Raw genomic sequence first — 134826 nt, 5'->3', positions numbered from 1 at the left:
AATAGCAGCATTAAGTAACATTTCAGACTTCTTAATGCAAACTAAGCTAATTCATTAGTTAAAATAAAAATATAAAGACTTTGAGACTTCCTGGTGCTGCATATCCAAAACAAAAGCTAAAGACGGTAAGCAAATGTTTCCCCGAAATAGTCCTAGTGTTCGTCTACAAGTGAGCAGCAGCAGCAGCAAGAAGGCAAGGAATTTTTTGGTCTCCCAGGTCCTGTAATCACGCCGGCTGATCATTCTCTGCAGTCTCAGAGACATCTTCACCAGTACGACAAGGGTCCAAGCCAATTCTTTATTTTATCCGTGAGGTTATTTGACAACTTATTTTTCTGAGAATGACGGTCGGACTCCCAGTTTTAGGGTGTAAGAAAAAACCTAATTGATTATGAACATTGTGCAAGTTAAAATCATTGATGTTACAAAGGGTTAAAAATTATATCAAAGCATATTCTTAGTTGGTTGTTTGTTTGTTTTTTTACCAGTTACAATTTTGTTCTTTCAACATGCTGGAACAGCTGCTCAATACAATTAGTATCACTACACTATTCTTTGAAGATCTCTGCCATTCTCAATTTCTGACCAAGCTTCAAACTTGCAGGTACCATTATTCCTACTTGGCGCAGGGAACCAATTGATTTTGAATGGTATCTGATCCAAGACAGGAGGGCTGTTTTCATTTGGATTCTTATTCAATTAAATAGGGTGCATTCACAGGCCGCAGAGGGTGAGTGGTGTGCCAGAGAGATAACCACTTAATATGCACGGCACGGTCCGAAGAGGCGGGGCCCGTGTAATTAACGTCCCTGCCTCCCCCGTCGAGTGTGCCTCAACGCTCGAAACGCCCGAGCGCTGATGTGAAGCAAGACGCGACAATGGAAGAAGGTGCTTGGAAGGCTAAAATAAATTCCCACATTTTCCCACGCTCGTTAAGTTGCAAAGCCACTCTTATTCAAGTCCAACTACACTCATTTTGTGGTCAAAGAAGTCCTCTTAGTTCTAGTCAGCACTTGAGGAGCACTCGAGCAGCAGGAGGAGCAACATTCTGGAGACTTTCAAAGACTTGCTGACGCAAACTATGTGTGTGTGGGTGTGTGTGGGGAATGGTTCACAAAATCCTTGGTTTGGTTTGTACCTCCATTTTTGCGGTCATAGTTTTCGGTTCAGTACATGTTGACTTCAAAAGAAAATCAATGGTGTCATGTGTAGTTTGGTTAAAACAACATTATTATGAATTAATAATAATTCACTGTGTCATGGGCCTGCCGGTCCAGCCTTGGCTGTGCGGGTCCCCGCACACCTGCACTGATTAGGAGACGCACACCTGCGCCTCATCGGCGGGAATTAACCCCTGGTATATATAGGACCCAGCGGACGGTCCGTCTTTGCCAGATCACCGCCATCCATGCCTCGTTCCCGCACATCCGCATTCCTGACGCTAACCTCCCGTGTACCGGCCTCCGCCTATTTCCTAAACAACCCCGTAAGCCTGTCGCTCCTGTTCCTGCTGCTTGTTCTGACTGACTCCCCAGCTACCGACATTGGAACAAATAAAGACTTTCTCCTAACTGCCTTCCTGTCCACCGAGTCGTGCATTTGGGTGCGCCCTCGAGTTCTGGTTATGACACACTGTCAATCAAAAATATGTATTGTACTATTGATGCCAGGAGCATATGGTGACAGGCAAAACAATTAAACTTCCATTTGATGGCAAAAGCTGTGGTCAAGCTGTGTACCCACCAACCTCGTGTATAAAAGTATCCTTGCAATTTGGTCGGTACTCGAGTAGCAGCATTCTGAACATTTGCAAAGACTTTCTGGTACCAACTAAGCCAGTGTATAATAAAAATAGCCATCAGACTTCTCGTCAGCACTCGAGTAGCAACAGCAGCAGGATTCTGGAGGCGCTCTGAAGCTTTCTTTTTTTATGCATAAAAAAACAATGTATCCAATATGATGTATACACTATATACTATAATGTAATGACACTAAACCAGGACATGCAAAATAATCCTCCAAGTTCTAGTCGGCACTCGGGCAGCAGAAGTAGGAACATTCGGGAGACTGCCTGAGATGTGTTGGTTTTGCCTGGCAATCGAGGATTAGTGGAACAGTGGAACAGCTCTACACCCTCCGGAAGATCCTTGAGGGTGCATGGGAGTTCATCCAACCAGTCTACATGTGTTTTGTGGATTTCGAGAAGGTTGTCAACTGTGTCCCTCGGGGAGTCGTATGGGGGGTTCTTTAGGAGTATGGGGTCACGAACCCCCTGGTACGAGCTGTTTGTTCCCTGTACGACCGCTGTCAGAGTTTGTTCCTTATTGTCGGCAGTAAGTAGGACTCGTTTCCAGTGAGAGTTGGACTCCGCCACTGCTGCCCTCTGTCAACGATTTTGTTCATACGTTTTATGGACAGAATTTCTAGGCGCAGCCGAGGTGAAGAGCGTGTCCGTTTTGGTGGCCTCAGCATCGCATCTCTGCTCTTTGCAGATGATGTGGTTCTGATGGCATTCATCAAGCCGTGATCTCCAGCTCCCACTGGAGCAATTCACAGCCGTGTGTGAAGCGGCTGGGATGAGAATCAGCACCTCTAAATCCGAGACTATGGTCCTCAGTCGGAAAACGATGGCGTGTCCTCTCCCGGTCGGGGATGAGATCCTGCCCCAAGTGGAGGAGTTCAAGTATCTTGGGGTCTTGTTCACAAGTGAAGGAAGACTGGAGCGGTAGAGCGACAGACGGATCGGTGCAGCATCTGAAGTGATGCGGACTTCGGTCCGTTGTGGTAAAGAGAGAGTGAAGTCAAAAGGCGAAGCTCTTAATTTACCAGTCGATCTCCGTTCCTACCCTCACTTATCGGCATGAGCTGTGGGTCGTGACCGAAACAACAAGATATCGGATACAAGTGGCCGAAATGAGTTTCCTCCGCAGGGTGTACGGGCTCTCCCTTAGGGATAGGTTGAGAAGCTTGGTCATCAGGGAGGGGCTCAGTATCGAGCCGGTAGTCCTCCGCATTGAAAAGAGCCAGATGAGGTGGTTGGGGCATCTGATTCGGATGCCTCCCGGACGTCTCCCTGGTGAGATGTTCCGGGCATGTCCCACTGGAAAGAGACCCCGAGGATGACCCAGGATACGCTGGAGAGACTATGCCTTTCGGCTGGCTTGGGAATGCCTCGGGATCCCTCAGGAAGAGGTGAAAGAAGTGGCTGGGGAAAGAGAAGTCTGGGTATCCCTGCTGAAGCTACTTCCCCCGCGACCTGACCCGGAAAAGCGGTAGATAATGGATGGATGGATGGATGGATGGGTGGATCAAAGATTAGGTTAGTACACAATAATAACGATCCCTGAATCAACATTTGTCAATAAATAGTTTGAATTAGCAGTCAAACAGTAGCAGTATTTGCAAGATTCTGGAGATGTGCCAAGATTTGTTTACCTGTCAAAGTAGAATTATGGTACCTAATCTAATGACACTAGACAATTTGACTTAAAAATACTCTTTTCCTTATTTTTCTAATTGGCACTTTAGCAGCAGCACTTTGAGAGATTTGCTGAGAATATAACAGAAAAAAAGAGAATTAAAATTGACCGAAAAAAAAAAAAACACGCACCAGTTGCTTTAAATGAAAAAAAATGAATCAAATATTGTAGTATGCACTTAAGCACCAGCATTCTGGAGCTCTTCAGAGGTTTGTTGGTGGTGTTTGTCAAATAACAATTGTAATCATCATAAAACGCTGCTGCCGCATTTGGTTAGACGCAATAAAAATGCAACATTCTAGTTAGCACTTGAGCAGCAGCACTCGCGCTCCTGAAACTGAGCAAGAAATTGCATTGCAGTCTTTCTAACAGCCTATTTATCCACATGAATGATTAAAACGCATCAAAGTGGACCTAACTAGCGCTCGAATAAACAATGTTCGACAAAATCAAAACATGAATTCTCTGTGACACGTTTCATGAATAAAACAGCGCCACTCACCCAGCAACATTCGACATAATGACACTGCAATCAAGTGCAGAGATGTTGTAAAACGTCAGCGACGTGGTGGAAGAATTGTGGCAAAATCGGCCACCACTTGTGACTCGGTAACCGGCTGCACCCCGGCAGATGTTGTCCGTTAATGAAGCAGATGCTCAAGGTCGGGAGGAAAGGCAAATGGGATGTGGGACTCCAGGGAAGAAGCCCAAAGAACCAGATGGGAGCGGGAGAGAACTCTGCCACCAATTAGCGTTTTTCTGTGAGATTCGGAGTGACTCTGAGGTAGAGAATACTTTTCAACATTTTGCTGCTTTTGACTAAAGTTGTTTTTTGGGATGTCAACAATTGATGTTCAACTACATAAAAACCTGTCGATTGTCCGCTCCCACCCCTGTTGATTTTGTATGATATCCAGTCCACTTGAATTGATCTTAATGGCAAGGACTGAGCTGGACTTTTCCAACAACCCTGGTCCCCCCCCCCCCCAACCTTTTTTTTTAAAATTCTGTTTGATGATGCTGGAGCACGCTGGTTCATATATGCGCTCCATGCTTCCATGCCCTTTATTTACACTCAAATGATTTTGGCAACGAGGGAACAGTACCTTGAAATTCTTCGGGAAAATATTTCAAGCCTCTTGGCTTAAAGTTTAAAACAAAAAAACATTCATTTTTGTCATGAAATGAATAATGTCACCAAAGACCTGTGCTTTTTCCTTTTGGATTCACCAAAACGGATGTAGCTCAGCCTTGAGACACAAAAGTGTCTGAGTATAGCAATAAAAAACGATCCCAACAAGTAATTCTAGCTTGCACTCTAATGGCAGCAGTCTATGACATTGTAAAAATTCAAAATACTGTTCTATAACTAAGAAGCAATGAAGTTTTATTTTTTAATGTTATAAGATGGGAAATATTGGTTTTACATAAATTGTATTATTGTCATTATTCTTGTTGTTAATGACCGCCATATCCAGTGAAGAAAATTAGTATTTGAACACCCTGCTACATTGCAAGTTCTCCCACTTCGAAATCATGGAGGGGTCTGAAATTTTCATCGTAGGTGCATGTCCACTGCGAGAGAGGTCATCTGAAAAGAAAAATCCAGAAATAACAATGTATGAATTTTTTAACGGTTTATTTGTGTGATACAGCTGCAAATAAGTATTTGAACACCTGAGAAAACCAATGTTAATATTTGATAGAGTAGCCTTTGTTTGCAATTGCACAGGTCAAACGTTTCCTGTAGTTGTTCACCACGTTTGCACACACTGCAGGAGGGATTTCGCACCACTCCTCCACACAGATATTCTCTAGATCAGACAGGCTTCTGGACTGTCGCTGAGAAACACATAGTATCAGCTCCCTCTAAAGATTTTTTATTGGGTTTATGTCTGGAGACGGGTTCGGTCACGCCAGAACCTTGATGTGCTTCTTACGGAGCGACTCCTTGGTTTTCCTGGCTGTGTGCTTCGGGTCATTGTCATGTTGAAAGACCCAGCCACGACCCATCTTCAATGCTCTGACTGAGGGAAAGAGGTTGTTCCCCAAAATCTTACAATACATGGCCGCGGTCATCCTCTCCTTAATACAGTGCAATTGTCCTGTCCTGTGTGCAGAAAAACACCCCCCAAAGCATGATGCTACCACTCCATGTTTCATAGTAGGGATGGTGTTCTTGGGATGGAACTCATCATTTGGCTTCCCCCAAACACAGCTCATGGAATTATGACCAAACAGTTCCATTTTGCTCTTATCTGACCACAAAATTTTCTCCCATGAGTCCTTTGTATCATCCAAATGGTCATTGGCAATCTCAAGACGTAACCTTCCGTGCCATGAATGATTTCAAACCATGACGTCTTCGTGTATTACCAACAGTCACCTTGGAAACGGTGGTCCCAGCTCTTTTCAGGTCATTGACAAAGTCCTGTCGTGTAGTCCCGGGCTGATTCCTCACCTTTCTAAGGCTCATTGAGACCCCACTTGATTGGGGCTCCACTCCCATTGACATTGACCGTCATGTTTAGCTTCTTTCATTTTCTAATGATTGCTCCAAAAGTGGACCTTTTTCACCAAACTGCTTGGAAATTTCTCCATAACCCTTTCCAGACATGTGGAGTTGTACAATTTTGTCTCTGGTGTCTTTGGACAGCTCTTTGTTTTTGGCCCTGTTACAAGTCTGAGTCTTACTGATTTTATGGAGTAGACAGGTAACTTTATGCAGCTAACAACCTCACACAGGTGCATCTGATTCAGGAGCATACATGGAGTGGAGGTGGACTTTTAAAGGTGGTATAACAGGTCTTTGAGGGTCAGAATTCTAGCTGATAGACAGGTGTTCAAATACTTATTTGCAGCTGTATCATAATAAATCGTTAAAAAAAATCATACATTGTGATTTCTGGACTTTTCATTTTGGATTATCTCTCTCACAGTGGAGATGCACCTACAATGAAAATTTCAGACCCCTCCATGATTTCGAAGTGGGAGAACTTGCAATATAGCAGGGTGTTCAAATACTTATTTTCTTCACTGTAAGCCCCAGTTGCTTGTAATTGAAATGTTCTCTTTTCACATTTTTAGCAAAGCATGACTTGTCCAGTTAGAAGATCTCTTGTTTTCATTGTCAACAGCAAAATGATTGTTATTCCTGCTAAAAAAAACCAAAATAAAATAAAAATAAAGCGCAACTTTTATGTATGATAATCGTGTTTAAGATCAAGCTATGTACTGTATTTAATACTCTTTGGTGGGTAAGTGGAGTATCATCATCATGCTCTGTCACCTTCATCCACCGAACGCTGATTATTTTGACAGCCGTGCACAATTCACGTCATGTTTAGGTTGTCACGGTGACGGAGGCGGGCGGCTCGTCGCTGTCGCTCGCCGCCAACCACCAATCAAAGTCAATCACGCTGCTTGTTATTCCTTTCCCTTGACGCCTTCGACAAAGTCATTACTGTCATCAGGCTACACTACGATGGTCTTTTCAAGAAAACAAAATGAAAAAAAAAAAAAAAAACCTGCAGATCCATCCACGTCAGCTGTTTTGCTGTTGATTTTTTTTTTTTAACCACGTGTCAACAAGCTTTCTTGACGGTTTGCAAGATTGTCACAAAGTAATTTCATATTCATCCGTTTCACTCAATATATTTTGATTAAACTCTCAATGATCTCACTGATGTTCTTTCCACTTTTGACAGTTTTGACCCCTTTTTTTTACCTTGTGTCAGAGCAGACATCCAGGGTTGTCACAAGTTTTTTTGTTGTTTTTTTGTCCATTTGACAAATTTTATTTTTATTTTTTAGCTTGGATTCCAAATGGTCTCAGTGCACTTTGTTCCTCTTTCAACTCTTTTCACCATGTGTCAACATCCACAAGCTTTGTCTAAGGTGGGGCTTCATTCTGGGGACGTTGTCATACTGACATCCAATCTGACTTTTACGTCCTGTCAGTCCAGAAATGTTTTCGGATTTTTCTACTAATGGTTACACTGCTGTCCATTTCTCCCGACGCTTTTTTTCAGCATGTGTCAACATCTCCCAACTCTCTGTGTAGTGGCCCTTTAAGCTTGTCACACGGTTGTTTTGCTTGTTTCTGTTTAACAGTTTGACCTAAACCACAAATGTTGCCACGGCATTTCATTCCTTTAGCATTTAAACTCGTTCTCCTCTTTTTTTTATTTCCAAGGGCCTCTCCCAAAGTCATCTTTTTTTACTTTTGAGGCCTATGTGTTGAAATTTCTCTTTGGCAGGACTCCAAATAGTGCACTTGGTTGCTCTTTCTACTCTTTCTGCCTTGTGTCAACATCATCAAACGCACCAACGTTCTCACAAGTCTATTGATGCAACTTGTGGTCCAAATGCTAATATTTTCACTCCATGACTTTTTGGACCATTCTCATTCCTTCTCACCATGCGTCAACATCCCCGAGCACTCTCCAAGGTGAGCCATTGTCCGAGCAAGCTTGACACACGGTCATTTTGCAGACATCCATTGGACTATTGATAAATACTACATTTTGTGGTTCAATTCCAAATGCCTCCACTACATTTGATTCCTCTTCAGATTCCTTTCACTTCTCTTTAGCACGTTTCAACATCTCCAGCTTCGGCCCAAGGTTGTCCCGAGGTGACGCGGTTCTGAAACGTCACTTTCAATATGTTTAAAGCCTTTAAAATGTAAAACCTTGTTATCACTCAAAGAATCGAGCTTGGCAGACAACCCTTCACCACAGGTCAAATATAAAGTGCGTGTATTCAAACACCCACGCGGTTTGCCATACATGCAATTTGCTTTGTATATTTATGAATTAATATAAAAAAATGATATCAGCTTTTGAGGCTCAGCCCACTCATCGCACACCAAGATGACGACCAATCGTTTGCCCTGCAAGTTACATAACAGACGTGAGATGCACATTAAAGAATAAAATAAATAAATGTTACACCTCTCGGGGTGAAGGTGGAGAATCCAGAGGGAAGGAAATCTCAGCAGCAGCAATTTATTCTTTTTTTTTTTTTTTAAGTACTTAATAATGGCTGGCACTCGAACTCTTTAACTGGCGTTATCTGACATTGGAGCAGATTAGAACCAGATAAAGAAAATAATCACGTCCTTCCCTGCGTGTGGAAAAGCTTTCAAACCTTTTATTATTTTTTTTGAAGAACTAATTATGTTTTAAAAAAATCTGATATGAAAAATGAAAGACTCACTTTCATCTGAGTGTATAATGCTCTAACGATAAGCCTCATTAAATGAAAGTAAACTGGAAAATATTAAATACATGTGTTGATATTCATCCATCCATTTTCTGAGGCGCTTATCCTCACGAGGGTCGCAGGAAGTGCTGGAGCCTATCCGAGCTGTCAACTGGCAGGAGGTGGGGTACACCCTGAACTGGTTGCCAGCCAATCGTAGGGCACATGAAGACAGATAACAGCCACACTCACAATTATTAATTATTAATTAATTATTAACACCTAGGGACAATTTAGAGTGTCGAATTTATGTCGCATGTTTTTGGGATGTGGGGGGAAACCGGAGTGCCTGGAAAAAACCCACGCAGGCACGGGGAGAACATGCAAACTCCACACTGGGAGGGGCCGGGATCGAACCCGGGTCCTCAGAACTGTGAGGCAGACGCTTTCCAGTATATTTATATGCAGTATATATAGATGGATAGGTAAAGTATATTTATAGTTGTATATCTCTATAGAGAGGGAGTGAGTGAGCGCAATTCCAATTAAATTAAGACTTTGTGTATCAGAGCATGATTTTCAAAGCTTATTCAACCAATATTGTTGTCTTGTATAATGTATGCACTTGATCAACTGTAAATCAAATACTTCTAAAGGCTTCAATACGAGTTTGGATCCAAAAGTGGCAGCAAAGCAAATGCACCCTGGGGAAACGCAACTGGACACATTTATGCACTTCCAACGAAAATGTCGTCGGATCAGCTGGTCTTTTATTGTTTTTCTTGGGTTTCATGACCTTTCGCTCCATCCACAGCGAGCGAATTCTGCACGTGGATGAAATTTGACCTGTATGAACGCTCCCCAGATAAAATCTGTCTGCTTCATCCCCGCGGAAGCGCCTCATCCCAATTCTGTTGAGATGAGCGAGTGAGGCAAAATTAGATTTTTGGAGAAAGTGTCCAATCTATTCGTGTTCCGAGGGGGAAGTTGCGGCCGGGCCGGACCTCGTTAAAGAGTTTTTGCCCTCCGTGCTCATCTGAGCGAAAACGCTAGCGCAGGTGAGGCCTTGCAAAGGTCACGCACAGATGGAATTCTTACTAGAAACGAAGTCCTTAACCCTGGCGAAGGTAAAAAAGAATTAAGCGTTTTTTTGAGGTTTTTTTTTTTTTTTTGATGCATGACAGGACACACAATCTTCAATCCTACAATCACATGAGCTTCCTTCTTTCATTCCTGAATACTTTAACCTATATAACTGCCTTTCTGTTTTGTACTCCCAAGAATCAGAATCGTGGTTTATTTGCATCACAAGAAGACAGGACATTCCTTCGAGGACAACATCGTCCAAATTCTGGCCGGAAAAGTGTGTGTGTGTTGATGGGGATCCTGTAAAACTAGAAAAGCCATTTTGGATTCAAGTACAAGAACGGTCCAAATGCCTTGAGTGTGAATGACTTTGACTTGGATCACTGAAAATCTACGCTGACAGGTACTTATAAACCTTTAAACAATTTATACATGAACACAAATGGAAGCAAAACATGCAGACAGACAATTGCACAAGACTAAGAGTCATTGATTCTTTATCCTGTGCCAAGAAGGGCTAATATTACAGCACCTTACCGAGCAGCTAGGAAATCTCCATGTAGATGCTGCCATCCAAGCAATGTACTCTCCTGCCACCCACCACCCCGCCCCCACCAATAGCATCTTCATGTGGCACGCCTTCTTGACCACTTCTTCTGCTATAATTTGCCAATCTGTTTTTTAATGCATAGTGATTGTTTTTAATGGAGGCCATCTTGACTACGGTGTGTCCTTCATTCTAGTCACTCACTTTGCCTTGTGTATTGTCTTTTTTTGTATGTTCTGGGCTTCTTTTCATGAGTTAAAAAAAAAACAACACTTTTTTTCCAGTATATTCCATTTGTTCTGGACTCACATTCATGTTGCACTCATTTATAACCTGCACTCCTTTGTAACATTTACAATTGTTCGTGTGTTATTTGCATTTTTTTTTTGTTTCTTGTTTATCATCTCATCTGGATTGTGTTTTTTTTTTAATTCTCGTCATGCTGGTTTGTTGTTCTTTCAACTTTGATTGTATTTCAACATGCATTGCAACTTCACATTATTTTTGGTCTTTTTCTAAGCTGCTACTGTGATTTTTGTTTTCTTTAATGTCTGCTCTCTTTCATTCATTGGTATCAACTGTATCTTTGTTTTTTCATTATATCTGCATTACTTTGTTTTACTATTTGTTCGGTTTTTCTAAATCAGTATTCCATCTTCATTACGCTGTCTCTTTTATTCTAATCACACTCTGTGTCTGTCTCTACTTTAAAATTTGTTTTTTGTTGTTGTTATACCATCTTGACTGGGTTTTCTCTTTTATTCTACTCATGCTTCTTTACGTTAATATTTGCTTGTTTGTGCAGTTTTTGATTGGGTGTTTTGCTTGTTTTAGTCGAGTGCATCTATACTGGAGTGTGTCTTTCATCCTAGTAGCAGTGATGTGTTGTTCTTTGAACATCGTGTTTGTTTTTCATGTGCAATTGAACAAAAGCTTAGAGTGTACTCTTGTACATTATTCTAAATCAAATCACAGGATTCGAGTCTGTTTATCTGTTAATCATGGAAAACCTTCAACAAGAGAGTAAAGGTTTTCTCTTTATTCAAATGCAGCCTTTGCTTCAAATGTGATGAAATCCATCCATCCATTTTCTTAGCTGGTTATCCTATCCTACAAGCACCATGGGAAGTGCTGGAGCCTATCCCAGTACCCAATACCATGAACTGGTTGTCAGCCAATCGCAGGGCACATGGAGGCAAACAGCCGTACTCACACCTCGGGGCAATTTAGAGTGTTCAATTAATGTTGCCTGTTTTTGGGACATGGGAGGAAACTGGAGTGCCCGGAAAAATCCACAGGGGGAGAACATGCAAACTCCAAACAGGCGGGTCCAGGATTGAACTGTGAGGCCAACGCTTCCCAACTGATCCACCGTCCCACCCTGTGATGAAATCATTGCGATGATTTTATTTATTTATTATCTAGTTATTATCTAACTGGCGACCAGTTCAGGGGTGTTGTCGGCTTATCGCCCAAAGTTAGCTGGGTTAGGTTCAAGCACTCCCGCCACCCTTATGAGGAAAAGCGGTTTTGAAAATGGATGGATGGATTTAATTGCCCCTCTCTGCTACCCCAACGTCCAAACATGGCTCATTGTTCCCCCCTACTGGCCAAACTAGATATTACATACTGCTGTGTGATTTCAATTAAACTTGAGAGCTCTTTTTTATGCAAATGTTTTAAATGTTAAATGTATTTTTTATTTCAAAATCTTACAAATAAACATTTTTACTATTTTATATATTTCACGGACCTTTAATTTTAGCGAGAGAGCTGCAAGCAATCAGTATGGTGCAAAGGGTGGGCAGATAGGGGCGACGTCCCACAGACCCCCAAATGCATGTCTGGGGATGTGTATTGAGGGTGGCATCCCAACCCACTGAACCAAATTTTGCTAGGAAGAATGTAATTTTCTGTAACCCCATCCATAAGCAACCCCTCTAGGACATTGCTCTCGAACTTGCAGCCCATGGGTCATTTGTGGACTGGGAGATAATATTTTCTGGCCCCCACCTTAATATTAAAGTTTAATGTCAGTGCATCCCTCGAGTTTTACATGAATGACACTTTTACAGTTTTGCGTGCAAAGCCAACCAATCATGGAGGGGGAATATGGCTCTCGGGCACATGCAAGCATAGAAATATTTTTCTGAGTGAAAATTTCAGCAGTGTTGCCATGTAGTGTTTTACTGGTAGTTTTGTAGACAACTTGTTGACACAAGAATCTTTGTTTATGTTTTCATTCATTCATTCATTTTCCGAGCCGCTTATCCTGGCCAGGGTCGCGGTGGTGCTGGCGCCAATCCCAGGTATCATCGGGAGGTCCAAAAGGGTGAGAGGTGGGGTACACTTTAAATTAGTTTCCATGTTTTTAGGGAAGTGGAAGGAAACCAGAATGTCCAGAGAAAACCTATCCAGGTACTGGGAGAACATGGAACCTCCACATAGGCTGGGCCGAAATTTGAACCGTGAGTCTAACGGTCTAACCAGTTGCTCCACTGTGCTGCCTCCTAGTTTATCTTGTGTTTCACTTTTTTTTTTTAAAGATATTTGAGAAGATTGAATTTTAATTAAAATTGGCCGCGAGTGCATGAGCACCGACACTGCATCCTAGCCTCAGCCGGATGCTGCCTCCAGTGGCCCCGAAGTAAAGTGAGTTGGGACCCCTGCTCTATAGGGGCCTCACTAAAGCCTATTTGGGCCTGTGCATCTTTGCACACCCCCATTTATTTAATTTTAATTGTATTCGATTTTTAAATTGTATATTTTCTAAACTAGTGCTCCACAGCAGATTGCCAAATCTGGTTTACACGGATGTCTGTCCAAGGAAGGCTATTTCCTCCGACACTTGTGCTCACCTAATCCACCCCCCACCCCTCTTCTTCTTTTCCAGGCCCTCAGGTGAAACATGCGCAGTGGGTTTTTGCGCAATCAAAAAAAGAAAGAAAAAAAAACACCAAGTCTTCACAACACTATGCAATGGACTTCCTTGTACAGTATCAGGTTACACACACACACACATACTCACGCACACAATCGCAAGCTGTGTCACTGGTGGAATTTCCACACCGATTGTGTCTCTCCAGCATGGACGCGCTCACCCTATGAGGACTTTGCCATCGTGTTCTGTCAGCCTGAGGCGAACTTCTGGCGGGGGAGCCAGGAGGAGACACAACTTGGAAGACACCCCCCACCCCCACCCCAACACAGGCCACCATCATTATTTCTCCCTCTCTGCTAATAAGAAGGTAAAACCATCTGTCCATCATGTCGATGTCCACTCGGGCCTTAAGGGAGATCTTGCACAGAGCAGGAAATGACACCTGTGCAGACTGTGGGGCACCAGGTAAGAAGGAGATTTTATTTACGAGACAGCTAAGTTTATTTATTCATGCATTTGGGAGGGGGGGGGGGGGTTCGTTTTCAGGTGAGAAAAACCTGAGTTTGGTTGAAGAATGTGAAGAAGACTAGAGGTTTCGCGCAAGTCCCGACATGCTGCACACGCCCTCGGCCTGCTCCGGCAATCTTTGCTGGCATGCAGAGGAAGCCACAATTTTCACAAAATCAAAATGATGACGACGTTAGTGGATTGTGCCCGCCTGTATCATAAGAACAAAATGGGCAAAAACTTGTGGTTAGGGGTCAGTGGTGCTCGGGAGAGGACGTCCTGAACGTCCTGCTAGTTTCTGCCCTTTCTTGTAATCTGGATCAGTCTCCTTTAAGGAAATGCTGCGTTTTCCTATCAGATAAGAATGTTTGCTTGCCAGATAAAAAAAAAAAAAAAAAAAAGGCAAGGAGAAGCCAATGAAGCGTAAAGTTGAAATATGTCTTGTTTCATGTTGATTTTTCAAGTTATAAATCCATAAAGCTGCTTAATAATCATATGCTTAAAGCCATTCAAACAAATGTGTTAGAGTTTTCCCATTTCACTGCAAAGGAATTTCTGCTCCACATATCAGTCACAGTATTGGCCTGGTAGAAGCCCATAACATTAAAACTACCGTGAACATGATCTAATTCTGCAAATGACACTGTTTATTATGTTACAAGCCTGGTAAAAAAAAAAAAAAAGAAAAAATGGAGGATAATAAAAAAAAAAAATCTTCATAAAATGATATATAAGGCCATAATGTCTGTTTTTAATTTTGGACATAACTGTTAAAGAGGATACTGTCAGTGTGAGTCTACCTCTCTCACTTTCACTTAGTCCGCTTTCAATACCCAGGTTCAGGAATGGATCAGGACATTTTACAGGCAAATGTATTACGTTAGAGGCCGTTATTATGTTCTGGGCTCCGAGAGAGAGAGGTCCATAACGTAAGAGGGAGATGTGACTGCGGAATCCTCCCGCCTCTGTTCGGCTCTGATCGGGGGGTGAAAGGTGACAACCGTCCCACGGCCCCTGAGCCTTTTGGGGTTCCTCTGACAGAGGGTCCAAACCCCCTGTTGACAAATATAAACCTTCACCCCCAAATGTCCAAATCTGAATCTGGCGCGAGGCCACTGCGTTTGATACTACATCCAAAGTCAAGGAATTCCCAGCTTCACTCTTTGTCCTATTATTCCTCGTCTCGGGAATAACGAGTTGAATTCCTGTCCTGGTTCCACAGATCCCGACTGGGGCTCGACCTCGTTGGGGATTTTCATCTGTCTGGCCTGCTCCGGCATCCACCGAAACATCCCCGACGTCAGCAAGGTGAAGTCGCTGAGTCTTTCCCATTGGGAGGACCACGAGGTCCAGGTAAGCCTATCGATTGGATCCCCTTTTGTAGATTCTTTTTAAATGATTTCATCACTCCCTTTTTCAAGTGCTGTCTGTGCTCTTATTGTGGACTTGTTGTTAGTTCATGGCGGAGAACGGAAATGAGCGGATGAAGAGCAAATACGAGGCTGCCGTTCCTGTTTACTACTACAAGCCATCACATACGGACTGCCAGTAAGAACAGACTTTTTTTGTAAGATGTTGAAGAATTCTTGAGTTAGAAGGGGAAGTTTGCATTGATGTTATAGTAGCAAGTTAATTCAAAATTTGAAGTGTCCTGGTTGGTCTGAGCAACAATGACAACGGTGGGAGTCAAAACGAGCTAGTGGAATACTCACATGATTTCCAATCCTGTGTGATAAAATCTCCTATTACATGGTGTTTCTAGTTTGTCTTTTTTTTTTTTTTTTTACCAGAGTACTGAAGGAGCAGTGGATACGAGCAAAGTATGAACGCATAGAATTCACTGAACCCGGGAACAAGTTTACATACGAAAAAGGTGAGTGAATACACACACTGTAAAAAAACGTGTTTTTAAAGAAAAAGTCATATTTCCGTAGTAAATTTTTGAATGATTTGAAAAGTTGTAGTTTTTCATTGTAGCATTTGTTTTGAGAAATGCATTTCGGGGGCATTTTTATGTTTTGAGAAACTTGGCATTTAAAAAAAAAAATGTATTATAAAGGAATATTTAAGCATTTATTTTGGTAAAAAGTTGTGCTTTTAAAGTAGGTGTTTTTTGCAGATTTAAAAAAAAAATTACAATTCTAAAATTTTTTAATTGAGTATGACCCAAAAAATAATCGTCTTTAAAATATAGGATTTATTTTGAAAAATTAAGAAGTATTTCTGAGAATTATAATATTTTTTAAAATATTTTTTAAAAGCAAATTGTAAGAAAATATGTATTAAATATTTTTGTGGATTTTTTGAATTTAAAAACATGATTCAAATGTAGTTTATCACATTATTTTTTATATTTTAGGCTAAAAATGTAAGCATTTTAGTATAAATATTTTGAAGATTTATGACAATTTTTTTGACAAAAACATACTTTTAAAAAATTTACCTTTTTTAAGTTTTAGTGAGAGAAATCATCCTGCCATCCATCATTTTCTGTGCCGCTTATCCTCACAAGGGTCACTGGAGTGCTGGAGTCTATCCCAGCTAACTTTGGGCAGGAGGCGGGGTACACCCTGAACTGGTTGCCAGCCAATCACAGGGCACATTGAGACAACCAACAATTGCACTCACAATCACACCTGTGGGGGAATTTAGAGTCTCCATTCAATGTGTTTTTGGGATGTGGGTGGAAACCAGAGTGCCTGGAGAAAACCCACGCACACACGGGGAGAACATGCATACTCTACACAGGCATTGCTAGGATTTGAACCCCTGTCCTCAGAACTATGCAGTTGCATACCGTGCCGCCATTTGCTTTCAATATTGGTAGCGGAATTAGACATTTTGTTAATTATGACCTTCTTCCTACAGCCACCAGGGACGGAGACTTGATGAAAAGGGGGCGGGACAACGGGCAATTCCTCAGCAGGAGATTTGTCCTCTCTCAGCGCGAGGGCACGCTCAAGTACTTCACCAAATACGACGTAAGCAAACACACACAATAATACAATAATGGACATAAATTAAATGCAAATAATCCCAACACGATACCATTTCAATTTTATTCTCATAACATTGAGACAAATGGCTTGAAAAAAAATGCTAATTTTTTGTCCAAATTTTCACCCCTTTTTAAAGCATATCCCCCTGCCCCCAAAATGCATAAAATAACTAACTTTTAACGTATTAAAAAAATTAACGATCCCATATTTTGGCTCGAAAAGGCCCCTCTGACAGCGACTTGTGTTTGACCCAGTTCTGTATTTGCCTTGTCCATATTTGGCTAAGACCACCCCTGTCTTCTGATTGGTTGCCTCCATGTGGAAGACCCACCCCTCACGAATTGTAGAGCACACGTTTACGTTGAGAGCTCTGGCTCAGGGGTGCAGAGCTCCAGTAAGTGGAGCTCTTGGTGAGTGATGGAGATAAGCTTGAAAAGTTTCAGGCGTCTCGGCAGAAAAACGTCTGGAATTTGGAAATGTGTGGAAAATTTTGATTCAAATTTTACATGTCTACATAGAGCATATTACAGCTCAAATACTAGTAGTAATAGTTGATTTGGTAAAATAATAAAACATGGTACTTCGTTGTCACAAGAGCTTTGATTTTTGCTCTCTGTAAAATGCCTTTTTTTCCCTTTACCCCCCCCCAAAAAAAAAAATTAAAAACAATTTTCTTCCTTAAAAAAACAACTGTCTTCTTGTAAGAACTTGTATTGTTCATCCCATGCAGGCCAAGGAGCCCAAAGCGGTGATCAAGGTGGACACCATCAACGCCACCTTCCAGCCCGATAAGATTGGACACCCCAACGGCCTGCAGATCACGTACCTCAAAGACTACAGCACCCGCAACATCTTCCTTTACCATGACAGCGGCAAGGTCCGCCCCGGGGCGGCGCTATAGAGCGGGACACCGCTTTTGTTTCATGACCTGATTCCTTGCCCGCTTTTCCCCTGCAGGATATCGTCGACTGGTTCAATTCCATCCGAGCCGCCCAGCTTCACTACATGAAGGTGGCCTTTCCTGGAGCAACGGATGCCGAGGTCAGTGCGCACTCAATAGCGCTACCTGGAGGCTTAGAACAGTTCAGTCTTGAAAGGCAGATTAGCTGCTTGGCACGAAATTGAAAGGACGTCTCTTTCATAATAGGAAGCATAAAAATATTATCAAGGGCTCGTGCCCAGAGTTGAACAGGCATTCAGCTTTTTCGAGCATATTCCAGAGTTCATTCTTGGACTAACTTCTACAAAAAAATTGGCACAAATTAGGCCCAATATATAATCAAAGGGGGGGGGGCATGTATGTTACTGTGAGTTTTAAAAATTACAATTGAATTTAAAAATGGTCAAGTTGGTGCATTTTATTGAAGCTGTTGCAGTATTTTTTTTTTTTTTTGTCTAACATGGCCACAAAGTGGCATCAAATTTTCATGATTATTTCTTGGTTTTGCCACTGAAATGTGAAAGGCCGCATTCATTGTTTTTGTTTTGTTTTGTGTTTGTATGTTTCTCAGCTGGTTCCCAAACTCACCCGCAACTTCCTAAAGGAGGGCTACATGGAGAAGACCGGTCCCAGAGTAGGTTAACTCTTTGATGTATTTTTCTAAATTTTCTGTATCGAGAGTTGCCGTATCCCTTCAAAGTAACTTGCGAGAATTTGCGCTCACTCCGTGACTTTGCGTAAGACATTCGTCCCAATGACCGAGAATGGGCTGCCTACAACACTGCGCTCATTGAGAAGAGTCAAATCCAGGAGACAACGCGCACATATGCTCACAATGCTTCTTTCATAATAGCTGTTTGCACACTTAGCCATTCATCAACCCGAACCAGCATGACCGGCTCAGCTCAGACTCGGGTTCCCCCTCAGTCTCTACACTTGAGAAATGAAAGGATGCCATTATTTTGTGGGAAAATGCTGGTATACCGACCACGTATAACCTTTCTCCACCAGGTCCTAGCATGCAGTCCAAGCTAATGTTAGTTTCCCCTTGTCGCTACAGTGTTATACCTCACCGTCTCCGCTTTGTAGTACCAGTACCGGTGTTCAGTATTCACAAAGCCACATGAGGTTTTTGTTTTTGTTTTCTTCGCGTAGCAAACAGAAGGCTTCAAGAAGCGCTGGTTCACTTTGGACCAGAGACGTCTCATGTACTACAAAGACCCTCTGGTAGGAGAAGTGCACACACACACACACACACGCACACACGCACGCACTCAGGCACACAATGCAAAATCATGGACAATTTTATTGCAACGTCAACAGTTTTGTGTGTTGATTAAAATAAAATATTATTGCAAAATCCCACAAACATTTGTACAGCGGCACTTTTTTCCTCACAAATATTATCAGAAAAACACATCGAAAATGTATTGTCACCAAATGCATAATTTGTCGTGTAACATGACACAAAATTGTCAAAAAGGTTCAAAAATTAGTCACTACATACACACACACACACACATATATATATATATATATATATATATATTTTTTTATTATTATTATTACTTGTTTTCTCCCAAATTACCAAAGCTGTCACAAAAATTAACACAATCTTGCAAGATTACAGAATATTTATCACAATTTAAAAAAATTCTTTTAATTGCACAATTTTTCAAATAACAAATCGAGACACTTTTTCCTCACCGTATCCAACATTTCTCCTGCTGATTGACACCATTGTTCTTGTAACAGACTATAATTGTAGGCTCTCATTTTTTTTCCCCACCAATTTAAAACGTCTGACAAAATTGCACATTTTTTGTGCTTGTCCATTGACAAGAACTCAGCAATTTCTGTGACGTTTTTTTTTTTTTGGCCGGTTGACTTTGCAGGACGCCTTCGCCAAGGGCGAGGTTTTCCTGGGCAGCAAAGAGAATTACAGCACGTCTTCCGGCCTGCCCGCCGGCACCTACTGCAACGGGGCGTGGCAGCACGGCATCACCATCGTCACGCCCGACCGCTACTTCCTGTTCACGTGCGAGACTGAAGCCGAGCAACAAGACTGGCTCAAGCTCTTCAACGACATCATGAACGCACCGATGTCGCCGCAGGACTACACCAGTGAGACGGCAGTTTTTGTTTTTAACTATAAATCCTCATCATAATCCCGAATCTGGACATCGCTACATAAATAAATAGACGCTTTAAATGTAAACAGTATCACAAATGCTCTCATAAAATTGTAACAATTTTCTCGAGAATTCACCATCATTTTCTTGAACAAAATCATTGAACAGTTCTCACAGAAAAACAAAAGTATACGTGGAAAGTTTAACAAAATAACTTTTGAAAATTAGCTTCAAAGTTGCATATTTTGTTGCAAATTTTCTCTTTTTTAGGGAAGGGAAATATATATGTTTTGATAAGTTATTCATTATTTTCTTGGCAAAATTTTTTTTTGCAAAATCGGGTTATTTTTTTAATTACATTCAGGCTTTATTTTCCATAAGGTTGTGTTTTTATTGCAGTAGTATTTCAACTTTTTCTAGTATTCTTGTATTTATGAGGTTGTCTCAGTCAATTACAATTTAAAAAAATATATATCTAAAATGACATTTGCACTGGTTTGGTAAATCAGGGGTTGTGGGTTTGTATCCCACTGGGGCCTCCACTCCCTGAGAAGGGTTGTGTCAGGAAGGGCATCTGGTGAAAAAATTGTGCCAAAACATATATGTGCGTTCATCTGAGATGACACAGTGTGGCGACCCCAAAAGGGACAAGCTGAAAGAAACATTACATTTGCTCAAAATCTACTTAAAAAATGGCAAAACATTTTTTAACCAAATTGCAATTTTCTCATGAAATTACAAAATATATCATGAAATTCTTTACTCATGAAACTGACAAATTTATTTGCAAATTATTTCTTTTTTCAAAATTATAAAACATTTCTTTTTTTTGACTAAATTACAAAACAAATCTTCTTGCATAAAATTGTATCCTTAAATGACTATATTGAGATGACAAAAATGTACTTCTTCTGTACTTCAATTTTGCTTTGTTTTTTCAATTGTAGAAATAATTTTTCTATCATAGAAATGTTAGGACTTAATCACTCAATATTTCACTCTAAATAAATGTAATTTTTTTTCTAGTCATTTCAACTTTCGTACTCCATTTGTCACCGCTTAAAATGATAAAACTTCATTTAAATTGATTTGCACTGGGACATAAAAATGCCTTTTTCCCATTAAATTAGAAAAAGATCCCAAATCAGATCATTTTTCTTGTGAAATTGGAAAACGTCTAGAAAAAATTCATTTTTTTTTTGCTCCAAAGTGTATCTTTAAAATGATAATTTTTTAAAAATGATTAAATTACATACATTTGTATTGCAAACCTTTCTTCTTCATTTTATCTCTGATGAATGTCTGCTAATGTAACATTTCTGCCCATTTGTTTTTGTTTTTTGTTGTTGTTTCCAGTGGAGGCCTGGTTCAAGCACAGACATTGACCCAGCATCTCACCGGAGAGGAGATTTTTTTTTTTTTCCACCAAGTATTCCAAAAATGAGGACTGAAACTCCCAAGCGACCAGCGGATCGCTCCAATATCTCAAACATTCACAAGTATAAAAGCGCCATCCAGTGGCCTTCTTTTAACTCGAGCCCACAACAAGTCTCTCTCCCCTTGTACTTTTGGTGACTGTCCGTTTTTAAAAATGTTTTTCGACTTTTTTTAAATTGACTTTTTCACGAGGTTACGCTTGCTTTTTTTTTAAACATACAAAATGATTGACACCTAATAAATTAGTTTAACATGTTTCCAGATTTCTTTCTCGTTGTCTTGTTTTCTCAAGCATCACCGGCTACATTTAATGCTCCCAATATTATTTATTGACTGATTTCTTCATGTTTGATTTTGTAAATACCAAAAGCCATTAGTTTCCTGTAAGTCCCAAATTCCTAGATGACTAAACTACTGTAAATGTTTCAACGGTCTCTCGAGGCGGTCCAGAACGTCCGGTTAGTGTTTGCGAGCTGGTTGGGGGGGTCTCGGCATTTTGAGAGGCGGTGCGGTGCCGCTTTAACACGCTGCTGAGAAAGGAACCACAGAAAAAGAAGACGAGCGTCAATCGACAATCAACAGATGAGGCTTCTTAGAAATGGGAATTGGAATTGATTGGGAATATCGGCCCGGATGCAACAAACACATCTGATGCGGAGCTTGCTCGTGATGCTTTCGTGGGACATCCCTGCAAGGTCTCTCGTTGTTTTTCTCTTGTTCTAGACTTTTGTTGGACTTCTAGATTTGTGTGGTTATTCTTTTTAAAGCTTTCAAATGTACAAACATTTGAACCAATTACAATCTCTTAAAAGTAAGAAAAGTGTCTTTGCCATATTGTGAAAACAATTCTTGCAAACTGACACTTATTTCTCCATTTTTTTTCTCAAAACTTGACAAAAGAAATTTGCAAAAGTACAATATGTCAGGTAAAAAAAATATCTAAATTGGAAGAAAAAAATGTTCCTCCCAATTGTACTTTTTGTCAAAAAAATTACAAAATATTTCTCAGAAAAATTGACAACTTGTATTAAAGTGGCAGCAATTATATTGTGAAGGGTTATGAAATGAATCCTCACAACAATGCAAAAATGTTCTTTAAATGCTGTAATTCTTTTCTCACTGAATTATATTTTTTCTTCACAAAAATATCCATCCATTTTCTGAGCTGCTTATCCTCACAAGGGACACGGGAGTGCTGGGGCCAATCCCCACTGTCACCGGGGAGGAGACAGACTACACCCTAAAATGGTCGCGAACCAATCGCAGGGCACATGGAGACAAACAGCCGCAGTCACAATCTCACAATCACATCTAGTTTACAAAAATATGAAATCTAAAAAGTAAAAAGTTTCAATATTTCAAGAAAACTTTGAAACCTTTTTTTCTCACAAAATTCCAAATGTATTTTTTCCATTAAATAGAATTTCAGGCAAATTCAGTTTGGGGTTTTTTTCTGTAACTATCTTGTTCTCGGAAAAATTTCAGAATTTCTCACCAAATCAAATGTTCATGCAAAATGACACTCTTTATAAATCTAAATCACCATGATTTATTTGGTTCCCTCAAAATTATAGTTTTTTATTCTTGCAGGATTGGAACAATATTTACACAAAATTTTGAAATCAGCGCACAATATATATGTATATTTTTTCTTACCGTTGCAGGACTTGGATCTTGGCGATTCTGGTGGGACCTGGCCGACGTTTATTGATGCCATTGCTCTCGGAATAGTCTCTGCTCCTCGATGACGTCATCAGATTCCTGACGTTGACACCTCGACCTGTAATGAACTTGAATGCCTCCAACATCACTGGAGGCTCCACTGAAAGTAGCAGCGGCGGGGCGGGGGGCCTTTGGGTGACGTCCCTGCTGGGCGCCACCCTGACTGTCATGTGGATCCTGGGCACGGTGGGCAACGCGTACACTCTGGTCGTCACGCGCTCGGCCGCACTGCGTCGCACGGGCTCCGTCTACATCTACGTGGCCAATCTGGCGCTGGCAGACGTCCTCTACCTGACCACCATCCCCTTTGTGGTGTGCACTTACTTCGCCCACGACTGGCTGTTTGGAGACGCCGGCTGCCGGGTCCTACTGAGTCTAGACCTGCTCACCATGCACGCCAGCGTTTTCATCTTGGTGGCCATGAGTCTGGAGCGCTACCGGGCTGTAGCCCGGCCCCTGAGAGCCCGCAACTCGTCCCCGCGGAGGCAGAAGGTGACGGCCGCCGCCATTTGGGCCGCGGCGTTCGTGCTCACGCTGCCGATGATGGTCATGATCCAGCTCAGGCAAGACAATACTTTTGCCACAAAATTGCTCAGTTGTTCTCACAAGTTTTTTTTCCTCCACACAAAATCACAAATATTTTCTTACACTTTTACTGCTTGTCACAAAAGTATGTTTTTTTTCCATGAAATTACACTATTATGTCGCTGATTCCTGAAACTTTTCTCCCCAAGATTAACTCTTCAAAAGAATAATATTTTTCACGCAGTATTCTTTGTATTTACAGTGAACACAATAAGTATTTGAACACTCTGCAATACTGTAAGTTCTCCCACTTGGAAATCATGGATTAGTCTGAAATTGTCATCGTAGGTGCATGTCCACTATGAGAGAGATAATCTAAAAAGAAAAATCCAGAAATCACAATGTATGATTTTTTTAAATGATTTATTTGAGTGATACAGCTGCAAATAAGTATTTGAACACCTGTCTATCAGCTAGAATTCTGACCCTCAAAGACCTGTTAGGCCGCCTTTAAAAGTCTACCTCCACTCTATGTATTATCCTGAATCAGATGCAGCTGTGTGAGGTCATTAGCTCCAAAAACACACCTGTCCACCCCATACAATTCTTAAGACCCAGACTTGTAACATGGCCAAGACCAAAGAGCTCTCCAAAGACACCAGAGACAAAATTGTAAAACTCCACACAGCTGGAAAGGGCAACGGAGAAATTGCCAAGCAGCTTGGTGAAAAAAGGTCCACTGTTAGAGCAATCATTAGAAAATGGAAGAAGCTAAACATCGGAGTGGAGCCCCATGCAAGATATCACCACGTGGATTCTCAATGATCCTGAGAAAGGTGAGGAATCAGCCCAGGACTACACGACAGGACTTGGTCAATGACCTGAAAAGAGTTGGGACCACCGTTTCCAAGGTGACTGTTGGTAAGATCTCATGGTTCGAAATCATGCATGGCATGGAAGGTTCCCCTGCTTAAACCAGCACATGTCAAGGCCTGTCTTAAGTTTGTCAATGACCGTTTGGATGATACGGAGGAGTCATGGGAAAAAGTTTTGTCGCCAGATGAGACCAAAATTGAACTTTTTGGTCATAATTCCACTAACCGTGTTTGGAGGAAGACGAATGATGAGTTCCATCCCAAGAACACCATCCCTACTGTGACGCATGGGGGTAGTAGCATCATGCTTTTGGGGTGTTTTTCGGCACATGGGACAGGACGACTGCACTGTATTAAGGAGAGGATGACCGCGGCCATGTATTGTGAGATTTTGGGGAACAACCTCTTCCCCTCAATCAGAGTTTTGAAGATGGGTCGTGGTCGGGTCTCCTTCAACATGACAATGACCCGAAGCACACAGCCAGGAAAACCAAGGTGTGTCTCTGTAAGAAACATATCAAGGTTCTGGCATGGCCGAGCCAGTCTCCAGACCTAAACCCAATAGAAAATCTTTGGAGGCAGCTGAAAATCTGTGTTTCTCAGCGACAGCCCAGAAACCTGTCTGATCTAATCTGATCAGGAACAAATACAGGAAACGTTTGACGTCTGTAATTGCAAACAAAGGCTTCTTCTTCTTCTTTTTCTTTCACCTTTTCCTGTTAGGGGTCACCACAGTGTGTCATCTTTTTCCATCTAAGCCTATCTCATGCATCCCCCTTTTTAACACCCACTGTCCTCATGTCCTCCCTCACGACATCCATCAACCTTTTCTTTGGTCTTTCTCTTGCTCTTTTGCCTGGCAGTTCCATCCTCAGCACCCTTCTAACAATATAGTCACTCTCTCGCTTCTGAACATGTCCAAACCAATTTTTAATCAATTTTAGACCTCAGATTTTTTTTTTACAAGAAAAATCTGAGGACCTATAATTGATTAAAAATGTATTCAACTTGTAAATAGATACAAAATCTGAGAAATTTCCTTTTATGCAAATAAAAACAGATCTTAAACAAACATAACTAAATCCAAAAACATTTTTAAAAATTCTGACTAAATTACACAATTTGTTGTGTTTTTCCATTGACATCAAGTCAGCATTTTATACGTGACACTTTACTCAAGAAAAGTATGACATTTTTCTGCAAATTGATGATCGTTTATGTTTTATTTTTCAATGTCCCTTTAGGGGCTCTGTACAAAAGATTTTCTGTAAAGCAAAATTATTTTTAAAAAATAAGAAATATTTTCAGAAAATAAAAAAAGCTTTTCCAAGTAAATTTATAAAATGTTTCTTTAAAAATCTTTAGTGAAAAACAATCAAATTTTATTCATTTATTTATTTTAAGTCAATAAACCCCAGCACTAAATTTTCTTTGCGATTTCTGATCTGACTCAGGCAGGAAAAGCCATCTCCGGGCGGCGCGGTTAAGAGGATGTGCTTCCCGACGTGGACTCTGGAGGCCTTCAAGGTCTATGTGAGCGTTCTGTTCCTGACCAGTGTTCTTGTCCCAGGCTTGGTCATTGTCTCACTGTATGCGGGCTTTGCCAAACGCTACTGGGCAACCCAGACCCGCCTAGGAGGAGGCGGACGCCCGGCCCGGCGTCGAAGGCTCAAACACCGTGTGGTGGTGATGATCTTCAGTATCGTGGTGGTCTACTGGGCCTGTTTCCTGCCCTTCTGGGGTTGGCAACTGGCCCAGCTCTTCTCGCCAGAGTCCCTCAAGGCTCTATCCCCAGCCACTCACAATTATGTAAACTTTTTTGTCACCTGTTTGACCTATGGCAATAGCTGCATCAACCCCTTCCTCTACACACTGCTCACAAGAAACTACAAGAACTACCTGGGCCAGAAAGCCCAGTCCACAGTGACTCGGAGGATTGAGCTGACCGGAACCTTGTAGCTTCGACAGTCTTAGCCATAGCGTTTGAATAAAGGTTAGAGCAGGACTTCAAGATGGTGATCATGGAGACAAAAACCCACCCCAAATTGATCATCTCTCAATCACAGAACTAAAAGACCGTAAAAAAAAAAAAAAAAAAAAAAAAATCACAAATTACAAACACTTTTTGTTAATATTTTTACACACACACACACACACACAAACATTTTTTTCAAAGTAAACGTTTTTTGTTTTTTTTTCCAAAAGTAACAGACCAATCCATTTTTTGTACCGCTTATCCTCATTTGGGTCACTGGAGCCTATCCCATCCATCTTCGGGCAAGTTCTAATCTTCTCCTACATGGCTGTGCGCGGTATTCTTTCCGGGAATGTACTCACGCCGTGCTACATTCCTCAGCCTCTTGTCATTCTTTGGAGTCCTCCTGCTAATTGTCTCCCATGGCTATTTGATTATTATTTTTTCTTCTTCTTCTTGGATTACACATGAATGAGACCTACCAAATAGTTTTAACCCCACCTCACCTTATCTGCTAAAAATCTGAAAATCACTTGAGATGTCGTTTTTTCCCCCACTTCTCTGCTTATACAGTAATAAAATATGGAATCTTTTATATTTGGATTTCAAGTTGGACTGCTTATTTTTTATATTTGTCCACCAGGTGGTACTATTTTCCAGTCGAAGCACGCGGCAACATTTAACGTGTTTTTTTTTCTAGTTTTCTGAAAATGCCTTAACACTGAAATGACAACTGTGTACCCGGTTATATGTGCGTGCGTGTGTGCGTGTGAGTGCGTGCGTGTGTAATAGGAACGCGTGTTAACCTATCTTTAAAAGCTCTTACATCACATTATTAAACAAAATCAACAAACTAAAATGCAAATATGAAATGAATATTTTATAAGCATAAATGCTTTGCATTAAGGTTTATGCATCGAAAATGTATGAATAATTAATCCAAATATATATATATATATATATATATATATATACACTGTATAATAATTGGACACTCTAAATTGCCCCTAGGTGTGATTGTGAGTGCGGCTGTTTGTCTCAATGTGTCCTGCGTTTGGCTGGTAACCAGTTCAGTTGGTAAAGCATTGGCCTCACAGTTCTGAGGACTCGGGTTAAATCTGAAGTTAGCATGTTCTCCCCGTGCCTTCGTGGGTTTTCTCTGGGCACTCTGGTTTCCCCCCCCAAATCGCAACATTAATTAGACACTCTAAATTTCCACTAGGTGTGATTGTGAGTGTGACTGTTTGTCTCGGCTGGCAACCATTTCAGGGTGTACCCTGCCTCCTGCCGGTTGACAGCTGGGATAGGCTCCATCACTGTCCTTGACCCTCGTGAGTATAAGCGGCAAAGAAAATGAATGGATGTGTGTATGTATATATATATGGAATTTTTTTTCTCACAAAACTAGAGAAAATCTTACAATTTTATGACAATATTTGATTATCTCATAATACTACAGCTCGTGCTGCAGGAGTGTTTTGTTTTTTTTTCCACCTTTTGGGGCTTTTATTGTCTGATGAACCCAAGGTTAAAGTTTGTAGCCTCAAACTTAACAATGTTGCAATGTTTATTCTGAACACTACGCTCCCTGTTATGAGAATTGCATTATTTCAATCATTTAAAAAGAATTTAAAAGAAAGCATTTTATTTTCAGTTGAGTTGTACAATTTCAATGTCACATAAATAGTGGAAAATGTTGACTCATTTGTCTTGGTGAAAAAAAAAATTTATATATATATATATAAAATCACAAAAACCTTATTTTTGAACAGGGGGTGTTGACTTTTATCACATCTATTCACATCTACAGTATATAGAATTTTAAAACTGGAAGTATCTAAGTTGAGTGTGAATTTGTTAATTTTAAAGACATAAATGTTGGGAATGCATGCGTGACGAATTACAGTAAACCCATTTGAATTTGTTTCCCCCATTCAAAGCATGCAAAAAACTTTCCACCTTTTTACTGCTTCTGCAAGGGTCCTTTTTAATTGAAATAAGTAGGTTACTATTAATGTTGCATAATCTAGTGCTAGCGAAAATAAAATCATGACATTTTCAATTTTTAGCGTATATTTATTTGCAAATCCATTGAGCATTGAGCAAGGGTGTGGTATGGCTCACTCTCGAGGCATTTACTCATCATACAAGGTCCTCCCACTCTTTTCAAGAGCACCATGATGAATGTTGAGGAGTCACGTCCAAGTTTGTCAACGTCAAAGCGGCCAACCCGTGAACAAGAAGGAGCTCTACTTGATCTTCATGCCGATGACCCTGGCCTCCCCCATGACCTCAAAATATTTGTACTTGACGTCTCCCAGACGGTTGGGGAAGCTCATAATGGAGCCATCGGGCAACTTGATAAAGAACTCCTCGTAGTTGAAGTTGATGTACATCTGGAGAGAGAGAGAAAAAGAAACGTTACTGGACTTTGGAATGCTAAACCAGACCCGTGTATCTTTTTAAGAGGCTTTTTATGGCCCAATAAAGAGGCGTGTGATTATGTAGCTGTTAACCTAGCATAGTTACACTACACAATACCTTGTACACTAAATGGCTTCATCGGAAAAAAAACGACATTTAAGACAAAAAATACTGTAGTTATCCCATAAAGCACCTTTAAACACATCATTAAAAGCTCAGTTTAATGGAGCTAGTACTCTAGCTCGAAAGTTAAGGAAGCAAAAATATTTCCTAGTGACAAAATGTCGCATTGGAAATGCTATTTTGAATCCCTCGCTTCTGATAAACTAAATAAGGCAATCGGTTGTGGGGGTTTCAAGTTTAAAATGTTGATACCTTTTCAATGCATGCAGCAAAATGCAACACATTTTACACTTTTTTTTTTAAAGCATCCCATTGAAATTATACGCGTGCGTGTTATGTTAGCTAATGTTTTGTTCGGCAAGCTAGCCTCAAATAAGTCTTTAAAGCTGCAGTGCGACCTCTAAAGGCCGCTTTATTCTCCCACGTTCCACAATGCCCGCATTGCATCACGTGACCTATGCATGGCCCTGCCCATCACTTCTGCGTAGCTTGGCACGCACAACTCAAAAAAAATTGACGCGTGGAGAAAGCCATGGAGCTCATCTCTCGTGATTGGTCCGTTTTAGTTACATCCTGTGATGATGCACACGGTTCCACATACTCCACTACTTATAGCGCCTGTTGCTTTGTTCTTTGTTACAGAAATGAAAGTAAAAACGGCTACCGGAAATAACCAAAAATTACTGAGGTAACTCCACCCGGTGCCAATACCAGCCGTAGTGATGCCTCTGGCTTGGAGAAGAACTGCAGCACGTTTTCAAAGCTCCGCATGGGAGTTGCGTTCGAGTATAAAGGCAAAGTACACGCGGCACAGCACACACGAGTATAAAGAAGCCTTAAGGTTAAATGTACACATGGTCATAAAATTCGTAAAAACATGCAGCAAACTGTACATTGTATATTTTCAAAATGATACCATTACGGTTGCAAAAAGATTCTAGGCATGCATCAAAATGTCAAATGTTTTCGCTGCTTTCTGTAGGAGTGGCTCAGGAAGTGATTCTCAATGAGTGTGTTGCCACCCAAGAGTAGGTTGAGGTCACCAAGTAAAAAAATTACTTGTTTTCATGTACTGATTTTTCTAGAATAGTACACAGGTGTATTTAGACCCCGCACAAGACATAGGATGGCCACAAGAAATGTTTCTCCCTTATTCTCTAGTCACTACTTTACTCTGTAAACAAATACAGTGCAGCTCAGCTGCTGGCTGACAGATGTCATGGCGATAAATACACTTTTGGCAGAACAGCAACCTAATTTGTAATACCTTGCTCTCCTCGCCACGGACGAAGCTGATGTTTCCGTCTCGTTGCTCGTCGCCCCAGGAGCCTCCCGACATTGAGTTGCAGACGATGACGTCGTCGTCAAAGCGGGGGTTGAAGTGCAGCGCGATGTTTTCCGGGTCGTGCCCAATATTGATGGAGAATCTGAAAGATGTTGATGTTGTTAAAATATCTTTTTGAAAGAGAAAAAAAAATCAAAGAACGTTGTGTGTTTTTTTTTTTTTTTTTAATTTTTTTTTTAGGAAGGTACCCATGTGCCGGACTAACCTGCTGCAGTCATCTTTGGGCTTGACACGAATCTTGAACTCCTGCCCCTCCTTAAAGGTCATGTCCTTGACTTTCTGTGATGGGCAATGATTGGTGGATGAATGGATGGATAAATGGATGGACAGATGGATGAATGATAGGCTATTTATATGTAGTATATATTCAAAAATTAGTTATGATTGCATGTTCAGTTCATATTTTTTAACATTTTGCCAATGATTAAGTGAGGTGTTCTTATCATCTATGTTGATGATCAACCAGGTCACCGCATAATAATCTTTGGCAACAGGACTCTGCTGTTTGTTCACCGTGTACGCACTCATCATATAAAACCATAAAAACGCACCTCACCATAAACCGCCTTCACTCCATGTACACAGTATGACTATTTATATTGAATACATTATACAGAATGTATGTTAATGGTTCAATAATTTCTAATGCTATATTAATACATTTGATTTGGGCTCACACATTGATTGATTTGTGCTGTTTTCATCATCAATAAATGTGACCTAGTATCTCTCACATGCTGAACTACGCCCACACATATATGATACTCTGTACTACAAAGAGAGTGTAGGATATATTTCTATGCTGCTGTTTACACGACACTTGGACACACACACTAGCTTTTTGTTTGTTAAAACTGACTACTATGTTTTGAACAGACACAAACACACATACATCACAGACATACTGATAACATTCAGGCTGAGAACAGGCAAGAAACATATTGATAAGGAGCCACTGAACGAACTGACTCACTATGTGATTCATTATTGACTGCACAAGAATTGTTGTATGCAAGAGAATAATTATCAATATGTTCATTCTATCTCATAATTAGTTCAAAGTGTACACTGCGTTTTCACCGAATCTTATCAGAAAGACTTTCACCTGAGTGTTTGAATCAATGAAATAGGTGTATAGAAAATGATGTACCTGATTAAAGAACAGCTGCGATAGGCATCACTTTCAACAAATTGACATTTAATATCCTATGCAGCGCTTATGTGGTGGGAAAGTCAACATAATTTGTTTTATCTCATAAATCAAGATGACTAGTTACGGAAAATTGAAAGAATAAAGGCTCAGCATGAACATTCGAATGAACTTACCATCTTGGCTGTCTTGAGTGGGTCTTGAGCAGATCGTGCCTCGAGTGACAAGAGGCCACAATGGCTGCTTCGCTGGTTTATATCACGCAGGTTATGGGAGGGGGGGGGCGGGGGCGGAGGGCATTAAGCCACAGGGAGGAGGATGTCGAACATTTAAAAGTTAGCGTGCTTACCCTATTGTATTGAGTTTAAATCATTTAAATAAATTGACATGCTGAATGAATTTGTCAAAATAATAATTCTTTGTAAAGCAATATAAGTCATTATTTTTGAAAAAAAATCACAGAAAGATGGTACATTTAAAAAAAAAATTGAACATGAGCGCAATTGTTTCTTTAAGGTAACTAGTAGCTGTAGTCACTGTTAAATATGTCAATCAGTTGTTTTAGTATAGCTTTAATAATTCACTGATACTAGAAGTACTTCCGTGTTGGCTGTCACGACCAAAGTCGTTTGTAAAGAATGTTCCTTCTCCAACAGCAGCTGTCGTGCACTGCTAAACAAAAACAGACGGGTATTCGGAGTTAGCTTTTCCACTTCTTCTTTTTCTTCTTCTTCTTTATTTCATTTATTTATTTATTCTTTAAACCTGTACTGCTCAGCTGCGTGGCCTTGCAGAATGGTGGATCTGGAGGCCTTTGCGCTGGAACAAATTTGCTGCGCAAGAGAAGATTTTCCACTTGCTAGTCAAACAGAAAATATATTTCGAAGCATGGCAAAACAAAAAAAAAAAATCAAAGACACAATTTGCCAATTTTTTATCCTTTATCGCTGATTGTGGTGACATTCCTGATTGGCGTCATATTGAAACTTATATTGATGCAGAAATTCTTTACCATGACACTTTAGATCCATGCGAAGAAAACGCATCAATCAAGAACTAGGAAATCTGAATTGGTGAAAGGTGGTGAAATGGCCAACAGATTAATCGTGGTGAGGTCGCACTGTCAAAGACATCCATCCGTCCATTCATTCTCTCAGTCGCTTATCCTTACAAGAGTCGCGAGAGTGCTGGAGCCTATCCCAACGGGCAGGAAATGGGGTACACCCTGAACAGGTTGCGAGCCAATCGTAAAAAACAAAGAAACAACCTTTTCCACTTTTAGATTCTCCCAGTTGCGCCGCCTGATGATATTACTGTATTATTAACATTTTTGTTATTATCTGTGATTGTCTGGCGACCAGTTCAGGGTGTACCTGGCCTTTCAACCGAAGAAAACTGCGACAGGGTTCAAAACGCCTGAGACCTCACTGAGGATAAGTGGAACGGTAGATGATCCATCCATCCATCCATTTTCTGAGCCAAGCCACTTACGCTCACGAGGGCCACTATTGTTATTATTTATTGTTGCTCGCTTTTGTTTGTATTGTCATGACAATAGTGTTACCATTTTGAAATATTTGCTGCCTTTTCTCTCTTTTTTAGGATTTTGCTGTTTGGCATTATAGCACTTAAGTGTATGACTTGATTTTGAATTTTTAATAAATGCATAAATAATGCCACTGATTTAAAAACAAGCAGGGTGGGGGGGGTTGTTTTTCCTTGGAGAATATCCCTTTATGGTACACGTTGGAAATACAGTAATCGGTTGTGTTGCGTTCGGTAGTTATATTAGCGTGGCTAAGAATATGGCGCCCTCTCCAGTCAATTTCCAGGCGTTTTTTAATTTTATTTTTTAGACCGCTTTGCAGAAAGTACGACGTCCAATTGTGTGTACGTATTTTGCGATGGACATTCCTTCAGTCCATTTTTTTGTGCACCTAATCTAGTCAAGCAGAATTTTTTTAGTATCGCACAATTCATCTTCTTCTTCTTTTCCTTTCGGCTTGTTCGGATTAGGGGTCGCCACAGTGTAGCATCTTTTTCCATCTAATATTTTTTTAATGTATTTTATATATTCATGTTCATTTACACCTTGTATGAAACGCGCATGCGGGTGTTGAAAACCCTGCTCCTTATTGATTAAAAAAATCGATTTACAAATACACAATGGTTTTAAATATATGCTACAAAACAGCATTAGCGGATAGACGTCATTGGATGAACCCTAACTCAGTGGGCGTCATCTAAGGAAATCTCAGCCAATCGCGTGTGCGTATTTTTTGACAGGCGTTCTTTTAGAATTCAACGCTCGGGGAATCTTAGAAGCTAGTAAACAACTAACGCGTTCAAGCTAAACCAGGTAGCAAGGACTACTTTTGGTACGCCGCAGTTCAATGAGAAAGGAGTATAAAGTTACTTAAAAGTGGACTGGTCAAGTGTTTCACCATCAAGCAGTGTCAACAGACAGCTGGCATGCAAAGACACCAGAAGTATACTTAAAAAGTGTTTTATTCCTTTGAAAGTGAGTGTGTGTGTAAACATTAGCTCGCTGGCTAACCTTAACGGAACTTCTGTATAGTATTTAGGATTGAGGTGACAAGCGGCTAATGGCTAATAGTTGCCGTGGTCCTGTCTAAACTTTGTCTTTTTGTTGCTTTTTTTTGACGTGACAGACACATGGCGTCGTCTGTGGCGACAGGAGAAGCAGGAATAGCCGCCGCCGAGTGCACGGTGCCCGCTTGTATGTTCGCCCCGGACCGGGGGTTCTACGCCGCCGCCGCCGCTGACGACGTATACGCGGCGGAGATCTTCGAGGACATCGAGGGCACCAACGGGGAGTCCGGGGATGTTTTGGACTTAAGTAACAAGGTAGGCCATACTTGAAAGTTATGATAAATGTTTAGAAGTTGTTTGTAACTAGTCTGACTTAAAGTACTTTGCTATACGTACACGTCACATGTGTGCTGGAAATGAAATATGAGACAAGTGACACGTCTGCTTGCTTGCCAAATATTAAGGGCCAGTAGGACACACTATGCTGGGGTCAAGAGTGACAGCAGTTTTGTAAAAAAAAAAAAAAAAAAAAACATTTATTATTAAGTAAGGGTTTGTATACAATAATTCATTAATTATCAAAAAGAAAATGGAAGGATGGATGAATTGAAACTGCAGCATATGTGACCACAACACCCAATCCCATAGTAATTCTAATATATATATTTATATAATTAAATCTGTAAAACCAGGTGTGTGCATGCAATTGTTGTGCATTTTTATGAGAGTGTAATTTACCATTTGTTTTTAATTTCAAGTTCAGCAAAAGTTTTTTTCTGTAATATTCCAACCATTCTTATCGTTGTAAATAGATAAAATGTAAACCTATTTCCCCCTGTAATATTAGAAGGGGATTGTTGTGAATTTCTTTTTTTTAATAATTTTTTTTACAGCTTGTTCTGGTGAGTCCGACAGGGGAGCAGTATGACGCGCTGCAGCGACATCTACGAGAGCGGCTAGACGAAGGCTGCGGAGAAACAATCTTTGTGGTCGGAATGGGGTCAGGTAAGACCGGTAAACTCATTAAAATGTTACTCTGATTTTGCTGATTTTCATTTGTTTTTTGACCATGTCGTGATCCTAAGATGGTGGCGACTACGGCCTCAGCGACAGGGACATGCAGGCATCAGTGGCCACGGTGCAATCGCTGTGTGAACAGGTGGAGGCCGACCTCATACCTCTGAGGGAGCGCACAGAGGTGGGCGGCAAGATCTGCGACTACCTCATCCGCCGCCGCGTGGGCGAGCAGGACTTCCTGGAAGTCAGGTGCACTTTAGGGCAAGGTTTAGCAGTTATTTATTAGCCTGTCACGTGTAAGTTCAATATATTTAATGTGATTGCTTCTTTCGCCAATTACATATGATAGCTGCCAGCTTGCACAATAGAAATAAAGAGAAAGGCTAACACTAGTCCAAGGGATAAAGTAAACCTATCCAGTGGCTCCTATAGTTAACCCTGATAAGTCATCTGGAAAATAAAAATCAACATTAAAGCTAGAAATTAGCCACAAAGTCGAAAAAAATAAAATTAAAGTGTGCATGCATACACACAACATACAGTATCCATCGAGTTTGTTTTTTTTTTTTTTTTATGGTAACCACCACCTTGCACAATAGAAATAAAAATGACGACTAGAAATAATCCTTAAATTCAAAAAACTTTAATGTAACACTTGGTGAGATCCGTGTGTACTCCCCGTATCGTAAGTAACGCGATGGATTCCCTAGTTATTCATGTTACCTGCTGCCTGCACAATAGAAATAAACAAAACTACATATAATTTACATAGTGAAAAGAAAGTCTTGTGTACATGGGTACATGCCTGCACATTGTACATTTGAATGAATTCTATCAGACCACTCGTTGTTCATAATGACCACTACCTGTACAACCGAAATCAACACTACTAGAAGTAATTCATTAGTCATGAATATTGGAGTACTACTAAAATTGTACAATAATTTGGGGGCAAACATAAATGCTTACAGATGAGTGTGAGGGTGGTCTCCCTTTTTGTTTCATAAACCAGAACTCTGCCTTTTTGTCTCAGAGTTGTTTTTGACATTTCCAGGGGTCCTTCAGAGAAGAGTAGAAATATTGTCCCATGGCTCCCAAATTACACATACTAGACATACTGATTTCCCAACAACTTTGCCTTGTCAAATTAGTGCATCGCAAGAGAAGGTCATGTGTGCCACAGGAAATTAGTTTACTTAATCGGTCCAAAAAGTATTCATTATTTTCTGCTAAAAATAATTGTTTACCCATCTATGCCAGCAACATGTACTGACGCACAGAACAATTAAATGCTCTTCCACAAGATCACAGAATTAACACGTGTACTCAACCGTTCCCATTCATACAACAGAATAAAATAAAAGCTTTGAAGCCCATGGTTCTCAACCCCTCTATTGTTTGTTTTTGTGATTGTTTTCTCAATATCCTGTCTATGTAAAATCTATGCTTTGGCTCAATAACATCTCAGAACACTTTACAGATGCTATTTTTCAAGGTGCTCCAGGTTTAATTCTTATCATGTTTTCTGGGTCCAGGGTGGCAGTGGTGGGCAATGTGGATGCCGGCAAAAGCACCCTGCTGGGCGTGCTGACGCATGGCGAGCTGGACAACGGGCGAGGCTTCGCGCGCCAGAAACTCTTCAGGCACAAACACGAGATGGAGAGCGGCAGGACCAGCAGTGTCGGCAACGACATTTTGGGTTTCGACCATGAGGGCCAGGTACGTGTGGAATAGGAAGCGTCAGTTTAATGTCCCAACACGCAGCAGGAAGTCACTGTGCGCCGTTCACGGTTTTGTTCTTACAGGTGGTCAACAAGCCAGACACCCACGGCGGCAGCCTGGACTGGACCAAGATCTGTGAAAAGTCCTCCAAAATTATCACTTTCATCGACCTGGCGGGCCACGAGAAGTACTTAAAGACCACAGTGTTTGGCATGACCGGACACCTGCCCGACTTCTGCATGCTCATGGTAGGTGGTCGACGACGCTGTCGAACAGGGGTGCTCAAAGTACGGCTCGCTGTTCTTTCATCCACCCCACTGACCATTTACATTGTCACCAGTCCTTCACTATTTGTTGCATTACATTAGCTCTTTCCCACCATAATGTCAGTTAATAAAAAAAAATAAATAAAAAAATTTAAAAAAAAATGTGTGTATATATATATATATATATATATATATATATATATATTATATAAACTTATCTCAATAAAATATATATTTATATTTTTAAAGAGTACTATAAAAGTAAGATTTGTAATATTGAAATATATACATATTTAGCATTTTAAATGTATCCATTTGTTGGTGTGTTCTAAAAATCACAAAAACTGAAATACTTTTTTATATATATAGGGTTTTTTTTCACTCCCCAAGAGGGGTTGCGTCAGGAAGGGCATTGGGCGTAAAAACTGTGCCAAGCCAATATGACTGTTCATCTGAGATGACACGCTCTGGCCACTCCTAACGGGACAAGCCGAAAGAAAGTTTATATTTTGGTTGTTTTTTTTCATAACATGATCTAAAAATGTATTTATTGTCAACAACACTATATATCTATATATATATATATATATATATATATATATATATATATATATATTTATATTGAGGTCAGAAGCTCTTCGGGACCCTCAACTAGAACTCCCCCGAGATGAGGTAGAGCCAGGTACCTTCGCCTGAAACGATCCTGGCCTAACATTACAGCCCGCATGGAATGAGACGACTAAAGCAGCTTTTTACGGAAGAATGCCTGTCGTTTGGTTACCTTATCTATCTGCCTTCCCAGATCATGGACGCTGGCATTGGTTGGGCTTTCATTATCACTTGTTTTAGGCTCGTCTTTACGACCACGACAGCTGCTCCGCTCCACAACACTCTCCTCCAGGTCGAGGTTCTCCTCTTCAGCCACTCGGGCACTGCGTCGCCTTTCCTCTAAACCCAGTTCTTCCTCTGAGCAGCCGGTACGTCGCGCAAGGGCAGCCTTCAGCTTGCAAAGTTTCCCCTCAATAATCCACTTGTTCTTCCTGTAGGTCACCATGTTCTCCAGTGTATTGTCAATGTCACTTGTAACTATGTTGCTACTGTTGAGTTCCTCCACTACAAAACCCAGCACGGCCGCCTTGGTTTCGGGAGGCAAGGCATGAAAGGATTTGGTCCTCAATGTGTTGCACACCTCCGTCTCGTAGCCATGAGATTCCAAAAAGATGCGAAGTACCTCTGAAACTGTGCTGCGGGTCAGCTGGAGCTCAACCAGCTTATCCCCAAGGATCTTTACAGATTGATAATATGACGGCAGACCAGGATCACGGAGTGCAGCTTCCATTAGCTTTATGAGGAGATCTTGGACCTCCCACTTGCTTTCACCCATGTCGAGCAAACCCTCCTGCAAGGTTGCAAGGCTGGGGATGTCCTTGGGTACATTGAAATACCCCCGCATGATACAGAAGGGGGTTCCTCAAGGGGAATGACGTCATCATCGACCGTGCAGGACGGAGGATCTCCAATGAGCAGGGAAAAGCCCTCCCACGGTAGCACCGTGTCTACTTCCAAGCAAGGGCCTATGAGGAAGGATGGCATTGAGGCAAACACCAGCTGCAACCACACAGAGGAGTCAGCTGTCGTTCTCAGGCCACCTGACTCATCCTCGTTTTCTGCCAGACATACAAGTGATCATCACGAGAGTTCTGATAAGACAACAGCCCAACCACCAGAGGGCGTCAGAGTTACTACAAAATCGTCTGATCTTCCAGAACAACATGTGCAGACTGAGCGGCAGCCCAGCAATACATGGAAGGGGCCTGTGTCTACTGGCAGCGTTCTTGGTGTGCTAAATACAGAGAAAACTCTCAGCAGAATTTCAACGCTTCTTGACCATCCCAGTGCCAAACACTCCTCACAGACTGTTGAAACAAGTTTTGACCGCTCTTCCCTCACCAACTCCCAATATGGTGGCAGTTCACTCTGCAGCACGCCATCAAGAATCCACATGAGTTCCTTCTTAGACAAGTCCTTAGCTAACAGCACCTCACACATGCATGACGCCAGCAGCTTCGGCAACAGCTTCCCCCTTGGAAATGGAACTTCTCAGTTTGCCAGTACTTCTCATACAGAAGAGCAACCATCTTCAATTTTTGAGACAACTCGCAATGGCAGCTTGTCGCTGGATTATTCAAGTCTGAATGCCGTCCATGAGCGGGAGATGTCTGAGGCAGGAGAGTCCATGCTGGAGTCTTCCCTCAACAATACTCCATTTAGGCCATCTCATCCACATCACCAAGGGACTGAAGCGAGCTGGTCGACTGTTAGTCATAGTACACCAGACTCTGATGCCATTACACCCAGTGCAATCGAGATCATGACGCCCTCAAGTTTCAAGATGCGAGACGAGAACTTCATCACTTTCAGTACCCCAGCACACAGACCTGCTGTACATCCACTGCAGCCAGTCACTGATCAGGTTTTCTCAGACACTGCAGGACATTTGAAAACCCAACGACAAACTTGTAAACCTCAATCTCCAAAGGCATTATGGATTAGAAAATCAGCTCCGGAGGAGGCAAAGAGAAAGCTCCGCGGTCGAACACCAAAGGGGGAGAAGGTCAAGGCCAAAGGAGGTGATGACAAAGAGGTGATATTCAAGGGAGGGAAGAGAAAGGCAACTCTTAGACCAGAACAGGCCAAAGGAACACTGGACGAATGTGGCCAAACTCAGCCTCCATCTGAGGAGATTGATTCAATCACAGCCACGATCGAAGCAGTTCTTGCCAACCCGTCAGCCATCACCTCTCCCTTTGATAAACCCAAGATGATGAAAAGAATGAAGAAACCTGAGCAAGTTAAAAAGGACATGACAACACTAAAAGATGCCGGTGCAACTGCCAGTGATGCAGAGGACAATGAAGAGGAAAGTTCCCCAGCTGGTAAAGGTGAACCCTGCAGGAGGAGGGTTGCAACAGAACAACAGGTCCAGTTCCCTCTGCTACACGGATGGAAGCGAGAGATCCGTGTCAAGAAGATAAATGATCGCATGAAGGGCGAAACCTGGTATTACACACCTTGCGGAAGAAGAATGAAGCAGTTCCCTGAAGTTATACAGTACTTGAAGAAACACCAGAGTGGCGTTGTCACCAGAGACCACTTTAGCTTTAGCCCGCGCATGCCTGTCGGAGACTTCTACGAAGAAAGGGAAAGTCCTGAGGGTGTGAAGTGGTTTCTCTTGGCTAATGAGGAGGTTCCCTCAATGATCATGGCTATCACTGGCAGGCGAGGTCGACCGCCAAACCCTGATAAAGAGAAAAGCAGGGTTCATGGACTGAAGGCACGGCAGGCCCGCCGGCCAGGCAGACCCCCCAAGCCAAAGATGATTGACTTCCTTAGTAAAGTTGATGCCAAGCTATTGAAGCGACTTGAGGATAAGGAAGCACTCACAGAGGAAGAAAAGAAGAAAATGACAAAAATCAAGAAGAAGATGAAAAGGAAGGCCAGAATAAGGAGACGCTAGGATGCAAACAATAAGAAGATAAGAGAGGACAAAAAGAGAGCAAAGCAAGAGACCAAGAGTAAGGAAGTGAAGGCTGAACCCCCAGATCTGACAGCCCCACAGACAACGGAGCCTGCATCAGAGTCTGTTGAGGAGCCCAAGAAGCCTGGTCGGCGAAGGTCTGTCAAAATTGAGGTTCCTCCTCCCATTCTGCAGACAGATGAAGAAAGAATTGCCCAGGGCAAGAGGGTGTTGAGTGCTCGTAGTAAAGCCAAGGCTCTGGCCAAAGCTCAGGCTGAGGCAGAGGCAGCAGCTCGGGCCGCCTTGGCAACCAAAAAAACTGCAGAGAGGAGAGTGCAGACTCAGAGACGGCTGGAGGAGCGCAGGAGGCAACAGCTAATTGCCGAAGAGCTGAGGAAACCCACTGAGGACATGTGTCTCACTGACCACAAACCTCTGCCCGAGCTGTCCCGTGTCCCTGGCGTGATTCTCTCAGGCACTGCCTTTTCCCACTGCCTGGCTGTGGTAGAGTTCCTTTATGGTTACGGAAAGCTGATTGGCCTCAGAGGAAGAACTGGGTTTAGAGGAAAGGCGACGCAGTGCCCGAGTGGCTGAAGAGGAGAACCTCGACCTGGAGGAGAGTGTTGTGGAGCGGAGCAGCCGCCGTGGTTGTAAAGACGAGCCTAAAACAAGTGATAATGAAAGCCCAACCAATGCCAGCGTCCATGATCTGGGAAGGCAGATAGATAAGGTAACCAAACGACAAGCATTCTTCCGTAAAAAGCTGCTTCAGTCGTCTCATTCCATGCGGGCTGTAATGTTAGGCCAGGATCGTTTCAGGCGAAGGTACCTGGCTCTACCTCATCTCGGGGGAGTTCTAGTTGAGGGTCCTAAAGAGCTTCTGACCTCAGGGGACGTTGTTATCGCAGAGGTCCCAGTCACATTCCTCAAAAAGGAGCCCAAAACAGAGGAGATCCCCGTGGCCACTACTCCACCTCATACTAGACCTTCCTCACCTAGGCCTGCTCCTTCTCAAAACCGGATATTGTCCCCAGAAGAAGACCCCCTCCCTGGGACGGCGTCACTCATGAGCAGCCAAAAAGGACGAGGACGGCCCCGAAAGATCAAACCAGAAGTGGAGCTCCACCTCCGCACGGCAAAGATCCGGCGCCAGCGTCGTAGCAGTGTCAGATCAGCGGCAGATGATGGGCCGGGGTCTCCGGTCACCACGTGCACTCAAGATCTCTCACAGTCTGCTTTCTTGAATTGGCTCAGCCAGTCTAGACATGCAATATCCAACGATGCTTACACAGGAGAACCTCTAGAGGGCACTCAACCAGAGGAGTGTGTGAAGGATGAGGCAGAAAATCAGGGCCAGTGTTTTGAACAACCAAGTGACGAAAACTCTCCAAGCGACCGTCAGGTGGCGAGTCCTCCGCCCACACTTGATACTTCACTGATACAGCCGGACATACCCGTGACATCTGTTGCCGAAGCGTCTCCTAATCTCAATACCCCTGCAGCGCTAGAGGAAGTTCCCGCTACAACACAAGCATCTGCCAATCCTGATTGTACACCTCCTCTGCCTAGTCTGTTACCTTCTGCTCAAATGCCTCCTGCATCACGGGAACTGACCACCCGCGCCAGGCCAGGCCGCAGGCGAAGAAGGGGGAGTAGAGGCACTAGCCCAGCCCGCAGGGGGCCGCGTGGCGCTGCAGGCAGAGGTCGCCCTCCAGCTTCTAGTTTCCAAGAGCTGGAAAAACAGTATTTTATACAGTTGGTGGTTAAGCCCATACCAGCATCAATGGTGACTGGCTGGTGGTGGATCAAGGATCCAGAAGAATTATTTAGCACACTGCAGGCGCTCCATCCACGAGGCATCAGAGAAAAAGTGCTTCATAAACACTTGGCCAAACACATGGAAAGTTTAAAGGAGATGTGCAATAAAGCCATCAACGATCCTGTGTTCAAGTTCGAGGAGCAGAAGGAGGGGCTGCTCGAGGCTCTGCAGCAGCCTTGGCAAGTACAGGAAAAAGCAATGGAGACTGACAACATTGCCCTTCGGTGGGTGGAGGACCTGGAGCAGCGAGTCATTGCTGCTGACCTACATCTGAAGGCTCCTCCTCAGAATATAGCCACTGATGCTGAAGCTAACACAGAGGCACCAGCTACAGAGTTTCAGCCCTACACAATCCCCGAGCGGGACTCCACCCAAGCTGACCTCCAGTACTACGAACATGACGCCGACCCACGTGATGACTGGATCATCCGAACCAAGAAGGAGTGGTCTGGTCTGCCTCGCGTCGCAACTCACCCCCTTGACTTGGCCGTTCTGCACCTTGCCAATCTCGAGCGGAACATCGAGAGGCGCTACTTGAAGGAGCCGCTCTGGAACCCAGCTGAAGTGATGCGCCTCGCTCCTCTCACGCCAACACCAGGAGAAGAGCAACCTATGGATGTCATCAGTCTGGAAAGTGAGATTACCTCCAGGCTCAGAACACGGCGGCAGGCACTAGATCGCTGCCGCAGTGCCCCTCAGTTGTGTCTGTGTTTGCTGCAGTTAGAGAAAGCTATTGCCTGGGAAAGATCGGTGACTAAAGTGACATGCCAGATCTGCAGGAAAGGCGACAACGACGACAGTCTGCTGCTGTGCCACGCCTGTGATCGCGGCTGTCACATGTACTCCCTGAAGCCCAAGATCACCCAGGTGCCCGAGGGAGACTGGTTTTGTCCAACTTGCATTGTCAAGGAGGAAAGCGCGTCACCAAACTCCAAAAAGCGGACCAGGCTGAAAAAGAAGCGTTATGAGGAAACCGGCTCTGACGACGATACAACAACACGGCGCAGCGCTGGCATGGCGACACGGCAGAAGGAGGCAGCGACCGCCGTACTACCGGTAGCTTCTTCATCCTCGCGTCCTTCAGGAGAAGGAGGCGCGGCCAAACGCCGTCGCATGACAACTCGTAACCAGCCGGACCTCACCTTCTGGGAGATCATCCTAATGGAGATGGAGGCTCATGCAGACGCTTGGCCATTCCTTGAGCCCGTTAATCCCCGCCTGGTGACCGGTTACCGCCGCATTATCAAGAACCCCATGGACTTCCTTACCATGCGAGAGAAGTTACTGCAAGGAGGGTACTGCAACTGCGAGGAATTTGCAGCGGATGCTCAGCTGGTCTTCAACAACTGCGAGCTGTTCAATGAGGATATGTCCGAGGTGGGGATGGCGGGACACTCCATGAGGTGCTTCTTTGAGAGCCGCTGGGCAGAGTTCTACTCCAACAAGGATAAATAGAAGCCTGCAAATTCCCACCGCATATATATATATATATATATATATATATATATATATATGCGCACACACACACAATAAAAATTCATCCAGTAGTTGCCCCTCCATCTGGTTTATTTTCCACCCCCGCAATAAGTGAGAGAGATCCCCTGTTTAAATACATGCTAGCCATTTTTTTAAAGCATTTCATTGTTAAGTCTTGGACACTTTTAAAATACTACAGACAGATTCAAATGGGTACACTATTATCAGTGATAGAAAGCAGAGCTCAATGAATAGCACAAAAATAAGGTACAAACAGTGTCCATCCATCCATTTTTTTAAGCCGCTTATCCCAACAAGGGTCCAGGTAGTGCTGGAGCCTGACTCCACTAAAAGGTGGACGTCACCCTAGACTGTTTGCCAGGTAAAGAAAAAAAAAAGGAACAACTGCAATTGCATAAGAAAAATTCAGTACCGCAATGTGTGGACCACAATATAGCATTCGGTTAACCGTAAACAATTTAATACATACATTTTTTAGTAAATAATTACTTCATTTAAATGTGCCCTGCAATTGGATGGCAACTAGTTCAGGATGTAACCCACTTCTCGGATTAACCACTTCAGCACAAAGTTTTGCCCATACCTGATATATCTTGAATTAACTATTCAAAGTATTTCTACATTTTCTTCCAGGTTGGCAGCAATGCTGGTATCGTGGGCATGACCAAAGAGCACCTGGGCCTGGCGCTTGCATTAAACGTTCCTGTGTTTGTGGTGGTCACCAAGATAGACATGTGTCCTGCCAACATACTGCAAGGTACATGCGTATCTCATGGATTTAGGTTTTTTTTTATAGAGCGAGAGACTGAGATTGGTTAGAGGGTCAAATCCGCTAATTACGCGATTTACATGTAAAATGCATTTCTACTTATGAAAAATTCACGTTACGAAATGACTTCTCAAACAGATTAGTTTCGTAAAAAGAGATTGGTTGTGTTGATTGATTTTGTGTGTGTGTGTGTGAGTGTCTGTGTGTGTGTGTGTGTGTGTGTGGTGTGTGTGTGTGTGTGTGTGTGTGAGTGTGTGTGTGTGTGTGTGTGTGTGTGCACGCGTAAAGTGCATTTTCTGTATATCAGAGCTCATGATTAATACATTGAGGAGGAATGCAATAGTTTCTTTTATTAAAATTAATTTAAAAAGACAAACCTTTAAATAGTCAAAATACCAAAAAAAGAAGAAAATGACTTTCAGTTGAAAAAATACTCGTTATTTTCTCCTTTTAGACCTTTTTTTTTTAATCTCTAATAAGGCCTCTATGTGTTTCCTCTTTGTGTGCGTGTCTCCAGAAACACTAAAATTACTACAGCGGCTTCTAAAGTCTCCGGGCTGCAGAAAGATTCCCGTGTTGGTCCAGAACAAGGACGACGTCATTATCACGGCGTCCAACTTCAGCTCAGAGAGGTCAGCTTGCGTGACATTTATGAATCAATCCGTCATCAAAGACTTCTTGATGTCATGGTTGTTTTAACCACCATGTTGTCTTGACCCTCCCACTTCCAGGATGTGTCCGATCTTCCAAATCTCCAATGTGACTGGCGAGAACATTGACCTCCTAAAGACGTTTCTCAACCTGCTGTCATCCAGAACCACCTTTAACAACGATGAGCCTGCAGAGTTCCAAATAGATGACACATATTCTGTACCAGTGCGTCAGAAAAACAAGATTCCTAATCGTTGTGTTTATTTCAATTGTACGAGGTGGTGGTTAAAATGAATAACTGGCAAGAGAAGCCATTGGATTAATTATAGGACACTTTTTCTATTCGTAGTGTTGATTTCGACTGAGCAAGGACTGAAGGACTTCTTTTTTGCTAGGGTGTGGGCACAGTGGTGTCGGGCACGACGTTACGAGGCATGATCCGCCTCAATGACACACTCCTCCTGGGTCCCGACCCGCTGGGCACATTCATCCCTATCGCTGTCAAGTCCATCCACCGCAAGAGGATGCCCGTCAAAGAGGTGCGCGGCGGGCAGACGGCGTCATTTGCCCTCAAAAAGGTGAGGAGTATAGTTTTTCTGTCAGAGCGGCATTCAAAGCAGTTTATAATTCCAGTCGGGGTTTCCTGTCTTTCCGCTGTCATCTTTGTAGATCAAGCGCTCATCGATACGGAAGGGGATGGTAATGGTCTCCCCTAAGCTGATGCCGCAGGCCACGTGGGAATTTGAGGCAGAGATCCTGGTGCTTCATCACCCCACCACGATATCACCGCGGTACCAGGCCATGGGTAAGCGATGACATGCTCCAACACTCCTGCCGAAACAAAATATTCTCTGCTTCCGGAGTAATCATGAAAGTTTTCTGCGTCTTTGCCATAGTTTTAATGCTCCTTCCAGAATCACGCTCATAATTTCATAAAGTCTTTGTAGCCGCCGTTGTGCTGCCACTCCTTGAATCACACAAAAATATTTCTCCGTGGGTCGCAATCAGTCCACTGCGGTAGCATCCGGCAGACCGCGACCATCCTGACCATGGACAAGGACTGTCTGCGGACCGGCGACAAGGCGGCAGTCCGCTTCCGCTTCATCAAGACACCTGAGTACTTGCACTGCGATCACAAGCTGGTGTTCCGGGAGGGCCGCACCAAAGCAGTGGGGACAATCACCAAGGTCGCTGTCCTCGCGCCACTGTGCGGTGGTGATTGCACTTAATAAATCTAACTGTAAAGATTTGTTTTCAGCTCCTGCAGTCAGTCAACACGCAGGCGGCCAAAACGCAGCAGGCAAAGATGCTGGCCAGCAAGAAGCTGTATAAGGACAACACCGAGGAAGCACAGCCACATAGTTCCAACGCCGCATCGCTTGTGGTGAGTGCACACTCACTCTTGTAACAGGGCGTCACATAACTGTGGAAGTCATGATGAGCAACTACAGAGAGGATTCTATCAACTTTTGGCCTTACTTTCAGCCTTTCAAATTGAACTGTGAATGGAAATAATGGAATTTAGAAATTTCACATTTTTAGGACCAGTCTATGGCATCACAAGTGTGTTTCTTGTATTGTCCACAGCTGAAATCAGGAGGCGGAGGAAGGCGGCGAGGAGGCCAGAGGCACCGAGGGAAAGCAGGTGCCAACGTGGTTGTGACGACACCACCGGTGGTCCCTGCAACCACAACAGCGGTGGGCCTTGTTTAAACATGTCTATTCAAGTCCGTCACACGTTTGACATGAAACACGGCAACAATATTATTTTTTGTCCTCCTTTTGTAGTCACAAAGTGAAACAGTTCAGAAGAACTCTGCTAATTATTTCTGCCAAACGAAAACATGTAACAATCAGTATTTTTATACAGTTATTCAAAACCACTTAAGCATACTCCAATAGAATCTTGCAAGTTGCCTCAATGTAATGTTGAGAGAGGCCAAATGAGGAGTTAACACTTTTTATCTTGTTAATAAGCTAGAAAGAGCGCACGTCCTTTGACCACATTTGTGATCCCCTCTGGAAGATGGCACAATGTTGTTCTTTGTTTATTCCTTAAAAAGTACAAAATCGTACCCTAACCCTATTGCTGTAGTTTTTGTTATAAATTGCTCTAAATAAAGGTGCTGTGATAGACATCTGAACCCATGAGGCACACAGTGTTTACATTAATTCTGTTTCAGTTAGGAAGGATATTTATGGTGTGTAAAGTAATAATCTTCAAAGATATGAACTCCTGTCAGTGTCCATTTATAAAACATTTGATATTACAAGACATTTTGGGAGCTCATACTGTGCAGAACTCTTGTTATTGATATGAAGTCATTCAGACAAGGCCAACGACTGATTGGACTCATTGCGCAAAACCATAAAATGGAGACAAATTGGCTCCAAAACACCCACTCACCCACAAAATAAGTTGTTCACATTTACCTCAGGCTTTTATAATTTAATAACAGTTCAAGTGGATTCTACTTCAAAAATGTCATTAAAAAAAAAAAAAAAATGTGAGGGTGAGATGGGAAAACATGACCTGCTGCGAATGCCATGGCTTCAAAAATGGTTTGTAAGGGGTCAAAAAAATCTGCCACGATAGTCATGGCATGGGTGAGGCATGTAGTTGGCGCCATAGTGGAATGGGGTTGAGTCAACTACATTAGGGGTGGGTATTATACAATGGTGTGCATTATACACGAGAAATTGTTACATGGCATTTACCGTAATTTCTCGAGTATAGTGCGTCCTGAAGTATAATGCGCACCCCGAAAGTTGACCTAAAAAAATCAGGAAAACCCTTCTACCAATGTACAACGCGCACCACTAATTTACTGCTATCCGTATGCTTAAAATATGAGGAATTATTTATTTCTATTTTGCTAGGTTTGTATTTGTTGTACTTGTATTGTTTTACAAAAAGTCATCATTAATAATAATCTTTGTACATGTACTGATGCAGTGGTAATATATATTTCGGGACAGGCCACAGGACACGCTTGTCTTGGTCCCTGCAATTCTCAGAACAGAATATCATCCTCTGTGCCATCCATGGCGTTTGTGAGGAAACATTTTTTGAATCCCAAGAATCTTGGTTCTCTTTATTCCTCATTATTGTCAGCGCTTTGAGGGGAAGGTCCACCATGCTACCAACCCAGCCTCTTGCCCCCGTTCGGCTACAATCTGTCGCAGTTCTTCATAGCGTCAGGTCGCAATCAAAACGAGAACTCAAACTACGTATAAATGAGCGTAGTGGGCACTTAAAAAAAGTGCGCATTCAATCGGGTGGGCAGTCCCATTTGTTTTTAAATGTGCCCATTATGATCGTATTAAGTAGTTTTTTTAGTTAGGTGTTAGCAGTTAGCTGACGTTGTTCTGCTTCCGGTTTGGCCGTGGCATCGGCCAGAGTGAGGTCACATTTCTTTTAAAATTGGCCGCACAACGAGCTTTTGTCGTCGACATTTTTTGTCTTCGTTTAAGTTAAAACAAACTCACGGGCTGTCATTTCTGATGTTTGGTGCAGTAGCAACAAATATGTGACGCTAACGATGGTAAAATGCAACGTCCCACTCCCCCCCCAAGGAGATCAGAGTTCAGGTTGGTGGCGCACATTAATTTATATAAATGTGTAACATAAGACATCAAATATCATATCGGAATGTATACCTTTTTTTTTTACCACTCTATGTACCTGTATGCGACTATACAATGTGATTATATTTTTTTGGTTTTTCATCCATATCTAAATATAATGCGCTCTCTTGACTTTTTGAATGTATTTTTGGAAAAAACTGCACATTATTTTCCAGAAATTACGGTTGCCATATGGCCTTTACGCTAATGACATTTTAACATGCAGCACATTACAGTGATTCAAGAAATAGTGAAAAAAATATGCACAACATAAAAAAACGTGTTCAGGTAACAGGAATGATTATAATTTGGTTGCCTGCATGCTGACTGACTATATACAACATAACTGCTTATCTTTGCTGTTTCTCAACACGTAGCTGTTACTCAGCTCTTAATGAAGTATCCCAGGATGCATGAGGCATATTTCCCGTTTTTATGGTGTCTGCAGTCCCATCCACAGAGGGAGGAGAAGCTGATTGAAACGCCAGCAAAGCGATCAGTCGTTACTAACACCTGATATGTCGGATAATTAGACGTGGCTGGCCGATTCTTTCTGAGCACGTTTGATTAAAAGTCATTTGCCGAGTTTTTCCATCCACCAATGAATGAGGTGTGTTCGCATCTTGAATTATTATTAGTATCATTACAGCTCCATCTCATCTTAAAAGTTTGTCTCTGGGGCAAAAGTTCCGCACAAACTTGACAAAACTTCTAAGACATTTTTAACGAGGCGAGACGACATTATGCGACAGTTAATCAGCCGCCTCAGAGGTAAACAAACAACAAAAAAAGAAAAAAAAGCAGATGAAACCTGGCGGACCACAAAATGAATGTCTTAATAAATAAAGATTCACATGCATAATTGAATTTGGCTGTCAGCAAAAAAATAATAAAAGACAATCCTCGGTAATAATAGCGGCTCCAATTAGAATACTTGATTTTCTCCTCAGTTGTTTGGATTCTTTGAATTATTAATGACTTTTAAAGTACTTTGATTTCCTGATGAGTGTGGTGTGCGCGTATACATATACAGTTGGAGTTGTCATGTGAGTGACTTGGCCAGGAGGTGGCATCACCGCGTAAGTAGTTGTCACTGGGTGTTTGCGTATGTTAGAAAAGAGCAGGTTCTGCTCGATATGATTTTATTTCCAAGCTACTGCTTATTCTGTGGAGGAGAAAAATGCCAACACTGCATAATGACAGTGTCGTTTCTCGTTGGATTAAAATGCAATCATAGCACGAAATGTGCGACTTGGACTGAACGCGTGCTGATATTTTTCTCTGTCCCAATGCTGGCATAAACATTTTATTGTTTCAACATAACGCAATTGACTTGAGTGTTGACTTCACTGAAGCTCCGCGCAGTGAAGGCTGAGGCTCGGCGCATGTCAGACGCTACACATCATGAAACCCTCTTTTGCACTATAAAATCTTGTTGCGTGTGTTACACTGATGTGACTGGTCATTAATTTTGAAGTTGAGACGCCCTCTTGTTTGCTGCCACCATTCGTGACAAGCACTTCTTTGTGTGTGTTCATCATTGTTTTTTACCCTTTGTTTTTTTTTCTCCTTTTCTTTGGGGTGGCAGGCATCGAAATTGGGAACCGAAATTTTTCAATTTGAAGGATTATGACGATGACTGGAATGCTAGTTTGTTCCAATTGATTTATTTTTGTTTTTTTTTCTCAGCAATTGTTTTCATTTTGGAACATTTTGGTACCGTATTTTCCAGACTATAAGTCGCTCGGGAGTACAAGTCGCACCAGCCATAAGAGGCATAAAAAAGAAGGGAAAACATATATGTCAAAATGGAGTATAAGTCGTATTTTGGGGGAAATTTATTTGATAAAATCCAACACCAAGAACAAACCTGCCATTTAAAATTTAAATGGAGAATAATTTAAAATAAAAATAGAATAGAGGCAATAACAGGCCTTTTTTACGTTTACGTTACATGACACAGCTGAGAATGTGCCTGGTATGTTAACATATTAAGAGTTATTCCGCTAACTAAAGCAAAAATAACATCCTAAGAATTTTACCAAAACCACTCCAAATGTCCAGTAACCAAAATCCAAGAAAATCTTCATCCTCGGTTTCACTTTTCATCAACTCCGCTAACTCCGGAGGTAGAAGATGTGGTGTTTCCTCTTCTACGCCGCTTATGTCAGACTCATCTTCAGTTGCAGTTACATCTCGCCGATTCCAGCATTTTTGAATCCTGACAGAAGGGTTTCGACTGTCTCCGAAGCCCATACTCTGTCGATCCATCCAATGACTTCCAGGAAAGTTTCTCGGCGCATTCTCCCGGTTGCCGTGAAGCTGTGCTCTCCATCCATCATCCACTCCTCCCACAGGTTACGCAAGACTCCCTAAAGCTCCTATTCACGGAGATATCAATTGGTGGAGTATTTTGGTTAAGCCTCCAGGGATGATGGCAGGTATGGAGTTGAAATTTTTTAATTTCTCTTTGAACTGTGGCATGATGTGTGCTTGCATGCTTTCCATCACAAGCAGAGCTTTGCGTGCTCTAAAGAAGCCATGCGGATGCTAAGTGTAGCACTTTGTAAGCCATATGTTCATAATTTCTTGATCCATCCACCCTTTCTAATTCACGGCGACTGCAACTGAGGGCGATTGGATTTTTGGCATAGTTTTTCGTTTGTGGCAAATTTGATCCATCTCCACAACATGTCAGCACCACTGTGAAGTGTGATTTCTCATGACCAGTTGTTACTATATTCACCCTCTTTTGCCCTTCCTCTGCAACACTTCGGCTCATGGGAATGTCAAACGCGAGGGGGACCTCGTCATTGTTAATAATATGATCCGGTGTCACTTAAATGCGGAAACTGTAGGCCTTGACTTGAAAGTCTTCTGGCAGTTTTTGGGACATCGTTGTCCTTCCTCTGATAGAAAGGTGATTGCGTGGCATGAAGCGAGAACATCAAGAAAGTCCTCCTGCAAAGTTATTCATATTCATCTCCTCTAATACTTGGGCTTGGAGACGCAACTGCACTGTTGACAAGCTTCTCCCGGTAGGATGTAGTTGAAGCACCCATGTACAAACTCGTTCCTCTAGCTGTGGCCACCGAGCTTTTAGCTCGCGATTGGCTTTTCTTGTTTTCTTCATTTCAGTAAGAGTAACCTCCACTTTTCGCCAAACCCCAAACTTTCTTTCTGCTGCTTGATTAGCGTTTTCGGCTGCACATTTTACTACTTGCAGCTTGTAATTTGCAGAATATGATTTTCTTTTTGGTGCCATTTTTGTTAAGCCCTTCTTAATTGTTTTTAAGAGTTACCGTGTCTAGCTCGTGTTTGCTCTACGTTGCCCAGACTGTGTTGCTAACTAAAGCAGCGGTGGTGGACGCTGTCATTATAAAACACATTGATGGGCTGCGTAAGCACTATAACATTTATAATTATGAGTGTACGTAGGATAAAGAGTATGGCGGAGTAGCGGTCGTTGTTAGAGAGTTCCGTGTGCTGCCTAAAAGAAACCGGCGGCTTCTTCTTTTTTACAGTATGTATGTGAATTGTGCCATTGAATGTAACAACCAGTCATCCCTCACTCATTGAGTCACATTGCAAAATGCCACAAACTGAATAGCTGTATGTTATACTTTCAATTTGCATTGGATTTTTTTTTTTTGCACACAACGCAGACTATCGACCAGTTGACCGCGATCAACGCATTGAGCACCACTGCTCCAGCGTATAAAGTCGCACCCCTCACCAAACTATGAAAAAAAAAATGCGACTTATAGTCCTGAAAATACGGTACTATGTCCTGTGCTATACTGTAGTTTACTGTACTGAACTGTAGGTAAACTGGCGAGCTCAAGTGAAGGAAGGAGTGAGTCCCTCATCTGACATGCAAACAGCCTCTCAAATCACTTCATGATCACAAGGATTAGTGCAACAAGCCTATAATCATTCAAACTGTCCATGGCTGGCTTTTTGGGGACTGGGTTGATTGTTGCGGATTTCAGGCAGGAGGGGATGATTGATTGTTTCAATGAAGAGGTAAAGATTTTGGTGAAAACACAGGTAAGCTGATCAGCACAGACTTTCAGTACCTTCCCAGGCCCTCCATTTAGGTAGGCAACCTTCCTGGTGTTGACAGTCTTCAGTACACAGCTCACTTCACGTTCCTGAAGAGTCAGTGTTCTGCTGAAGGGAGGTAGATGTGGTGAGACAGAATATGATGTATCAGTCTCAAATCGGGCAAAGAAACGATTTAGCTCCTCTGACAGTGAGGCGTCCGTGGCACACATCTGGTGATTTTTGTTGTAGTTTATGTGTTGTAACCCCTCCCACATCTTTTTTGAGTTATTTTCTGTGAAGTACTCCTTAACGTTCTTTTGATTGGCCGCCTTGGCCTCTTTGATTCCTCTCTTCAAGTCAGCTCTGGCGGCGTAGTACTATGCCTTGACCCCTGACCTGAAGGCGGCGTTACGGTGTCTCAGGAGTACATAACTCTCTTGGGTCATCAAGGGGTTTTGATTGGGAAAAAACGGGATCTTTCTATTGACAGTTACAGTTTCTGCAGTTTTTGATATAGGAAAAAAGAGTGTTTGTCTATTCCTGGAGGTTCAGGTATTCAAATAATTCCCAAAATAGTGCTTCAAAAACAGTCCTGCAGCTGAGGGGGAGTGTTCCCACACTATGTTGTAATAGTGACTTGGTGCCCTTGTCTGTCTTAGAAGGGGGATGCATGTAGGGGTCAGGGACATGCAAACGTGGTCAGATCCAGCAGGATGGGGTTTGATGCGTTTTTCGTTTTGGAATAGACATGAGCTGGGGGTTTTATCCCCTCTAGTGGGATGCTTCACATATTGGATGAATTTGGGGAGAACAGTCTTTAAACACGCTTGGTTGACGTCACCATCAACAATAAACACTCCGTCGGCGTGGGCGAACTGCTGTTTGTTTACAGTCACGAGCAGGCGCTAAGTGCTCTGCTAACGTTAGCCTCCGGCAGGATGCAAACAGCTATCACAATAACTACCATGAGCTCCCTCGGTAGATAAAAGGTCTGCACGAGACTGTAAGAACCTCTAAATCAGGAGAGCAGTGGGTGTTGTTGATCCTGCTGTTACAACACCAGTCATTGTGCACATAAACACACAGATCCCGTCTTCTGCTCTTACCGGAGACTTTGGTTCTGTCCTGCCGAGGTAGCGTGCAGTCCGCTAGCGAAACTGCAGCATTGGGGATACGCGGATGTATCCACGTCTCTGTGATGAAAATAACAAAGCTGTTTGAGGCAAGTTCTAACTCCCAATTCATCCATTTTGTGGGTGATGGATCTGGTATTGGTCAGAAAGATCATTGGTAGCGCAGGTCTCTGATGCCACTTCCTTATCTTAGCAGCCTGACTGACACCCTAACATTTGCTTTCTCTCCTTTCGCCGTCTCCATTGTTTGCTGGATGGACCAACTCTCCACAGAGATCCTGGTGGTCTCGCGATGCATTCCGGAATAGTTTCATTTTTGGCGATAGTTGTCTGTGATTGATAGATTATTCTTCAGCCCCATATCAATCATGGTCTGGAGGCTATAGATGAATGTGGCTTTTCAAAAAGATCCAAATAACACCAAAATAATAAAGAAAAACCGCCAAACTGAAGAGGTAAGAACTGCTGCGCCCGTGTGCGCCGTCATCTTGCAGCTCAGCTTTTTTGGAACACGTTTCAGCCATAGAATTCCAAGTTAATAATTATTTGCGGAAAAACAAAAATGTTTATCAGTTCGAGCATTAAAATATCTTGTCTTTGTAGTTTATGAATTTAAAAATAGGTTAAACACGATTTGCAAGTCATTGGATTCTGTTCTTATTTATATTTAACACAGCTTCCCAACTTCATTGGAATAGGGTTTGTATTTACCGGATTTCTTGATCAAAACAAGGTGTGACAATATCTGCCATGGGTGTGGCTCGACAACCAAAGTTATATTTTAACAAAGTCGCGGCAATCGCTTTTTCCACACATGGCATGTAGGTTTGGAATAACTTCTCTCTCAGGAATAAAAAAAAAAAAACATTTCAAAACTGCAGTTTGTGTTTACCTGTGTTGGCGGAGACTAATATTTAAATTTGTTTGATGATGGGAAACATTTAAGTGTGACAAACATGCAAAAAGAGTGAAATCAGGAAGTGGCCAAACGTTTTTCACAGCACTTGTAAATGTTCTCAAGGCAGACCTGAGGGCTTAGCGTTAGCATGCCTATTCTTGCCAGTCGCCACATAGTTCCATTTAAGAGCTCATTTGTCTTATTTGTTCGAGCTGTTTGTTCATTTATTAGCAAGTAATAGAAGATGTCTGTGTGTGTGCGTGGGAAGTCCATTTTAAACTGCAGACACACGCACACACAGGTTCTTTAATGTAGCAGGTAAGAAAGTGCTGACAAACTGGGTTTGGATACATCATGCTGGTACCACAGGAAAAAAAAAACAAGTTTGCTGACTAAAGTAAATGCTGGCAGCCATTTTGCCTGCGGTTGACTCCAGATGAATAAATAAACACAGCTTGAAGGCAGCTGCTTGTTCATCTTCCACGGAGCTAGATGTTCAGTAAAAGCTACTCTCTTTTCTACATACCTTCCAACAGTCAATATTTGAAGATCACTTTAATATTGTAAAGATATTTGAATAATGAGCTACACACTTATTCACAAAGACAAATACATTTTCTGATCACATGCGCGTAGAAGCCTGTTCTGGAAGACTTTCATGACACAAACTATGCTGTAAAAATCTTCTGCCAAGGAAAAAAAGCTGTAATTTTAACATAACATAAAAACATTTTTTTATGAGAGGAAAAAAATGTGCATGCTTACAAAAATGTTCATTTCTTTCAATATTGTTTGGACAGGCCTGTTCTAGTGTGTTCAATGTTGAAAAATGTGACAAAAAATAAATGGTCATTTTATTGAGAATAGAAGTAAAAATTTAAATACATGATTATTCTCATAAGACTGATTTTTAAAATACTTCAAGTAAAAAGAGTCATTTTAAATTCTTAAACTTAATTTTGTCAAACATGCTAAAACCAATCCACCATGGATTTAAAAAAAAAAAAAAAAAAAAAGTCCAAACACCCCTGTTAAAATGTTATATTTTCTAATTTATAACAATAGTGTGTAGTGGTCAGTGGCGTCGCACCCATGAGGGATGTATGTGTTGTGTGCAATTGTTGTGTTAAATGTCCTTTTTATTACGGGCCATTAAAAACATGGAAGGCGGGTGGCAAATGGCCTCCGGGCCCTAGTTTGGACACCACTGCACTAACGTAACACAATGAAAGTGTCCTTGTCACTGTGCAGATGGAGATGAAAAATGTTGACATAAAGATGGAGCTTTGTGTTAAAACATGACTTTTAGGAGGAACGTAGTCTCCGGACACCTGCCATTAATTTGAGGCCTGGCTTAGGATGATTTTTTTTTTCATGACATTTTTAAATGAGCCCATCTGCTTGCAGGAATTGGTGGGGCTGCGGGAGTAAATATTCATCTGCCCCCGGATGATGAAAAGTTTGGCTTTCTGCAGGCGGTGTTCCCAGCCGCGTGTGCCGCTTTTTTTTTATTAAAAAAGAGGGTTATAAAAACAGAACACGTTAGGTTTTGTCACACTTGTAATAGTTTGCAACGCGCCTGTATAACAAAACATAACCCACAAAGTCACCATGCTTTAAAATGCTCACTAACATGATTGTGATCTCATGATTGTCTTTTTTCCATTAAAAAAAAAAAATCCACCTGTAAAAACAACGGCACAGTGAAGCAGCTGGGAAGCGTTGGCCTCACAGTTCTGAGGTCCCGGGTTCGATCCTGGACCCGCCTGTGTGGAGTTTGTATGTTCTCCCTGTGGATGTGTGGGTTTTCTCCGGCCACTCCGGTTTCCTACCGCATCCCAAAAACATGCAAAGTTAATTGGACACTCTAAATTGCCCCAAGGCGTGATTGCGAGTGCGGCTGTTTGTCTCCATGTGCCCTGCGATTGGCTGGCAACCAGTTCAGGATGTACCCTGCCCCCTACCCGATGACAGCTGGAATAGGCTCCAGCACTCCCGTGACCCTTGTGAAGATAAGCGGCTAAGAAAATTGATAGATTGACAGTTTCCATCTCTTTCGATTATGATTTTTTTTAATCTAACATTTTCTGTAAGCGCAAAATAAAGTACATTTTTTTCCCCAGCATTTGTTAAAAAACTTATTTTGGGGGAAAAAAAAATTTTCTTGTCGTTCAATGAGTTTTATCTGAAGGAATTACACACCTCCCCCACCTACATACGCAGTACGATCTATACCATTATCAAAAAACAAAACTGCATTTTGTTCCCGAAAAAAAATGCATCGTAATTTTCTAAGATAATGTAAAGACTAAAGTACATGATTTTCTTTAATATAAAAATGTTGGGTAATGTCATAATTCTTGTAGAATTATAACATTTGTCAAAAGAAAAAAACATTACATTGAAAAAGAATTGAATTATTTCCTAAGACTAGAATTTGTGTCACTGAAACATGGAAAAAGTAATGAGATTATGACTTTTTTTCAAATTTTAGGGTTTCAAGTTAGGGTGTCAAACAGGGGTGAGAGTTTCAAATTGGGGTTTCAAGCCTGATTGAGTGTTTCAAGCCAACTTTAGGATTTCAATTGCGTTCAGAATTACTGATGGTTCAGAAAAAGAGGATTTATTTCAGCGCTAGGTAGACGGACGCTGATGAGAATACGTGATTTGCGGAAGAAAGGAAAAACAAAAAGGTAGCACGTGAAGAGGAGGGGGGGGGGAGAGCCAATAACAAATTGACGAGCTCCAACTTCATTCTTTTAAATCCAGCAGAGTAGAAGAAATCATCCTGCTGGATCCCAGCGTGATGAGACCAACACTACTGACTACCCCAATCTTCAAAATAGATTCCAAAGTCAAGAGGAGCTTTGAAAATGGAACCCAAGGGTCAGAACATTATCAGTGCTACTCTCTCAATCTCTCTCTCTCAATCTCTCTCTCTCTCTCTCTCTCTCTCTCTCTCTCTCTCTCTCTCTCTCTCTCTCTCTCACACACACACACAGATCACACACTATCTGTCAACCGATCGATATCAGTCATTCGGTTGGTTAGTTGATCGGTCAATATCTTTTTCTGTCTTTCTCTCATACTTACATTTAAAAGTTGTAATATTTGAAGAACATTGATATAATTTAAAGACTGCATTCCTTTGCAAGAAGAACCTTTTCTTTAGTGAGAAAAAAATGTTAGGAAATGAAAAAAAAACAGTAAAGTGGAACCTTGGAGTTTGAGTATAATTCGTTCTTGTGAAGCATTTTTTTTCCATAGGAAGTAATGTAAATGAAGTTAATCCGTTATCAACCTTCAAATAGTAAATTCCTATTTTAATCCCCATTTCTGAAAATAATAGGTACATGCTGTATTTAAAGAATAAAAAAATGCGTGACTTCAAAGCAACTGAACTGCTTCATTTACCTTTTGAATCGCGGTGTGTTGCCATCGGAGGGACTTGAGAGGGAAGGAGGAAGTGTTACGCCTTAGAAGTCACCCTCTGTGATTTGACTGCGTAATTCTCCAGTGGCTTCTCCATTTGGAATCAACATAGGTTCAGCTTTCCTCAGGTGTTCGGATTTCGAGAATTGAGTCGAACGCCGAGGGAGGCATTATTTTACGCAAACTGTTTTGGTTGAAGTCTGATTTGTATGAGTCGTTCAAAGTTTAAGGTTCCACTGTATGGTTTACCCACATTTTGATTTTTTTGTGTAAGTTTTTTCAAATACTTTTTTGAGATTTTTTTTAAAAAGGAAGTTAAAAAGTTTCCTTTTTTTTTTCCTGCAGTGTCATATTATTAGTTTCTTTTGTGTGTGTGTGTGTGTGGGCATGGGGAATTTCAATCTTTTAGAAACCTGAGTTTCTTTGAGAAGTCATTTTTTGAAGTAAGAAAAAGATGAAATCTTATCTGAATAAAATTGTATTTTTTATTTTTTATTTATGTACTGTGTTTTGAGAAAAGGCGGCATGGTGGCCCTCACAATTCTGAGGATGTGGGTTCAATCCTGGCCCTCCCTGTGTGGCGTTTGCATGTTCTTCCCGTGCCTGCGTGGGTTTTCTCCGGGCACGCCGATTTCCTCCTGCATCCAATAAGCTTGCATTAATTGGAGACTCTAAATTGCCCCTAGTTGTGATTGTGAGAGCGACTATTGTCTGTCTCCATGTGCCCTGCGATTGGCTGGCAACCAGTTCAGGGTGTATCCCGCCTCCTGCCCGTCGACAGCTGGGATAGGCTCCAGCACTCCCCATAACCCTCGTGAGGATAAGCGCTTAATAAAATCGATGGATGGATATTTTGAGAATAGAGCCGTGTCTTTTATCAATCTTGTGAAAACAATCTTATTTTTAAAGTTAAAAAAAAAATACAAAAATATTTTTTTGTAAAAACGTCATCCATCCATTTTCTATAATGTTTACGATCACTAGGGTCGCGAGTATGCTAGAGGCTATCCCAGCTGACTGGGTGAGGGGCCAAGGTACACCCTGAAGTGGTTCCCAGCCAATAGTAGGCAAAAAGTCCGTGAGAAAAAGTCCAGATTTTTTTTTGAGACGAAAGACATTTTTCCAACCCAACAAAAAGTAAACAATCACACAAATGAGATCTTACAAGCATTAGGCCATTTTCTTCCAATGCAAAAACGTTCCCCTCCAGTTAAAATAAAAGTATTTTTAAGGGGAAAAAAATCACATTTTTTTTCAATTCCAAATTTAAATAACTTGGTTTTAGGTTTTCCCATGGGTGTTAATGGAAACCTGGAGAACGGGCACATTTTTCAGGTAACCATATGCTTGTGTTTATACTGGCAGGCTTAATTGACCCAAGCGAGGAATTCAGCGATTCCTCATTTGCATGGCGCTTGTTAACGCTCAGCTAGTTTCCGCCAAGTAGAAGTTTTCCACTCCTTATGCAAAACTATATGCAGAGTTCTCGAGTAATGCTTTGCTGTTCTACTCGGATGAAAAATGTTGTTGGAATTGACAACATAAAGTTGGAAATTTACCGTCATTTCGGGGAGAGGGTTGGAATACTAAAACAAAAAAGTCAATACAACAAAAAGTCTTTTCAAGCTATTTCTGTAAACCAAAAAAGTATTTTCACCATTTCCACAGATCGCAATTTTCAAACTCCGCCTAAAGGATTCAGCATATCATTCAAAAACCTTCAAGTTATTATGGAAAAAGGTTTATATCAAAAAATTTTTTTTAAATCACCCCAAAAAATTTTTAGCTCATGAGTAATTTCAAGAAGATATGAAGGTTTTATTTGTTGATGAACTTTTATTTTAACAGTCAATTTTATTATCAAGCACATTTTAATTTTGACATCTTTTTAACATTTTGGCATAAGTTTAATTTTTGAGAATCATATGATGTACTTTATTAAGAAATAAAAGCCTTTTTTATCGTAGGCTGTTTTAAACGTTTTCTCTACATAAAGGTGGGTTTTTAGAGAAGTTTTATTATAAAAATGAAAACTTTATTCATGTATGAAATTGTATTTTGAATTAAACAATTTAGATTTCTTCATGAAAGAATTCACCAAAAATAAAATCTTAGGAGGGTGAAGCAATTTTTTTAAAATTGTTTTCTTGAAATTAAGTTGTAATCAGTCTAGAGGAGAAATAAGTAATTTGTTCCCACCCCCCACCAAAATTCTTTTGGTGGTAGGGTCTTTACTTTTGCAAGGGTGAAGTTGTTTCTTGAAAAATGTTTTTAAAAATTAGATACATTTTTAATCTTAATAGAATACAGTTGTATTTCTTCCAACATCGAAAGTTAATTTTTTTGACATTTTGGGTGGAGCAAAAAAGTAATACTTTTCCAACATAAATGGAAATCTAAAAGTGGGAATATGCTAAATGCAGATGATGAATAATTATTTTAGCGCTTTCACTTATTAAATCTTTTGCCCAAACACGGCGTCCTTCGTCTTCCCAGATGAAAGCTGCAAATCCTCCCTCTCAGGGATCCAGCCTCTCGTTAGTGCGACACTACGCATCGACTCGTTCCATATGTCTATACATATTTGATACTTTACATGTCCTGGCCCCTTTGGATTAAAAAGCATCGATATTTGGTTCTTGTGCAAGAGAGCCTCAGCGGTCCTAATTAAAACCGGGGAGTCACTGAGTAAAAATGACAGTCGAAAGATCAAACAAACAAAAAAAAATTGAGTGACTTTTATATATATATATATATATATATATATATATATATATCAGATGTCAGCTGAGGGCTTTTGCACAGCTACCAACAAGTGACATAATTATTTACTTATTTTTTTGCTGTAATGGAATAATTTAAGGCATTAGTCAGATGTAACAATATGCAGTATTTTTTTGTAACAATTGAAGATGAATGTAAACTTGTTTTTGTGAACACCAAAGAGAGGGTTGAGTTTTAAACTGAATGTATAGATATACGGAAATAATTTTCAGTCCTCAACCAACTTCATTTCAAATTGTAATTAGGTATCCTCGCGAAATGTGTGATGCTAATTTGCAAAGATTTTATTTAAGCTCAGCTGTCCGAGGATGGATCGTAGCGTCAACGTTTGATCCGAGTTTCTAGTTTTTTTTTTGTACACAAGTAAGGCTATTAACATTATATTGGGACTAACTTGGCCAACTAGAGAAACCTTTGACAAATGAGTCATCCTAACATTATTTCAGTGTTAATTATGACTTGGTATGAAGCGAACCCGAGGCTGGACTCCAGAGAACCATCTAAGACGATGACTGTGTCGGCAGGTTTTAAGTTTAATATACTTATTGCGTTATTGTTGAACAGACATGACTGGCTGCAATTCCAAGTGAGGAAATTTCTTTGCTCGCTCTGGGAATATAATGACTTCATGCCTCCTATCTGATGTCCGACGCGTGTGAAATGATTGGAAATGGACTGAAGTCACTCTTAGAAGAGTTATATTAATTGTGTTCCGTGTCATTTCAACTCAGGTTTGTTTGACTCAGTATACACAGATACAGTATAGCTGCATTTTACGACAACAGTATTTCAAAGCACAGGTAACCCATTTATTGATTAGTACTCGTTTTGTAAACAAAGACAATTTGGAGACTTGGTGGATGTGTTTTAAGACAGAAACACTTAACCCGATATAATTTGTTTGTTGCAGTTTAGCACAGACTATTTTGAGTCATCAAACTGAGGTAGTTCTACAAATGTGTACATTTTTGTCAACATAATTTTGAGTCTTTAAAAAACCCATTTTTTTACCCATTCATGGGCAGGGTGGCAATTTTTTGCCTCATGGAGATAAAAGTCTCCTAACATGCCACAATCAAGGAAATAACATTTCTTTTTCGTTTAAACCATAAAACAAAGGGCAAAGAAGATGCAACCTCTCGCGGGCAGGTATGTTATCAGTTCCGTGAGTTCTTAGAGATATGTTTATTAATTAATTGTTATTCTAGAACGAAACTTACGCATTAATAATACTGATGGATTAGCATTTTGAAGACAAACTTGGTTGCATACTGACTTCTTCTTTCTCGCGTTCTTCTCTTGGAAAATGCTCCATGTGTACTTGAGGCAGCCATGTTGGGTCAGAAAGGAAAGGGAAATAACTCCGTGCTAACTTTGACCGATGAGTTATCCTCTCCTGATACCAAATTATGGCTTCAGATTAAAACACTTAAATATTTTGATATACTGAAGGATATATAATGAGTGAAAATCATGATGTCTCAAAAATGGGACACTGCCCACAAATGGGTTAACCCATCAAAAGAGGTTCTCTGTCTTCAAAAAACACATTTCCTTAAACATTAAGACAAGAAAATTTGGATTTTTCAAAGAACCACACATACGTTTTCATCTTTGATAAAACAAATTTACATGTTTTAATACATATCAAAGATAATTTTGAGTCGTATATGAACACATTGTAGAAACATTTCGTAAACATCAAAAACAATTTTGAGTCTTGGACTGTATAACATTTTCATTTTCAGGATCATCGAACACCATTTTGAGTCTTCGATGTGTTTTTCTTTGATACAAACCAACGAATGTAACAATGTTTTTTCACTACCAAAGACAAGTTTATTTCTTGTTTTATTAACCTTAAAAATTAGATTTTGAAACCATCCACCGAAACAATTGACCACAATGAAGTCTTTGATTAAATGAATGTTTAACTTCAAAGACAAACATTTCAAAACAATCCCAAGACAATTTCATCTCTTCAATATCTATTATGATACGTATTACGTGAACAGCATATTATATTTTTGATCCCTTTTTAAAGTTTGCTGTACCACCAAAAGTATATTGCTAGACATGATATATGCCACCCTGAAGCCCGGGCTGCAGTATATTTGTTTACAGAGTAAACTAGTAGCGAGGGCACAAGGAAATAATATTTCTTGTTGTTTTCTTTCTGTTTTTCGTGTGGGCCTCTCTATACTGTGCAGAAAAATATCGGAACAGGAATACATGCGAGCTGCCCGTGACCCCAGCCAAAATGGGTCCCTGACACACTTTTGGGTCCCGACCCACCACCTAATTGATAATCAGTTTTTGAATTGTCGACAGCCCTAATGTGTTTTTGCAAACATCAAAGAAAAAATGGAGTCAAAGTGATAATATACAGAGCGAATTGTGAGTCAAGTTAGCACGAATTTTTTGGGGGGGATGGATGATGATGTTAGAGCGCCCCCTAAAGGTAATTCCAAAAGTGTTTAAAAGACAAAAAGCGCTAGCGCCGTCTCTCGTTTCCTAGTCTTCCGACCTCAGATTTGGCCGTCCGCAGCCGTGCCCGACGTTTAATGCCCTTCATTAGTCACCGCTCACACTTTGTTGTTTGTCTCATACCTGCAAACCCGCCCCCACCCTCTGGAGACATGCCTCGAGTCCACCATGTTCCTGTTTGTCAGATCCATTAAGGCGCAGGCGGGGGAAGGATGGTGCGGGAGCCGCCCCGGCGTTTGACCCCCGCCGACCAGGGCCCTCACCGGGCGGGTGCCGCGGGGCTCTCTGGGGAGGCGCCGGCTGTCTGAGGGGTCTTGGAGGGGGCCGGCCAGCCAGACAGTAATTGGCTGGCTCGGAGCGGCGCGACGCGGCCCCCTTCTGACAGTTGGTGGGTGGACGCTGAAGACCAATTAGAGACACACTAAGGAGCGAATGGGGAAAAAAAAAATAAGATAAGAAAATAACAAAAAGACAGCAAGAGAAGCAGTTTGTGCGATTACACAAGTGTGACAGGTTGAAAAAGTGAGACAAGATGACAACACTGTTTTCCAGTAGGAGCTTGTTGAAGTTGTTAGTCACGACTCAACTGCGCACACACACACACACACACAAGAATCTCGTGTTTGCTGAAACATCACAAACACATCACAGTTGCCACTGAAGCCATTGGACGGGTTTTTTTGGAAACAGACAATTTTCAGTGTTCAACTTGGTATACATTTTGTAAACACAGACACAATAAAATTGTAAATAAACCAAACATTCAGTTTATCTAAATTTTTAAACAATTTTGAGTTATGACAGTCTTCCATCAATCAAATGGCAGTTATCAAAAACAACATGGCCTTTTTAAAACTAACAACTGAGAGCCTTCATTGAAATTGAGGCTTGTTTATGTTTGCTTACACATGGAACACACTATAAAGTCCTCAGTTAAATTAATGAAATTTTTTTTTTTTTTACATAAGGGCTAATTTGAATTAGTTTTTGAAAAATAATTTTTATATCCACATTTTCATAAACTCAAATACACTTTACTCATCAATGTGCCACACGTACACAGTTCGCCAAAGGCAATTTTGACATGAATAAATGTTAACATACACTATTTGAGGCGGCATGATGGATCGGCTGGTAAAGCGTTGGCCAGTTCTGAGGTCCCGGGTTCCATCCCGGCCCCACCTGTGTGGTGTTTCCATGTTCTCCCTCTGCCTGTGTAGGTTTTCTCCAGGCACTCTGGTTTCCCCCCACATCCTAAAAACATGCAACGTTAATCCGACACTCTGAATCGCCCCTAGGTGTGATTGTGAGTGCGCTGTTTGTCTCCATGTGCCCTGCGATTGGCTGGCAACCATTTCAGGGTGTACCCTGCCTCCTGCCCGTTGACAGGTGGGATAGGCTCCAGCACTCCCGTGACCCTCGTGAGGATGAGCGGCAAAGAAAATGGATGGATGGTACAATATTTGCACAGGATACCTTAACTCTCTCTCTCTCTCTCTCTCTCTCTCTCTCTCTCTCTCTCTCTAACCGCTTTACAATCTTCCTGTAGTACAACTTGTGTGGAGTTTTACACGTGCGATTCTGCCGTGACCAAGCCGTAAAGATCAGGCATGTTTCATAAACGCGGTGTAGTGACAAGTCGGGGAGGGGGGGGGGGGGGAATCTTGATCTCAGCCAATTATTTTCACCCTTGGCTGCTAAATTTGGACTGGTAACGAGTGCCGTTTGCAACTCACTTGCAACATATGCTGTTTTGTCCATTTAAATGACACGATTAGTTGTTGTTTTTTGTTCGTTGCTGCTGTTTTTTTCCCTGCTGCTTCCATGTTGGACGCGTCGGCGAAGACGGCTGGCAACAGTTTCACATTAAAAGCTAAAAGTTATTTCCAGCCTCATTAGTCCACAGCTGAATGGTGTGAGAAATAATAGAAATGATAAATCCAGCAGATGCAAACAATAAAGTCAACACAGTTTTTGATCAGATTCTTTTGTTGGAATGACGACGCACATTAGCGGCTCATTCATTGTTTGATGGTTCGATTTATATCTTTCAGTAATCTCTTTTATTCTGCACTGTAATGATGTAATCATGTATTATAGTGTATCTTAATAGCTACAGTTGTACAGAGTAACGTAACTATATTGTAATAATGTGACTATGGTTTTAGTCTAATATTGAAATTGTGTATTTCATGTATTAGAACAGTGTCACGTGTTACCTTACCAAATACCTGTGTTTTGCTAAAATAATGTATTGTTAAATTGTCAAATCAAAAAAGTATCACCATGTAACAACAGCAAATTATAACTGGAAAAGAACTGCTTATACAGCCAGAATATAACATTAAAAATTGTCTCATGGGGTAAAGTTAAAACAGTATAATGATAAAATAATGTTTTTCCCGTGGCTCAGCATCAAATAAAGTTCCCTAATTCCTTAGCAAAACAATCAAATCCCGACATGATTTCCTTGGCATGTTTTGAAGCTACGCATCCTGACAGAGCGCAGACGTCTTGTAGTCCTTCAACACAAATCCACGTACACACTGCGCTACACGCACGGTGCTACGCACTGTGCTAATGCCTGCCTCCGTGCAGCGAGGTCATTAAGGCGGCGCTGACCTCACGCGAGTCGCCAGCGGGGTCGCACGTGTTTACAGCCGACGTGCTGAGACGGCTCGCGGCGCATTTTAAATGGAAATCTCGGCGGTTCGCAGGAGCCGCTGCGAGCGCGTGAATCCGCGCTTTCACCGCTGTCGGCAGCGAGACAACTCAACAGAGAACTGGCAGATCCTCACAGTTTTGTTTGATGCTGAGACAAGACAAAAGTGAGCTTCCACCCTCGGCCCACGCTCAGTTATTGTCCCCAATCTGTCGCGTGTACGGAGTTCAAATTGGCGAGTGATCGGACAAAATCTCAAAAGAGGCGTTTGTCTTTGGGGGGCTTGTCTAAATGGCCAAAATGACAATAAAATGGATGCTTCAGTCCAAAATGGCAGGATTCCTGTGTCTTTTCTGGCATGCTTTCCTGAAACTTCTCAGTGGCTCTGCTCATGATAGGCATGCTGACCAGACTTCAACTTGTTAGGTGAATTTTATTCATTTATTGATGTATTTTGTCTTAGCTCCTTGAGACTTTTTGTAGGTCTACTCATGATAGTGATGCCCTTGGAATTTCTTGTTGCTCAGTCCCAACTGGTTTAAGAGCTGTTACACTTTTATTTATGAGGTGGTTCTTGTTCTGCTTTCCCCTGTATGTGTGTTTTTATCAGGCTGAAAAATACCAGACAATATTCGTTGCTTTCTCGGGACTTCTTTATCCTCTCTGCTCCAAAAAACTAGAACAGAAATTGTGAGAAGGGCTTTTGGATACTCTCCACCTACAGTCAAGAGAATAAGTATTTGAACACCCTGCTATATTGCAAGTTCTCCCACTTAAAAATCATGCAGGGGTCTGAATTTTTCATCGTAGGTGCCTATCCACTGTGAGAGATAATCTAGAAATCACAACATATGATTTTTTAACAATTTATTTGTGATACAGCTGCAAATAAGTACTTGAACACCTGTCTATCAGCTAGAATTCTGACCCACAAACACCTCTTCGTCCCCCTTTAAAAGTCCACCGCCACTTCATGTATTATCCTGAATCAGATGCACCTGTGTGAGGTCATTCGCTGCATAAAGACACCTGTCCAGCCCATAGAATCAGTAAGACTCAAACTTGTAACATGGCCAAGACCAAAGATTTGTCCAAAGACACCGGAGACAAAATTGTACAACTCCACACAACTGGAAAGGGTGACAGAGAAATTGCCAAACACCTTGGTGAAAAAAGGTCCACTGTTGGAGCAATCGTTAGAAAATGGAAGAAGCGAAACATGACGGTCAGTCTCAATCGGAGTGGAACCCCGTACAAGATATCACCTCGTGGGGTCTCAATGATCCTTAGAAAGGTGAGGAATCAGCCCAGGACTACACGACAGGACTTGATCAATGACCTGGAAAGACCTGGGAGCACCGTTTCCAAGGTGACAGTAATACACTCAGATGTCATGGTTTGAGATCATGCATGGCACGGAAGCTTCCCTGGTTTAAACCAGCACATGTCAAGGCCCGTCTTAAGTTTGCCAATGACCATTTGGATGATACAGAGGAGTCATGGGAGAAAGCTTTATGGTCAAATGAGACCAAAAGTGATGGTCATAATTCCACTAACCGTGTTTGGAGAAAGATGAATGATGAGTTCCATCCCAAGAACACCATCCCTACTGTGAAGCATGGGGGTGATAGCATCATGCTTTGAGGTGTTTTTCTTCACATGGCACAGGACTACTGCACTGTATTATGGAGAGGATGACCACAGCCATGTATTGTGAGATTTTGGGGAACAATCTCTTTCCCTCAGTCAGAGCATTGAAGATGGGTCGTGGTCGGGTCTCCTTCAACAGGACAATGACCCGAAGCACACAGCCAGGAAAACCAAGAAGTGGCTCCGTCAAAAGCACATCAAGATTCTGGAATAGCCCAGCCAGTTTCCAGATCCAAACCCAATAGAAAATCTTTAGAGGAAGCTGAAACTCCGTGTTTCTCAGCGACAGCCCAGAAACCTGTCTGATCTAATCTGATCAGGAACAAATACAGGAAACGTTTGACGTCTGTAATTGCAAACAAAGGCTTCTTCTTCTTCTTTTTCTTTCGCCTTGTCCTGTTAGGGGTCACCACAGCATGTCATCTTTTTCCATATCAGCCTATCTCATGCATCCTCCTTTCTGGCGTGGCCTAGCCAGTCTCCAGAGCTAAACCCAATAGAAAGTCTTTGGAGGGAGCTGAAACACTGTGTTTCTCAGCGACAGCCCAGAAACCTGTCTGATCTACAGAAGATCTGTGTTGAGGAGTGGGCCAAAATACATCCTGCAATGTGTGCAAACCTGGTGAAAAACTAAAGGAAATGTTTAACCTCTGTGATTGCAAACAAAGGTTACTGTACCAAATATTAACATTGGTTTCTCAGGTGTTCAAATACTTATTTGCATCTGTATCACGCAAATAAATCGTTAAACAAATCATACATTGTGATTTCAGGACTTTTCTTTTTAGATGATCTCTCTCACAGTGGACATGCACCTACGATGAAAATTTCAGACCTCTCCATGATTTCGAAGTGGGAGAACTTGCAATGTAGCAGGGTGTTCAAATACTAATTTTCTTCACTGGATATGGCGGTCATTAACAACAAGAATAATGACAATAATACAATTTATGTAAAAGCAATATTTCCCATCTTATAACATTAAAAAATACAACTTCATTGCTTCTTAGTTATAGAACAGTATTTTGAATTTTTACAATGTCATAGACTGCTGCCATTAGAGTGCAAGCTAGAATTACTTGTTGGGATCGTTTTTTATTGCTATACTCAGACACTTTTGTGTCTCAAGGCTGAGCTACATCCGTTTTGGTGAATCCAAAAGGAAAAAGCAAGGGGGAGAACATGCAATATAGCAGGGTGTTCAAATACTTATTTTCTTCACTGTATAGCCTCGAATTTGTGGTAAAATGATTTAGAGATCAAAGAAGTGGTGTCCTCAAATGTTTTTACATGCATGATGAAAGAAATGGGAACAGTTTCTATGGAGTTGTTGATGAAGATTTTTTTCAATCTCAACATGACCAAATGTGGTTAAATAAAATTCAAAAAATAAACACAATGGCTAATACCCACACCCTTCACAATTTTGTGTAACCAATCTGTCTGGTATATGCAGTATCTATGGTTCAAATTTGGTGATAATCGGACACAATCTTTATGACAAGATTGGTCATTTATTTTGTCCTTTTTCTCCACAACCATCTATCCATGGGCTCCCGACTGGAACGGGGAGAAGGAAGGCCTTCACGGCAACTGCCTCAGCGTCCTTGCGGCAAAGCAACAAAAGACAAAAAGGTGGCGTAATTAGAATGATTGTAGTAGCGTTGAGGAGGAGGAGGAGGAGTACGGCTGTTTTGAAGTCATCTTTTATTTCTCCGGCTGTCGCTCTCGAAAGGAGTTTTGTGGGCTCGCTAATTAACGCCCTCAAACAAACGTGGCTTCAGGGACTCGTTCAAATGTGAAGAACAACAAGGCCAAATGGGCTACAGGACAAAAAGAAGACAAAAGAAGAGCATGTTCATGTTTTTTTTTCTTTTTCATTCACCCATTTGTCCTGCCTGCATGGTTGATAATGGACACCGGGGGCCAACCTCCTTCTCATTGCACGTTACTGCAATTCCAATAAAGTGACACAAGTACAATGGAAGTTCCAAGATTGGACAAATCTTTTTCATGATGCCAAAAGGTCGGCCAAAGATTTGTTCACATTTAAAGACAAGGATAATTCCGCGTTCAAAGGTATTAAAAGAGCCGCAACAAAGACACTGGTTTCTCCTTTGCGAAAGTAATTGTCATTGTCGAACAAAAATTGTATGACTATTGTCTGAATGAGTGTTTTTAATTGTGCGTAAGTATAATCACAGTTGCTGTAGTATCTGTTTAAATTGCCTGAATCTGCGTGAAAGGAAAGGCTAAGTTAAAAGAGACACTCAAAGCTAAAGAAAAATCAAAATATAAACGCAAGTAGCCTCTTAAACCCTGAGTCAAATTTACTCAGTAGTTCTGAATTTGTGTTTCTTTTACATACAATGAAGAAAATAAGTATTTGAACACTCTGCTACATTGCATGTTCTCCCACTTCGAAATCATGGAGGGGTCTGAAATTTTCATCGTAGGTGCATGTCCACTGTGAGAGAGATAATCAAAAAAGAACATTCCAGAAATAACAATGTATGATTTTTTTGATGATTTATTTGTGTGATACAGCTGCAAATGAGTATTTGAACACCTGAGAAAACCAATGTTAATATTTGGTACAGTAGCCTTTGTTTGCAATTACAGAAGTCAAACGTTTCCTGTAAACGTTCACCAGGTTTGCACACACTGGAGGAGGGATTTTGGCCCACTCCTCCACACAGATCTCCTCCAGATCAAACAGGTTTCTGGACAGTCGCTTAGAAACACGGAGTGTCAGCTCCCTCCAAAGATTTTCTATTGGGTTTTGGTCTGGAGACTGGCTAGGTCATTCCAGAACCTTGCTATGCTTCTTACAGAGCCACTCCTTGGTTTTCGTGGCTGTGTATTTCGGATCATTGTCATCTTGAAAGACCCAGCCACGACCCATGTTCAATGCTCTGACTGAGGGAAAGAGGTTGTTCCCAAACTCTCACTATACATGGCCGCGGTCATCCTCTCCTTAATGCAGTGCAATTGTCCTGTCCTGTGTGCAGAAAAACACCCCCCAAAGCATGATGCTACCACTCCATGTTTCATAGTAGGGATGGTGTTCTTGGGATGGAACTCATCATTTGGCTTCCCCCAAACACAGCTCATGGAATTATGACCAAACAGTTCCATTTTGCTCTCATCTGACCACAAAACTTTCTCCCATGACTCTTCTGTATAATCCAAATGGTCATTTGCAAACTTAAGACGGGCCTTGACATGTGCTGGTGTTAGCAGGGGACCCTTCTGTGCCATGCATGATTTCAAACCATGACGTCTTGGTTTATTACAAACAGTCACCTTGGAAACGGTGGTCCAGCTCTTTCAAGGCCATTGATTAAGTCCTGTTGTGTAGTCCTGGGCTGATTCCTCACCTTTCTAAGGATCATTGAGACCCCACGAGGTGATATATTGCATGGGACTCAACTCCTATTGAGATTGACCGTCATGTTTCGCTTCTTCCATTTTCTAATGATTGCTCCAACAGTGGACCTTTTTTCACCAAGGTGTTTGGCAATTTCTCTGTCACCCTTTCCAGCCGTGTGGAGTTGTACAATTTTGTCTCTGGTGTCTTTGGCCAAATCTTTGGTCTTGGCCATGTTACAAGTTTGAGTCTTACTGATTCTATGGGCTGGACAGGTGTCTTTATGCAGCTAACGACCTCACACAGGTCCAGGTGATTCAAGATAATACATGGAGTGGAGGTGGACTTTTAAAGGCGGACTAACAGGTCTTTGAGGCTCACAATTCTTGCTGATGGACAGGTGTTCAAATACTTATTTGCTGCTGTATCACACAAATAAATCGTTTAAAAAAAATCATGCATTGTGATTTCTGGATTTTTCTTTTTAAGATTATCTGTCTCACAGTGGATATGCACCAAGGAAGAAAATTTCAGACCCCTCCATGATTTCTAAGTGGGATAACTTGCAATATAGCAGGGTGTTCAAATACTTATTTTCTTCACTGTAGGTGTCATTCTGCCTTTGAACTTTGACATCTTACCCTGTCATTTCATTTTTGCCACTTTCTCACAGTTCAGAAAAGCTAAAAAAAAAAAGCCCAATGTACACATATGTTCACTCTTGAGCCCTGGACCAACTTTCCACCAAGGCCCTGGATTTCTGCCATTGCCCTTCAAGCAACATGCAGGTTATTTGCCCAGCGCCTTCATCCCCTTTCATCCCGTGTCGGTCCATTTCACGCTTGTTGGATTAGATGGGCAGTGTGAAAATGGTTTAATCATTCAACATTTAGAAAAGTAATGGCATTTTCTTTTAAAACTGATTCATTAGGTTCAATCCTTTGACTGAACCCTAACAAGGTAATTTCACACCGTTCAAGCTTGGACGTTTTGCGTACAATTGTTTGCCCATAGTGTATTTTTTTTTTTTTGTGTGTGGAGGGGAGGGGGGGGGTGTTTGGGGAGTTCAGACACAATGAGATTGCGTTAGCATTAGCACCCGAGCCAACATCCAAAGGTGATGTCCTCTCACCATGTGGACGATTATTTCTTGATTGCAAACGGCGAAATACAGCAGTCACACATACATACACGTGCTAGCATCCAATACAAGCAGGTGGTTCATTGTTGGCACACAGAAAAGTGGCAGCTTGCAGTCACAATCGACTCGTAAGCGCGCTGACGTTTCTCTCCTGTCACTGTGCCACACCTCGTAAAGTTAATGAACTCACTAAGAGCTAATCACTGCATTAGGGTGTTGGCAAGCCCGCTAGCCACCGTACGGCGTGGCGAAGCCAACATGGCAGTCGCCGCGGCTCGTAGCGCCAGTTAGCCGACAGGCGGGAGATGGCATCCTGGCTTTGTCGTCGTGGTCCATTCGTGTAAGGCACTTTCGAAACAAACATCAAAGTCCTAAGAGGTAGAAAAATCCTGCAATGCTTCAACATCGTCACCCAGGACGTCGGCGACCTACCATCCACCGGCGAGTGTATGAACATGTTAATGGCATTTATAATATTATATTTACTAGACAGAATCTGGATCAGATCTGTTTTCAACTTAGTTTTACAGCTTTTGACCCTTGTGGTGTGAATTACATGTGGATTAGAGGGCGGAAGAGTCGTCAAAATTTGTATACACCGTAATTTCTGGCCCACAGAGCGAACCTGATTTTAAGCCTCACCCAGCACATTTGTAAAGGAAATATCACTTGGTCCATACTTAAACTGCACCTATGTAAAAGCTGCAAGTGCCCACAATGAAACCCACATTGAAACACGAGATATTTACAAATAAAGACGGTACACAGAAAGCGTTTTTCAAAGTTTTAATACCTTATTTTAGCTAAACATTGCAACAACACGGTTGCATGAATAGGGGTGGTTTAAAAAAAAAAAAAAAACATACCAGTGAAAAGAAAAAAACAGCCATGGCAACTACAGCGTAGCAACACGGTGGCACAGCACTAACATGGCCAGTTAAAAAAAAAAAAAACATACCTAAATCACTGAGACGCAGCAATAACACAGCAACAACATGCTAGTGCGACACTAATGCTAGCGTGACGCTAACCCTAGCACTCCGCTAACGCTAGCAGAGCGCTAACAGGGCTGGTTAAAAAAATATACTGGTAAAAATCACTGAGACACGGCAGTAACACGCTAGCGCTGCGCTAACAAGGAGTGCCGGTAAAATGTCACTTCCTCAGCACATATAATCCACCAGTCTCACTCTTACCTTTTCTGCTCGAGTGCCCCCTCCCGGCTGTTAGAAAAAAAATTCACAAATTAGCCGCATCGCCGCATAAGCCGCAGAGTTGAAAGCGTGTGAAAAAAGTCACGCCTTATAGGCCGGAAATTACGGTATGCAAGAGTACTGTTACTTTAGGAAGAAAAAAGGACTAAAGTAAGTAAAAAAAAGAGTCCTGAAAAGATGACTTTCATAAGACTACCTAAGTAGCTTAGTGAAAAAAACATAGCACAGCTTATTGGATCTTCACCTGCCAGTGTGAAAGATGATCCCAAGAGAGTCATTAGTCAAAACCATAAAAGGTTTCATCTCTTGTTGTTTTTGGGGTCCAATCTCATCATGCCGCTGATGACATCACAGTCAGTTGATACCTGCTGGTTAAAATCTTTGTATGTATTTTTTCTAAACAAGAATAAATATTCTCGAACATACCGGTGATAAATGCATGTGATTACTTTCTCATTGAGGGCAAATGAAAGCAATCCAACACAAAAACAAACAAACAAATAAACAAGCCCAGAGGAAAGCAATGTGCTTAATTAAATTTCGGCGCTTGCAGAAGTTTTAATGCAATTGCGAGTACACAGGTACCACGAATTAACTTCCTCCCATAGCGTTTAATGACTGCACCTTTTCTCTATTTTCTTTCCCCCTCTGGAATTAAACATGTTTGTTTTTACCCCACATGATTTCCCACCTAAAGCTCCACATTACAGGCAAGATCCAATCTCTTCCCCCCGGCATTTTGTGTCATCAGACTAGCAACGTTCGAGGAAAAGGCAGCGTTCGCAGCATTAGTTTGTACTGTGTACTTAACGTGTTGTTACTCTGTGAAGCACACAGTTGTGCTGTTACCACCAAAACTTCCACTGGTTAACATCATTACGTCACGTTGTTAGGTTCCGTTTTACTTGTGTCGTTACACCGTTACGGTGTGTCACCTGGTGTCGTTACTCATTGTTACTTGTCGTCGTTATTTCGTATTGTTACTTATAATACGTCCATACAGATTTGAACCTGTGGCTGTAAATAATGTTGAATATTTGGATGGGAATGACGGGGAGTCTGACTATTCAGAGGCCTACGCGCAGCACATAAGTGCGTAAACAAAGGGCCCCGGAGCTCCGGGTTGGCAGCTCCCAACCACGGATTGTTCTTCAGATGGGAATGATTCTGAGTCTGACAAGCGAGGTCCGGCGGTGGGCCGTTAGCCGAGCTTTGGCGGCCGGGGTGGACGTAAGCCGAGCTTCGGTGGCCACAGAGACCGTTTGCCGAGCTTCGGCGGCAGAGCTCGCTCGTAAGACTCTGCGTCATTCCTGTCCGAAGAACCATCCGAATATTCAACATTATTTACAGCCACAGGTTCAAATCTGTATGGACGTATTTCTCCGTCCTATCGATCAACCGATACTTCTATTTCTTCATCAGATGAGGATAAATCCAAGAAATCAGCGCTGATAATAACTGTGTAGGAACGTAGCCAAGCACATGACACGTCACATCTGCTCATCTGACTCCCAAAATATCAGCCACCGGGAACATTCAAAATTGCTGACATAAACAACCTTAATTGATATCTGATGAAAATCTTTTTTTTTTTAAAGTTACAGTACCAATGACATGAGCTATCTGATACATACCTATCTACCTATCTGTTATTTTCAATGAGTGGAGTTCCCTTTTAACTTATGAAAAGTCACACATTCTTGATGCACTGATCAAAGCTTTCCTGGCCACCATCAAGAAATCAGTAGTGTTTTGTTTTGCTGTCGCTGAACAGCAAACAACTTCAATGAATGCGAGAGAGATAACCATGACCCTTTTACCAATTTCGGCCTTTTTGATATTTTTCCATTTTGAACGTTCATGTCAACAAGCTCAGTTCTTTATTTCTTTTGTTCAGTGTGCCTCAATGGGCTTTTTGGTTTTGAGGTTTCTTTTGGGCAAATGTGAATAGCACACAGTTCCAACAGGGAAAGAACCTCCACTGATTCCACATTTGATATAATTTTTGCTCCATTATTCAAAATCAGGAGGGTTTGTTCCTCTGTGCCCAATGCGTAAAAATTCAGACTTGACACCATCATTTGTAGAGCATGAATAAAACGTGTTACAAGAATAGACAAACAATAACAGAAATTTTGCATGCAAATACTCAAACACATACACACACACATGCACAGACGCATACTTTATCCCAAAGGGCAAAAGACGCTGTTGAATAGCATCAGTGTCACAATGCAGCAGACCGTGCCGCCACAGTTCTAATTCAAATGCAAACATTAAAATATCCTCTCCTCCTTTCGCCACTTTCTGTGCCGAAAGCAACATTCCAGAAAACACGCCACGACCTCGTGCTATTTCAATGATATGCCACAACATCAATGGATGAGGAGGTGAATGCAAGACTAGGAACAATATACTGTACAAATAAGGTGGGTGTGACCTGTTTATTAATGTCATGACTTATTAGCATAGGTTTGTGTCAGTAGCATATGTTGTTAGAATTGTTTGTATGGTTTATTGTCATTACTTTGTAGCGTTACTTCTGGTTGCTTCATGTGGTTGCATCGTGTGATTACTTAATATCTTAATGTCGTCACTTGTTGTCATATATTCACTCGCTCAGTTAGTGGCATTACTTGTTATTACCACCTCCCATGAATTGGTTTTGTTAATTGATGTTGTTATATATTCTATTGTTATGACTTTGTGTTGTTACTTTTTGCAGTTCTCAGTGTGTACTTACTTTGTTCCATTGGGGGTTTTTTTTAACACTGATTTCTGCTGTTACTTGCAGTTTCCATGGGCTTTCTTCTTCTTCTTTCTTCAGGTTATCGACGTTGATGCTCCGATTATGTGTTTAAACGTACGTTAAAGGAGCTGACACATGAAGGACGCCTGCCTAAAGCGCGAGCAGCAATATGCAAATGAGGAGAAGAGTCGACACGATGGCCTGACAGCAGAGTGACAAGATAGATCACAACAACACCTGATTACACTTGCAATCGGGAATCGTGCTTTTTTTTTTTTTTTTAGATCTACAGTACTTTATTGTTATTGTTTATTGGTATTTGCCTGGGCGGCATGGTAGCGCAGCTGGGAAGCATTGGCCTCACAGTTCAGAGGTCCCGGGTTAAATCCCGGACCCGCCTATGTGGAGTTTGCATGTTCTCCCCGTGCCTGCGTGGGTTTTCTCCTGGCACTCCGGTTTCCTTCCACGTCCCAAAAACATGCAAAATTAATTGGACACTCTAAATTGCCCGAAGGTTTGATTGTGAGTGCGGCTGTTTGTCTCGATGTGCTCTGCGATTCGCTGACAACCAGTTCAGGGTGTACCCTGCCTCTTGCCCGCTGACAGCTGGGGTAGGCTCTAGTACTCCCCACAAAACTTTGTGAGGAAAAGCGGCAAAGAAAATGGATGGAAGGATGGATGGTTTGGTTGGTTGTTTGGCTGATTGTTTGATTACTTGGTTAGTTGGTTGGCTGGCTAGTTAGTTTGTAGTATCGTGGGAGGGTAGGAAATGGTCGGTTGGATGGATGGATGGATGGATGGATGGATGGATGGATGGTTGGATGGATGGATGATGGGTACACAGTAACCACCAAGGATGGAAAGTAGGTCAGACAAATGGTTAGGTCGATATATAAATTATCCAGATAGGTAAAATAGGTGTAGGTATGTAGGTAAATAGGTATGTTGCTCGATACAAAGTGGATCAAATGTGGCATCAAAGAAAAGGCTAGACGATATAAATTAGTTTGTAGGTATGGTTTGAAACAGTCCGAGGATTTGGCAGATCAAACAGATTGTGGAAGTTGCTTCCAACAGAGGTGGAGCAATAAATCCAAATGCACGGTCACCTTTTGATTTATGGTTTGTGTGGAAGGAGCGAGTGAATGAGGGACAAGTAGGACTGAGATGTCGGTAGAGGCAATGTCATGAAGTGTATCATAAGTAATGAAAACAATCTTTTACATAATCTGAATTTTACTGGACGACAATGAAGAGATACAAGGAGACTGGAAATGTGGGACGTACGGCTAGTTCTTGTTAAAAGTCTAACTTTGGTCAGGAGGTAGGTAAAATAGACACTAAAAGGTACCGTAAGTAGAATGGAAAGTAAAGTAGGTACTGTACGTACGTTGGTAAGGTATAAATAGGTCGGTAGGTAGCTAGGTTGGTCTGTCAGTTGGTCAGTAGGCTTGACAGGTGGATAACTTGGTTTGTTTTGATTTTGGTTTGTAGGTTAATTATTGATAAGTTGGTTGAAGAGTCACCCACCTGATACAGCAGACGGAGCTGTGATGGCAACAAGAAGCTAACTGTGTGTTGCATTCCAGCCGCCTACAGGAAATCCCATTAATAAATCAGGACGTCTTAAAAACACAACGCCGTTGCTCGTGTCGCATCGGGAAAAAAGCGAGACGGATGGGCCAACGGGGCCCGGCAACGCTGTTGTCCAACACGGTTGGGGAGCGGCGGCGGTGAAAGCGAGAAGACAGTAGCGGAGGAAGGAAGAGACGCCCCTAGAGACGCCGCCACCAGAGAGCTGTGAAATATTTACGAGACACAACTTGATTTGTTCAAGCCTGAAAAATGGATGAGTTCTCTGCAGAGCCGCAAGCATGACGAGAACTCACTGAGTGCCTCATTTTTAAAGGAGTGCGGGATTTTAACTATGCCCTGTTGCCTCTCGCAAGTTTTGCAGGACAAGAGTAGCTCTTAGCATCATGAACTACAGTAGGTAACTGCAAACTACGCGACTACCACAATAGCAACTATATCGTTTAAACACTTTTCAAGTGTTTTGGGTCTCTGGGGTGCCTGGTCATCCATGACAATCAAGTACCGCTTTAGTTATGTGTCACTTAGCTGCATTGTACTACAGGGTTAACTTTCTACACTGGGGGGTAAGCAAGGACACAACAAGACGTTTCTCATCTCTTACTTCCTCACTTTTAACCAATCACGCTTCAGTAGTGTCACTGATCACCCCAAATGGTTTTTATTTACACAGTAGAATAGTTTACGCTGTCACAAAAAAATTTCATTTTTTATTATCTCATAAATATAAGTTGAGAACAGCCTCTAATGCTTACTTGAAACATGTTACTGAGCTCCATTGTTGGGCTAACCTGGTGAATCCTGATATCAGACGAAGTTGAACAACTTGGCAATCAAATTCAGATTAGCAGCAGGTACAGTATAAATTAAAAATGAATTATGAATTCATTTAATTTTCATGGCTGCCTTTTTAGGCAACGCGTGTGAACCTTGTGGACAGAATGTCTCCTCTGCTTGTTTGGTATAGAAAATAAATATTCTAATTGTTTATCTGTATTTGAGTTGACCCACCATTTTAGTCACAGTTTAATGTGTTACCACCCTCAATTTTATTTTTATTTTACTTCATGTTATTGTTCAGCGTGCTGAAGGCTGAGGGTGGGAGAGGGTCGGAGCACACAAGCAGCACCATGAAACCTCCTTTACTCAAGCTAATCTTATTGGAAGTGTTGACATAGTTTCAATCCCTCCCAGCACGCACATTTCTTGGTGGTCTGCTCGCTTCTTCTTTGTTGATTTTTAGCCCGTTCTTCTTCGGGGTCAGAGGACCAAGTATCGTAACCAGGAACCATAATTTTAAAAGTCAGACAATTCCATTAGTTTTGTTTCCAGTCGATTATTGATACTCGATGCCAACTCGAGCAACCATAATTCCTTGTGTACGATACAGACTTGAGTGAAATGGCAAAATTGCCTAAAAAAATCCAGAAAACCTTTTTTCCTATATGCAACGCGCAATCTTAAGTTTCTATCCATTAATATACTTATATTCAATTAATTTTCAAATGGACTTTCTCCTAATGATTTTTCTAATCAATTCTGATTCAGTAGTATTATTAATTCTTAAGGTTTACTTGTTCTTTAATAATGAATTTAATATTGTGATGCACCCGAATGTTTAATGATAACAATGCAGCTTTAAAATTAATTTATGGTTGTTTTAAAACACATCTCATATCTTAATACACTGTTCTTTGAATATACCTATGTATAATGCGCAGCATTGAGTTTCTCAGGACAAAAGAAGCACATTTTACATTTGCATCTTGACTTTTTGCCATTATTAAATGCTCTAACTTAATCTGTACATCGTGTCATTTGTCTGTGCGCTGATCTGGAATGACTGAAGCTGCCTGCTGGAAAATTATTCTCAGATCAATGATATTACCAACTTTAATGCCACAAAATTTAGTTATTGTATGTTTTTTCCTTATTCATTGTTGGCAGACCAAAGGCATTAGTGGAGGCGGGCAAAGCATTTTTAATTATTTTTTAATTTAGTTATACCCTCCAGATTTTTTTAACACATAAACACATTCCCTGTCCTAATTATCTCCCCTTTCCTCGTTAGTGCACATAGATGAGGCACTAGTTGGCACAGGGAGCATAATTAGCTGGCAGGGAATACACCTTAAGTGATCACAAAGGTTGTAGTGGTTACACACGCCTCCCTTTGGTGCGGGCAGCGTGGGATCAATTCCTATTCAGTGATGGTGTTGATATCTGCCTTGCGACTGACTGGTGACCAGTTCAGGGTGTAGTTTGCCTTTCGCCTGAAGCTAGCTGGGATAGTTTCCAGGTTTCCTGCAACCCTTATGAGGATAAGCATCTTGGATAATGACATAACAATGCAGCTTAAGTGACATTCTCACCACCCAGTGGTCAGTAGTATCCTCTTTAAAAAGTTTACTGTATGTCGGGACAAGAGACCAACCCACTGCCGTAATACGTTAAACACTGTTGTTATTTTTCAAGACTGTAAATAAGTCTTCATTAATTCATTAGACACAAGGCCAACTGGAGCATGTTTCATGTATGATTCATGTTCGCAGAGAGCACTCAATCATGGCTTCAACATTAGGCTTTCCTGCATAAATTCGAGAAGCCCTCCAATTGCTTCGGTTAAATCGCTAAAAACGAATGTAAACCCTCAACCCTCGGCTTGAAATCATAAGTCGTAACCAAATCCATTTTAAAATTCTCATTTGAAACCTTAACACTTTCTTACAACTCTCAATTTTAAATCATAATCCCATTTTGAGAACCTCATTTCAAACCGAAACCTGTCTTTGAAGTCCTCACGCTGGCCGAATACCATAATTCTAAAATCCACTTCTGGTTTTAAAAGCCTAAACCATGCTTTGAACCCGAACGGAAGTTTGAAATTCTTGTGTAAAACTCAAACATAAGACCCTATCATTGTCTTGAAAAGGCAGCACGGTGCCTTAACTGGTAAAGCGTTGGCCTCACAGTTCTGAGGTCCTGGGCTGTCTCAATGTGTCCCGTTTTCACTCTTTTTTTTTTTTTCTAATGCTAACTCAAATGTCAGCATCGACACAATATCAACAGCATGGCTTGTAAATTCATCCTTCCATCCATTTTCTTCGCCACTTATCCTCACAAGGGTGGCGGGAGTTCTGGAACCAATCTCAGCTGTCAACGGGAAGGAGGCGGGGAACACCCTGAACTGGTTGCCAGCCAATCACAGGGCACATGGAGACAAGACAACAGTCGCACTTACAATCAAACGTAGCGGCAATCGAGAGTGTTCAATGATTGTTGCATGTTTGTAGGATTTGGGAGGAACCCAGGGAAAACCCACACACAGGGAGAATATGCAAACTCCACACAGGCGGGTTCAGGATTAAACCCTTGTCCTCAGAACTGTGAGGCCAATGCTTTACAGCAGCTCCAGTGCCACCCCCTTTTAAATCGATTTTTTTTTTTTTTTTTTTTTAGGGAGGGGAGTAAGACAGCGTTCCAGTGCCAGAGGCCCGCGAGCCACCTCGTCATCTTTAATGGCCGCCACGTTCAAAGACATCTTCAGATGTACGACCAGAGCCCAATCGACCGCTCGGCGCTCATCCAGTAGGCCATTAAGGAGCCTCGCCGATCGATGTCATGCAAGTATGGGGAAAACATTTGAAGGTAAATAATCTGTGTGTGTGTGCCAGTGCGTATGTGTGTGTGTGTGTGTGTGTGTGTGTGTGTGCACGCACGCGTATGTGACTAGCTTGAGGACAATCGAAATGGGGAAAAAAAGATGAGTGGAGAAAATGGATTTTCCAGCACCCAGTCCCACTTGTCAGACTTTACTTTAGTGTGAGTGTGGTTTTTCCATCTATACAGGACACGTCATGAAGTGCAACTGTGGCGTTTATGTACTATGTATAAATACTACGGAAATAGTGAATACCTTCTGATTTTGAATACTACTACTCTATATATACAATAAATCCACCATATTCTAACATTGTTGATTGAAATATCCTCTTCTAGCTTTAGTATCTTTCAGTCTTGAGTGGGGTCCTCTTAGGTCACTTCACTGGGGCTCTGTGCCAGTTTCCTCACTTGGATTCTCCGTGCCAAGCCGCAGGCCACATTTTTATTATTATTAAACTGCGTGCGTCTTTGTGTGGATGCGTGGCTGAAGGGGATTGATTTTATGTAGACGTCTTTGAGTCGCACTTCACTGGATGAAGAATGCTTTATGAATCAAATTAGAAATTTTGAAACGTTGTAAAATGATGTACAATAGGTCTAAATAAATGTATGCCTATTGCTACAGGTATACATCCATCCATTCATCCATTTTCTTTGCTGCTTATCCTCACGAGGGTCGCAGGGAGTGCTGGAGCGTATCCCTGCTGTCAACGGGCAGGATGCGCGGTACACCCTGAACTGGTTGCCAGGCAATCGCAGAACACATGGAGACAAACAGCCGCACTCACAATCACACCTAGGGGCCATTTTGAGTGTCCAATTAATGTTGCATGTTGTTGCGATATGGGAGGAAGTTGGAGTGCCAGGAGAAAACCCAACCAGGTACGGGGAGAACATGCAAACTCCACATAGGCGGGTCCGGGATCGAAATAGGGACCTCAGAACTGTGAGCCAACGCTTTACTGGTAAACATAAAGATATATATATACTGTACATATACATGCCATTGTATATGTACTGCACATATTTCTGGCAGAACATAACATTCATCTATAGTACTTTTACCGTAGATTTTAGTGTTTGTTCCTGTGTGAGGAATTTGCATAAAGCAGCAGGCGGCGGGCTAACGGGTGCAATTCCCGGGAGAGTGTCGACTATGGCGCGCTCCTCATCCTCATCATCTTCATCCAGTCTGTCAGCCAAACAGAAAGATGATTTATTAGCACGGAGGATGAACTTTATGACTTTTATGGAAATATGACACACAGAGCGGAGTCAGCACAGATTGCTGTTGTGTATTAATGCGTTATATGGCAAATCTAGCAGGAAGTCACATTTTGCGCGGCAGGCTGCTGCATGAAAAGAGTAAAGAAAAGATTCCCTTCATGGGCTCAAATCAATTCATACCTGGCTTGAAACCTTCATTTGCAACCCTAAACTTTCTTTAAATACTCATTTGAAACCTTTACTCTGGTTTTAAACATTCACCCATCCACTTTCCAAGCCGCTTATCCTCACGAGGGTCACGGGAGTGCTGGAGCCTATCAAATCCAACTTCGGAAGAGAGGCAGACCACATTTTTCAGTAATAGTTTGAATTATTATCTGTAGTTTGAAACTGTAACCCAGACTTCATCCCCAATTTGAAAAGTTACGACCCATCTTGAAACCTTCATTTGTGTTCAACAAGCACTGCGGCGGCTTTGAACATACCCCTAAAAGCAGCACGGCTCGGCTCCATTACTGTATATGCCACCATGGTGCAGAAAATCAGCCACACCGGCTGAGGCGCCGCGTTCCGTGGTCATTGGCCAGCCGAGAATGCGTCTCTCAGCCGCGTGCGCGCATAAAGCGCCCCAGCTCGACTGTGTTGCTCAGTACTGCGGCGTCTGTGAACACCCCCCTAAAGCAGGACGGCTCGGCTCCGTCATAAGCCATACCGGCTGGCTGCGATGAGTCGCTATGGCTCATCTCCGCCGCGGAAGTGGATCGGGGATGCGATTTGGCCGTGATCGCATATCATCTGAATTTGGCTCGAAACAATAGTGTAATATTGCCCCGGTAACTTCACTCGGTTGTGTGGTGTTCTCCTCGAAAAGAGCTTCCGTGTCAGACGGGACGCGTTTGTCTCCCATCGTTAGGGTGCACCGTGTGTTTTCATTTGCAAATGTCCGGGTGACGTCACGGAAGGAGGACGCAGCCAATATGGCCACCAATTGGATATCGTAAAATGACACTTCTGCAACTTTGCCCATGGATGACGCGCTCTCCGTTCACATTTATTTTTTCGTATAGACATTGAAGTGAATAATGTTACATGTATTTTCATTACAATATCTATTTTAGAATGTTTATAGGGATGACACCCGGGCTTTAAGTGGCAGTAATGAGCCTAACCCTAAACCCCCGAGCGGAAATTATATTGCTTTTGCAGCAAAAACTCTGCGTGAAACCCCAATTTAAAACCCTAACCCTAGTTTGAAAATATAATACTGACATTTGATAGCCCAACAATGGCTTGAAATCTGAGTTTAAAACCTTTGCAAACCTAAATCTTGTGTGAAACCATTATTATTTACTTGAACTCTCAATTTGAAACCCTAATGTAAGGTAAAATGCCTAATTTGAAACAATAACCACTGTCTAAAACTATAACTCTGTCGTGAAACTGTAATTGTTTACCCTAAACTCTATTCTAAATTTGTAATTAATAAAAAACCCAAATTTGAAGTGACTATACTGTCAGTGTTTTGTTTGGGTACTCTACTCAATTGATAGCATAGTGCTAATTCAGTTGCTAATAAAAATAGCCTTCAATTGTAACCAATAAAGTGAGAGCGCTGTTGGCAAAAAGGTTTTCAAGTGCTGACTGTTATATTTTAAAGAGACTTAAGTACTTAAAGTACCTCTTAATGGTTTTTCAACATGAAACATTTGGGAGAGCATCGCAAGAGCAAAATGTTCCACGTGATAAACTGGAAGTGTTAGTGGAAGGCAAACATTACCGAATTACCAAAAAATTAACTCTACTGCTCTGATAATTTGGAGAAAGTTAGCAAAAGCTGTATTTTATTTGATTTAACTCACCTTGAGTGTATGGCAAGTGGCTGTACCGCCCATCCTGCGCAATACTGCGTTTAAAATTTAAAAAAACTGCACTTGGAACACTGCTCTGAGAGAGATCGGCACCTATTGTCAAAATGCACACAGACACGCACACCCACACACACACACATATCCACTCTTAAAGGTTTTGATTCCAATCAGGCTTATATCCTGCTAAATATTTGAAGAGGTAGTATTAATTAAAGTACTGACTGGTCCCTGTCATTTCCCCTAGTGAGGGCTGATGGCTGAGCACACCATGGGGGGGAAGGGTGTTAACACAGGTTTGCAGTGACGGTAAAGTGCTAAATGTGTGTGGCTCAATGAGTCGAAGCCCCACATGAAGTCTGGGACTTGGCACAAAATCCACATTTTCTCCCTTTTCTCTCTCAATTGTCGTCATCCCAATACTTTTGAACATGGCATAACACACAGTATGAATTTGTGGATGGGTCACTAATAATTCATTTGTAGAGTCTTGAAAGTCTGCTTGGAAATGTTATCCCTAACATGGGTTTGACTAATCCTAGATTAAAACTCAATTTTAATTTTTTTTTTACCTGGATTTAAAACCAGAGTCCTGATTCAAAATGAAATCTGCCACAAAACCTTAAATTAAAAACCTTCCTCTAGTTTGAAACCTTCTTTTGAAACCCTAACCATGGCTTGAAACTTTAATTTGAAGCCCTAATCATCGTTTTAAACACAAACCCGGTACAATATTGCAACTCTACCTTGAAACCCAAACTCTACTTTGCAAACCCAACCTGTGTGAAAATGTTCATTTCAAACCCGAACCCAAATTTGAAACCACAGTTTGAATGTCAAATCCTTGTTCCAAAGGTTTTGTGTTTGCCTAACTCCTCAAATATTAAATTAAACGGACTGCATGTTTATTTCTGAATAAGTAATTTGAAAAGCTTATCCTTGTTGGAAACCCTAACCCGTGTTGAAACTCAAATTTCAACCTGAATCCTTCTTGGAAACCACAATCGTGTTTTAAAGTCCTCATACAAAACCTGTGCCCTTGTTTCAAAAACCAAACACTGTTTGGATACCCAAACGCAGGTTTGAAACTTCATTTTGAAACTCTTAAAATGAAATACTGAACTTCTCCTGTCAGGAGACACGTTGCTCGGTTTTCACTTGCAAGACTTAAAGTGTAATTCAGATGCGTTTTAATACTTTTGGCGTGTGTGAGTGCGTGTGCGTGTCGGCGGGCTTCGGTGTGCCATGAAATCTTTTGGAGTCGGAATGAGGCGGCTGGAAATGAGGCTGCCGGGTCACACTAAGTTGAAATGGTGTCTCCACACTTTGTGATGGAGTTCGGCACCGCAGAAGGACAGCAGGAACTTTTCCATGACTCCCAGCAAAGTTGGAAACTGAAAAAAAAAAAAAAAGTTTGATGCTTTTTCCGTTATTTAGCAATCAGGCGGACAGGTGGATCGGTGAAAGGTTTGTATCGGTCTGACGTGGTGTAGATGGGGCTGAGCCGAAAGGCGATGCTCTTGATTTATGGGTCAATCTACGGTCCCACGGTCATCTGTAGTCAAGAGCTTCGTTGGGACCGAAAAAACAAGATCCCTGGTACAAGTGACTTTCTTCCGTAAGGTGTCTCCCTTCAAGATAGGGTGAGAAGCTCGGTCATCTGGGAGGGGCTCAGTGTCGAGCCGCTGCTCCTCCGCATTGAGAGGAGCCAGACGAGGTGGGTGGGGCTACTGATCCGGATGCCTCCTGGACGCCTCCCTGGTGAGGTGCTCCGGGCACATTCTACAAGACAAGGCCTTGTCTCCACCACAAACACCAGTTTCTGATCAACAAGTACAGAAAACAAGGTTTTGGTTTTTCGCTTTAAAAAAAAAAAAAATACTCCTCTAACTATAAAGCAACAAAACCTAAAAAAATGGTTACAGACAGACAAAAAGTCATGTATTTACACTCGTACAACCATGAAACCTATCACGAGCAATGCTGAATGGCCGACTTTGAAAGGCATTCACTCCATGAACTGCGTCATCTTTGTGACATGCAACACACACTTTCTTCTACTCTTTGCAACACCATACTCTGTTGATATCTTATACCATCCCAGTATCAAACTCATTTTGGTCGAGGGCCACATTGTAGTTACGGTTTCCCTCAGAGGGCCGTTATTTCTGGGAAACGATAAAGATCTTTAAACGCCTCAACATCATTTATGAACTCGCTTTGGAATAAGAAATCAAGGGTAATGGGTTTTTCAACCATTGTTGATGTTTGGTAACACGAAAAATGCTTGCAATATCTCTGTAGTTTCCTAATCGGGCTAATCTTGATGCATCATTCCTTCTTTACTTGCACATAAAGGCGGGGGGGAAAGTACTCCATGACGCAGGTGGTGTGTTTGGAGAAAACAGTTGGGCACAGAAAATCCAAGCTAATGAACAAAAATACAAAGAACATGATGAGGAGTGTGTATGATGATGAATGTTAATGATGATGTCAATGATGATGATCAAAAAACTATTTTGCCCAACCGTTCATATTTCCACTGTCCGGCTTTTTCCGTCTCAGCTTTGTTCTTCTTCCGGTTCATTACATCATCACAACGTATCAATTATGTAGCAAACCTCAAATCCATCCATCTTCTTTGCAGCGTATCCTCGCGAGGGTCGGGGGGACTGCTGGAGCCTATCCCAGCTGTCAGAGGGCAGAAGGCAGGGTACACCCTGAACTGGTTGCCAGCCAATCGCATGGCACAACAAGACAAACAGCCGCACTCACAATCACACCTAGGGGCAATTTAGAGTGGCCAATTAATGTTGCACATTTTTGGGATGTGGGAGGAAACCGAAGTGCCAGGAGGAAACCCACACAGGCACGGGGAGAACATGCAAACTCCACACAGCCGGGGGCCGGGATCGAACCCCGGTCTTCAGAACTGTGAGGCCAACGCTTTACCAGCTGATCCACTGTGCTGCCTCAAATCCTCATTTTAAATAATCGTCATCCACAGTATACGTATAATGGACAATTTGTGAATACCCAATATCACATAATTAAAACCTAGCTGAAATTATTTCACTAATTATTCTGACTGGAAATATTTGAAGGACAGAAATTATATTCAGGCTCTTACAATCTCAATGTTCACATTTATGATATGATAACTTGAAATATCTGGTACAGATTTGAACAAAAATCATTGTAGTTGATACACATGATTTGGCTTTGCAGGCCACATAAAAATCATGCGGTGGGCCTTGAGTTTGACACCTGTATCTTACACTGTACGCTATATACAACATACAAGACAAGCCATTGGAAAGAAATGAGAGATAACATTATGCGGAAAATCTTCCACAGATGTTGCTGTTTCTTTTTCGTGTCTTTTGTCTTTGTTTATCCCCGGGTTAGCCAACAAAGTCCCCAACGTGTTGTTGTTGTTGTTGTTGTTGATGACTTTGGTTGTCGCTTATGGCGCTTCGCTCTCTCCTAGCTTAACCCAGTTTTCCCACGCAGGTCCCGGCAGGCGTTGTTGTTGCTGCGCTTGTCGTTTTCGGTCATTTTGTTCTCTAGATATTCTCGCACAATAGAAAATTGATTTCCCAATCAAGCAAAGAGGAGCAATGATGTCACGGCTTCGCCGAAAGAGCCAGTCGGGTCTCTCCGATGTCAGCCCGACACTCCCGGGGCATATTGACAAGCGAGGGAAGGCCACGATATATCGTTATGTATGACCAGCTCGTTCTTTCTTCAACTAAGCAGTTTTTCCGACATCTTCTCTCATTATTCACAACACATCAATGAGGGAGTATTTACAGTATTACTTTGTTACTCGCGTTTACGCACACGCACACAAACACACACACATTTTCTTGCCTGGAGTCAAAGTAAAACTGTCTATAGATGCAAGAATGGATTTCTATTATTCATAAAAAGGGACACACACACAGCCCTATGGGTGATGAATAACAAGGAGGCCATTAATTAATATTTAATACTGACCTTTAGTGCCAATCCAATCATCACTTGAACCACGTGCTGCGTTCCCTTCAGGAGTGTTTGTGTGTGTGTGTCCGAGTGTGTGTGAGAGAGCGCATATGGACGACATTTAAATGTTATAATTATTGTTTTATAATTTGAAAATTAAAGGATGACATACATTTATTTCAATTTGTTTTCTAATTACGTATTTTAATGTAGATTTTCTCCTTTGTTAATGTATGTTTCTGTTATTTGATGGGTTAAATTTGCCTACTAGAATTTTTTTTATTGGATTTTGTATGTATTATTTAGTGGATTCAATTGATCTAATCATCAAATATGAATTTATGAATGTGGCAGCATTTTTTTATTTATTCATTTATTTTTTTTTAATTAGTAATTACAAAAAATATACATCTACTTTATTCATAGCATGACATTGTTACAGATTATTTTAACATTAGTTAATTGTGTTTATATTTATTTACTGGGATTTTAACTTCTAGTTTTTTTTCATGGGTTTGAAAAATATGTAATGACATTTTTTAGGCTGTTCAGTTCATTTTTGACCAGTGTCCTTGGTCCTTGGACCTTGGTCCGGATTGCCAGCAGTGAGCCAGATTTGTTTGCGGTGAGGTTTGGACTCCGCCAAGGCTGCCCTTTGTCACCGACTCCAGTCATAACTTTTATGGACAGAATTTCTAGGCGCTGGATAGAGGATGGAGGAGGTCCGATTAGATGGTCTCAGTATAGCATCTCTGCGTTTCGCAGAGGTTGTGGTTCTGTTGGCTTCATCAAGCCGTGATGGCCAACTGTCACTGGATAAAATAGGGTGAGAAGCTTGGTCATCCGGGAGGGGCTCAGTGTCGAGCCGCTGCTCCTCCGCATTGAGAGGAGCAAGACGAGGTGGCTGGGGCGTGTGATCCGGATGCCTCCTGGACGCCTCCCCGGTGAGGTGTTCTGGGCACGTCCTACCTGGATGAGGCATTCCCGGCTGGTTGGGGAATACCCGGGGATCCTTCCGGAAGAGCTGCATGAAGTGGCTAGGGAGAGGGAAGTCTGGGTATCCCTGCGAAAGCTACTTCCCCCGCGACCTGACCCGGAGAAGCGAAGGAAAATGGATGGCTGTGGATATTTCAGTTTTTAAATCAATGGCCTTTAAATTGATTTGATGAATTTGAATTTATTCAATGGCATTTTGTTTTTTCATGACCAAGAAATTTAGATTTTCTCATGTATTGTGTTTCAATTAAATGTAATTTAATTCACTTCATTTAAATTGAATACATTACGTTTTAATGCTTTGTTTCAATCGAGAGGACTTTATTTATTTAGGATTTTATGAAAGTGCAATTTTACATTATGTAATGTAATGCGCCCCACCACATCTAGCATGAGGGCACTGCAGTGGATTTTTATTTGTTTTCTCTTTACGACAGCTTATTGGTGAATTCTAAAGTTAACCCATAGGGGGCTAATGTTTCATAAATATCCATCCTTCCATCCAATGTCTTTGTCGCTTATCCTCACGGGTGTGCGGGGGGTGCTGGAGCCTATCCCAGGTGAAACGGGCAGGAGGCGGGGTACACCCTGAACTGGTTGCCAGCCAATCGGAGGGCACATCAAGACAAATAGCCGTAATTACAATCACACCTAGAGTCAATTTAGACACACGGGGAGAACATGCAAATTTCACACAGGCGGGTCCAGGATTGAACCCGGGACCTCAGAAATGTGAGGCTAACGCTTTCCCGCTGCATCACCATGCTGGCTTGTTTCATAAATATTTTAATATATCTTGTGTCGTTTTCATTGCAACTGACAGTTGACCTCTACGTGGTTCCACACGCATGGGTTGATGCAAAATATAAAATATGGTAAAGCGATGCTATATACTGGATAAAGACAATTCGAAGGAACACGGCAATACCTCGTGAGCTTTCAGATAGAGAGATTTGAACACAGACCATGTTTGGAGCAAAAATAGACATTGCAGAGTCCCCTGGTGGCCCGTCCTCGCCCCATTGGCGTCCTCGGGTATGGCAGATGGTCAGGGTCCCCGTCCAGGTCATCGTGTGTTGTCCGTGTTCAAGTGTCAAACGAGGCGCAAAACGAGCGCCCCGCGTTCAGACACACAAAGTCTGCTAATGGGATTTAAAGATATTTTCAGATCCTAATGAGAAAACTGAAAAAATTAAAACTGAGACTGAGAATTTCTACCAACATCAATGTTTCATTTATAATTGGCTATAATTGGATTATTGGAGAATTTTACAGCAAATGTTTCAGGATTTTATTTTTTTAAAACTACAGATTATCTATTTAATGCATGCAATCTATTTAATCTATATTTATAGTATATTGAGTGTATAGAATTATTTGAATTTTGCTTAGCTAATTTTCTACTATTTTAATAGTATTATTTTTTACAGTTTTACTCCAAGATTCACAATTATGTTTACTAAAGATTTATTAATTTCATTATTTAAAAATTAATTACTGCATGATGTTTTATTGCATTAAATTATTTTTTTGAATTGAATTTTAGGAATATGCCGTGGAATTGTATATATATATATATATATATATATTATATATATATATATATATATATATATATATATATATATATATATATATATATATATATATATGTATTAATTTAATTTCTATTTATGTATAGAATTTAAGACTTACATTTTCTAGTATTGTTTCATGTATTATTTACTTTTATTTAAAAATTAATAAAATATAAAGAGCAATATTTACTGACATAAGGGATTTTTTTAATTTATTGAATGGAATTTTAATGTATTCAATGATATTTTAATGGCCTTTTTTTATTCATCCATCCATCCGTCCATCCATTATTTTCTTAACCGCTTATCCTCACACAGGTTGAGGGGAGTGTTGAATCCTATCCCAGCTGTCAACGGGCAGCAGTTGGGGTACACGTTGAACTGGTTACCAGCCAATCGCAGGGCACAGTCGCACTCACAATAACACCGATGGGCAATTTTGAGTCTTCAATTAATGTTGCATGTTTTCGGGAGGAAACCCACGTCGGCACGGGGAGAACATGCAAACTCACACAGGCGGGTGCGAGATCAAACCTGTGAGCTCAGAACCGTGAGGCCAATTCTTTCCAGCTGATCCACCGTGTCATCTTGATTTAGTCATTGATTTAAAACATTATTTAATAGATTTTATATAATATTTTCAAAGATAACTATATAGTTACATTGTATTCTCTATTCTTGTTTTTTAATTTTCATTTACATTTTTCTAGATTAATTTAATGGATTGTTACGACATTCAATTTTTATTTATTTGATATTCACATGATGAAATTAAGTAGTTTGCAATTAATATTGAGTAGTGTATCTGTCCAATATATGCAAAAATTGCCACACAGGAGCAAAAAAAAAAAAAAAAGAACAGAATTGGCACGACTTCTTGGCACCATATTCCCCATTGACCCAGGCGGCAGCTGCAATTGTTGGCGGGGGGGTGTGCGACCCGCATACTGATTCTTGGCGCCTCACTTGCATTAAAACAACTGCCAGAGACAAGCTGCAGTAAAAAAAAAAAAAAAAAAAAAAAAATCCCGACAAGGAAAGTGAGAGGGAAGAAGAGGAGGCAGTCGGACTCATGAAATGAAACGCCGACTTTCGAGAGCCTCTCGGAGAGATAGTGGGGTGTGCCAGTGAGAGGGGGCGCTAGCGGGGAAAAGCAAAGGTCAGAAAAAAAACGAGTTCGAGGACGACTCGAATCGTTGCATCTCAGATGAATGGTGCCCAGACGCCGCCGCGAATCAACATCATGCATTACAGAAGTGAAAGTCAAGTGGAAAAAAACTAACTTTTAAAAAAAAAAATTAAAAACTCGGAGAATTAATTGAGAATACATTTTTTTAAAAGTCCTATTCTTTTACATTTAAAATAAAATTGTTTTTTTTTTATTCTATTTCTATTTTTCAAAAATATTATTATTCACATTTGTAAAAATATTGAAATAAATTTATAAATAATAATTTTTAGATTGTTAAAGATAAAGAGAATTAAAGCGAGAATTTTGTTTTTGCAGAAAAACATTTGACATTTGAATAAAAATAGACACTAATAAATATTTCTTTAGGGGGGAATAAATATGCATTTTTATTTGAAAAAAAATATTAATAATAAATAAATAATAAATTTAAATATATCCATTCCAAAAAATCTTCTCAATATATATTTTGATTAGAATTTTTATGATAACACAGTCCAATCTTTTCAAGCAAAAAAGTCATAATAAAAATAGCCATAATTTTCTTTTTGAGGTAAAAAAAAATGCAATATCTCAAGAGAAGTCAAATTCTTTGAAGAATAAAAATGTGATTATTTGAGGCAATTTTATTTTAAATTATATATATATATATATATATATATATATATATATATTGGAGGGAGGTATTCATCTCATGCATTTTTCTTTCAAGAAAAACAATGACATTTTTCCCCCAAGGTAAAATAATATTTGCAATAAATTATATCCAAATAAAAATGTTTTGCCTGATTTTTTTTAATTGGGGTTCTCCTTTTAGTTTATTTCGGAGTTGCACCAGGATCTATTACGTGCCCGAAATCCAGTTGGTGTTGTCAAATGTCGACTCCCGTCTGGATTTTGCTGACGCGAAAATATAGCAAGAGAAACACCGCACAGCTCCTCCACTTGCTGACAAAAAGACTTAAGAAAACTGCATTTTTATATTGACAGAAGAAAGTCACAGTATGTCATCCATGTGAGGTACATTACCACTCAGAATACACAACCATATATAATACTGTATATACTGTGTATATATATTCATACACTATATATATATATATATATATATATATATATATATATATATATATTGATATATATATATATATTGATATCTGTGGTGAAAATACAGGAAATCATGCAAATATAACACTTTATTTCAATTCTCCACCTCTAAATCTCTTCATATAATCAGAATAACAATAATTACAATTGGCCATTGCACGATCCCCGACCGCATACAGAAAAATGCACGCCACCTTTCCCGCCCCCCTGCCAAACAAACACAGAGAGCTACAGAACAGGCTCGGTAGAAAAAAAAAAACCCACTCATTTCTTCTTAGTTTTTTTTTTCTTTTTGTACAAAATTCACAGATTTCAAGTCCGGGCGGCTGCCAAACGTCTGCAGAAAACAAACCAGGTGAGGCTGAGCTCGTGGTTGTGTGTGTGTGTGTGTGGTGTGTGTGTGTGTGTGTGTGTGTGTGTGTGTGTGCGTGTGTTCCCCCCCCTTCTCTGATCTGAGCCACAGCTGCTGAGGAGGGATTGTGAGCGAAACTCATACAATTTTTTTTTTTTTTTTAAAAAGATCCACAAATCACGGGAGCATTTGGGAAAAGAAAATAACGTCAAAGAGGGCAAGAAGTGCACCGCTAATGCTAACTCATTAAGTACACCTGTTCTCCCCAAAAAAATAGACATTGAAAAAAAAAACTGCATTGATGCAGGGGGGAAAATTACACTACAAAAAAGTAAGTAGCTGAGTTGTGAGCTGGCTAGATAAGCAAATTTGACCCATGAGTAGCTTGTCGTTACTGAATAATTACCAACTCTGTCTGCTTTTGTGGGTAAATAAAACTACAGTAGGTAAGTATACGCAATATATTTTTTAAAATAAATGCTCTGTAAATTTAAATACACTTCAGAGAATATGCACATTTGAAATCTAATCTAAATCTAAGAATGAAAATGGCTCCTACCTCTCCCCTTTTCGTCATCAAAAGTCTTTAATAAATGCCAAAGTGATGTTAAATGTTAATCTCGCTGCTTCGTTTGTCATAGAGTTGTTTCACACTGTTTTGTGCATCCATACATACTTTTTTTTTTTGTCGGTCTTGCCTTCCAAACTTCCATACATCCATTTTCTTTGCTGCTTATCCTCACGAGGGTCGCGGGGAGTGCTGGAGCCTATCCCAGCTGTCAACGGCCAGGAGGCGGGGTCCACCCTGATCTGGTTGCCAGCCAATCGCAGGGCACATGGGGACAGACAACAGCCGCACTCACAATCACACCTAGGGGCAATTTAGACTGTCTAATTAATGTTGCGTATTTTTGAGATGTGGGAAGAAACCGGAGTCCCCGGAGAAAACCCACGGGCACGGAGAGAACATGCAAACTCCACACAGGCGGGGCCTTCATCAAACCCGGGTCCTCAGAACTGTGAGGCCAATGCTTTACCATGTGATCCACCGTGCTGCCTGTTTTGTGCATGTAAGCTAAAATTTAAAATATGTTTTTGTTAATATTTTTGGAGGCCTAGGGGCAAGCCTTTTTTTTAGTTTTTTAGGTGATTTGGTTTTAGTCAGACATCCTGGAATAGATTACAGTAATCTCCAAAATCACGATTCCGACATTTTAAAATAATATTCAAATGAGCAATTTCAAGCATGTATTTTTCTGTTTTATCTCACCAGTTTGGCAAGGAACAGACGCAGTCACTGTATGTAATATCACTTTAAAATTATACCGTTCTTATTTTTTCACGTGTTTACCCGTGCATGACAACGCAACGAGGATTAAAGTGAAAAAAAACAAACCAAAACCAGCATAGCATTGCTGCGCGTTGCCTTGCTTTCCTGCCTCGGAGCGTCATTTACTGTGCGTATTAGTAGATTAGCAGTGCACGTGACTAAATAATCCATTAATGACACGTACACACAATAGCTATGCATACAATTTATCTCAATTAGAGGACATTACAGCAAAGACAAATGCCATTAATGGAATGTCACCGCATGTAATAACCGTACATCATCATTGAGGTACATAAATAAAAACAGAAAGTATTTAAATGCCCTCCTAGTTGTAGTACGGACAAACGGCTAACACGAAATCCATTATAAACACACAGATTGTTTGCATCTGAGCTAATACGTGTCAAACTACACATTTTGCCAATACTGTACTTGCCTTTAAAAAGTCCCACCAATTTCAAGAGACTGGACTTATTCGCACACGTACAATATTATGTCACTAAAGTCCTATTTTCGGAGAAACGTAAGTGACGAGCATTTTTCGAACCTAAAAGGAGTACATTTTTTATTTAAAAAATGATGGATATCAGATGACAAAAATCACAATCTTCAAAAATCCATCCATCCATTTTCTTGCCGCTTATCCTCACATGGGTCACGGGGAGTGCTGGAGCCTATCCCAGCTGTCGATGGGGCAGGAGGCGGGTTACAGCCTGAACTGGTTGCCAGCCAATGGCAGGGCATCTTCAAACAATAAATTTGTATTTTATGTGGAAACAATTTTGAGGAAAAAAAACACGCATTACAGAGAATAAAGTCTCATTTTTTTCAGAGGAAAAAAAGTCCTGATCATCTAATTTTTAGGGGGAATAAAGTAAAATGTGATTTTTTTAGAGTCTATATTTGGATCCATCTGTTTTCTGGGCCGCTTATCCTCACAAGGGTCTCAGGAGTGCTGGAGCTTGTCCCAGCTGTCAACGGACAGGGTGCAGGGTACACCCTGAACTGGTTGCCAGCCAATCGCAAGGCACATTGGAAGAAAAAAAAAACTATTCACACTCACAATCACACCTAGGGACAATTTAGTCTATACAAGAGTCTAAGAAAAAAAATATATATATACTGGAGAAAAACGACAAGAACAGGAACAGAATTAAAATATATATTTTTGGGAAAACAAAAAAAATTTTACTCAATTTATATCTTAGAATGACATTTTCAAACATGAACTTCTGTTTGTGGCTCACTTCCACGGCGCCGATGACTTGAGGCAGCGTGAGAAAATACGTCACCTGGGAGCGTGGCCGTGCGACAGGCGCGCAATAGCTGCAATAGCGCAGCTGTCTCCAAACTAACTCATTAGGCTTATGTGATTAGCTCCGTGCGGCTGGTCGATCAGCAGATAAGTGGATTTGCAATTCATAGAAAGATTGCTGCGGTCATTAGAAATGAGGCTCGCTTATTAAGATGACGGCGATGTGAAGTGGTCGCCCGATTTGGATGCCGAGAATTTAAACGGAGCGGGATTATTTTGAAAGTGAATCATCTTGAAATGAAAGGATAGCTCTCCAAAGGTTTCGCTTTTGTGCTGAGCGAAGTTGTACTTTGACTACTGTAACGATTTCGAAGGGGAGTCAGTATTTGAAGGACCCCTGGAAATGCCAGAATGAGCATAAAATGGTCGCTTCGAACCAAAATGTCAGACTTTTGAGTATTTGGCCACAATGGCCCTGAAATGCCAGGTTCAAAACAAAATGGCAGAATTGCTGTATTTTTGCAGACATGGCATCTTGAGACTTTTTTTTTTTGTCGGTCTTGCCTTCCAAACTTCCATACATCCATTTTCTTAGCCGCTTATCCTCACAAGGGTTGCGGGAGTGCTGAAGCCTATCCCAGCTGTCAACGGGCAGGAGGTGGGGTGCACCCGAGCTGGTTGCCAGCCAATTGCAGGGCACATAGAGACAAACAGCCGCACTCACAATCACACCATGGGGCAATTTAGAGTGTCCAATTAATGCACGTTTTTGGGATGTGGGAGAAAACCGGAGTGCCCGGAGGAAACCCACGCAGGCACGGGGAGAGCATGCAAACTCCACACAGGTGAGGCCAGGATCGAACCCGGATCCTCAGAACTGTGAGGCAAACACTTTATAGCTGAGTTACCGTGCTGCCCCCATCCAAACTTAATGATGCAAAGTGAAACTGGATTTGTGGGTTCAATTTGGAAGAAGAAAAAAAAAACTCCAGGGGCACCAGCCAGACCAATTTCTCACTCAATTTTGCGGCCATTCTTTGCTGTCACAATAAAAAAAAAAAAAAAACTCAAGTTTTGCAATTTTTCACCAGCCAATCCGCCAATTACATGTACAATATCTGGTTCAAATTTTGCAATAATCAGTTCATATCTCCAGGCTGAATTCATCTTTGAAGGACCCCAGGAGGGTTAGTTAAAATGACCTTAAAATGGCCGAGTCAAATCAAAATGACATTCTTTCTTTCCGTTTCGTTGTTGTTGTTGTTGTTGCTGTTGTCAGGAATGGCCTTTATGAGAATTTTTGGGGTTCTACCCACTGCAGACATGCAAACCAAATTCCACGTAACTCAATTAAATTGAATGGCACGGTGGAGCAGCCGGTAAAGCGTTGGCCTCACAGTTCTGAAATTCTGGGTTCAATCCCGGACCCGCCTGTGATGAGTTTGCATGTTCTTCCCGTGCCTGTGTGGGTTTCCTCTGGGCACTCCGGTTTCCTCACACATCCCCAAAACATGCAACATCAATTGGACACTCTAAATTGCCCCGAGGTGTGATTGTGAGTGCGACTGTTTGTCTCCATGTGCCCTGCGATTGGCTGGCAACCAGTTCAGGGTGTATCCCGCCTCCTGGCTGTTGACAGCTGGTATAGGCTCCGGCACTCCTCGCGACCCTCGTGAGGATAGGTGGCAAAAGACAATGGATGGATGGATAAATTAAACTGACCCTGGAGTGAATTTTCCCAAATTGCAGTGGAGCCAATTTTGGGGATGTAACTTTCCAACCAGGATGAACACATGACTTTATGTATTTAAACAATTGTTTGTTTTTAATGGGCCACAGCTCGAATATGTCTTGGGAATTTAATGGCAACTATGCTGTAATCATGGAAATGATTTAAACCGCAGTGAGCCACAGGAGGCAGTTTACCTATGATTACCAGCAGCTGGTTATCACTTGAGTCAATTGATTTAATCGCATACTCTTTGTAGCTCTGATGCAAGGCTCTTTTTCTCATGAGCTGATTTTAATAACAACAACAAACTCACTGGTGACGATGGCCCAGCATGTTTCTTAATTCATGTAGTTTTTGCTTTTGATTGCTGGTGCGTAGTGAACTGGCTCCATCCATTCAAGTGAAACAATCCAAGCTTGTTGCTATCGTCAAATGAAACACAGAGCACCTGGTGCCTCTGCTGATGGAGTCTTAAATTTCTCAAAAAACACACACAGAATGGATGACGCGTGTGCATCCTGTGGCAATATCCGTCATCCTGTGCTCTGGACCCGTCACGAGAGGCAATTAATGCGATCTTATGTTCTTATCTGCTACCTAGCAACCTTGACTCTTACCCAGAATCGCCCCGGGCAACTGCTGCCGCTGCCTGTAATCAATCGATCTACTGAGTGTGCGTGTGAGATTGCATCAAGGCATTCCAGAAGTGTTTTACATCAAGTCTCCGAAATGACAACAAAATAAGAACCTCTGTGCAAGCAAATGAGCCAGCTGACATAAACGCCATTTTTACATGCACCGCTGACTTGAGTGACTTGATAACACATTGCAGAAGGGAAACGGTAAGACACACAATAATCCTATGCATTCATTTATTACCCCCCCCTTTTTTTTTTTTTTTGTACAACAGGACAAGGAGACTGACTATTTTGGTTTCTATGGGCCATAAACATAAGAAAAGACAAGCAAGAAGCTTGTTTCTAAAGTCTTTAAACCATGGTCATTGATATAGCGGGTAATTTTTATGGTCATACTCCAAAGACCATCGATCAAAAAATAGTTACAAAGGTCTTAAAAGCAAACACCATTGATTTAGAAGCTAGTTTTTGTACACATCCAATCAGACGCTTGTGTCTGAAGTCTTTAACCAAAGACTGTTGATCTTTCTTAGGTCTTAAATCCAAAGACCGTTGTTAGAACTTAGCTTTTATGATGATACACCAACGAGCATCGATATAGGATCGTTGATGTGGTCTTAAAACGACGACAATTGAGGTAGAAGCAGATGTCTGTGGTCTAAACCAAGAACCATAAATATAGGTGGCCTCAATGACCTTTAACGACAAGCCATCAACAACCACCTAGTTTCTGAACACCATGAAAATCTTGACCACCAATATAACACTCGTTCTTATGGCTTTAAAAAAAAAGTACCAGCAACATAGAATATACTTCAAATCGCCATAGTCCAAAGGCCACTGATCATAAACTAGTGCTTATAGTTATAAACAAGAGCGCATTGATCACAGGCTAATTTATGTTGTCTTAAACCAACAACAATTTTTATAGAACCAAGTTTGTGTGCCCTAAACCAATGAAAGCTAGTCTCAAACCAAAGACCATCAATGAGAATCTTCTTCCTGAGGTTGTAAATCAATGATAAGGATGGAAGTTACTTTTTGCGGTTTTAAACCAATGGCTGTTGATAAGAACGCTAGTATTTTTAGCCGTAAAATGAAAGCTTATCTCTCAGAAACTTATTTCAGCAATCTTGAACCAATAACTGCACAGTGTAGCTTCTTTCTAGCGTCCCAGTGAACCAAAGATTATCCAACGAGACACGAGATTACACGAGAAAGTCAACGACATATTGAACTCCCCTGCAGATTCTATACAGGATCAAACCACAAGTAAACCAACAACCTGTGAGCAAGAGAATTGTACAGAAAAGTCGACTGACATTCGAAACAGTGCATTTTTCCCGTTTTATGGCTCTTAATATTTATTTTTATCTTAATGCTATCATTCATAGCCACAGTATGTCGGGTTTATCACATGGGTCGATCATCTCGTATTGACGTGAATGTCTTTACAATCAAGTCAAAGTTGGTGGTCAAACCATCTGTAGAAGGAGTTCTAAATAAACAGTGTATGATTAGATTACAAAGGACACTACAGTATTCTCAATACTATGTGTGTCATATCATTGTTTTATGAAATGTGACAATGGTTATTGCCATCATCTGGCGGATTGTGTTTCGTAGTGTGGCTAGATGAACTGGCAGCATGGAATTAAATCTTAATTTGAGGGTCTATAAGTGTGTAAGTGAGTCTGATTGAAAACCCGTCTGTCTAGAGGGCATATTAATTAATACGCTCCCTTTCAGTCGGCACTCCCCCCTAACGAAATTGCACAACTCACTTCAGCGGTTTTCAACCCCTAACATACACTATAACTGAATTAGTTGTTTGGGCAGATCAGAAAGGACCCATAACGAGTACACGTGTAAACATTCATGGTTCCGACAACAATGTGCAGTGAGAGACCGTTATCGTCTTGGTTTCGGTTGTCCAAAACCAATGACCTTTACCCGAAGCTATTTTACAATATCATTAAACAGTAGTAATTGATATAAAAGATAGGTTTACATTCATGAACGTTAGTCTCCAACCAATGACCATCAAAATTCCATAATTTCCGGTTTATGCGGTGATGCGGCTAATTTGTGCATTTTTTTTCTAATGTCCGCAAGGGGGCACTCAAACGGAAAAGGTAAGAGTGAGACTGAATATATGTGCCGAGGAAGTAACTTTTACCGGTCCGGCTCTGTTATAGCGCTGTGTTAGCATGTGTCTCAGTGATTTTTACCTGTATGTTTTTTTTTAACCGGCCCTGTTAGCGCGGCGATGCTAACATTAGCATTAGCATTAGCGCAGCGGCATTAGTGTAAAACTCTCTGCGTACCGTCTTTCTTTGTAAATATCTCGTGTTACAATGTGGGTTTCAATGTGGGCAAGTGCGGCTTTTACACAGCTGCAGCCTATGTATGGTCCAAATGGTATTTCCTTTACAAATGTACTTGGGTGAGGCCTTTAACCAGGTGCACTCTGTCGGCCCGGAATTACGACAGATATTAGAATTGAATAGAATTGTTATAGACTTAAAGCAAAAGTTACTTTCAATGGTCTTGAAGCAATGAGTAGTAATAGTTTTTAATAAACCAAAGACCATCAATAAAAAAGTTAGCTTCTGAGGTCTTGAACCAATGATCATTCATACAAAACTTAGTTTCCAAGGTTTTCAAAAAATGAACAATACGATTGAAGCTAGTTGTTATAGTCATAAACCAAAGCCCATCAATAAGAAGCATGTTTCTAACGTCTAAGATCAATGACCATTGCTATAGAAGTGAGTTTTTTTAGTCTTAATCAAAAAGCATCTATCAGAAGTTGGGTTCGAAATTCTCAATGCAAAGAACATTGAGATAGAAGCATCGTTTCAGTGGTTTACTATACAGACACAAACTACTTTCTGTGGTCTAAAGACAATGACTTTGATATAGACGCAAATTTTTATAGTTTAAACCACAGACCATAAATCTGGAAGATCATTTTTAAAGTCATATACCAAAGAGCCTGTAGAAAGCAAATAACAGACAAACCCACCCAGCAAAGATTTGTAAACAAGCTTACATGAGGGTGGGGGGTCGATCAGAGAGGAGCCACGAGGAGTCCATACTTCAACCTTTGCGGATCTGAGAGCTACAACAGCACTGGAATATACAACAATCGAAAAGTAACAATAAATAAATAACAATGGGGGAAAAAAATCTTTTCTGCGGACGTTTGGCTCGCCGCCATCCTATGCAAAACTCGCCATTTTGGCACTATTAAGACTATAAGTGTCTGTAAACGTGAATAGAAATATAGTCCACATTTGTCGTAGGCAGGTGTGAATGTGGTGCGCTTGTGTGTGTGGTCACACCTTGTTGTCGTTGTGTAATTACAGTGCAACTGTAACTGATCTAGACAAGCACAAACAGTTGTTTCTCTACCTGTGTGTGTGTGTGTGTGCATGTCACAGTTGACCTCCGGTACAAACACGTCCGGTTTTGTTCGTAGTTTTTGTCATTTCAGCAAAAATTAATCCTTCGAGTCAATCATCCTCAACAGCAGACTAACCAATTCCCATAATCCACTTTGAGCAAGACAGGAAAACTTTTCAGGGCAGGCTAGCGGCTCATTTTTCATTAGCGGGTCACTTAGGACCTTTCTGGACAGGCAAAATGGAGAGTGTGTGTCTAAATACTTAGTTCTTGCATGGTGAGGTATGAAAGTGCTACTCCAAATTTAGTGGTCTCAAACTAAACACTCTCAAACAAGGTTGTAAACCAATGGCCAGTGATATAGAAATACATTTTAATGATCAATATAAAAGCTGCAAGCTTTTTCTTAAAGCCAAAGTCCAAAACCAGCAGTCAGAAGCACATTTCCAAGGTCTAAAACCACGGGCAAGTCTGATAAAAGGTAGCTTTTATAGTCATGGAGTCCCTAATCAAAAGCTGGTTTCTGAAGTCCTTAATTAATGACTATACAACGCAGAACAGAAGCTACTGTACTTTTTAGTCTTAAAGAAAAGATCACATGCTCCATGCTCTGAAACCAAAGCCCATTGCTACAGAAGCTAATTTTAATGGTCTAAAATTAAAGACCATCCTTCAGAATCTAGTGTCTATGACCATCAATATATCAACTCATTTTTTTCATAAACCAAATAACATCAATCAAGAGCCTATCTCCAGGTTATTATTCCAATGAGGATTCACAAAAAACTTTTTCCCTTAATCAAATACATAACGGCTATCAAAACCTTGTTTCCAAAGTCTTAAACCAATGAACGCTGATATAAAAACAAGTTTTTAAGTCATGCATCATCATTCAGAAGCCATTTTCTGCGTTGTTAAAGCAAGGAGCCCATGCGTTAACATTCATTGTTTTGACAGCTAGCTCATATTTGTTTGAGTTGGTGTGAAGATGGTCTTTAAACTTGTTGTCCAACCAAATCAAATCGATTACAAACCACCTTTGACGCATTGTAAGTGTTCCACTAAGGTCCATTTTGGCTTTACAATCTTGCAACCAGTAGAAGTAAGTTCATTCATGTGGTTCCTTGCAGCGAATTTTGCTCTGCTTGATTGTTTTGTTTTGCGTGTGAAACAGGTGGGAAGTAGACCAAGTCTACGAACCATCAACCGATCCATGACCAGAGAGCGCAACTGTTTTGGTGTCCTTCTCGTTACTCAATTCTGCCTGTCCAGATCGAAGGCAAACCTGAAAGAAATCTGTGCAGCGCATACGTGGGCAATGTTTGAAAATCATCACGTTCATGAATAGCGCTATTGTATAAGTAAAAAAAAGTTATGGAACACATACAGGGAGTGAAATGCAAACGTCTTAAAATTCAATGTGAAAATTGTCCAACCAATTTTGTAGTGTAGGGGAGAATTTGTAACGCGTCAGAAAGGTCTCTTGTCCGACGTAATTTACTTTTTCACTAATTAATAAAATGTATCCCAATCATTGTAACCCGATTGCATCCCTGGATTAATATTACTGATTCCCGTCAATTTAAAGGATTCAAGAAACATTCCAAAAAAGATGGGAGCAGAAACTCGTAAGCCAAAACCCTGGTTAGTCTTTTCCAAGAACTTCCTTGGAAAGCAGAACTGCGACCACCCTGTGAAACTGCTGCACAAAAATATTTAAAATTACTCTTCCTCTGGAGCGAAAAATAATAAAAAAAAAAACATTGTATTTTACATGTTTACAACAGAAACTGACAATGTTGTCGGGGTGATATCAATCAGTCCCATTGTCTCAGTCATATTCACAGCGTTGGGTTCTTGTGGTCCATTAAAACCTGTTGAGGATGAAGCGGGGGGAAAAGTAATCTTCTGGGTGTAAGTGGTCCTCAACGTGGAATAGTAAGCCATCTTGTGTCAATGCTTTACAGCTTCAAAACACAGAAAGTCAGCGTTCACAGTAAATGTTGTGGTTCAATTAAAACTTGGTGCGAGGAGGCCTCACTGATGTTTCCAGGGAGCCATCCAGGGTTGGCGACAACAACCCCAAAGGGGGGCATTCGGGGCTCCGGAATCTTGGCGGGGCTCGGTGTGATTTGTGTTTTCAATAAGGGAAAACTGTGGACAAAATTACGCCTGACTCGGTTAGCTTTAACTGGTGAAGCAAACGATGATAGTTTTTCCCTCTACTAAAACTGTCCAGAGGTTCCTGGCCCGATGTAACCCCCTAATAAAACTTTACAACTACAATAATGTCAAAGCAGAAGTAAAGCTAATTATACAGTCGGAACAAAAGGGTGGTGAATCATTAAAAGAGAGCGTTCAGAGCAGATGGCGACTGGCATGATTGTTGCGTATATAAAAGTACCCTTGTTCATATTTCGGCAAACGATTGCAGTGCAGCTCAGCCTCATCTTGTGGACGTCATGGGTAGCGGAAAATCCTCTTTATGCCCCCTGAAAACCGATGGTCAACTAGGGGGATTGATCTCCACCAAAGGCTGTTTAGATGTGGGGTACCTCCTAACTTGCCGTCACCAAAACATCAACTACCCAACCCTACATTTTTTTTTTTTAAATCATTATTGCATTACATGCCTACTTTGTGCAAAAACGACTGTGAACTGAACAGGAGCACTACATAAACATTCCCAGTGGTCTTAGTGTTAAAAATGATAGAGCGACTCCATTATTGCTTTAAATAAAGACGGCTTCCGATAAAAACAGCGGTTTATGAATAACCAAGTGAATCTTACATCTCCAGAAAAATGCCTTCGGGGGTGTGTGCAGGTAACACCCTCCTCCCACCTTCCGCTACCATCTCCTCCCCCATGAAGCTCATATTTTTAGAAGGCTCCATCTATGCATAGCCTGCGGCGCTAATCTGCAGGTTAATTGATTGTCGGAGCAAAAGCAGAGAATATTCAGCCACTTTTTCGCAGTCGCACCCTTTCGCAATTGATCCGGTTGCATTGTTTGCGATGACTCTGACAGGGCACGGAAAATAGTGGCAGGATAGTTGGATTAAAGTGAAAGGATTAAGGAGAAGGGGGGGGGGCATATTAGGGAGTTAAAGTTAACTAAATGCCATCTGGTTGAGAAAATTCTGGCTTTGCTATTCTCTGTTGTGAGGTTTTTATAATGCAGCCGATCGACAAAAATCAAGCAATTATTTTTTTCTTTTCACATTCCATTATGATTATACTTAAACATTTTCAGTAACATAATCTGTTGATCTATCTGTACCACTATCTGACAACAAAGCACTCGACTTTAAAAGGGGCAAACATTAAAGTTATTACTTAAAGGTTTTATATATTGTAAATACTATGGGTATCAGTGGAGTCAATATTTGTCTGCCAATGTGCACCCAAAAATTGTCTAAATAGTGCTTGAATGTTACATAACAGTTTACATAATCTCAACCCAACAGAGTTACCAAGACCATGATTTGGTAGCTCAGCGGGTGGAAGATCCTGAGCCACTTTCCCAAACCGAACCCAAAAAGTTATGTCAGAGCCCAAGAATGACTCAGAAATGTTATAAATGTTATTTTGACTCCCTGGGACATTTTTTAAATTGTCTCTTTAAGGTGACAATGAGTCAGTTTTGAAAATATAGTTTTGAAAATATATTCTTAATCACCCATTTTCTCAGCCGCTTATCCTCACGAGGGTCACAGGAGTGCTGGAGCCTATCCCAGCTGTCAACGGTTAGGAGGCGGGGTACATCCTGAACTGGTTGCGAGCCAATCGCAGGGCACATCGAGACCATCACACGTAGGGTCAATTTAGAGTGTCCATTTAGTGTTGCATGTTTTGGGGATGTGGGAGGAAACCGGAGTGCCCGGAGGAAACCCACGCAGACACGGGTAGAACATGCAAACTCCACGCAGGCAGGTCCGGGATCAAACCTCGGACCTCAGAACTGTAAGCCCAACGCTTTCCAGTTGATCCACCGTGCCGCCTATTTATAATCATGCAATATTCAATCATAAAAATAGTCATGTTTGGTGTAAATAAAAAGCCAAAGTACTTTATGTTTACTGCTCATCTTGACTCAACTCTTGAAATTTTTAGAAGCATACTGTAATTTTTCGGTACATTTTGGTTGAATTCCAAATTTTGCAACCTCTGATGCGTCTAACTTCCACTGTAGCTTCCTCTGTACATCCCTTTCAAAATGAAAACGGGAAGTACGTTTTCCAACATGGTTCGCACTAACAGCTGTTGGTCGAGTCCTGCGAATCAATTTTCATTTCACACATGCTGTCTACCCAGACTTCAGGGTTAACACAACAAGGTTGCGGCGTTACCTCCCCCAGGGCATGAAAACACGTCATAATCAAGCAAAAGAAGGCCTTGGAGGTCTGCTAGCCCTCGGCAGTTTGGACGTCTAACGAGGTTGGCAGGAAAAACAGGCATCGTTAATTTCATCCCCAAATAATAACGTCTGACCTGACATAATCCGCACTTTTTTTCCGTATTACACTCCAATTATGTTGCAGATTGAATAAATCCATCTAACAAAAAGAAAGAAAAATCAACACAAACAAATGATATGCAAAACTTATTGTTCTGGCTCTTATCTTAAATATTTTTGGCAGTGTGCAAAATTACATCCAAAAATATCAATTTGCATTCTATTTTTTTTAGACATAATTTGGGATGATGAAATCCAACTGATAGAATAACATTGTTAGCGTCCATAATGTAATAAAAACATAACGCGAGGCTTAAGGAACCTCGTTCAACCTTCCTGTTATGTTGTAGGTCAAACTGACCCCAGTTTGAAAATAAAAATAAATAAAAAAATATTTTTTTGTAAATGATGCAAACTTTGTCACAGTAGAAAAATTAAGATGAATTGTAAAGAGTTTCAAAATGGATTAAATACATCTACTGTGGGAAAATGGTAAAGGGTCCAATTGATGTGTTGCCGTAAAATCAACATTAAAAATGATTATTTTTAAATGGGTCAATATTATCTGCTATCATAAAGGTTTTAAAATTGGTCATATGCACTCATTGGAGTTAATCGATAGGATTTGACAGTAAATAAATCAGAGGGCTATTAGAATGCGACAAATTGACCTGCTTTAGAAAAATCAAGACATTATTAGCAGGATTCCAAAATGGGTCAAACTGACCCAATGTTGTCGAACCAAGTCGAATTGACCTCGTGTAGTAAAATCAAGAAACGTCTGGCTTTTTATGAACAAGATATCAAATTAACGGAATAAAAGATAAGCAATAAGTGAACACAAATGAAATAGCTTCATTTGACCCGCAACAGGTCGGGTTAAATTGTTAACGTGGCAGAACTGATTCTGTTTGCAATAGATCAAGGAGAGGAGGGATTTACCTTTAATACCGGAGATAAGGTGCTCCCCCCCCACAATATATTCAAATATTCTGCAGATATATTTTCCCAGATCATAAATGTATTGACATGGAGGGATTTAGAAGTCTCCTGTGGGCTGCTGGGTGAGCGAGCTGTCGGCCTTGGAGGGGCTCTGCCTCAGCTTATAGATGCCTACGTTACATATTGTATGTCACGGCATGACAAACGAGCGGACGCATTTGCCGGAAGGTGACGCTGACTTTGGCCGTGGCTATTGGTTGCAGGGGGATGTGGAAGTGGGGGAGGGGGGGGTAGGGGGGGGGGGCTTCAGGATGGGGGAGGCTCCCTTGTAAACAACAGTGAGGACCCCCTGGCCAACTTCGAGTACAAAACATTCAAGAATTTCCAGCATTTGGACCTCTTGTGTGTCAAAGTGGGCATGCAAATCAAAACAAAAACGAGAACAGAACGTCACCAAAAAGCTATAACAGCACAAAAAATGAAGTAATGAAATGAAGGCATTTTGCTACCATTTTTTGAAAGACACGTTTGACTCAACTTGGAGGGATGTCACTTTTTCAGGGGGGCCATTTTAAACAAAATCAGAGAGAAAAAGAAACTGTTAAAATGTTTAGGTAGCTAAAGTTTCCCCCTCAGAATGACCAGAGTGTGTTTTATATATTTTTTTTACAGAGAACTGATTTGAGGCCGGGGCTGCAGTTGTTTGTTTGTGCATTTTTTTCAATTGGATATACAGTTGGAATTTGGCACTGGTGGCACAATTCCCCACCAAATGCATCAGCCAGGATGTGCGTAACTACCAGATATGTTTTATGGGGCAAACATGATTGTGCCCCATGAATTCAGCCTTAAAACAACAACAGTAAAACAAATCATAATCAGCAATTGGAGAAAACGTGACAATCCCCAAGAAAGCCAAAGTGAATTCAGAGCATCCCCAAGAGCACTTTGGTCCATAGCAGGCTTCTGGTGTGTTGGAGGTAGTGATCACTCGGGCTTTTTCCTCCACTTACGCGCCCCGTTTTTATCCCGCTTCACTCGGACTTGACATTTTCTTTTTACAGAGTCGATGCATCTCAAGGTGGAAAATGCATCACCTGTGTTTTTTTTAGGTCGACGCAAATTCCACCAATTGACATGAAATGTGGCGACTGCATCTGTGCCGGAGAACGGGACGGTAAGCAATTTTGATTTAGAGCAGCCGGTTTCATGATCATGATGATGAATCTTGTGTTTTCATTAACGTGTATGGGCAGAGCATGTCATCTACATTTGATGGGTCGCTATAAAATATTTAAAGTAACATCAGCGGAAAGTTGGACAATCTGATAGCACCAGGTAGCAGTTTGCAAATTGGGTGAACATCTTTACCATAACAGGACTCATGAAAAAGTCCCAAGACTATTATTTAAGTGCTAGTAAACCATTTGGGTTTGAAGCACCTTTTTTGGGCTAATTCCAAGGTTTATACTTTGATAGATTCTGAATCGGAATCTGCCCACACAAGCCACAATTGGAGTAAGGTGTCTGATACTGATTGGTGTGCACCTTCATATGCGGATGGAGAATGATATTCATATTTAATCATTTCGAGAAGTCACCAGAAAATAAAGTCCTTCAGTAGCACTTGTGGAAGGTTAGGGGAAAAAAAATCACTCCCTCACACCAGCGTGTCTGATAAGTGCACTCTGATGAGGATACCATAATAGGATGCATGATAGTCTCAAAAACCGTTGCCCCAAATTGAACGGGAAGTCAGCCATTTTAGTTTGATTCAGCCAGTTTGGGCGATTTCTTGAGCTTTGTGCTTATTTGGGTGGATTTCCAAGTAGGAGCTCACTAAAATAAATCCTGATCTGAACTAGGTAGATCTTTAAAGATTGGTGAGTTGAATTATGAAGATTTACCTACGCCATCTAATGTGGGTGTGGCGTGGAGTCAAAGTTTGATGATCATTTCGAGGATTCGCCATGAAAAAAGTCTCTGTAACTCGGCTTTCCAAAAAGTTTAAAAAAATAATTATAATCTACCCCTGACACCAGCTTCATCGATTGACACGAAAGTTGCCAGATATGTCAGCAATAGCAGGATACACAAAAAGTCTCAAGAACCAACGCACAAAACTGAACAGAAAGTTGTCCACATCGATTTGAAGCAATATTTCTAGGCAAATACCACGTCTGTAGTGTTCATTCGTGGGAGCTTCAACTAGGGAATTCACCCAAATAAGCTAAAATCTGACCCCGTTTCCAGGATAAGATAGATAAGTGATGATGAAATAAGAAGCTTCTTTGCTTAAATCATTTCTATGGTTGGACCTGCTTTCAAAGTTTGATCATTTTGATCATTCTTGTTTGCGAAATATCACTTAATAAGCACTTGCTGTCCGTCTGTAAAACACCTTTACCGAACTACGACGATGCTAGCAACAGACGGCTCAAAACTGCTTTCCCGCCCACCCCCACTGACACGCACACAATGTCGAAATGGTCAATATATGCACTTAGGTATGTTTCTCGAATCAATATGAAGGCTAATTGCCAGCGAGAACAATTAGCCCGATAACTACTGCCTGGCGTGCTTTAGACGCTATTGCCGCCGCACAAGACCAAGTGACTATTCTCCAACAAACCCGCCTAATTCCTCATCCTGCTTCTCATTATCCCGCTAAATGGCGCTTGTGTAGGAGGAGCAGGTGTTAGCGGTGCGGCGGCACGATTGTTGGGCGAGCGGTGGTTTTTTGGAAAGTGAGAGCGGAGCGTGCTGGCTTAAGCCAAGAAAAGGGCGACTTGCTCCCAGAGAAGTTGCTCAGCTTCAACGTTCCCCTGCTCATGAGGTAGTTTCTGAAGATTTTTTTTTCTTTAAAAACAAGCACAAAAAAAAAAAAAAAAAATCACCTTTGTTTAGCTCACAGGTAATTTCAAGGCCAAGGATGAGATGTGATCTGCTGCATGACTTTATATTCCCAAATAACATATAATTTATACTTCTTCTCACTAAATGGGTTTGTTTTGATTTTGTCAGAAAATCAGTGTCCAATTTTTTTCTCTTTCCTTTTAGCACAAATTTCTAGCATGTTTTCCTCACGTTATTTGAACAATCAGGGTATTCTTAAATATTTGGATGCAATAATTTTTCATGACTTTAATATAGTTTGATTTTAAAAGAGCAAACCACTAAAATCTACAAGTAATTAAAATCCTCGAAAAGTAACGTTATTTACTTTAGATCCCACCAGATAATGCCAAATCAATATTTTTATGAGACCTTGTAAAAAAAAAAATCAATAAAAATCAGTGATAACGGAGGATAGGTTCTCCCCAAAAATCTATAAATGGGTAAATTTGCGAATGTCAAATCGTGAATATGTGGTGGGTCACTGTGGTATGATGAGATGACTCTACATTTAGGCGGTTTTCACAGTCATAACGGGCCCATAACTGTGATGAGGCCTGTGATGATAAAGAACTTAACAACCCTGGTTTAGCTCATTTGTGTTGGGGACCTGCTAGAACCAAGGTGCCCAGTGGGAGGCAGTCAAATAAACAAAAAAAATTTATAAAGAAAATATACATCCGTAACCTTCCCTCCAACGTGGAAACAGAGAAGAAATTGTCCTGCTACATTATCACCCACACTTTTTGGTGCGCTGTTGGCATCCAACCTTCCTTTGATACAATTCGACTCGGCTTACAGCTTCTGCTGGGCGGAAACACCCTTCCAATAGTCTAAAATGTCATGAAGGTCCTCATCCTTGGCAAACTGCACCTTCTTGCGCAGGGCATGGCCCGCTGCGATGTAAGACGCCTCCTCCCGCGGACTCTTCTTGTATGGACGGAATCGCTCCCAGATCCGCAGTGTGCTCTCCGATGAGTACTCGGGACTAGAAGAGTAACCGGAGTTGTAGTGGTGGTGGTGGCGGGCAGGAGACAGCTGTGAATAGGCAGCTGCGGCATCCCTTTTGGAGCGCCCTATTGGTTTAAGAAAGGATACTTTCTGGGCTGTTGAGGGCGACTCACTGCCACCCTCATAATAGAGCGCAGGGAAGGAATGGCGGTGTTCGGAGCTGTGGTAATCGGACTGAACCTCCAGGTGGTGGTGCTGCTGCTTTTGCAGACCAGGACCAGAACCAGATGCTCCACCTCGACCTCCACTTCCATTACTACACGCTATGCCACTGCCATTCATGCTCACCCCACCTCCCCCATTGACACTCCCCATTCCATTGCAGCCCCCTACAGAACTACCCACTGGGCTGCTTTTTTCTGAAGGGTACTTGGGTGGGTCATTACGCTTCTCAGGTGCATCCATGCTGAACACCCGGCCACTCTTGACCGGTCCCCCGGCGGCAGGGGTTCCACAGCGATTCTTGGTCACAGCGGTGTCTGCGCTCAGTTGCCTCTGAAGGGGCCGCACTGCGTTAGCCGGGGGCGGGTCACGGTATGGAGGAGAAAGGAACCCCCCACCGCTGATACCGGGCCGTTCTGACAGGGGCATCACTAGGGGCACTGGAGCCATGGAGGGAGGAAGAGGCTTCTGGTGCAGTTGAGAGTGAGCTTGAGGTTGTGGAGGGGCTTGAGCTTGAGGATGTGACTTGGGGTTGACCTTAGGTGAAGAGGCCATGATTTGATCTCCTGAAGCGAGGGGCAGCAGGTTCCGCGAATGGGATGCCATGCAAACTGAAGGATGCGGGGAGGAGATGACACTTGCGTTTTCCACAACATTATTGGAGGCATCCAGTTTGAGAGCATCAATACAGTTGTTTATTATCTGGTTCACCTTGTCAACCTCCTTGGCGATGGTGGAGATCTCTGATGCTGAACCACGGCCATCGTCATCAGAATCCTCCACTATGTCTGTCCCATTTTCAGCTTCGCCGCCTCGTATGTCTATAACAACCTCCCCTCCTGCGCTCACCGCCAGCATCTCGCCCTCTCTGCCCTCTACAGCCCCGGCGGCATTCCTTACGTCCATGTAGCTCCCCTTGGTGCCCATGGCCTCAGAAAAGTTGCTGGCCATCTTCTCTATCTGTGGTAAACTGGAGAGGCGGGAAGAAGTGGTGTTGGCCGAGCCGTGGAGCATGCCTGTGCTCGAGGAGGCAGAGGGGGGCAACTTGCTACCCGCTGCCCCACCGTGGTGGTGCTGGTGGTGGGCCTGATCTTGTAGACGTTGTATGGCAGCCGCATCATTGGCCACCGCTGCTGCTGTCTCTGGCCCATACCTGAGGGGTGGCAATTTCATATCATTACTCTGTTCATAATGTTACTCGATGTTGAATTTGATACATTATGGGAAAGTGGCTTTCAATACACGTAGAAATAGTTGAGGGTACAAAGAGTTGGGAAGGGTTCTCCATCAATCACACCTATTTCTGAAAATGTGAGTTTTCATTGTATTGATGTAATCACCACCAGTAGTTCAAGTTTCTATCCCAATGATTTGGCAGACAGGCTAGTTGAAAATCCATCAATGTAAAAGGGATGTGGAAAAGCTGAAAGATTTTGGTTTGGCATCTATTTTTGGGTCCCAACTAAAAAATTGGAATAGGGTTGTGTAGCGAGCCCGTAGTTGATCTCCAAAAATGTTTCCCTCTCATTCAAAGGTTTTGTTCTTGTCTTCCAGGATTAAAGGTGCATTTACATTTAGCAACTTATATAGGAGTGGGGATTATGAATTTTGACAAAAATACTATTGCTATGCAAGGTACATGATAATTCATGATGTCGGGTCTCAACTCTCCATTTATTAAAGCTTGGTGTCCATGTTCCCATAGCGCTACACTCAAAGCACTCTCCTACCTTTTCTACATATGATACAAGATATGTTTATAGTTTTGCCGGTTAAGTTTCTGAAGTTGCAGAATTGATCTTGATATTTCTTGTTAATACATTAGTCTTAAATGCCAATGTAAACAAGTTCTATGGGAAAACTGACGATGATAGTGAAAATCATCATTTTGGTCAGTACAACAGTGATGCAAAACTTCAAGCCCCCACCAAGTTTGGGGTCCTGACCAGAAATTTAGAATTCATACCTCATCTCCAGAATGGTTTTCTTCACACTCAAAGCTTTCTCCTTTTCGTCCTGGATGCGCCGCCGTCTGAGGCAATAGTAGACGCAGCCCAGTACAATGACCATGCCAAAGAGACACCCCAGAATGGTCATGATGTAGTGTGTGGTGGTGGATGGGTTGCTGCGGGGGTCCGCCGGTCCCAGAGCCCGTGTGGTAAAGGACAGGCAAGTGTGGTTGTAGCGCTGGGTTTTCCCAACAGAGGCAACGCAGTAGGTGTAGTTGGTGTGCGGCCTGAGTTTATCCAATGTTACCACCTCCCTCTTGTTATTCAGAGGCATAATGTCCGCCACAAAGGTGTGGTTGTACTGTGACATGACGTACATCTTACTGTATGGTCGTGGTATCTGCACCACCACTAAGGCGCTAAAGAGGGACACAGTCTGGAGCTTCATTGAGATCTGGTGATTGTAAGTAGGGTCAGGGGTGGATGAAAAGCTTGGCTGGTGGTACAGCCCGGGGTCCGGATTGTCTAAACCCATGCCGGAACCATCCAGTTCTGGTCCGGTCGACGAAATGCCTGGAATGATCATGCCGTCTTGACATCTGGTGGAAAGGATGACTCGGGCATTCCTACCGTGTCCCGGTGAGGGACCCAGAAGAGAGTAACCATTGAGTTCACGTGGGGTCTCACACTGGAGGCGGTCGTAGGTGTGTGTGACATTGTTGAAGGCTTCCAGCCAGGTGAGGAAGCTATAGAGATCGCAGCCACAGTGGAAAGGGTTCCCAGCTAGCTCACACACCAGTAGCCGGTTGAGAACCGTGAAGGTGGACGGGTCCAGGCGGGCCAGCTTGTTGGATGACAGATCTAGGCTACTGAGGCTGGGGCTCTCCCAGAAGGCATTGGTGGCAATGACCTCAATGAGGTTGTGCTGAAGGAAGAGGCATTGCATCCGACCCAGGCCTCGTAACATACCCTCCGTCAGGTTCGTCAGCTTGTTGTAACCCAGCTGGAGAACCTGACAGAAACACACCACAGAAATCTCTCACAATCTTTACTACAACAGCACAATATAGAAGAGCAGTGCAAAACCTGAAGGTTAGCCTGTCCGGCAAAGGCCCCGTCCTCAATGTAGCTGATCTCGTTCTTTGTGAGGTTGAGGTCGGTGAGATTGGTGAAGCGGTACATTGAGGTGAGGAGCACAGCCTTCAGCTTGTTCTCGTTCAGCCTCAGGTCGTGAACCTGTAAGGTGAATCCAATCAAATTGCCCGTTAACCACATGTGGTTGTTAGTAACCACCTACAAATTACTTTTAAATTAGAGGCTTGAGTGTAGGGCTTCATAATTAGCAGGTTTGGCCAGCTGAGTCAGACCAAGAGACGTACTTCTCTAACGAGCTCTAAAACTTGCTTGGGTCAGAGCCTATTCCAGTCGCTTTTGGGTAAGAGGCTGAATAATCCTAAAACTGTTTGTCAATCCAACATGGGTAAAGATTACAGTATCTGGTAATACAAGGCAATCTTTCAGTACTAAAGTAAACTAAAGTAAAGTACTAAAAGCAACCCTGCTTAGCCTCCTATCCATCATATTTTCAGAGTAGTCTGGTTGTACGGTACGCTTGAACCAATCCCATCTGATTATGGCTGAGAAAAGAGCGAAACGTTGAACTGGTTGCTGGTCAATAACAGGTACAGTTTACAGTTCCTGATATCTCCCATCATAAATAGCCATCCAGGGTCAACCCCGAATAGCTTTCTACAACAGACAAATCTCCGGATAGTATTGCTATAGGTCCCCAATTTAACAAAAGAAAGGGATTTTGAAATGGTCCAACCAAGTCTGGACATAAATTCTCATACTAATTGGTGGGGTTCCTCAAGGAGACCACAAACTCTTACCCAAGGAGATGAAATATTAACAAAAAGATGAAGGGACTGCTACCCACCGTGCTATTTATGTGCTGGGGTATGGTCTCGTAGGGAGGCTGGTTCTGACTGCAGATCGCCAGCCAAACATAGCCTTTGTCCCCCTCAATGAGCCAGCAATCCCCGCTGACCACAGAGGGCAGTCGCAGGAACAACAATGCCGGGAAAAGCAGGAAATAAAAAAGTTTATTTTTCATTGTTGAGACAGAAAGTTGACAAAAAAGAAAAATCTTGGAGGGTCTTGAAGGGGCAGTGGCAAGATGTGAAAAATGTCGGGTGGTCTTCACAATGATTAGAAACGAGCTTTGATCAACCCCATTTTAGGTGTTCCACGTGCAAAGGTTCTGGAGATGGTGGGGCCAGCTGCTACTCATGGTCCCGGACCATACCACGGCCGGATGGCCACAGAGCCGTTTGCAGCCTGTCTGCAGCAATAGAGAGAACAAATTACAAAATTAATTTAAAAAATGATATGATGGAAAATTGACTTTTTAGTGGCTTGGATTCATATAGTTGAGTGGGCACCCATCAAGTTTAAAATTTGAAAAACAAGGGAATCTTTTGTGATTTGATTATTTCTGAAAATATGTCTGTGATGTCAGTTTCTCTAATTTATATTAACTCCTCCCCTGCGCTTCATTTCCTAGCCCATAATTTATTCACTCAGCAAAGGCAAGGTCTGCCATTTATAGGTAACGCAGGGCCAGAGTCTCCATGGGTCTTCAATAACATCAATTCAGTTTCAACTAGACAAGTGTACAGTATCTGCAATTGTTTATCCTTTATTAACTTTGACCAAGGATTGACAGACTTTACGACATCTTGGAACTGTTTTAATTTGTGAGAAAAAATGAGAATTGGCATTACGTGTCATTCAAATTAATTAAGTTTCGGAATTATTTCAGGCAACGGTGACCTGGAAAAAGAATTCCTGGCGAGCCAATCCCTTCGAGGTAATGCTAAATTCATTAGCAGCTACAATGGCGCCATTAAATCTCAATCAAGCCTGCAGGTATAACCATTTATAATGGGAAGTTGGCTTTTTACAGCGTGTAATTATTTATCTTCAGCGTATCGCAGGCAGGCATAATTTTGACGTGATTTAATTTTTTTTTTCTCAAATGGGGAGGACGGGTTATCTGGCAAACAGAGGAGGCTGCTTGTAATTTGCATGTTTTAACAGGACGCTTGCTGACATTTAGCCGTTACCTTCACCACAGGGATTAACCGCGGATTAGCTGCTAATCCGCCATAAAATAAAATGAGACTCATTGTGGCGTTGCACGCTCTTTTAATAGTTTAGATTGCCTCTCGCAGTGCAGTTGAATGACAGGAAGACGAGATGAGGATGGCACTTTTAAGAACATTCCAGAAAAAAAATGAGAGACACTCAATCTCATATTTAGTGATGTCTTTTGGTTTGTTCTTGCTTTCCATCCACACCACTCTGCTCTGACACCCCCGGTCGAGGCAAATGAGCACCACACACTTGTGGTTATGGATCAATAAAACAAGGACTTGGACCACTTCCATTCTAGCGGGTCTTTTCTTGATTCACCCTGGTTAATAATTCGAATCTTTATACTTAATCGGGAATCACAAAGTCTCCATTTACTGTACCTGGTGTCATATGAGTCATTTGGGAGGATTATGTTGACTACAAAGGGTAAACTCGGAGACTCACGGAAATATCAGTCAGGTGATTGACTCAACAAGGTGGGCTCACAGGAGGAACTGTAATTAAGATATTTGGTTCGATAGTGTCAGCAGATTCATTGAAAATACTGCAAATCCCAGCCCCACCTGTGTGGAGTTTGCAGGTTCTCGCTGTGCCTGCGTTGGTTTTCTCTAGGCACTCCGGTTTCCTCCCACATCCTAAAAAACATGCTTCCACTGGAGACTCTAAATTGCCCCGTGGGTTAATTGTGAGTGCCACCGTTGTCTGTCTGTCTGTATGTGCCCTGCGATTTGCTGGCAACTAGTTCCAGGTGTACCCCGCCTCCTGGTCGATGATACTGTAGTTGGCTTCAGCACTCCCTCATGACCCTTGTGAGAATAAGTGGCTCAGAAAATGGATGAATGGACGTGAAAGAGCAAATGTATCTAAACACGACAAGTAGGAGAATTTGGTCCACAGACTCAAGTTCGCAGATTTAACGGAAACACGATAGTTTTCTAGTGAATCGGGTGACAGTAAATGAATGCATCAGAAACACAGCAGACACGGAGGATTTAGTTGAATTGAGTGACCGACTGTTTAGCTGACTCGTAAGAAATGCCGCAAACTAATGGGGTGGACGGATCAGTCGACTGACCGACGCTAATACAGTGATCAGAAACACTGCAAATACTGCAATAGCAGATGATTCAGTTGAAGCATGACACCAACTTGAGGAACCAGACACACCAAGACACTACACACTCTGATGATTGGGTCACTGAATCGAGTCAGCGGATGAACTGAAAACACCATGGACTCAGATGATACAGTTGAATCCAAGGACTGACAACATTCATCGGATGCATCAGAACCACCACATACTCTTAACGATTCAGTTAAATCATAAAACATGGGACTCCGACATTCCCATGTTTCTATTTTCCAAAAAATCAAAACAAATCTTTGAACCCAAAAGATTGCGCACTTCTGGTCATCAGAGAATCAGTTCCCTGTCATGATGACAGGATGTAACAATCCAGTGTCAAGTAGTAAGTAGCGCAGCGTGAAGCGTGTGAGTGATGTCTGGAGTTGTCGTTCTCTTTTTCTTCGATATGACAACGACGATATTTATTCCGCCTCACTGCCGTGAACGATGCGTCCATTAAACGCTCAGTTGTTTACTGACTGACGTTCACTCACCATGACGGTCATTAGTTTACTCTTATATCAGATCCATTCTACTGTAATGACGCCGGCTCTACTGTTCTAGGTATTTTTATCGCGGACGCTCGCCTTCTCGTCACTATGCATTGATTTAATCCAATTTATCTGGTGCCTTGTCACCAAATCACTACCTGGCACCTTTTGTGTCACTCCCGCGGTGCTCTTTTATTGTCATCGCTTTTATTTTGACAGGAAGCCCTCAACAGCCTTATTTCGCTGCCTTTTCTTCTCAATATGAGCTTCTTTTTTGTGTTTAATTATTGTCTGTCACAGCAGTACTTTAATTAAAAGTTGTCGTTTTTTTTATTTTTTTTTTTAATTCCTCTCTCACTCTGATGCAAATGACAAGTTCCCCAAAGTGGTTGGTGCAGTCCTCTGACAAGACAAAAAAATGTTGGGACTTGAGAATTGCTGGTCACTTTATTAGGTACATAGTCTTATATGATCTGATACTACGTTGTGTTTTTGTTTGCAATTGGTAAATAAGTACCTTTTCATATATTAAATATTCCTGGAACCAATTGTCACAAGAACTCTTAAAGAACGTTTGATTCCACTACATACAGATCTCATGTCAGCACTCCATCCAAAAATTGTAGCAAGGGCATTTTTTTTAACAGCCACACCAATTAAGACCACAGTGTAAATAGGACATCAGAAAAATGTGTCGTTGAGCTTAACTTGCGGAAAGATTTTTAGACTGGTTATTATGAAATGAATACAACATGATATTAAAAAGCAGACCAATCACAGTAGCTGAAGGAAAAAAAAGATAATAACCCCACTGGGTATCTTCCAGGCTATACTAGTCATCTTCGTGCTTGTATTAAAAAGAATAAAAGATGAAGAATTGCTGAGAAATTATTTTTTTTCATTGTGCCTAATTAACTGGGAATTTTGACTCTGTTGGGGAAGAAAGGTCGCTCTACTCATCTTGCCAGACTCCAGTGTTTCTTTGAGATTACACCAATATAAAATCAATATTGTTTTAATAGAAAATAACTACAATGGGTGTAAAAAGTGTAAACACTCCTGTTTGAAGATGTTTATATGATTGGAAAAAATATTAGAAATATAAATACCCTTTTTCAACAGCAATGTAAAACATGCATGCTAGGTTAAGTGAAGACTTTAAATTGTCCATAGGTGTGACTGTGAGTTTGTATGCTTGTTTGTTTATGTGTCCTGCGATTCGCTGGTGACCAGTTCAGGGTGTACTGGGCTTCTCACCCAACTTGAGCTGGGAAAGGCTTCAGCACACAGCGACCCGAGTGAGGATAAGCAGTATAGAAAATGAATGTGTATGAGATAACGTGGCTGCTCAAGTGTGGGCAACCGCTTATAACTGGGAATTGGGATTGCGTGGGAGTCAGCACACACCTGCCACCATCTAAACTGCCTCTCATTAACCCAAATGAAATTTGGTTGCTCCAGTAGGCGTTTTCCAACAATTAAATTCAGTCCAATTCCTCTCCAAGATTATTTGTTAAGCACTGTGCACTGACATGATGTACAGAGCAATAAATAACACTAGTTATTATTAAAGTTGATGTAAAAAAAACTAAGGTTGTTAAACAAATAAAAAGCAGAAAATGAGCAATCAAGATGCATTTCTAGGTGCATTTTCTAAAATGGATTTTAAAAACAGGGCGGCACGGTGCCACAGCTGGAAAGCGTTGGCCTCACAGTTCTGAGGTCCTGGGTTCAATCCCAGCCCTCCCTGTATGGAGTTTGCATGTTCTCCCCGTGCCTGCGTGGGTTTCCTCCGGGCACTCTGGTTTCCTCCCATATCCCAAAAACATGCAACATTAATTGGACACTCTAAAATTGCCCCTAGGTGTGATTGTTGTCTGTCTCCATTTGCCCTGCGATTGGCTGGCAACCAGTTCAGGGTGTACCCCGGCTCCTGTCCGTTGACAGCTGGGAGAGGCTCCAGCATTCCTGCGACCTTTGCGAGGAGAAGCGGCTAAGAAAATGGATGGATGGATTTTAAAAAAAGGTCAATGGGTGGTCTGTCTGATGTCCTGAGGCAGGCCTTTTACAAGTTTGGGGCAGCGGCAGCAAAAGCTTTCTCCCCTCTGGGCTTCACTTTGTTTTTTGTCACATTCGGTATTACCTGACCTGAGAGAGGCACTGGGCTCTAAAAGGTGTGGGGGCTCAGAAAGGGTAGGATTGGCCAAGAGTCTCACAGTAAAAGTCACTTGAGCTATGGGCCACAAAGAGGCATCAAAGTGATCCTATTGTTAAAAAAAAGACCATCAAGCGAAGAAAATGTCTTATAACTGTAAAATTACCAAGAACTGGATGTCCCACCTAAAGTCATGACAAGACGAGAAAAAAACTGCGCAGATATTTCTGCCAAATACTGGCTGTTTAGTACATGTGACAACAATCACCTGGCTTTGTCATATGTCAGTGATACAGAAAGGTTGCAAAATGTACATCATATCTTAGTGCAATAAAAAAAAACATTGAAGCCCAACTATGTTTTGACAAAAAAAAAAAACCACACACACAACACAAAGACAGACACTTGAAATCTCTCAAACACGTGGGAAAATGAAACCAATCTTGAACTTTGTGGTCATAATTCCAAAAATCATGTTTGCTGCAAACACAAAACGTCTCACCACTGAAAGAATGCCATACATACAGCAAGACGTGACGGGAGCATCGTGATCTGGGGCTATTTTTCTTCACCTGTAACTCGGGCCGTAGTCACAGTGATGGGGAAAAATGAAGCGTGCCAAAGAGTTGTCAGTGTTAGCACAAAAATCTTCTGACTTCTGCTAGAATCTCATCAGGAAAAGCCTACCAGAACATTTGAACTTTATTCGGGATAAATCAGAGGCACTTTAAATGGTAGGCGGCGTTTGGATAATTCTCAACACAAGACGGTGTGCACACTTGTGCAACAACACACTCACAGATGATTATTACTACTTCCTCTCTCTAAAAGTTTTTTTTTCATTTGATCATAGATCACATTATTGGTGAAAAAGTTTGAAAAGCATTTATCTTGGCCTAATTTTTTTAAAAATCACAAAACTTGCCATTTGTAGAGGGGTGTGTCGACTTTTTATGGCCATTTTACAAGTAAGATGTTTGTCTTTCGAGCAGAGTGAGACTCAGCTTCAGATTTTGATTCAGATGAGATTCAGAAAACGTTATTTTTTTCCCACCCATGGGGAAATTAGGCAGAGGGGTTTCGCCTGTCTGATTTCGATCCGCTTCAGTAACCGTCGCAGTTATTTCAACAACCCAAACGCAGAATGGCTGTGCCTTCCCGCTGCTGAACAAAAACAGAAAATTCTTCACACTGTTCCAGCAGTTAATAGCATCACTATTTTTATTCTAATCGACAAAATGTGCGCCACTTTGTCAGAGAATTTACTCAACATCTAATCAGCATATTTACTTGATCTCTGGGGATAGACGCGAGATGCTGCAATGTATTGTAGTCCTAAGTTCTTTTTTGGGGGGGAGGGGTTGGCGTTTAATCACAGAAATATACAATTTCAAGCATTATTGAGCGACAACTACTACTAAGATAGCAATTTCTGAAGATTAACATATAATTCAGAGCAAATTGTGCGGCTTGTTTGTAAGGGGTGTGCTATTCTTTTCCTCAGCCAAAAAATATTTAGCAGTCGAAATACGTGGCTTTTTCTACAAAACCAAAGGCGCAAGCACATGGAGTACATCAAAGTATTCCCCAAACATCAAATCAAATTCACATTGGTAGAATTCCTGATGGATGGTTTTTTGTTTTTTTTTTTTTTTGAGAGTTTTTGTTTTGTCTTTATTGAGACTGAGAAGCTCTCCACTTCATAAGGTACACAGTCCCGGGAGATGCCGTTTGAGAATTCTGCTGCGTTCCCAGTTTTTTTCTACTCTGTTCAAAGCAAACCATATACAAGCTGTAAGCGACATGTCGAGGACTAGGAATGCTCTGAGGAGGCTTGAAAGGAGGAAAAAAAGGCGAGAAAGGAGCATGAAATTGGATTTGAAGGTGCAGCGCGATGGCTTTTTCAAGGAGAGGATCGCGCGCGCACCTAGCGCTAACGGGCTCGGATTCAAACGGCTTCCTTTTGTTGTCACCAGATGTCATTGCGAACTTGTAGATCAATCGGGTCTATCCGTATAGTTCAACTTGTGTTCACACACGAAAAAAAAAACATCACAACAACGTATTTGCAATGTTGCAAGAATGTAAACAGGAAGACGCTTGTGCTGATATCAAACGTCCACGAAACAAGGGAGAAAATATTACTAATAAACATATGCTAACTCGTACAATGCTAAAGCAAAAGATATTTCATTTTTTACTGTGTGAATACAAAAATGAAAGTTGCTTCCAAGCCTATGAACTGATTTGGACCAGACAGATGTGAAAGTAAAATATTAAGCATGCACGTGTTCTAAGTGCTACCTGCTAACATGCTAAATGAAACTTTTTTATCATACTATTTTTTTTGCAGTGTAAAAAAATGCTGTTGTTTACAAACCCATCAAGAGATTTGTCCAAATTACTACTGAACTTCTACAAAAGGGACATACTGACATGTTCTCATTTTTCACCATTTCCAATCAAAACCAGGCTAGATTACAGATAAATTTTACTCTTTTGATTAAGTGATATTTTCTCCCCAAACGGCTTGCTCCAGACTGCTGTATCTGAATCTTTAGCCTCATGGCATTATTGCCACTCAATATCAATACAAAATTCCAATCTGCATGCTAAATATTCTGTTTTCTGTATGTATGTGTATATCCTCAGTCATTCAGGTCAAGTTAATATTCTGAAGCTAAATTGGGAGAACTGGACTCTTCTTGTTTGTTGTTCCAACAACATGCAAAAAAAGACCGAAGCTCAATTAATTATATTCCTGAAATATTAAAATTGTTCAATATTTGTGAACTTAATTAAGCCCATGGTCAAAAAACGTTTAAGAAATGAACAATGAATGAACTGATACAAAAATTGCAAAGTACAACTTGTGTTGAAATCGGGCTTCCAAATGATCGAAAATGGAGACATTCTTTCAGCCTCTAGACGTGCAGTTGAGAGCTCTGAGAATCCCGCCTCCCCAGACCTTTCACGTGTCAATCAAATACAGAGTCTACTTCCTACTCTTAACAGCTTGTAAGAGGAATTTCCAGCAAAGTAGCTAGCACATGCAACATGTGAGGCATTCTGGTCCCCGTAGAGAAAGTTTTCCCCTCCTCATCCCTCATGAATCTCACGACGTGTATTTGGTCAACTGTGAGGCTGACGGCTGTAATCCTGTTTTACTGGACCGTCGGTGGTTTCCTTGACTGCATCTGGTTTCGCAATCTCATTTAGTTGGATCTCGACCTCTGGCACTCAACCCAACTCGTGGTGGCAGAAGATAAGACACATATCCCAAATAACGTCAAGGTCATATATATATTTTGGAGTTGTGGGCATGATCTGATGGCCAATTGCACACTTTTAACGAATGAATGAAGTGACCGTTCACAAGCCAATTGCGGTTATTGACTTTATTTTTAATATTATATGATTTAATTAGTCGGCACTGTGAATGACTGGGTAGGACATCGGCATCCCCGTAGCCTTCGTGGCTGCATGGGTTTTCTCCGGGCACGCGTGTTTCCTCCCACATCTCAAAAACATGCATGGTAGGTTAACTGAAGATTCAAAATTGCCCGAAGGTGTGACTGTGAGTGCGTACGGTTGTTTGTTTTTAAATGCCCTGCATTTGGCTGGCGACCAGTTTAGGGTGTTCCCCGCCTCCTGCCTGAAGATAGCAGTGATCGGCTCCAGTGGTCTCACGATCCTTGAGAGGATACACGGCTCAGATAATGGATGGATGGAACATGGATTTTCGTTTTGGGGGACTTTGAAAGAAAGTTATTATTACATTTGCTCGGCTGCGAGGTAACGAGCTACCAAGTTTGCTCAACCATGGAGTGTTCGTCCAATTTAGTATGTCAGTTTCTCTCTAGTCCCTGTTATGTGTGGGTCCCCGCAAAACTGAAACACTTCCGGCCTGCCGCACACTGTGCGATGCAGTCGAGCCCAACTGAAGCACACCATGATAAAAAATTTGTTGCCAACTAACCGCCCCACAATGAGAGATCGCATACGTGGACGCCCTGAATAGCAAGTCCGTGTAGGCGTTTGATGCTGTGCATATGTTGTACCTAATCAAAGTTATTAAATTATACAAAGATAGATTAATAGTAGGGGAAGAAGCGGGTTGCCAAAGAGCATCGACAAGGGCGAGAATAATTGCGAGGATGGGTGTGGATATTGCGAGGATGCTTGTGGATTTTTAAAAAGCTTCTCGCTCACTCAGCTCCACATACAACGCATTTTGATTCTCTGTCAGCTGTGACATCGTTAGGTGTGTGACAACCTTAACAGAAAGTCAACTTTTTCTTAAATACAGCGGTACACATTTTTCTGCCTGTAGGTGACTACAGACACTTGAGCACAGACTGTATCAATGGTTTTTAATTGACAGGCAAAGGTTGAGCACGGCATGTTTCCACACACCCACACTGTATTTTTCTTGATTTGGGAGCCTTATTTAGTATACATGGTGATTTTTTTTTTCAAAATCATTCACATTTAGTAAGCTTGTTGACAACACTGATCTCTCTGATGTGTCAAATTTTCTTGACATTTTTTTCTCCCTTTAGGGGGTCTTCAACCAATCGTACTACATTTAAAGTAAAACTTCTTATAGCCAAGTTTCACTAGAAAAATTCATCTGTAGAGATCTACTGTACAGACGTTAATACAGTGAAGAAAATAAGTATTTGAACACCCTACTACATTGCAAGTTCTCCCACTTAGAAATCATGGAGGGGTCTGAAATTTTCATTGTAGGTGCATGTCCACTGTGAGAGAGATAATCTAAAAAGAAAAATCCAGAAATTAAAATGTATGTTTTTTTTAACGATTTATTTGTGTGATAGAGCTGCAAATAAGTATTTGAACGCCTGAGAAAACGAATGTTAATATTTTGTACAATAGCCTTTGTTTGCAATGACAGAGATCAAACGTTTCCTGTAGTTGTTCACCAGGTTTGCACAGACTGCAGGAAGGATTTTGGCCCACTCCTCCACACACACTTTCCCTATTTCAGACAGGTTTCTGGGCTATCGCTCAGAAACACGGAGTTTCACCTCCCTCCAAAGATTTTCTATTGGGTTTAGGTCTGGAGACTGGCTAGGCCACGCCAGAACCTTGATATGCTTCTTACGATGCCACTCCTTGGTTTTCCTGGCTGTGCGCTTCGGGCCATTGTCATGTTGAAATACCCAGCCACGTTCAAATACTTATTTGCAGCTGTATCACACAAAAAAAAGAAAAAAAAATCGCTAAAAAAATCATACAACGTGATTTCTGGATTTTTCTTTCTAGATTATCTCTCTCACAGTGGACATGCACCTACGATGAAAATTTCAGAGCCCTCCATGATTTCCAAGTGAGAGAACGTGCAATATAGCAGGGTGTTCAAATACTTATTTTCTTCAGTTTACATTTAATCATCTCATCTATGGTATGCTGAATTTTCATTTCAATGTTTTTGCCATGTTATTGATAAATATTGCTTGTGAACTGCTCCAGCTGATGTATTGTGGGCTGCATACACTTGTTGCATGCAGTTTTATGGACATTTTCTATCATTGTGATGTAATAGTGGTGGATGAGTGGTAATAAGCGGTGGATTAAGAAGGGTTAGTCTCCACCGAAAAGGCCAATGTAGGACCCGCCACTGCCACAAATTATAATAAAAACAGTAAACACAAGTTCGCCCATTTTTTCATGTCCTGTGAAGTCTCTCAAATTAAAAAAAAAACATTTAAGATGAAAAAAGTCAACATGTGTACCCTATAGACTACGGAGTACTTTCGATCCCTGATTGATGGATGCTGGTTCACTTAGCGTTCGGGGTCACCCATCGGGATCGGTCTCCGAGTATCCACGTCTTGTAAACGCTCAAGAAGTGCCTAGTGCTCCAGGAATGAAGCATTATTCTCCTCCTACTAGTTCTGGACCGTAGACTGTTATTTCCCACGAGACCGGCCTCTGAAATGAACCGCAAAGGGAGTCGGCTTTACCTCGCTGTTAATCTCACAAACAAGTGTACGAGTGGACGTTTATCACAGATGGAGGACGTTGTGACTTTTTCCCCCCCACCCAATCTCGCCATCGCCACTGCTCACTAATCTACAGTATATAATCACACTAGTAGCTAGCATGCGCAGGGATGTGAAAAGGAGGGAGGAGAAGTGACACCAAAATCAAACATGAAGCTTTCACATCTCGCCAGCTCTGTGTCATTTGCAAAAAAAATTAACTGGTGAATTGATGATATGCATATTTACGCCTACAGGGACCTTGATTAGCATATTTGACAGATGCCATCAGATGCAATTTCAGGCCACGACAAACGCTGTGCAGTAACGTCGCCATTCCTCAGCGGACCAGTTCAGTTCAATGCAGTCGTGGGTTTTTTTTGTGCAGACTTTTGTGGGAACTTAAAGTGCCACTGTCATGAAATGGATGATTTTTAGTATGTTATTAATGAAAAAACGGCAGCCGGAATGGACCCATCATTTTTTTTCACCACAAAACATGATTTTGACGTATATGGTTTTTTGTAACTCCTGCCATGAAAATCCTCTCAAGGGATTTGTTTTCGACAAGAATCAGGAAGTGACGTTGGAGGCAGGTGTCCACTCAAGTGGACTTGTTTGTTTCAATTAGGGTTTACCTGCGGGAAGATAGCTTGTTGTTCCTTCGTGTTAGCCAAAATGCTGGCTCGTTGCATTGCTGGATATTGCCCGAATGCTTGGGAGGATGGATTCATGCTTCATACTTTTCAAAAAGAGCCGGTTTGTCGTGAAAAATGAATTGCACGGGTGCAAAGGACGAGAGCTTCGTGGGTTCCAAATGACAGGTAGGTGTGTATACAGCTACTAAAAAAAATAATAGTTGGGGGGAGGACATAATCCTTTCAGATCGTAACAAAAGATCCGCATCCATAAGTCAGATGTGCTAAATGTGTCGATGTGCCCGTCGGCGCCGTGTCCGCCGATCACGGCTTCGGCCGAACTTCCATGTCTCATAGTAGGTGGGCAGACTAGCTGCCGCCGAAGCCGTGCCTCGCAGACGAGGGGCATGGCTTCGGCCTGGCTGGCTCATACATACTGTCTGGGACTCTGTTGTTAGTTACAAGTGATCCGCATATCATCTAAATATGGCTCAAAACAAAAGGGTAAGGGTTGCAGTTGCTATTCATAGCTTATTAGTTGACTAGTAGACCACCTGTAAATATAAAGAGGGAGCTAAGTCGAAAGGCGAAGCACTCAATTTACCAGTCGATCTACGTTCCTACCCTCACCTATGGGCATGAGCTGTGGGTCGTGACCGAAAGAACAAGATCCCGGATACAACCGGGCGAAGTGAGTTTCCTCCACAGGGTGTCCGGGCTCTCCCTTAGAGATAGGGTGAGAAGCTCGATCATCCGGGAGGGGCTCAGTATCGAGCCGCTACTCCTCCGCATTGAGAGGAGCCAGATGAGGTGGCTGGGGCATCTGATTCGGATGCCTCCCGGACGCCTCCTTGTTGAGGTGTTCCGGTCTTGTCCCACCGGAAAGAGAGCCCGAGGACGACCCAGGACACACTGGAGAGACTATCTCTCTCGGTTGGCTTGGGAACACCTCGGGATCACTCCGGAACTGCTGGAAGAAGTGGCTGGGGAAAGGGAAGTCTGAGTATCCCTGCTGAAGCTACTCCCCACACGACTCCATCCAGAAAAGTGGTAGATAATGGCTGGATGGATGGATGGATAAATATAATTACTTGAACATTTTATTTTTCTCTACACATTCAATCGGTAAAATGTATCACACTTTCATGAGGCGGAAGTGTGCTATTACCGCTAGTTTTCTTTCCCAAAACACTTAATTACATACTTACTCACTTAAATACTCTGAAATATTGGAAAGGTTCGAGTACAGAGACGCAATAATGCCACGGCATGTCCAGAAGATCATAGCAGATACCAAATGGCCACAGCGCTAATGTGATGATGTGCCGTGAAAATTTTCGCACCATTCAGATGCAACTGATGGCGTTATTTTGCGACAACAAGCAGGCTATACCGTCGTCATTTGCCAACAGATTCAAACAGAATCAATGATCAAATATGTCATGTCATGAGAAGTGTATTACTTTTCTCACCATTATTAATTCATGCAGCTGCCTGAATTTTTACACATTAAGATCAATGGTAAGATAGTGTACGGTAAGGGAAAAATGTCGAACCACTTACAAAACATTAAATCAAATTATCTGAGGTCATTCCTCTCCTGCTCCCATCCACTAATGAGCATAAATTCCATAGCATTTGATATTTTGTTGCGATATAAGCACATGAGGAGATATCTGTCGCCAGAGGACGGCGAAAGCCAGTGGCGGCAAACAAACCCGCCCGAAGGAGCGGGAATGCGGGGGAATGAGGGCGGGGCTGTAGTCTTAATTTATCGGTTTTAATTACTGCTCTCTGTCTCGGCGGCAGCACTACCAGCCTTTGAATTTTTTTCTTTTTTTTTAGGTTGACCTTTGCATGGAAATGAGAATGAATGAGGACGATGAAGAGGAACCGACGAATCAACTCCACTTTCATCTTTAGGCAGGACAGTAGTAGCGGTAGAAGAAGAAGAAAAAAAAAGAAGAAAAGGAAACAGTTGCAGTACCAGGATGGATCCTTAATTAAAGTGAATTACAGTCCGAACAATGCATGCAAAATTTAATCAATGTAAGGCCACATTTAACCAACAATTTCATAAAAACTAAAGTTGCACAAAAATGTCATCACACAGGAGACATCAGCATACCTTACTGGAGTTCAGTTCAGCGAGCCTGTAAGAGTGAAATTTGGGCAGGATATGGAAATTATCCCCTCCGACCTGCCCCACCACCCCAAAATAATAATACGAGTAAAATAAAATGTTACAGAATACAAAATAAAATGTAAAATACATTTTAAATGATCAAATAAAATACAAAATATGAAGTTAACAAATTGAAACACAGAAATAATATTAAAGAAATAACATGCACAAAAATTGGAAAAATATCATTTTGTGTGTGTGTGTAATATAAAATACAGTTTAAAGATAATAAAACCAATGCTTGTGTTAAGTTAAAGTAAAAAAAATATAAAAGATATTAGAAACTCTGAAATAAAACCAATAAATAAATGTGAAATTAAAAAATACTAAGTTTGACCTGGTGAACAAAATGATTAAAATATTGTCAGTTTAACAAAAAGGGCGATAAAAAGGAGCCACAGAGAGAACAAGAAAGCTAATCAAAGGAAGACAAGGAAGAAAAAGAAAAAAAAAGAAGCACTAATTCCTGTCCAGAATGCTGACGGCTCCATAATGAAAGTGAAATAAGAGTCCGGCCTTTTAATGCCAGATGTCCAAAATAGAACAATAAAAAGACACTCAGTGAATCTTGCACAAAACTCGGGGCTTTGAACCAATTGTATGATTGTGGATTGTACAAAAGTTAAATATTTCTATTTCGATGCGATTTCTTCTGTTACTTCCTATGGCTAATAATGATTTCTGCTGCCCAGTACTGTTGATTTAACAAGTGTTCGGGATGGCCATCAAGACTCCTGAGAAGCACTCCTCCGCCTTTTGAGGGGATATCGGATGAAGGACATGAAAGCCTCGGCCTTTGTTCTTTGAGGACACGGCCGCTCCTTTGATGGCATCCAATGGGAGATGACGACACGATGTGGAAACAAAAGATGGAAACTTCCTGGCCCTCTTGCTTCAATCACCACCGAAGGATAATTCAGGCTTTCATACTGGGAAGTATGCGATATACACCCCCCCCCCAACCCTCCCACGCACCCAACGCCCCTTGAAATGATGTCCGTAAATATGCATCCTTTCTCTGAGCTGCTTATCCTCGCAAGGGGAGTGCTGGAGCTTGCAGGAGGCAGGGTACACTCTGAATTGGTTGACCACCAATCGCAGGGCACAAGGAGGCAAACAACCATTTGCACTCACAATCACACCTACGGGCAATTTAGAGTTTTTAGTTAATGCATACTTTTGGGATGTGGGAGAAAATTGGTGTGCCCGGAGAAAACCCACATAGGCACAGGGAGAACATGCAAACTTCACACAGGCGGGGCTGGGATTTGAACCCCGGTCCTCAGCACTGTGAGGCAGAAGATTTAACCAGTCACAAAAAAAAGCCTTACCTAAAAAAAAAAAAAAAAAAATTGAATAAAGTTCGATTTCTGGTCATAAAAGTCAAAATTTCTTCTCCTTTTTCCATAGCCTTTTTTTTTAAATTGACTTCACTAAGAAAGGAAGTCATAATTTTACAGGAATTAATTTTTTAACAGTTTGTATGTGGAAAAAAGGCGTCTGGTGACTCAGCTGGTAAAGCGTTGGCCTCACAGTTCTGAGGTCCTGGGTTCAATCCCGGCCCTCCCTGTGAGGAATTTTCATGTTCTCCCCGTGCCTGCATAGGTTTTCTCCGGGCACTACAGTTTCCTCCCACATCCCAAAAACATGCAACAATAATTGGACACTCTAAATTGCCCCTAGGTGTCATTGTGAGCGTGGGTGTTTGTCTCTGTGTGCCCTGCGACTGGTTGGCAACCAGTTCAGGGTGTACTCTGCCTTCTGCCCTCTGACAGCTGGGATAGGCTCCAGCAGTTGCCACGACCCTTGTGAGGGTAAGCGGCAAAAAAATGGATGGATGGATGTTGTGAATTTTGTTTTCTATGCCAATAGACGTCCACACTCTATCAGTCATCCGAATCCTGGTCCCGGTGACTGGATAGTTCACCCTTGATTGGACGCAAGTCCATCACATAAAGCATAAAGACCAACAACCATTCACACTGAGCATCTCAATCTATCCAATGCCGCCCAGCATCATTTAATTCAGTACTTGAGAATTTCACTCGTATAATATCAAATCACACAATGTTGCATGAGTTTTGCTTTTGGGCTTTGATGTACGATCCATTTATCCAAGCTCCCCTCCGCTCCCCCAAAAGTCTCGCAGTACCCGAGCAAACAACTTCAGTGAGCCTTATCTCAACCTCCTCTGTGTGTAGATCCGCCCAGCGGTCGCAAGCCACCTCGGTGCTTCAAACACTCGATTAAGTCAGGAGGCGACGTGTTGTCCTGAGGGAGGCGCGTATCCAAATAAATGCGCCAACTTAACAACATGGAAATATAGTTCTGCAAAGGCTATACAAAATAGCGGAAAAAGTATTTGTTTGATAGCAGAAAGCTATGACATATAATGCTGTACGAAACAGGGTTAGGATACAATACAATACAAAAACAGATACTAAACGAGGAAATAAGAATAAACAACTGAAAATGCGATTGCATAGGTGTGCACACCCTTTTATAATGTGTGGCCGGCTTCAGACTCAGCCAATCACATTCAAAGCCATGGTAAATGGGAGCTGGCACAAATTTTCCATAATTTAAAGTGCTACTGATTAACAGCAAATAAAGTGCAAGCGGTTCTTGTAGGCTTTCGATGACAGTTTTGTGGTCACATCTTAGTCCCGACAAGCACATCAAGGTAATCGGGCTGTTTTTGTCCTGATTTTGCTCTTCCTGACCAGAGATGACAAACATCAGGCTATTTTATGTCTTGATGTCTGAGGTGTGTTAAGAGCGGGTTATTCGCGATTATCCTTCACGTTTTCATTTTATTGTCATTGGACATAAACACGGTGAAATTGCACCTGCCCCCCCTCCACTTAAAAACTACACCATTCAATCCATCATCAGCAACCATAGCAAACACAGAATATAACAAGTGAGCATTTCAAAGTGCTTCAGTGAAAATGTAGAAAGGTGCAATCCCCTTTGCGCTCCGATAACAGCAGGTAATAGAAAGGCACACTTAAAAATAAATAAAGACTCCTTTCCCTGACATATGTAATGTGCTGGTGATTATGACGTGTGTTGGTGATTCCGAGTGAATGGCTTTTTGGAAAAAAAAAGTAATATTGATGACTCTAGTGCTGTGCGAACTAATTGACCTGTATCGTCTTCCTGAGGGCAAAAGAGTGAAAAGGTGATGGCTGGGGTGAAAAGTGTCTCTGTTCTGATGGTCCTGGCTCGAGTGTGATAACGGGTGTTTGGCAGTGTCCTGTAATGGTGGAAGAGGGGAGCCAATGACTTTTTCTGCAAGCCTACAATTCTCTGTAGTGCTTTTTTTCCACAACAGAGCAGCCTGCATACCATGACGTAATGCGGTAGGTTGGAAAGATTTCAATAGCAGAGCGGTAAAAGGCTACCAGCAATCTCAAACTGAGGTTCTTTCTTATGAAAGTCTGAATGGAAGTGAATAAAAATGGCTGTGGTATTTGTAGTCCAGTGAAAGGGTGTCTGTGAGGTACATCCCAAGAAATTTATCAACCGTGGACTATTCCCACACAGTCACCATTGATGAGAATGGGGGGAGTATGGAAGTAAATATGTACCACCAGGATTTGAATTTGAAATGCCACAGAAAACACGATTAGAATGTGACGTCACATAACTAAGAAAGCCAAACTGCGATTGGCTGGGTGTTCAGTTCTGACCTGAAGTCACCCTGCCTGGTGGCACAGACGGTGAATTTTAGACAGCGAATTGTAGCCAGTTGAATTGCTAACAGTGAAAAGTTACACTGAAATACAACGATTCACTATACATTTCAAATTCCGTTTTCTGTGGCATTTCAAATTCAAATCCCGGTGGCACATATTTACTTCCATAGGGGTGGCTCAGTTCTACGTTTCCTGAAGTCCAATATAAATTCTTTGGTTTTCCTTGTCTAAAATCGGGTTGTTGGCAGAATTTTTGCTCACAGCAAGACGAAAAAAAACATGGACTGAGCAACAAAAACTTGTAAATCAAGGTGTACATTAAATTTTACAGAAAAATCTGAAGTAAACTGATTTTTTCACTTTTTCCCTGTCAAACTTATATGCTCTCTCTCTCTCTCTTTCTCGCTCTCTCCCTCACACACACACTCAAACAAACATGCCCACACACAAACGTGAACTGTACCGAGTAAATCATTTAATCCTGCTTTAGAGTCCAAGCGCAAACGAGCGTGAACACGACGCCGGAGGCAACAAGTGGATTGAGTGACTCCCACCTTTAATTTAAGAAAAAAAATGTTTCCACCCATTCAAGGTTTTTTTTTTCCCCAATACATAATTTAGTCTGGGAGCTTTAAAGAAAAAGCACCTCAGGGGGACCAATTACACGCCAGCAGTGGCGCTAAAATAAGGATCAACTGCACTTCTCGAGTCAATTTGTCAGTCGCTCATTTGTGGACTTTTTAATCACCAAAGTATGCTATGCGCACTTTATTTCAGCAAGAACCCAAAATAAGACAACAACGCGAGTGATTTTAAAGGACGGTAAAGCTGTCAGTCACTGAATCATAATCAAATGATCTCAGCTGTTAGATGACTTTCGAGCTTTTGGGACCGATTGTCTTACAGTGTGCAAGAACCTTATGGATTGAGAACAACACCCACACAGGGTGGCAAGCATAATATGGATTTGTGAAGGATTCAGGACTGCTGAGGTTGTTTAAAGGTTATTACAATTTTTATCTGGCTTTCAGGATTGTAGGAAATATTGTACTGTACCACACCCGGAGAGGAACACCATGGATTTTGCCCACCATTTCTCACAAAATGGTAAGGCTACTATTGATTTTAATAGTTGTTTGAATGGTGCGATTGACATTACTTAGCTTTCAGTTTATTTTCAGATTTTTGGAAACTATGTATTGTCCTATGATAGTTGAAGAACCCTTCTGACTTTGAACAACATCCCACACAAAATGGCAAGAACAGTATTGTTTTGTTATGTTTTTTAATCCAAGATGACTGATGTAGTAAAAAGGTGACACCAATGTCACAACTTTGACCTGATTGACAACCTTGTAGGAATTACTGGACTACTTCCACACAAGATCCTAATTTGTTTACAATGATATCCCATCCAAACAAACGTCATTGATTTGAATTGATCCTAGATGGCTTAAGTTGTCCCTAGGGGCCTGTTTTCCCACATCTGCACAAGAATCCTTTTTTTTGATTATTTTGAACAAAATCCCACATGTGGCGGCCTAACAATGAGTCCATCTGCAATTAATATCCCAGTGAAATATTGGTTCCGACGCCGCAAACATGGTTCCAGGATATTTTGGGGAGGTCCCAGCAGAGGTTCAAAGCAGAAAATATTTTTTGAGTCGACTT

General features: G+C 41.6%; 5 protein-coding genes and 1 long non-coding RNA gene across 12 annotated transcripts; 4 read left to right on the top strand and 2 right to left on the bottom strand.

The window, feature by feature from the left end:
• Positions 1-12874: 12874 nt before the first annotated feature.
• Positions 12875-21476, top strand: zgc:92360 (uncharacterized protein LOC436988 homolog). The gene is made up of 12 exons (XM_061828842.1): positions 12875-12969; positions 13211-13663; positions 14928-15058; positions 15162-15253; positions 15496-15578; positions 16574-16686; positions 17435-17581; positions 17662-17745; positions 18216-18278; positions 18800-18871; positions 19540-19768; positions 21133-21476. The coding sequence occupies exons 2-12, from the start codon at positions 13585-13587 to the stop codon at positions 21159-21161; spliced, it is 1122 nt and encodes a 373-aa protein (XP_061684826.1). The 5' UTR covers positions 12875-12969; positions 13211-13584; the 3' UTR covers positions 21162-21476.
• A 1570-nt stretch (positions 21477-23046) lies between these two features.
• On the top strand, positions 23047-26294 carry uts2r4 (urotensin-2 receptor 4). Its single transcript, XM_061829369.1, has 2 exons — positions 23047-23498; positions 25790-26294. The coding sequence occupies exons 1-2, from the start codon at positions 23104-23106 to the stop codon at positions 26292-26294; spliced, it is 900 nt and encodes a 299-aa protein (XP_061685353.1). The 5' UTR covers positions 23047-23103.
• Positions 26295-28090: 1796 nt separating this feature from the next.
• lgals2b (lectin, galactoside-binding, soluble, 2b) lies at positions 28091-31619 on the bottom strand. Its single transcript, XM_061830223.1, has 4 exons — positions 31529-31619; positions 30408-30481; positions 30125-30284; positions 28091-28706 (listed from the first exon to the last, which is right to left on the bottom strand). Exons 1-4 carry the CDS (start codon positions 31529-31531, stop codon positions 28560-28562), a joined length of 384 nt encoding a protein of 127 aa, XP_061686207.1. The 5' UTR covers positions 31532-31619; the 3' UTR covers positions 28091-28559.
• Positions 31620-33666: 2047 nt separating this feature from the next.
• Positions 33667-81436, top strand: LOC133506029 (GTP-binding protein 1-like). 7 transcript variants are annotated; one of them, XM_061829736.1, is made up of 15 exons: positions 33667-33841; positions 34025-34220; positions 34799-34910; positions 34991-35171; positions 36458-36641; positions 36728-36892; positions 44377-44500; positions 45030-45144; positions 45244-45388; positions 45559-45741; positions 45833-45968; positions 46172-46350; positions 46422-46547; positions 46751-46861; positions 81410-81436. In XM_061829736.1, exons 1-15 carry the CDS (start codon positions 33825-33827, stop codon positions 81419-81421), a joined length of 1986 nt encoding a protein of 661 aa, XP_061685720.1. In that variant the 5' UTR covers positions 33667-33824; the 3' UTR covers positions 81422-81436. The 7 variants fall into 7 exon arrangements, with proteins under 7 accessions (XP_061685720.1, XP_061685715.1, XP_061685713.1 ...); XM_061829731.1 differs by lacking the exon at positions 81410-81436 and adding an exon at positions 57641-57828; XM_061829729.1 differs by lacking the exon at positions 81410-81436 and adding an exon at positions 57638-57828.
• A 17314-nt stretch (positions 81437-98750) lies between these two features.
• Positions 98751-129379, top strand: LOC133506710 (uncharacterized). Its single transcript, XR_009796584.1, has 3 exons — positions 98751-99072; positions 108788-108852; positions 129115-129379. It is a non-coding gene; the product is annotated as an uncharacterized LOC133506710 (long non-coding RNA).
• On the bottom strand, positions 111366-116784 carry LOC133506718 (protein phosphatase 1 regulatory subunit 29-like). Its single transcript, XM_061831129.1, has 5 exons — positions 116757-116784; positions 115632-115780; positions 114779-114928; positions 113710-114704; positions 111366-112896 (listed from the first exon to the last, which is right to left on the bottom strand). The coding sequence occupies exons 1-5, from the start codon at positions 116782-116784 to the stop codon at positions 111366-111368; spliced, it is 2853 nt and encodes a 950-aa protein (XP_061687113.1).
• Positions 129380-134826: the final 5447 nt, after the last annotated feature.

Source organism: Syngnathoides biaculeatus, chromosome 9 (genome assembly GCF_019802595.1).
Source record: "Syngnathoides biaculeatus isolate LvHL_M chromosome 9, ASM1980259v1, whole genome shotgun sequence".
NCBI classification, from domain to species: Eukaryota; Metazoa; Chordata; class Actinopteri; order Syngnathiformes; family Syngnathidae; genus Syngnathoides; species Syngnathoides biaculeatus.
Note: the sequence above shows the minus strand (reverse complement) of the source record. Positions and strands in the feature narration are given on the sequence as shown.

Coding starts and splice junctions, on each gene's coding strand:
- zgc:92360 (XM_061828842.1), top strand. CDS start 13,585: ATGTCGATGTCCACTCGGGCCTTAAGGGAGATCTTGCACAGAGCAGGA. Junction 15,059..15,161: donor GGGAGGACCACGAGGTCCAG/GTAAGCCTATCG, acceptor ACTTGTTGTTAG/TTCATGGCGGAGAACGGAAA. Junction 17,746..18,215: donor CTGGAGCAACGGATGCCGAG/GTCAGTGCGCAC, acceptor TATGTTTCTCAG/CTGGTTCCCAAACTCACCCG.
- uts2r4 (XM_061829369.1), top strand. CDS start 23,104: ATGTGGATCCTGGGCACGGTGGGCAACGCGTACACTCTGGTCGTCACG. Junction 23,499..25,789: donor ATGGTCATGATCCAGCTCAG/GCAAGACAATAC, acceptor GATCTGACTCAG/GCAGGAAAAGCCATCTCCGG.
- lgals2b (XM_061830223.1), bottom strand. Junction 30,285..30,407: donor CCCAAAGATGACTGCAGCAG/GTTAGTCCGGCA, acceptor AACATCTTTCAG/ATTCTCCATCAATATTGGGC. Junction 28,707..30,124: donor TCCGTGGCGAGGAGAGCAAG/GTATTACAAATT, acceptor CTCTCTCTCCAG/ATGTACATCAACTTCAACTA.
- LOC133506029 (XM_061829729.1), top strand. Junction 34,221..34,798: donor TTTTGGACTTAAGTAACAAG/GTAGGCCATACT, acceptor TTTTTTTTACAG/CTTGTTCTGGTGAGTCCGAC. Junction 45,145..45,243: donor TCCAACTTCAGCTCAGAGAG/GTCAGCTTGCGT, acceptor TCCCACTTCCAG/GATGTGTCCGATCTTCCAAA.
- LOC133506718 (XM_061831129.1), bottom strand. CDS start 116,784: ATGCAAATTACAAGCAGCCTCCTCTGTT. Junction 114,929..115,631: donor CCCAGCACATAAATAGCACG/GTGGGTAGCAGT, acceptor TTCACCTTACAG/GTTCACGACCTGAGGCTGAA. Junction 112,897..113,709: donor AAAACCATTCTGGAGATGAG/GTATGAATTCTA, acceptor GCCACCCCTCAG/GTATGGGCCAGAGACAGCAG.